The 144,179-nt window shown below is 38.9% G+C and overlaps 1 protein-coding gene and 2 pseudogenes across 1 annotated transcript; all 3 read right to left on the bottom strand.

Annotated features, from left to right (window-relative positions):
* Positions 1–25,518: 25,518 nt before the first annotated feature.
* RAD50 (RAD50 double strand break repair protein) lies at positions 25,519–140,088 on the bottom strand. The gene is made up of 25 exons (XM_059063363.2): positions 139,528–140,088; positions 137,380–137,463; positions 107,997–108,148; positions 105,480–105,665; positions 104,917–105,121; positions 93,522–93,650; positions 93,123–93,288; positions 91,528–91,721; positions 90,900–91,106; positions 89,667–89,849; positions 88,677–88,834; positions 85,554–85,729; positions 84,821–85,058; positions 81,353–81,542; positions 80,792–80,918; positions 80,186–80,379; positions 76,613–76,723; positions 76,073–76,165; positions 75,867–75,980; positions 70,722–70,849; positions 68,400–68,624; positions 30,490–30,575; positions 29,807–29,949; positions 27,338–27,471; positions 25,519–25,866 (listed from the first exon to the last, which is right to left on the bottom strand). The coding sequence occupies exons 1-25, from the start codon at positions 139,654–139,656 to the stop codon at positions 25,680–25,682; spliced, it is 3,939 nt and encodes a 1,312-aa protein (XP_058919346.1). The 5' UTR covers positions 139,657–140,088; the 3' UTR covers positions 25,519–25,679.
* LOC136794006 (regulatory solute carrier protein family 1 member 1-like) lies at positions 77,832–80,079 on the bottom strand (annotated as a pseudogene).
* LOC131756325 (large ribosomal subunit protein eL21-like) lies at positions 101,086–101,797 on the bottom strand (annotated as a pseudogene).
* Positions 140,089–144,179: the final 4,091 nt, after the last annotated feature.

Below are 144,179 nucleotides of genomic sequence, written 5' to 3'. Positions count from 1 at the left end.
TATCTTTATTCTTCTATAGGTAAGGCATCCCTCCCTCACCCCCACCCACTGCTTCTTTTAGAGTTTTTTTAAATTGAAGTATAGTTGATTTACAATATTGTGTTAATTACTGCTGTACAGCAAAGTGACTCAGTTATACATATACATATTCTTTTTCATATTCTTTTCCATTATGGTTTATCACAGGATACTTTAGATTCCACATATAAGTGATACCATATGATATTTGTCTTTCTCTTTCTGACTTACTTCACTTAGTACGATCATCTCTAGTTGTATCCATGTTGCTGAAAATGGCATTATTTCATTCTTTTTTATGGCTGAGTAGTATTCCATTGTATATATGTACCACGTCTTCTTTATCCATTCATCTGTCAATGGACATTTAGGTTGTTTCCATGTCTTGGTTTCTATGAATAGATAGAGTTTTTTATCTTTGACTTTCTGTAGTTTGAAAATGATATGCCTACATGTATTTGGAGACAGGGTTTGGGGGTGGGGTATTTATCCTGCTCAGTGTACTCTGAGCTTCCTGGATCTGTGGTTTGGTGTCTGACGTTAATATGGGGGATTTTCCCATCATTATTGTTTCAAATATTTCTTCTGTTCCTTCTCTTTTTCTTCTTCTGGAATTCTGATTATACTTACGTTACTTCTTTAGTAGTTGTCCCATAGTTATTGGATATTTTGTTGTTTTTTTCTCTCTCTCTTTTATTCTCTTTGCTTTTTTCAGTTTTGGTGGTTTCTAATGAGATATCATCAAGTTCAGAGATTCTTTTCTCAGCTGCATCCTGTCTACTAATAAGCAAAACAAAGACATTTTTCTCATTGTTTTTGATCTCTAGCATTTTTTTTGGTTCATTCTTATAATTTCCTTTTCTCTGCTTACATTGCCCATCCATTTTTGCATCTTGTCTGTTTTATCCATTAAAGCCTTTATCATCTTATAGTTGTTTAAAATTCCTGGTCTGATAATCCCAACATCCCTGCCATATCTGAGTCTGGTTCTCTTGCTTGCTCTGTCTCTTCCAACTGTACTTTTTACCTTTTAGTATGTCATAATTTTTTCTTGATAGCCAGATATAATGTATTGGGTAGAAAGAACTGCTGTAAATATGCCTTTATTAATGTGATGGTAAATTGTGTATGTTGGGGGCATAGTTTTCTATAGTCCTATGAGTAGTAGGTCTTAGTCTTTTAGTGAGCCTGTCCCTCTGGACTATGAACTTCACACATGCCTCTAAGTCCCCTCAACCTTCAGTGGGACAGAATAGCTAGAGCCAGCTGGAGCTGGGTGTTTCTCTTCTCTTAGGCCAGTCAGGCTCTGATAAAACTCTAGCAGATTAGGCTTTAGTTAAATAGTTGCTCCTGAGGGCAGACTTGTTAGGCAGAATAGAATGCTCTGGCATATTTCAAAGTATTTCATTTCCCTTCCCCCTGCCTGAAGCATGAGGTGACTTTTCTCTGATATTCACTGTGAGGACCTGGTGAGATCCTGGAGGCAAAACTCACAAAAGTGTGCCCCCCATGACTGGGTCCCCTGGAGTTTTTCTCTCTCAGATGTGACCATGCTGAGTCTCCAGCAACTCATCAGTTATAGTTCAAGTTTCCCTACCACAACACTGGTTCCTGCAGAGTAATTTTATTTTTACTTCTAAGTTTGAATAGGTATTCTATTCACATGGCTCAAAAATCAAAATGAAATATATGAAAAAATTCAGTGAAATGCCTCAACACCCTCCCCCAAAATAACTATTTTTTATTAATTTTTTGGTGTATCCTGAGTTTATATAAATATAAGCAACTGTGAATATATGGTCTTTTTTTTTTTTTTTTTGGCAGTATGTGGGCTGCCTTCTGTTGTGGCCTTTCCCATTGTGGAGCACAGGCTCCGGACGTGCAGGCTCAGCGGCCATGGCTCACAGGCCCAGCCGCTCCGCGGCATGTGGGATCTTCCCGGACCGGGGCACGAACCCGTGTCCCCTGCATCGGCAGGCAGACTCTCAACCACTGCGCCACCAGGGAAGCCCTATATGGTCTTATTTTACACATGAGGTAGCATCCTATATACATTTTGCACCTTGCTTTTTCTCACTTTTAATAAGAAGATATTTCTATATTCACACTTAGATTGGGATATTTTTTAAATGGTCTATGACTTTTTCCTCTATTCTATCTCTTCCCTCTTATTGGAACTACCATTTTTTGGATTATATACCTCATGGACTAGTGCTCTAATTTTATCTTTTTCTCGTATTTTTTATTCAAAAATTTTCTCTTCTCTGGGATATTTCCATAACATTATCTTCCATCCCAAGGATGTTATACTTTTCTCTGAATATGCATGTGTCTAATTGCATCAAGTTCTTATTTCATTGATGGATATCTTTTCTTAGCAATCTGAAATTTTTACTGATAATTGGTATTTTTTAAAAGTTTCCTTCTCCATACATAGTCTCTATTTCCTCCATGTTTTTTCTTTTAAATTTATTTTGATCTTTTTCTTTCATGTTATGGACTTTCCTTGGATATCATGTGATCTGGGATTCCCTGATCATATTTAAGAGTCGAGGACTAACAGTAGATTGAAAGCCTTGATTGTGTGTGTGTGTGTGTGTGTGTGTGTGTGTGTTTGTGTGGTGGTGGTGGTGTTCACTAGAGGGCCGTTGGCTTGTTGTTTCATTGGGGGACCTCCCATATGAGCTTCTTTAGGTCATTTTGTGGCAGGTGGGGCAACTTCCCCAGAATAGAATCACCATGTCTCCAGCCTGGCTGACAGCATTTTGGCAGCCAAGGATGTGTAGAGGGCTGGGCATGGGGGTCCCAGCATCTGTTAATTATTCACTTAGTGCCCTGATTTTAGCACAGCTAGGCCACTCTCAACTGTGCCCAGTGTTTCTTGGTCTAGATACCCTCTCCAGAGAAAAAAAATACTTCCATCTTCTGCTGGAGTGGGGTCACTCATCTTTAAGGAGTGGAAATGGGGATTTAACTGCTCCTTAAACCAAGTTCCAACTTATTTTAACCACTCCCCATCCAGAGGTACCTGGTCTTCTGCCTGTTCCTGAGCATTTGAGGGATCTATACATCAGAATAGGTCTCACCTTCTCTATGGCTGGTTTAGGATTCAGTTTTGGGGGGTCAGCCAAGTAGTCTGTCTGCTGTCAGCCTGCTTTCTACCCTTCAAACTGCTGTTGCTATTGTTCCTTTCTCCCATTTTGGTGAGTTTAAACCTTTTAAAGATTCAGTTACTCTCATCTCACTGGGTTATCAGGTGGGAGTTTATGTGTTCATTCCCTTGTTTTTACTTGGAATATATGTTTTTAATGTAGAGAATTTATTAAAGAGACAAGCAATGAGAAGGAAACACTAACCTTGCACCTCTTTGACCTGACACTGATAACAGCTCAGTATCTATTAACAGTCCTTTTTTAAATGTATGTTTATATTTTGTTACAAAAATGGGATTATATTCTACACAACTTTGACCATCTTTTTTTTTCACTCAACATATATGAAGAGCATCCTCCAATATCAGTATTCTGCATTTTAAAAAATACACAACAATGTTGTGTAAAATGCAGATGTGCAAAGAAAAATCCCCCATAATCTCAGCATCCAGATAATAATCATTGTAATATCTTGGTATCTGTCACTCTAGTAGGTGTATGTATATATGATAAGTACTTCATTCCTAAACTAAAAATGAAATCTTTGCATTTGTAAATATTCAACCTAGTATGAAAGACATGTTTTATGCAAATAATTCACACAACAATCTGTGTGTGTATATCATATTGTATACAATAATCATAGTGCAGTTATAAAAAAACAGAAAAATTAAATTGGTTTACTAGCATCAGGTAAACTACAGACCTTATTCTATTTTAATTAATTAATTAATTAATTTTATTCTTGGATGTGTAGGGTCTTAGTTGCAGCACGCGGGCTCTTCATTGCAGTGCGTGGACTTCTCTCTAGTTGTGGCTTGCAGGTTTTTTCTCTCTAGTTGTGGCGTGCAGGCTCCAGACTGTGTGGCCTCTCTAGTTGAGGCGCATAGGCTCAGTAGTTGTGGCACATGGGCTTAGTTGCCCCGCAGAATGTGGGATCTTAGTTCCCTGACCAGGGATCAAACCCACGTCCCCTGCATTGGAAGGTGGACTCTTTAGAGTCCCCAGATCTTATTCTGATTTCAACAGTGTTTCCACTAATGTCCTTTTCCTGTTCCAAGATCTAACTCAGGAACCCACATTGCATTTAGTTATTAGTTCTCCTTAGTCTTCTACAGTCTGTAACAGTTCTTTAGTTTTTCTTATCTTTCATAACCTATAACACTTTTCAGTATTGATTAATTATGCTGTCAAATGTTCCTCAATTCCAATCTTGATGCTTTCTCATAACTGAAATAAAGTTTAAAAATTTTTGGCAAGAATATCACAGAAATGAAATTGTGTCCTCAGTGCACATCAGAGGATTCATGATGCCAGTATATCTTATTTTGGTGACGTTGACCTTTGTCACTTGGTTAAACTGGTTTCTATGAAGTTTCTCCACTATAAAGTTACTTTCTTTTTAGTTAATAAATATATTGATAGTTTGAGACTATATAAATTCTGTTTCTTTTCAAATTTATGCCCACTAATATTAGCACCTATCAGTGGATCTTGTCTGAAATAATTTTTACTGTCGTATTTGCCTAATGGTTTTTCTATTTGCCTCTTTTCTTCTACATTTGTCATTTGTAATTCTGCTATAAAGAAGAGCTGTCCCTTATCCCTCTTTCATTTATCTAATTAAGTACTTGTTTATATCAGTATGACCTCATGACTTCAGTTCTTTTGGATATGGACCCTGAAATGGAATTGCTGGATCATGTGGTAATTCTATTTTTAATTTTTGGGGAACTGTCATAGTGGCTACACCATTTTACATTTCCACAAACAGTGCCCAAGTGTTTCAGTTTCTCCACATCTTCATCAACACATTTTCTATTTTTTTTTTTTTTTTCTTTTTTTGCGGTACGCGGGCCTCTCACTGTCATGGCCTCTCCCGTCGCGGGGCACAGGCTCCGGACGCGCAGGCGCAGCGGTCACGGCTCACGGGCGCAGCCGCTCCGCGTCACGTGGGACCTTCCCGGACCGGGGCACGAACCCGCGTCCCCTGCATCGGCAAGCGGACTCTCAGCCACTGCGCCACCAGGGAAGTCCCTCTATTTTTTTGATAGCCATCCTAACAGATGTGAAGTGATACCTAATCATGGCTTTGCTTTGCATTTCCCTAAAGATTACTGATGTTGGACATCTTTTTATGTGCTTATTGGCCATTTGTATATTCTCTGGGTTGTTATAGCAGCATCCTACTCTTGGTACTTATTTCTGTCTTAACTGATTTGGGCTGCTATTAAAAAATATACCATAGACTGGTATTTTTAATACTAGAGGGTGACTTAACAAGAAGAACTTGTTTCTCAAAGTTCTGGACGCTGGGAAGTCCAAGATCAAGGCATTGGCAGATTTGGTGTATGGTGAGGGCCAGCTTTCTGGTTCAGAGATAGCCATCATTTTGCTGTGTCCTCACATGGTAGAAGGGGCAAGGGAAGCACTCTGGGGTCTTTTTTATAAGGGCGCTAATCCCATTCACTAGGGCTCCACCCTAATGACCTAATAATCTTCCAAAGGCACCACCTCCAGATACCATCATATTGGTGATTAAGTTTCAAATATGAATTTTGGGGGATACAAACATTCAGTCTGTAGTAGAAGCTTAGGTTATTGATTTGAGATCACTTTTCCTTTTTAAATGGAAGCATTTACAGCCTTAAACCTCCCTCCAAGCACTGTTTTCACTGCATCCCATAAGTTTTGGGTGTTATGTTTTCATTTTCATTTATCTCAAAATCTTTTGTCTTTTCCCTTGCAATTTCTTCTTTGACCTAATAGTTATTTAATGGTGTATCTTTTAATTTCCACATATTTGTGACTTTCCCAAATGTCTTTATGTTACTGATTTCTAATCTCACTCCATTGTGGTAGGAGAACATATTTTTTACAATTCCAATCTTTTCAAATTTTTTGAGACTTGTTTTATGGCATAACATATGGTTTGTCCTGGGGAATGTTCCATGTCACTTGAGAAGAATGTGTATCTTACTTTTGTACATGAAATGTACTACAGGTGTCTGTTAGGTTTAGTTGGTTTATAGTTTTGTTCAAGTCTTCTACTTCCTTGTTGATCTTCTATGTATTCTGTCCATTATTGAAAGTGGGGTAATGAAGTCTCCAACTATTACTGTTGAAATGATCTACTTCTTCCTTTAATTCTGTCAGTTTTTCTTAACATATTTTGCATTCAGATATCTACTGTTAGGTGCATATATGTTTATAATTGTTATATCTTCCTGATGGATTGACTTTTCATGATTATAGAATGCCCTTCTCTGTCTTTAGTAACAATTTTTGTCTTAAAATCTATTTTGCCTGATATAGTACAGCCACTCCAGCACTTTTGTGTACTGTTTGTTTGGAATTCCTTTTTCTATCCTTTTATTTTCCACCTATTTGTGTCTTTGTATCTAAAGCATGTCTTTTATAGACAACATACAGTTGGACGTTTTTTTGGAAAAACTCATTCTGCTAACCTTTGCTTTCTGATTGGCATCTTTAGTCCATTTACATTTAGTATAATAACTGATAATATAGGATTTATGTCTGCCATTTTGCTATTTTTTAAAATTGCTATTTGTTTTCCGTCTGTCTCATGCCTTTACTGTTTTTCTTAGTCTTCCTTTACTCCTTTCTTTTGTGTTAGGTAGATAATTTTGAGTATACCATTTAAGTTTCTTTGTTTCTTCTATTATAGGTTTTTTGAATTATTTCCTTTGTGGTTGCCCTAGGGATTACAAATAAGCATTTTAGCTTAGATGAATATCAACTTAATTTCTATTTCAAAAGCTTCTATATAGCCCAGTCTCCCCCTCCCCCATACTATTATTGTCATATAAATTACATCTTTATACATTATAAGCCCATCAACAGTGATTAAATTAATTTTTAATGCAGCTATCTTTTAAATCAGATAGGAAAACTGAATTATAAACCAAAATACATTTATACTTTTTTAAAATATAAATTTATTTTATTTATTTATTTTTGGCTGCATTGGGTCTTTGTTGCTGTGCACAGGTTTTCTCTAGTTGCAGTGAGTGGGGACTACTCTTTGTTGCGGTGCACAGTCTTCTCATTATGGTGGCTTCTCTTGTTGTGGGGCATGGGCTCCAGGTGCATGAGCTTCAGTAGTTGCAGCACACGGGCTCAGTAGTCCATGGGCTCAGTAGTTGTGGCTCGCAGGCTCTAGAGCGTTGTGGTGCACGGGCTTAGTTGCTCCCTGGCATGTGGGATCTTCCTGGACCAGGGCTCAAACCCGTGTCCCCTGCATTGGCAGGCAGATTCTTAACCACTGCGCCACCAGGGAAGCCCCATTTATACTTTTATATTACCTGTGTATTTACCTTTACTGGAGCTGTTTTTCATATGGATTTAAGTCTAGTTTTATTTCATTTCAGCCTGAAGGATTCTTTTAGCATTGTAGGGCAAGTCATATGGAGACAAATTATCTTAGTTTTTATTTATCTGAAAATGTCTTATTTTCTCTTGTTTTTGAAGGATAGTTTTACTGGATATAGAATTCTTGGTTACAGTCAGCCCTTTTAGTATGTCATCCCAGTATGACTTTTGGTTTCCACTGTTTCTAAGAAGTCAACTGTTAATTTTATTGAGGCTTTTTCACTGCTTTGTCTTGCTCCTTCCAAGTTTCTTCTGTTTTTTGACAGTTTGGCTAGGATGCATCTAAGTGCCAATCTCTTGAGGTTGTTGTTTTTTTTTTTTTTTTTTTTTTTTTAGGTATAATTGGCATATAACATTATTATTAGTTTCAGGTGTAAAACATAATGATTCAAAAATTGTATATATTGCAAAATGATTACCACAGTAAGTCTAGTTACATCACCATATGTAGTTACATTTTTTTTTCTTGTGATGAGAACTTTTTAAGATGTAGTATCTTAACAACTTTCAAATATTCAAGTATAGTGGCTATGCTGTACCTTATATCCTCATGACTTATTTATTTTACAACTGGAATTTTTAATCTTAGGATCTCCTTCACCCATTTCACACATACACACACACACACACACACACACACACACACACACACACACACACACACACCCTCCACCTCTACCAACCTGAATTCAGTTCTCTTCATCTATGAGCTGTTTTTTTGTTTATATTTTAGATTCCACATGTAAGTGAGATCATACAGTATATGTCTTTCTCTGTTTGACTTATTTCACTTAGCATAATGCCCTCAAGGTCCATCCATGTCATTGCAGTGGCAAGATTTCCTTCCTTTATGGCTGAATTATACACATGTGTGCGCACACACACACACACACACACACACACACACACACACACCACATTTTCTTTATTCACCTATCTGTTGATGAAGATTTAGGTGGTTTCCCTGTCCTAGCTATTATAAATGATGCTGCAGTGAACAATGGGGTACATATATCTTTTCAAGTTAGTGTTTTTGTTTTCTCCACATGAATACCCAGGAGTGGAATTGCTGGATCATATGGTAATCCTATTTTTAATTTTTAAAGGAACCTCCATACTGTTTTCCATAGCGGCTGTACCAATTTACATTCCCACCAACAGTACACAAGGGTTCCCTTTTCTCTATATCCTTGCCAACACTTGTTATTTCTTGTCTTTTTGATGACACTCATTCTAACAAGTATGAAGTGATATTTCACTGTGGTTTTGATTTGCATTTCCCTGATGACTAGTGATGCTGGGTACCTTTTCATGTACCTGTTGGCCATCTGAATGTCTTCTTTGGAACAATGTCTTTTTAGATTACCTGTCCATTTTAAAAATCAGATTGTTGTTTTTTGCTATTGAGTTGTATGAGTTCTTTATATATTTTGGATATTAACTCCTGATCAGATATATGATTTGCAAATATTTTCTCCCATTTGGTAGGTTGCCTTTTCATTGTGTTGATGGTTTCCTTTGCTGTGCAGAAGCTTTTTTGATGTGGCCCCATTTGTTGATTTTTGTTTTTGTAGCCTTCATTTTTGGTGTCAAATCCAAAAACTCGTTGCCAAGACAGATGTCAAGGAATTAACCTATGTTTTCTTCTAGGACTTTTTTGGCTTCAGGTCTTATGTTCAAGTCTTTCACCCATTTTGAGTTAATTTTTGTGTATGGTGTAAGATAGTGGTCCAGTTTCATTTTCTGAATGTGGCTGTACAGTTTTCCCAACACCATTTATTGAAGAGACTGTCCTTGCCCCATGGTATATTCTTGGCTCCTTTGTCATAAAATTGACCATATATGTGTGGGTTTATTTCTTGACTCTCTATTCTGTTCCATTGCTCGATGTATCTGGTTTTTTTTGTGTGTTTTTTTTTAAACATCTTTATTGGAGTATAATTGCTTTTCAATGGTGTGTTAGTTTCTGCTTTACAACAAAGTGAATTAGTTATACATATACACATGTTCCCACATCTCTTTCCTCTTGCATCTCCCTCCCTCCAACCCTCCCTATCCCACTCCTCTAGGTGGTCACAAACCACCTAGCTGATCTCCCTGTGCCATGCAGCTGCTTCCCACTAGCTATCCACCCTACGTTTGGTAGTGTATATATGTCCATGCCACTCGCTCACTTCGTCACCGCTTACCCTTCCTGCTCCCCATATCTGCAAGTCCATGCTCTAGTAGATCTGTGTTTTATTCCTGTCCTACCCCTAGTCTCTTCATGACATTTTTTTTCTTAGATTCCACATGTTAGCATATGGTATTTGTTTCTCTCCTTCTGACTTACTTCACTCTGTATGACCGACTGCAGGTCCATCCACCTCACTACAAATAACTCAGTTTCATTTCTTTTTATGGGTGAGTAATATTCCATTGTATATATGTGCCACATCTTCTTTATCCATTCATCTGTTGATGGACACTTAGGTTGCTTCCATGTCCTGGCTATTGTAATTAGAGCTGCAATGAACATTTTGGTACATGACTCTTTTTGAATTATGGTTTTCTCAGGGTATATGCCCAGTAGTGGGATTGCTGGGTCGTACGGTAGTTCTATTTTCAGCTTTTTAAGAAACCTCCATACTGTTCTCCATAGTGGCTGTATCAATTTACATTCCCACCAACAGTGCAAGAGGGTTCCCTTTTCTCCACACCCTCTCCAGCATTTATTGTTTCTAGATTTTTTGATGATGGCCATTCTGACTGGTGTGAGATGATATCTCATTGTAATTTTGATTTGCATTTCTCTAATGATTAATGATGTTGAGCATTCTTTCATGTGTTTGTTGGCAATCTGTATATCTTCTTTGGAGAAATGTCTATTTAGGTCTTCTGCCCATTTTTGGATTGGGTTGTTTGTTTTTTTGTTATTGAGCTGCCTGAGTTGCTTATAAATTTTGGAGATTAATCCTTTGTCAGTTGCTTCATTTGCAACTATTTTCTCCCATTCTGAGGGTTGTCTTTTGGTCTTGTTTATGGTATCCTTTGCTGTGCAAAAGATTTTAAGTTTCATTAGGTCCCATTTGTTTATTTTTGTTTTTATTTCCATTTCTCTAGGAGGTGGGTCAAAAAGGATCTTGCTGTGATTTATGTCATAGAATGTTCTGCCTGTGTTTTCCTCTAAGCGTTTGATAGTGTCTGGCCGTACATTTAGGTCTTTAATGCATTTTGAGTTTATTTTTGTGTATGGTGTTAGGGAGTGTTCTAATTTCATACTTTTACATGTACCTGTCCAGTTTTCCCAGCACCACTTATTGAAGAGACTGTCTTTTCTCCACTGTATATTCTTGCCACCTTTATCAAAGATAAGGTGACCATATGTGTGTGGGTTTATCTCTGGGCTTTGTATCCTGTTCCACTAATCTATATTTGTTTTTGTGCCAGTACCATACTGTCTTAATTACTGTAGCTTTGTAGTATAGTATGAAGTCAGGGAGCCTGATTCCTCCAGCTCCATTTTTCTTTCTAAAGATTGCTTTGGCTATTCAGGGTCTTTTGTGTTTCCATACAAATTGTGAAATTTTTTGTTCTAGTTCTGTAAAAATAGCCAGTGGTAGTTTGATAGGGATTGCACTGAATCTGTAGATTGCTTTGGGTACTAGAGTCATTTTCACAGTGTTGATTCTTCCAATCCAAGAACATGGTATATCTCTCCATCTGTTTGTATTGTCTTTAATTTCTTTCATCAGTGTCTTATAATTTTCTGCATACAAGTCTTTTGTCTCCTTAGGTAGGTTTATTCCTAGATATTTTATTCTTTTTGTTGCAGTGGTAAATGGGAGTGTTTTCTTAATTTCACTCTCAGATTTTTCATCATTTGTGTATAGGACTGCCAGGGATTTCTGTGCGTTAATTTTGTATCCTGCTACTTTACCGAATTCATTGATTAGCCCCAGTAGTTTTCTGGTAGCATTTTTAGGATTCTCTATGTATAGTATCATGTCATCTGCAAACAGTGACAGCTTTACTTCTTTTCCAATTAGGATTCCTTTTATTTCTTTTTCTTCTCTGATTGCTGTAGCTAGAACTTCCAAAACTGTGATGAATAAGAGTGGTGAGAGTGGGCAACCTTGTCTTGTTCCTGATCTTAGTAGAAATGGTTTCAGTTTTTCACCATTGAGGACAATGTTTGCTGTGAGTTTGTCATATATGGCCTTTATTATGTTGAGGAAAGTTCCCTCTGTGCCTACTTTCTGCAGGGATTTTATCATAAATGGGTGTTCAATTTTGTCAAAAGCTTTCTCTGCATCTATTGAGATGATCATATGGTTTTTCTCCTTCAGTTTGTTGATATGGTGTATCATGTTGATTGATTTGCGTGTATTGAAGAATCCTTGCATTCCTGGAATAAACCCCACTTGATCGTGGTGTATGATCCTTTTAATGTGCTGTTGGATTCTGTTTGCTAGTATTTTGGTGAGGATTTTTGCATCTATGTTCATCAGTGATATTGGCCTGTAGTTTTCTTTCTTTGTGACGTCTTTGTCTGGTTTTGGTATCAGGATGATGGTGGCCTCATAGAATGAGTTTGGGAGTGTTCCTCCCTCTGCTATCTTTTGGAAGAGTTTGAGAAGGATAGGTGTTAGCTCTTCTCTAAATGTTTGATAGAATTCGCCTGTGAAGCCATCTGGTCCTGGGCTTTTGTTTGTTGGAAGATTTTTTTTTTTTTTTTTTTTTTTTTTTTTTTTTTTTTTTTTTTTTTTGCGGTATGCGGGCCTCTCACTGTCGCGGCCTCTCCCGCCGCGGAGCACAGGCTCCGGACGCACAGGCCCAGCGGCCATGGCCCACGGGCCCAGCCGCTCCGCGGCACGTGGGATCCTCCCGGACCAGGGCACGAACCCGCGCCCCCCACATCCGCAGGCGGACCCCCAACCACTGCGCCACCAGGGAAGCCCTGTTGGAAGATTTTTAATCACCGTTTCAATTTCAGTGCTTGTGATTGGTCTGTTCATATTTTCTATTCCTTCCTGGTTCAGTCTCGGCAGGTTGTGCATTTCTAAGAATTCGTCCATTTCTTCCAGGTTGTCCATTTTATTGGCATACAGTTGCTTTTAGTAATCTCTCATAATCTTTTGTATTTCTGCAGTATCAGTTGTCACTTCTCTGTTTTCATTTCTAATTCTATTGATTTGAGTCTTCTCCCTTTTTTTCGTGATGAGTCTGGCTAATGGTTTATCAATTTTGTTTATCTTCTCAAAGAACCAGCTTTTAGCTTTATTGATCTTTGCTATCGTTTCCTTCATTTCTTTTTCATTTATTTCTGATCTGATCTTTATGATTTCTTTCTTTCTGCTAAATTTGGGGTTTTTTTTGTTCTTCTTTCTCTAATTGTTTTAGGTGCAAGGTTAGGTTGTTTATTCGAGATGTTTCCTGTTTCTTAAGGTAGGATTTTATTGCTATAAACTTCCCTCTTAGAACTCCTTTTGCTGCATCCCATAGGTTTTGGGTCATCGTGTCCCCATTGTCATTTGTTTCTAGGTATTTTTTGATTTCCTCTTTGATTTCTTCAGTGATCACTTCGTTATTAAGTAGTGTATTGTTTAGCCTCCATGTGTTTGTATTTCTTACAGATCTTTTCCTGTAATTGATATCTAGTCTCATAGCATTGTAGTCGGAAAAGATACTTGATATGATTTCAGTTTTCTTAAATTTACCAAGTCTAGATTTTGTGACCCAAGATATGATCTATCCTGGAGAATGTTCCATGAGCACTTGAGAAAAATGTGTATTCTGTTGTTTTTGGATGGAATGTCCTATAAATATCAATTAAGTCCATCTTGTTTAATGTATCATTTAAAGCTTGTGTTTCCTTATTTATTTTCATTTTGGATGATCTGTCTGTTGGTGAAAGTGGGATGTTAAAGTCCCATACTATGATTGTGTTACTGTCAATTTCCCCTTTTATGGCTGTCAGTATTTGCCTTATGTATTGAGGTGCTCCTATGTTGGGTGCATAAATATTTACAATTGTTATATCTTCTTCATGGATTGATCTCTTGATCATTATGTAGTATCCTTTTTTGTCTCTTGTAATAGTTTTTATTTTAAAGCCTATTTTGTCTGATATGAGAACTGCTACTCCAGCTTTCTTCTGATTTCCATTTGCATGGAATATCTTTATCCATCCCCTCACTTTCAGTCTGTATGTGTCCCTAGGTCTGAAGTGGGTCTCTTGTAGACAGCATATATATGGGTCTTGTTTTTGTATCCATTCAACCAGTCTGTGTGTTTTGGTGGGAGCATTTAATCCATTTACATTTAAGGTAATTATCGATATGTATGTTCCTATTACCATTTACTTAATTGTTTCGGGTTTGTTCTTGTAGGTCTTTTTCTTCTCTTGTGTTTCTTGCCTAGAGAAGTTCCTTTAGCGTTTGTTGTAAAGCTGGTTTGGTGGTGCTGAACTCTCTCAGCTTCTGCTTGTCTGTAGAGGTTTTAATTTGTCCATCAAATCTGAATGACATCCTTGCTGGGTAGAGTAATCTTGCTTGTAGGTTTTTCTCCTTCATCACTTTAAATATGTCCCGCTACTCCCTTCTGGCTTGCAGAGTTTCTGCCGAAAGATCAGCTGTTAACCTTTGGGGATTCCCTCATGTGTTATTTGTTGTTTTTCCTTTGCTACTTTTAATATGTTTTCTTTGTATTTAATTTTTGATAGTTTGATTAATATGTGTCTTGGTGTGTTTCTCCTTGGATTTATCCTGTATGGGACTTTCTGTGCTTCCTGGACTTGATTAACTATTTCCTTTCCCATATTAGGGAAATTTTCAACTATAATCTTTTCAAATACTTTCTCATTCCCTTTCTTTTTCTCTTCTTCTTTTGGGACCCCTATAATTCGAATGTTGGTGCATGTAATGTTATCCTAGAGGTCTCTGAGACTGTCCTCAGTTCTTTTCATTCTTTTTTCTTTATTCTGCTCTGCAGTAGTTATTTCCATTATTTTATCTTCCAGGTCACTTTTCCGTTCTTCTGCCTCAGTTATTCTGCTATTGATCCCATCTAGAGTATTTTTAATTTCATTTATTGTGTTGTTCATTGTTGCTTGCTTCCTCTTTAGTTCTTCTGAGTCCTTTGAATGTTTCTTGCATTTTCTCTATTCTATTTCCAGGATTTTGGATCATCTTTACTATCATTATTCTGAATTCTTTTTCAGGTAGACTGCCTATTTCCTCTTTATTTGTTAGCTCTTGTGGGTTTTTACTTTGCTCCTTCATCTGCTGTGTGTTTTTCTGTCTTTTCATTTTGGTTATCTTACTGTGTTTGGGGTCTCCTTTTTGCAGGCTGCAGGTTCATAGTTCTCGTTGTTTTTGGTGTCTGTCCCCAGTGGCTACAGTTGGTTCAGTGGGTTGAGTAGGTTTCCTGGTTGAGGGGACTAGAGCCTGTGTTCTGGTGGATGTGGCTGGATCTTGTCTTTCTGATGGGCAGGTCCACGTCTGGTGGTGTGTTTTGGGATGTCTGTAACCTTATTATGATTTTAGGCAGCCTCTCTGCTAATGGATGAGGCTGTGGTCCTGTGTTGTTAGTTGTTTGGCATAGGGTGTCCAGCACTGTAGCTTGCTGGTCGTTTAGTGAGGCTGGGTCTTGGTGTTGAGATGGAGATCTCTGGGATATTTTCACCATTTGATATTATGTGGAGCTGGGAGGTCTCTTGTGGACCAGTGTCCTGAAGTTGGTTCTCCCACCTCAGAGACACCGCCCTGATGCCTGGCTGGAGAACCAAGAGCCTTTAATCCACAGGGCTCAGAATAAAAGGGAGAAAAAATAGAAAGGAAAGAAAGGAAGGTAGGAAGGAAGGAAGGACGGAAGGAAGGAAGGAAGAAAGAAAGGAAGGAAGAATGGAAGGAAGAAAGAAAGAAAGAAAGAAAGAAAGAAAGAAAGAAAGAAAGAAAGAAAGAAAGAAAGAAAGAAAGAACGTAGGATAAAATAAAGTTATTAAAAAGAAAAATTTTTTTAAGTAAAAAAAAAAGGATGGTCAGAACCCTAGGACAAATGATGAAATCAAAGCTATACAGACAAACTCTCACACAGAAGCACAAACATACACACTCACAAAAAGAGAAAAAGGGGAAAAAATAATATATCTTTGCTCCCAAAGTCCACCTCCTCAACTTGGGATGATTCGCTGTCTATTCAGGTATTCCACAGATGCAGGGCATTTCAAGTTGATTGTGGAGTTTTAATCCGCTGCTTCTGAGGCTGCTGGGAGAGAAATCTCCCTCTCTTTGTTTGCACAGCTCCTGGTGTTCAGCTTTGGACTTGGCCCGCCGCTGCACGTAGGTTGTACGAGGGCATCTGCTCTTCACTCAGACAGGATGGGGTTAAAGGAGCAGCTGATTCGGGGGCTCTGGCTCACTCAGGCCGGGGGGAGGGAGGGGCACGGATGCGGGGTGAGGCCGCGGCAGCAGAGGCTGGCATGACGCTGCACCAGCCCAAGGTGCGCTGCGCGTTCTCCCGGAGAAGCTGTCCCTGGATCCCGGGACCCCGGCAGTGGTGGGCTGCACAGGCTCCCGGTGGGAGGAGGTGTGGAGAGTGACCTGTGCTCGCATACAGGCTTCTTCGAGGCAGCAGCAGCAGCCCTAGCATCCCACGCCCGTCTCCGGTGTCAGCGCCAATAGTCGCGGCCCGCGTCTGTCTCTGGAGCTCCTTTAAGCAGTGCGCTTAATCCCCTCTCCTCACGCACCAGGAAGCAAAGAGGGAAGAAAAAGTCTCTTACCTCTTCGGCAGCTCCAGACTTCTCCCCGTCTCCCTCCCAGCTAGCCGTGGTGCACTAACCCCTTCAGGCTGTGTTTACACCGCCAGTCCTCTCCCAGCTTACGAGCACCTGCCTGTCCCGGCGGGTGAGCAGACAAGCCTCTCGTGCTGGTGAGTGCTGTGCCTCTCGGGCTGGTGAGTGCTGTTCGGCACTGATCCCGAGGGAATCTCTCCGCTTTGCCCTCCGCACCCTGTTATTGTGCTCTCCTCTGTGTCTCTGATGTATGTTTTTTTCTGTTTGTTTTTTGGCTTTTCTTTTTTTTTGCGGGGGAGGGCACGCCACATGGCATGTGAGAGCCTAGCTCCCAACCAGGGATCAAAACCACATCCCCTGCATTGGAAGTGCAGAGTCTTAACCACTGGACCACCAGGGAAGTGCCATGATGTGTCTGTATTCTTGTCAGTACCATACTGCTGTTTTGATTACTATAGCTTTGTAATACAGTTTGAGACTAGGGACCATGATGCTTCCATGATGCTTCACGGTTCCATACAAATTTTAGGATTGTTAGTTCTATTGCTATGAAAAATGCCATTGGAATTTTGATAGGGATTGCATTGAATCTGTAGGTTGCTTTGGGAAGTATTATTATTTTTTTTAAATTTATTTATTCATTTTTGGCTGCATTGGGTCTTCATTGCTGCGCGTGGGTTTTCTCTAGGTGCACAGGCTTCAGTACTTGTGGTTCGCAGGCTCCAGAGTGCAGGCTCAATAGTTGTGGCACACGGGCTTAGTTGTTCCACGGCATGTGGGATCCTCCTGGACCAGGGCTCGAACCTGTGTCCCCTGCATTGGCAGGCAGATTCTTAACCACTGTGCCACCAGGGAAACCCTGGGAAGTATTTTAACAATATTAATTCTTCCAGTCCATGAACATGGAATATTGTTCCATTTACTTGTATCATCTTCAATTTTCTTTCATCAATGTCTTGTAGTTTTCAGTTTACAGCTCTTTCATCTCCTTGGTTAAATTTATTCCTAGGTATTTTATGCTTTCTTATTGCAGTTGTAAATTGGATTGTTTTCTTAATTCCTCTTTCTGATAGTTCATTATTAGTATATAAAAATGGAACAGATTTTTATATATTGCTTTTGTATTCTGCAACTTTACTGATTTATTAGTTCTAACAGGTTTTTTTTAAATGGTGTTTAGGGTTTTCTATTATTATAATATCATGTTATCTGCAAATAGTGACAGTTTTGCTTCTTCCTATTTGGACTTCCAATACTATGTTGAATGAAAGTGGCAAGAATGGTCACCCTTGTTTTGTGCCTGATCTTAGGGGAAAAGTGTTGAGCTTTTCACTGATGAGTATGACGTTAGCTGTTGGGTCTTTGAGTTTATTCTCTTGGGTAGGCCAAAAGGTTCATTTGGGTTTTTCAGTTTGTTCAGTTTCTTAGATATGACAATTAATATTTATCATAAAATTTCAGAACTTTTTGGCCACTAGTTCTTCAAACATTCTTTCTGCCCCTTTCTCTTTGCTTCTTCTGGGATTCCTGTTAAACTTGGTGGGCTTGGTATGTTAGTATGCTTGACAGTGTCTCATAGGTCTCTGACTTTCTGTTCATTTTTCTTCATTCTTTTTCTTTCTGTTCCTCAGACTGGATAATCTTAATTGAGCGGTTTTCAAGTTCACTGATTCTTCTGTCAGTTTAAATCTGCCGTTTAGCTCCTCTAGTGAATTTTTATTTGTTTTTGTATTTTTGACTTCTGTATTTCTATTTGGTTCTTTTAAAAATAATTTCTACTTCCTTAATGATAGTCTCCACTTGGTGAGATGTCATTCTCATACTTTAATTCTTTAGACATGATTTTCTTTAGTTCCTTGAACATATTTATAAAAGCTGATTTAAAGTCTTTATCTGGACTTCCTCAGGGACAGTTTCTATTGACTGTTTTTTTTTTTTTTTCTGTTTATGGGCCATATATTCCTGTTTCTTTGCATGTCTTATAATTTCTTGTTGGAAATTGGACATTTAAAGTAATATGTGTTAACTCTGAAAATCAGATTACCCTCTCCCCAGGGTTTGTAATTGTTGCTTTGTTTAGTGACTTTCCTGGACTAATTTTGTAAAGCTGTATTCTTTCTCATGTGTGATCACTGAAGTCTCAGCTTAGTGGTATATTGATGATTGGACAGATTTCTTTTAATGCCTTGAACTAATAAATTCCCAAGCTTTTGTTGAAGGGCTTTGTCTGTGTGAGAGACAGTTTTTTCAGTCATGTCAATGCTGCAGAAAGTGATTTACAACTGGGCCTTTGCCTTCACTTCTTGCATAAGTAGTTTCAAGGTCAGCCAGAGGTCAGTGCTTAGGGCCTTCTCAGGGCTTCCCTGAGTATGCACAAAGCTCTGACATACACACAAACTTCTGGATTCCTAGGAACATATTCAAGCTTGTCAAAGCTGCCATGGACATCTACTTCCCCTATGTTTCTCTTTAAGTTTCTTGGTTACTCTCTTGTTGGCCTCAATTAGTAATGCTGCCTCAGGCAGCTGCAATATTAACTAATCATCACTGATTGCCTACAGCAGGTAGGGCCGTTTGCACAGTGAGCTGGAGTCAGGTTGAATAAAGACCAGCCATGAGGATGGAGATTTTCAGTGAGCTACCAGACAGGTCAAACAGTGGCAATTCTGTGGTGCTGAAGATTTTGGGGAACTCCATTCTGCTCTCTCCAGTGGTTGCTGCTTTCACAGGTACTGTAGTTATGGTGCTTTTGGTCTTCAAAGCTACCACAAAGACAGGGTAAGGGGAATGGGTTTAGGGGAGGTTAAAATGCAATTGGCTTTTCTCCCTGAGATTCAGCTATTTTCCTTGAACAAACAATCCTTGCCTTGTTGCAAGCCTTTAGTTAATTTCCTAAGTTCTGAAAAAGTTTATTTTGACAGTTTTTGCCATTGTTTTCATTGCTTTTATGGAGGAGATATTTGGCGGACCTTACTCTTCCCTTATTCCCTATCTTCTTCCCACTTTTTCCCTTTCCTTACATCCCTAGAGGAAGTAGAACACCTTTACCTACTAAAACCATAAATTTACACTGATATTTGGATTCAATCCAACACTACAGGGTTCTTTTTATAGCCTTTCCCCTTTCTTGATATGCAAACATCTTTCTCTAACAGTGAGAAACTCAGTTATTATCTACAATGTATGTATGGATTTGATTTTACTATGTAAAGTAGTTTCAGAACTACTAACCCAAACCCCTGTGAGAAACACATTTATTTGATTTACTTTTAAAAAGATGACTGACTGCTGGGTTGAGAACAAATTGTGAGGGGCAGGACCAAATTAGTGAGAGCAGTTAGGTGGTTACTCAGATTATTTAGGTTAGAGATGATGATGGCTTGGACCAGAGCAGTGGTAGTTTAGATGGTGAGGCATAGTCAGATTCTGGATATAATATTAAAGTTAAATCCATAGTATTAATCTGATGACTTGAATGTGGGATATGAGATAAGCAGAAAAATGAAGGAGATGTCAAGACTTTTTCCTGAGAAATTGGAAGAATGGAGTTATCATTCTTCCAAAGCTATGGGAGGTGCAGGTTCTGGGGGAAAGGTTCTGGGTCATTTTAAGTTTCAGATGTCTATTTGATATTCAAGTGCAACTAGATATCCAGTAGGGCAGCTGAATATGAGTTTAAATGAGTTTGGACTGGAGACACATTTGAGGAGTCAGCACCTACAAGACTGTTAAAGGAGCTGTCAGTGCCCTCCCTCTGTCCCAAGAACTTCCAGTGTGCTCCAGCCCACTTATAGCTGCTGCTGTTATCTATACCTCTGTCAAAAGGCTTTTTCTTACCCTTTTCTTTTTTAAAAAACTGTGGAAGGCAGCTCTGTGGAAGATACACACGGAAAGCCAGTAGCTAACATGCCCTGGAATAGCCCTCAGTTAGTGACTCTTGGGACTTGGTATATATTGATAAATACCCCAGCTCTCTAGCTCCTTGGGTGGGATAATTTTGAGGCATACATTTTACCAAATTTCCCACGTTCCCTGTGGGATTAAACTCCAAATTGCCTACTACAGTAGCTGGTTTAAGAACACACTATTCATTGGCTGCCTTTTCTTCATTATAATTCCCCATATCCTATGTTTACTTTTGCTTGAATCACTGTTTCAGGTTTTGCTTCTGGGAGAACTCAAACTAAGGTAATATTTGTTTTGTACTCTTGTTTTTTAAAAATAGATTTATTTATTTGTTGGCTGCATTGGGTCTTCGTTGCTGCACACAAGCTTTCTCTAGTTGTGGCGAGCAGGGGCTACTCTTCATTTCAGTGAGTGGGCTTCTCATTGCGGTGGCTTCTCTTGTTGTGGAGCACGGGCTCTAGGTGCGTGGGCTTCAGTAGTTGTGGCTTGTGGGCTCTAGAGAACAGGCTCAGTAGTTGTGGCGCATGGGCTTAGTTGCTCCCTGGCATGTGGGATATTTCTGGACCAGGGCTCGATCCCATGTCCCCTGCATTAGCAGGTGGATCCTTCACCATTGTGCCACCAGGGGAGTCCCAAGATAATTTAAAGCTGTGAGACTGGATGAGGTCACCAAGTAAGTGAGGGTGAGAAGAAAAAAGTACAGACGCAGACTGAACACTAAAGCAGGGCAACAACAAAAGGTCAGGGAGATATGGAACCAGCAAAGGAAACTGCACGTGCGGGGAGAAGGCAGAGTCCTATTTAGCCAGGGTTGGAGACTGTGAGAAAAGTATGAGGACAGAAGAGGGACAAGACAGTTGAGGGTCTATGCAAGACAGTGATATAAGGATGGACCATGGAATTTAAGCTGTAAAAGGAGAGAAGTACAGGCATGAGAGAAGTGAAGAACTGAAAAAGTGGTAGAATCAATGGATTGACATTCTGGAGGGCTCAAAGAATTGCTGGAGCTGGAGACCCCAGGAGTGAACTGTAAAGATACAAGAGGTTGTTGGAGTGAGATACTTAAAACGGAGATATGGAGGGTTTCAGTTATTGTTGTTAAAGGACTGGACTCTGGAGTAAGACTATGGAGTGTCTCCTCACTGGATGAAAGAGCAAGGATCTGAGAGGCCAGGGGGGTTGTATTAGATCATCATTTGGATTCTGAAATCACCAATGATTATGAAATTAGTATTAGGAGAATAATTCTCAACTGGGAGCTAAAATTGTCAGTGAATAAGCAGGAGTGACCAGGCTGGGGGCTAAAGATAATTGCAACAAGAGTAAACTGATGATATGAGGTTTTTCTTAAATACACACATAGCACATTTACGTGCCAGGGAGTTCTAAGCAGTTTTAAAAGTCACTTAATAAACTCAAAATGGATTAAAGACCTAAATGGAAGGCCAGACACTATCAAATTCTTAGAGGAAAACATAGGCAGAACACTCTATGACATAAATCACAGCAAGATCCTTTTTGTGACCCACCTCCTAGAGAAATGGAAATTAAAAAAAATAATAAACAAATGGGACCTAATGAAACTTAAAAGCTTTTGCACAGCAAAGGAAACCATAAGCCAGACAAAAAGATAACCCTCAGAATGGGAGAAAATGTTTGCAAACGCAGCAACTGACAAAGGATTAATCTCCAAAATTTACAAGCAGCTCATGCAGCTCAATATCAAAAAAACAAACAACCCAATACAAAAATGAGCAGAAGATCTAAATAGACATTTCTCCAAAGAAGATATACAGATTGCCAGCAAACACATGAAAGGATGCTCAACATCACTGATCATTAGAGAAATGCAAATCAAAACTACAATGAGATATCATCTCACACCAGTCAGAATGGCCATCATCAAAAAATCTAGAAACAATAAATGCTGGAGAGGGTGTGGAGAAAGGGAACCCTCTTGCACTGTTGGTGGGAATGTAAATTGATACAGCCACTATGAAGAACAGTATGAGGGTTCCTTAAAAAACTAAAAATAGAACTGCCATATGACCCAGCAATCCCACTACTGGGCATATACCCTGAGAAAATCATAATTCAAGAAGAGTCATGTACCACAATGTTCATTGCAGCTCTATTTACAATAGCCAGGACATGGAAGCAACCTAAGTGTCCATCGAGAGATGAATGGATAAAGAAGATGTGGCACATGTATACAATGGAATATTAGCCATAAAAAGAAACGAAATTGAGTTATTTGTTGTGAGGTGGGTGGACCTAGAGTCTGTCATACAGAGTGAAGTAAGTCAGAAAGAGAAGAACAAATACCGTATGCTAACACATATATATGGAATCTAAAAAAAACCCAAAAATGGTTCTGAAGAACCTAGGGACAGGACAAGAATAAAGACACAGATGTACAGAATGGACCTGAGGACATGGGGAGGGGGAAGGGTAAGCTGGGACAAGGTGAGAGAGTGGCACTGACATATATACACTACCAAACGTAAAATAGCTAGCTAGTGGGAAGCAGCCGCATAGCACAGGGAGATCAGCTCGGTGCTTTGTGACCACTTAGAGGGGTGGGATAGGGAGGGTGGGAGGGAGACACAAGAGGGAGGGGATATGGGGAATATATGTATATGCATAGCTGATTCACTTTGTTATACAGCAGCAACTAACACAACAATGTAAAGCAATTATATTCCAATAAAAATGTAAAAAAAAAGTCATTTAATCCTCATAACAATGCTACAAGATAGGCACCATTTTAGATACTTTTACAGATAGGGAAACAGGAGCAAGAGGATAAATGACTTGCCCAATGTCCCAAAGCTAGTAAATGGTGGTGCTAGAATTTAAGTCTATGAGTCTGGCTTATATTCTTTACCTTCATACTTTGATGCCTATTCATCTCAAGTGTTTGTGGGGTTAATGGAGGATGATGTAGAAGCAGCAATGAAAAGCTTAAAAATGGCACCAACTCCACCTCCAAGCCCACTGATACAAGGGAAATTGGAGAGAAAGCCACTCTCAAAAGGGCTGTGAGGGAAGTAACATCATCGGGGGAAAGCAGACTTGAAATTGGGAAGTCTGTTTTAATTTGTAAATAACTTTGTTTCATTTGCCTGTATTTATCTTGTATTGCCTTTTTTGTCATTTCTTGTTGCAATGGCTAGAGCTTTCAAAAGTATGTTGATAGAAGCTACCTGTTTTTTTTATTTAATGGAAAATATTTCTTTTGCTATTAAGATGACTGTTAATTTTTAATTCAGGACAAATAACACTAAGAAAATATTCTTTTATTCTTTGCAAAAGTATGAGTTTACTAAAGCTAGGAGATGTTGAATTTTATAAAATAATGGTCAGTGTTAGGTGTCTACCAGAATTTTTCCCCTTTGGCTTTATCATGGTGATGATTTGTAAACAGTTATCTTCTGAAATATTCTTGCATTCTTGGGATAAAGACACCTTGGTTATTATGTATGTTTATTTTAATAGATGACTGGAATTAATTTGGGTTTTTTTGTTTTTTTGCAGTACGTGGGCCTCTCACTGTTGGGGCCTCTCCCGTTGCGAAGTACAGGCTCCAGATGTGCAGGCTCAGTGGCCATGGCTCATGGACTTAGCTGCTCCGTGCCATGTGGGATCTTCCCGGACCGGGGCACAGACCTGTGTCCCCTGCATCAGCAGGCGGACTCTCAACCACTGCGCCACCAGGGAAGCCCTGATTTGTTCTTAATTTATGAATTCCTGGATGTGTCCTCTGAGTGAGATTGGTCCGCTGTTTTTTTCTCATGGTACCTTTGTTGATATTATGCTAGTTTGGCTAATAATGGTGATTTTAATTTTTCAAAGCTAATTAGGATGACTGAACATTATCAGTCAGTGGACAGGAAGCAGGTGGCTGGAGTGGTGGCTCTGCTGCTTGGCCCTTTCATCCATGGACTGGATGAGGGTCTGGACCAGACTTTCTCAACCAGCATTCTTTCTGTGAACCACAGAACATAAAAAATGATAAGTAACCTTTTTTCAATTGTCTCAAGGATAGCAGTAACTAGTATCATATTAGATACACAGAAATTGATTACATATACAGTGGATAGTGTTAGTTTTCTATTGCTGCTGTAACAAATAAGCACAAACTCAGCAGCTTAAAACAAGTATTATTCTCTTATGTTATTCTGAAGGCTAAAAGTCCAAAAATCAGTTTACTGGGCTAAAGGTCAAGGTGTCAGTAGAGCTGGTTCCTTTTGGAGGCTCTGAGGGACGAGTCTGTTTCTTTGCCTTTTTCAGCTTCTAGTGGTTGCCAAGTAGTTCTTGGCTCCTAGTGATTGTGCCACATGACTGACTGACTGACTGACTCAAAGTCTAATTCAAAAGTGCATCACTTGGTAGCGTTCTGTGTGGAATGCTTGTGAAAGGCTTCAAGTTGTCAGCTGGCAATTCCAGGGAAAGGGTATGATTAGGCTATTATTAGAAGCAACATCTGGAATGAAAATGAGGCCTGCTTTTCCAGGTCTGCTTGGACCCCCGGGGAGCCAGTCTTGACTTTGAGCGAGCTCTGCTTCCCTTCCACACCAGAGTTGCATACTTGGAGAGCAATCGGGATTCATGGTAAGGCCAACCTGATAAATAGCATAGACATATGGGAAAGTTACAGACTCCTTCATGAATGCAGGTCAGGCCCCAAGTGAAGAGAGGCCTTGCTCTTGGGCAGAGCTTTCTAAATGTGGATGTGCACAGTAGGGAACTTCCTCTCTCTAGAAAGAGTCCAAGTTTGGATGACTACCTAGTAGGGATATGTGGGGAGGGAAGACAGTGGGTATTGAATTAGATAATTAAGGTTCTTTTCAAACCTTGAAGCCCCCATTCGACTACTTCAAATTATAGTTGGGGAAACTGAGGCCCTAAGAGGTCACTTGCCCAGATTTATAAAGTTAAGAGCAGAGCCAAATATTAATATTCAGTCATTTCTGTCATCTTCAGATATTAATACTGATAACAGTTTTTTAAACCATATCCAAAGAAATAAATTTACAGGTAACACTTAACACTGACATTTTAAATGCCCAAGTCATAAAGTATCCAGGCAGAGAACTGCTTCTCACTAATGCTCTGAGAAGTGAAAGGCGAGTAAGAAGCTGCAGGTCCCATAGACTCCTTCATCAGTGCTAGGAAGGGAAGCAGGGAAGCTGAGTCCAACTGTGCTGCTGTTGAGCCGCACAGGCCTGTCAGAGGCTGCCTGGAGGGGGATGAAGTTCAGGGAATCAGTCCAAATTCCTTGTGAAACAATTTTAATGATTTTCGAACCTCTCAGACATTAAAAACCCTAGACACAAGGCTCATTTGAAAGAACATATTTTCATATTGACTCAATACCAGAAATAAGCAGTTGGCTGAGGACCCATGTTTCAAAGGCATATAAATCTTGAATGTTTTTAATGAACATTAGATCCTAGGGAACTAATACTGCATTTCACGATCTCTGAGCACTGATCAATGTTCTTCTTAATCCTGTAGAATTTCTCCACATATTCAGAACGCCCTAAGAGCTCCACAAAATCTTCATCATGAGTAATCACCAGAAGCTGGAAGTTACGCTGCTGTGAGCGACTTTTTATTATCCTGAAACAATATATTTATAACATTTTATTACTAAAGAACATACATAACCCTTTCTTTTATTTGAAAAAAAGCACTGAGAACCTTGTCAGACACATAAATGTATGCTATGTGTGATGACCAGGTTTTTCCTGTGCTGTGTATCAGGGAGGTCCTCTGACAGCCCTGCAGGAAGTGGCGGGGGGAAGGGTGGGGGGTGGATCAGGCCTTCAGCCCAGCCAGGTAGATGTCCCGTCTCCTCTCCAGACAGTGGGGATGCATGGTATGACTCTTCACTCAGGTCTAGCTTAGAGACTGGTGAGAATACACGATCTAGTTTATTCTTAACGCAGGTGGAAATGTTTAATTGGGTTTTCCTTAATATCTGTGCTGCTCAACTTTAGGGGTCTGATTATTCCTTTGCCTGGGGTTTTCTTGATCTGATACTAGTTTTCTCTGGAAGAAAATTACATTAAAAAAAAGACAAGACAAGACAGACTACAGGCAAGGGGAATAACACTGTGAGCCCCACTGCCTTCTTAGGAGCTGGGTCTACTTAGAATTCTGCCACCACCAGTCACTGGATGCATCATTGGTATGACACAGAGGCGGCCTGAGTGGGTGTACTGAGAACATTTTTGCTCGTTATCTATGTGCTGAGGTAATTAGTTATGCATCTGAGACTTGAAAGACTTTTTCTTTTACCTAACCACTTACTTATCCCTTGCCTGGAGCTGGATGCACTTAGGTTTCAAAAGCACCAGCCCTTACTTGTTGGGCACACGGGACTACTGAGAGATGGCTGGAGAAAGGTGGCTCTGTGGCTGCTCAAGTCTCCTTCTGGCTCCATCCCTGCTATCACACAGGAAACGTTTTCTCTGCTAGAAGGAGTCTGTCTGGAGCAAGAAGTACCCAAAATAGCTTCTTTACCTCACGGAAAGTGCCTTTCCTCTGCCAGCACAGCGCATAAGCAAAGGCTGCCTATCCCTAGAGCATGCACCCACCACAGGTGAACTACGGTAAAAAGTGTATGCAGTTTTACCCTCTGGATTCTACTTCACCACTAATACACTTTTTGAGTAAGCACTGTCATTCCTCATAGATGCTGACACACGTGAGAAGCTGGGGAAATAGTCTAAAAGCCACTGTCACTACTGTTACCACCTAGAAAGGCTTTAGCAGGGAATGCTAACTCCTGTACAGGACATGTGGGCCCCTCTGGTGGGTTTACAGGAAAACCAAACCAAGCCAGGAGATCCTCACCATGGGTTTCCCTATGAACACTCTTGGGGAGATGCAGGATGTGTCTGGAGTGGCTGTTCACCATGTAGTTCTTTTTTTAAGCATCTGAAGAATTACGACCCAGGTAAAGCCTAAGGTCTGGCAAAACCAGTTTCCTCAAGGAAGACACATCTGCAGAGGATTTTCATCATAGAATTCTCTTAACCTTACTTTAAATACTATCATAACTTGGCCCCAAATTTGAGATACTTACTCAACTAGAGCATGTGCAAGAGATTCAATGTTTTCTCGGTCAAGATTTGTCGTTGGCTCATCCAAAGCAAGGATGCCACAGTTTAAGCAGAATGTTTCAGCCAGGGCTAGGCGAATGATGAGTGAGGCTAATACCTGGAACAAAAGCACCAGAGCTTAGCTGCACTGCACATTTTTCTCATTCACCTTAGAAAAGCAGGCAGACCTGGCATAATGTCTTTAGAAGGGAAAGGTAGGGCAATGTCACAGGATCACTGACCTTAGGTAAATCACTGCTCTTTTGTTTGGGAGAGCCTGGCACTGTGACCAAATGCTCATGCCCTTCCAGAAGGTGAACTATCATTTGCATTATCTCATCCTATCATTTGCAGTGAAATACAATGCTAAAAGCAGTGCTGATCCTGCACAAACACCTCACATCAGCTACAACAAAACTTCAAATTACAGACTTGAATCAGAAATGCAATTACAGACTTGAATCAGAAATGCATTAACATTTATCTGTAACTAGTAATTTTAATAATGCTATAAGATTAACAACCTTAAAACTTCATAACCTGGCTATTTTCCTGATAATGAGATTTGTTAGAAAACTTAGACATAATACATTTTCCAGAGCCTCAGACACCTTTTCCCTCAGAGACATCTTTAAATCTCTATGTTCTGTGAGATCTATGGCTCCCAAAGAGGCACCACTGCTCTAACCCACACTTAAATGTTTATGTGTATGATTCTGAGGGGGAGAGGGAAAGGAAGGGAGGGGAAAAAGTACCAGGAGTACAGAAGTATGGTTTTATTTAAGTTTGACTGTAGGAAATCCAAGCAACCCAAACTATGAGGCACTTTTGTGGTTAATAGAAGCCTAATACTAAACTAGGCCACCGCTGAAGCCATTTGAGGGTACAAGGGACAAAGAATTAAGAGTGAAGAACTAGTTTAGGAAGTATACACTACTTTCTGTCTGAGCTGTAATGCCCCCCTCCACCACCCACCACGATTTGTGAGTGAAGGAGCATCAGTGAGTGAGTTAGTGATTTTAGAGCAGCTTAAAGCTTTGCTCTGATGCTGGCCCTTTGGGGATGGGCACTTCTCTCTGTTGTCACCTGCACCACCACCCACTCAGAGTAGGGTATGACTGGAGCTCCTGGCCCACCTCTACCAAACCATTTGTCTATTCTGTCGCCCAACACCACGGAAGCAATTACTGCTAATTAATTTTTATAATTTGGAGTAGCTATTAGAAATCTGCTTTTGTTCAGAAAGTATTTTTAATCCAAATGGACATGATTCAAACTATTTTCTCATTCATAATTACCACAAAAAATCATCAGTGCAAGTAGGGGATAACTGACTGTAGATCACAAATTTGCCATTTTTGCAGACTATGATTAAGATAATAATCTGCAGATGCCTTATAAATTGGTATCAGTTGTCCGGGTTGATGACACAAATGCATACATGCATAGAGTGTCTTTAAGCAAAAATTGCAAACCTTTTATGAAATTAACTCTGATAATGTGAGCATCCGTTTCTGGAACTATAAAATTTTGTTAAGAAAATCAGGGGTCCAGAGATGTTATCAAGTATAATGTTCTGCTTCTAATCTGAAAGGAGGAAGCTCAAAAACCTTTAACATCTTTTACAAACCAGTGCACAGTGAAAGAACCCAGCCTTGTACCCTAAGGATGCAGGTCCCACTTTCCCAACTCTTTGAAACTTTATTCCTCTGTACTCTATATATCCAACCCAGGCTATCCTCCCAGAGCTTCCTGTAGAGCTAGATGGTCTGGCCCAACACTGAGTCCCTGTGTGTGTGTTGGTGGGGATAGAGGCACCTGTGGGTATCAAAGCCTTTGACCCTGGCAGACCCTTCTTTTAGATGGTCCTCAGGCCCAAAGGCTAGGCTGGGAGTGGTGGTGAGGACTCAGTCCTATGATGAGGCTACTTTCTCAATTAGACTCTCACTTATTGTAATGCCTCATGTGGCTCCATCTAGGATCTGGTTTGCTAATACTGTATGTCACTGATTCTAAAACATAACCTTCCCCCACCCTTTGACTTCTCTGAAATGAGGATGCATCTTACAATTACAATTGAATTTTTTCTTTCTTGGTGGCACATAAAATAGTGGTGTGCCTATAACTGATAACCCAGTAACCTTATTCTCATAAGGAGTCCTGTGGAACAATGAATGGTCTTCAACTTGGTTTACATTTAGGCTATCCTGTGAGACTGTTTCAGGCCCCTCTTCTAAAAGCCTACTTTACATAATGTTACAGGAAATGCTGGTTAGAAATGAGAGAGTGTAATGAGAGTGACAGCCTGATTCACTTTACATGGCAGCAAGGAGTGCTATAAGGAGCTTCCTACCATTCAAGGGCAACTTTGGGTGCTTCCACTGCAGTGACAATGATTCCTCTCTGTCAATTCTCTGTGTACAGGTGGTTCCCTAGGCTCTTGAGATACCTGCCTTTTGTCCAGCACTGCATCGTCCTCGCATATCCAAGGGCGTGTCTCCCCTGAGCATCACCACTCGGTAGTTGTAATTCCGCCTTTTATCAGAAGCTGATACATTTTCATCGGCATCAGATCGAATTTCTATGTATTCAATGTCTGACACAGAAAGAAGACGATTTTAGGGGAACTTACACTCTGCAGCCTTTTGCCACTTGCAAACCTTATCAAAGTAAGTTACAAGCAACGTGTGAGGCTGACATTACCAGAGGAAAACAATGGCTGGTTTGGAAACTTTTTCTCTGGTGATGAAGATTCCTGGCCAGAAGCAACCAGATGCCCCAATCCTCAGTCTCAGAGGTGCCTTTTTCTTAGTTCCCCTATTAAGAGTTTCCTCCTGATGGTTTTCTTCTTATCACATTTTAGCTTATCCCTATCTGCACTTCGACAGAACCTATTACATCATCAACTAAATATAATATGCACCATGGCCAAATCTGTAAGTCCTGTCAGGCTTTGGAATAGAAAACTTTGCATTTTTTTCTTGATAAGAATTCTAAGATAAGAATTCTTAGAAAATCGGAAAGAGATGTTCAGAGAGAGGCCCAGAGGTAATACTGGCATGATGAACAGTCATATGAGGCAAGAGCTGGATATAGGGCTTTAGAAAGAGCATTCATGATACACCATGTTAATTACCTTGTCCACGATAGGTACTTCGCCAAAGGTCACGAATAATTTTGTTGATTTCTTCCATTTTCATACTGTGAAATTTCATTATTGCTCTGGAAAAAGCCATTGATACTTTAAATATAACATAACAATAAATTTAACAGTATATATTTAAAAAATATGCAGTGTATAATAATGTATATAATAAGTAATATCATGAGATAAATTCCCCAATATTCTCAATGATAAAAGTAGAATACAGTAAGAGCTAGAAAAAATAAACAGAACCAAAACCTTGCTATTGGCTAGTATGGCAAACTCTCAGGCATATATAATTCCAGCACTCTGGAGTCCTTATCCTTCTCCATTTTCACTCTCTATGATATGACAAACACTCCCTTAAATGCTCAAATACTGTGAAAACTTTTGAAACAATTTTTAAGGAGACATTTCTTAGGCTTAATGGAAGGACTGTTTCCACTGATACCAACTGGTTATAAAAAGCCCTGCTGAACAGATGACAGTGAGTTAACGAGGGGACAGGAGGTGTACAGGGTCCCTTAGTCTATGGGAAAATAGGTGAATCTCTGGAATTGCTGCCCTTTTTCTCTTCTATTATTATTAAGGTTGACCAAAGTCAACCTCTTAAGCTGCTTTTACTTCTCAGATCTGTGAGCTTTTTACCAACCAAAAGTGTTAGTTCAGAGAGGGTGATAAAGAGGCTTAAGCTGAGCTGAGCCTCAAAACTTTTATTTTCCCTTCCTAGCTGAAGATTCAGAAACCCTAACCCCAAATATGTGCATTAACTTTCTTTGACCATGGCACCCCTCTGCCCCCACAACACTCTTAAAATACCAGTAGTCTCAAAACAGTAAAAAGAAGAAAAGAAATGTCTGTAAAAACAAAAGTAGCCTGTCAAAATCTAACATGTTCTTACTAGAGTCACCTTTCGTCAAAACGCCCTTAGGTTATTTGGAAGTGGGTTTATGAATTAATAAATGTTGCACCCGTCACAAAAAGGCAAACATCACTGCCATTACCATACAAAGGATGTGATGAGGCGGACATACTTCCATTTACAAGTCTCTTATCTGATATATACAAAAAAAGAAACTGAACGTAATGATACTGCCTCTGCAGAATCATTTCATGATCTTCCGGTTTACCAGCAAAAGAGAAAGAAATGACTCAACATAAATACATTTTAAATATCAGATGAAGGATTGTGAAGTAATAAAAACCAGAAAAAAACATATTCTGCTTGTTGATGAGAATGCAACGAGTCTCCATTTTCTATTTTATACATCTATCTCAGTCTCAGATTTTATACTTCTTTCAAAAAGATAGAGACACAGCTTCTAAATATTTGTTTAAAAAAAAACCTCAGAGAATGTTCTTGAGACCAATCATGTAATGCTTAGCTTTATACAGTACAATCTTGATTTTTCAAAAATGTCATCTTTCCATTCAAGTTAAAAATCTTCTATAATCAACATAAATAAGCACTCCCAATGTGGAGAACAAGCTCCAGGTGGGGCACACATGTCCCAGGTGTACACACATAGCCTACACCACAGCTCCCTGGTACAACAGAGGTGGTGCATCCTCGCCCATGGGTAGGTCTGCTAAGAGACAACAATGCAGGAAAAAGCTCTAGTCCTTAGAGGGATCCAGACTCACCAACGATCATGGCAGACAGAGTGGATGCCCACTACTGTTGGCTGGACCATTCACTTATCTTTGTATCTTATCTCTCTGCTAATATGGAGCTTACAACCCCACTGTGCAATGATTACAGTAACTACATTAATCTACTTGAAGGAATAACAATGATAAGTGGCTACTAGTGATGAGCTTTACCTTATGTAAGGTACAATTATGCTAAAAAATCATATTTTATCTCATTTAATCCTTACTACAATACTGAGAGTTAGATTTGGTTATCTCCATTTTACCATTAAGAAAACTGAGATTCTCTAACAATGAATTTTCTAAAAAAGAAATAAATCCCGTTTACAATAGCATCAAAAACAATAAAGTACTTAGGAATAAATTTAACTAAGGAGGTGAAAGATCTTTACTATGAAAACTAAAAGACCCTGATTAAAGAAAATGAAATAAATCACAGGGCTTCCCTGGTGGCAGTGGTTAAAAATCTGCCTGCCAGTGCAGGAGAAATGGGTTCAATCTCTGGTCCGGGAAGATCCCACATGACGTGGAGCAACTAAGCCCATGTGCCACAACTACTGAGCCTGTGCTCTAGAGCTTGCGAGCCACAGCTACTGAAGCTAAGTGCTGCGACTACTGAAGCCTGCATGCCTACAGCCCATGCTCTGCAACAAGAGAAGCCACCGCAATGAGAAGCCCGTGCACTGCAATGAAGAGTAGTCCCCACTCCCCACAACTAGAGAAAGCATGCATGCAGCAACAAAGACCCAACACAGCCAAAAATAAATAAAAATTTTAAAAAATAAATAAATCATAGCAATACCTTTTTGGACCCATCTCCTAGAGTAATGAAAATAAAAATAAACAAATGGCACCTAATTAAAACTTACGAGCTTTTGCACAGCAAAAGAAATGATAAAACGAAAAGACAACCCACAGAATGGGAGAAAATATTTACAAATGAAGCGACCAACAAGGGGTTAATCTCCAAAATATACACACAGCTCATGCAGTTCTGTATCAAAAAAACAAACAACCCAATCAAAAAATGGGTGGAAGATCTAAATAGACATTTCTCCAAAGACAACATATAGATGACCAAAACACAACAGCCAAGATCCTCAAGGTCGCTAATTATTAGAGAAATGCAAATCAATACTATGATGTATCACCTCACACTGGTCAGAATGACCATCATCAAAGTCTACAAACAATAAATGCAGGAGAGGGTGTGGAGAAAAGGGAACCCTCCTACATTGTTGGTGGGAATGTAAATTGGTACAACCATTATGGAGAACAGTATGGAAGTTCCTTAAAAAACTAAAAATAGAACTACCATATGATCCAGCAATCCCACTCCTGGGCATATATCCTGAGAAAAACATAATTTGAAAAGATACATGCACCTCAATGTTTGCTGCAGCACTATTTATTGACAAAGGAATGGATAAAGATGATGTGGTACATATATACAATGGAACATCATTCAGCCATAAAAAAGAATGAAATAATGCCATTTGCAGCAACATAGACAGACCTAGAGATTTTCACACCAAGTGAAGTAATAAGCCAAAGAATGACAAATATCATATGATATAACTTATATGTGGAATCTGAAAAAACAAAAAACAGATTAAAATGAACTTATTTACAAAACAGAAAAAGACCCACAGACGTAGAAAACAAACTTAGGGTTACCAAAGGGGAAGCGGGGAGTGGAGGGATAAATTAGGATGATGGGATTAACATATACACACTGCTATATGTAATATAGATAACCAACAACGACCTACTATATAGCACAGGGAGCTATACTCAATATTTTGTAATAAACTATAAGGAAAAAGAATCTGTAGGGGATTCCCTGGTGGAACAGTGGTTAAGAATCTGCCTGCCAATGCAGGGGTCACGGGTTCGAGCCCTGGTCTGGGAAGATCCTACATGCCGCAGAGCAACTAGGCCCATGTGCCACAACTGCTGAGCCTGCGCTCTAGAGCCCGTGAGCCACAACTACTGAGCCCGTGTGCCACGACTACTGAAGTTCACATGCCTAGAGCCCATGCTCCACAACAAGAGAAGCCACCAAAATGAGGAGCCTGTGCACTGCAGTGAGGAGCAGCCCCTGCTCACTGCAACTAGAGAAAGCCCGCACAAAGCAAGGAACACCCAACGCAGACAAAAATAAATAAATAAATACATTTATATATATATAAAAAGAATCTGTAAAAGAATATATGTGTAACTGAATCACTGTGCTGTACACCTGAAACTAACACAACATTGTAAATCAACTATATTTCAATATTTAAAAAAAGACTCACAAAAAAACCCAGTATGGTACTGGCATAAAAACAAACAGACCAAGAGAACACAATCGTCAGCCCAGAAATTAACCCAAGCACATATGGTAAACTAATATTTGACAAGGGAGCCAAAAATACTCAATGGAGAAAGGACAGTCTCTTCAATGATGGTGTTGGGAAAATTGGATATTCACATGTAAAAGAATGAAACTTGATCCCTATTTTACACCACTCACAAAAATACACTCTAAATGGATCAAAGACTTAATGTAAAACCTGAAACTGTGAAACTCCTAGAAGAGTATAGGCTTATTTTGCCTATGAATATAGATACAAACATTCTAAATAAAATCAAATTTAGGACTGAAGGTGTTAAAAACAATGTATCATGACCAAATAGTGTTTATCCCAAGAAACCAAGAACAGTACAACAGGAAAAAAAATTAATTTACTGCATTAAGAGGTTAAAAGAAAGGGCTTCCCTGGTGGCACAGTGGTTGAGAGTACGCCTGCCAATGCAGGGGACACAGGTTCGTGCCCTGGTCTGGGAAGATCCCACATGCCGCAGAGCGGCTGGGCCCGTGAGCCATGGCCGCTGAGCCTGCGCGTCCGGAGCCTGTGCTCCGCAACGGGAGAGGCCACAGCAGTGAGAGGCCCGCGTACTGCAAAAAAAAAAAAAAAAAAAAGGAAAGAAAGAGATTAAAAGAAAAAAATTATCTCAATAGGTGTCAAAAAGTATGTTATAATACTGAGTTTTGATAAAACTCCTCAATAAGCGAAAAACAGAAAATTTTCTTAATTAGATCAGCCACATCAAGCATCAAATTTAATGTTAAAATATACAAAAACGTTCCTCCTAAAGCTAAGAACAAGAGAAAGATACCTCTTATTATTGCTACTCTAAAATAATGTCCTGGAGATGCCTAATAATTGAGCAAGACAATAAAAAGAAATGAAGACTAAATGAGGGGAACAAAAACAGCAAGTTGTCATTGTTTCTGCAGATGATATAACTGTATACTCAGAAAACCTAAGAAATCAACTGAAAAACTATTAAGACTAATAAGGTGGTCAGAAATAAAATAAACATACATTACCTAGTAGCAAAATCCAACAGGAAACATAATAGAAAATAGGATCCTATTCATGGTGGCAATAAAAACTATGAAATACCAAGGAAGAAATCTAACAAAAGGGTACAGGATCTAGATGAAAAGCTATAAAACTTTACAACAGGACAACAAACTAACAAAAATCACCCTGAATAAATATGAGAGACACACTATAGTGGTCCAAAATAGGAGATTCAATATTGCAAAGGAGTCCATTTTCCCCCAAGTAATCCATAATTTAAATGCAATCCAAACAAAACTCCCAAGATAAAATAATATTTTAAAATGAAACCCACAAGGTGACTCTAAAGTTGATATTTGAGAGATAATGCAAATGAATAAATGAATAAATAATTTATGAATAAAATCATAGTACTGGGACAGGAATAAAAACTAAATAAATACACACAGAACTTTAGTGTTTATAACTGACATTTCAAATCAATGGGACAGGTTTTAATAGTGTTGAAAAGAGGAAAAACTTAAAATTATATCACTATCCTTTATCAAATTTCAAATAAAATTCATATAAATTAAAAGATTAAAAATAAATGAGACTATTAAAAGAAAACATTTTTGTAACCTTAGGATTGGGAAGGCCCTTGTAATTGAGAAATCATAAATAAAAAGACTAAAGATTTGTCTACCTAAAAATTAAGTCACAAATAACACCATAAAGGAAGTTAATGGACAAATGACAAACTGGGAATAACTCCTTGATATGTATGTGAAAAGGATTAATATCTAGAGTCTATTTTTAAAAATGATACAAATCACTTAGAAAAAGACAACCTAATAGAAAAATTGGCAAAGAGATGTGAATAGGCAATTCTTGGAGAAGAAATACAAATAACCAACATATGAAAAGACATTTAACCTCACTATTAAACAGGGAAATGCAGATTAAAGTGAGGGCATTTTTGGTGTAACAGACTGTCAAAAATTAAAAAGGGTTGATAATATGAAAAGCAGACATAAAGAAATGGGTACTTTCATACACTACTGGTAGAAACAGAAACTTTGTGCTTTTGGAAAGCAATGTGGCACTAACAAGTTAAAAATATACATACCCTCTGACCCAGTAATTCTATTTCTAAGAAGCTATCTTTCTGATATATCTGCACAAGTGTGCAAAGACATACATTGTAGCGTTATCTGTAGTAGCAGCATTTAAAGGCTTCCTGGGCTTCCCCACAGTGGTTGAGAATCTGACTGCTAATGCTGGGGACATGGGTTTGAGCCCTGGTCTGGGAAGATCCCACATGCCGTGGAGCAACTAGGCCCATGAGCCACAACTACTGGGACTGCGTGTCTGGAGCCTGTGCTCCACAACAAGAGAGGTCGCAATAGTGAGAGGCCCGCGCACCGCGATGAAGAGTGGCCCCTGCTTGCCACAACTAGAGAAAGCCCTCGCACAGAAACGAAGACCCAACACAGCCAAAAATAAATAAATAAATGTGGGGTTAAAAAAAAAAGTTCCTTAAAAAAAAATTAAAGGCTTCCTATATGTCTACCAGTGGTTAAATAAAGTAGGTAATATCCATTTTATAGAATATTATGCAGCCATTAAAAATAATGTTATTTACATATATGAACATGATTTTCATCACATGGTAAGGTGGAAAAAAACCAAAAAAAAAACAAAAAAACACACCTAGTGTGATACTATTCACACAAAACAAAAAAGATTTGTGTGTACATACATGCAAAAGCACTGTGAAGGAAATGAAAATATGTCACCAATGTAATACTACTTAAGTGCTGAAAAAATGTTAGACATTGTCAAGGAAATGAACCGAAGTCCCAGCTTGAACCATGTTCTGTGATTTGCAGAATAATGGAGTAGAGGAAGCATAAATATCTATAATACAAGGCTGAATGGGTCAAGTGGCACAAAATATGCAAGGTGTCTTAAAGGAACAAAATTATTCAGTTTGGTTAGAATATAGTGAGTAGTGAGAGATGAAATGGGAAAGGCCAGGTGTGGAAGTCTTTCCTAAAATTAGAAGAGAATAGCTACCACCACCTTTAAGAAAATTAACCTGGTAGAAGTTTAACAGGGGTGGGAGGGATAATGAGATGGGGGAAGTTACCACAGTAATATATAGGTAAGAGGCACCATGTGCCTGGAGTGTGCATGTCATTCAGTTAAATGCATATAGTACTAACTCATATTAAGTTTATGTTCTGTGAAAACTGATTCCCAAAATAAAATGAAAAGGTCTAAGATCTAAGAAAATAGTGATTTATAAATCAATCTTATATTTAAATATTCTTAAGAATCTGAAAGATTTTCTTGAAAATTTCAGTAACAATCTGTTGCATTTTATGAGGACAAATGATGGTTTTTAGTGGTGTTTATAATTTTGGCGATCCATGAAAGTCTTAGGACGTGATCCTCACCAATAACAAAGGCCTAATATATTTAATGTTTTAAGGGAGGCACAATGAGGCCAAAAGACAGAAAGACAAATACCAGTGAAACGATTCTATATGATACTATAATGGTAGTCATATGTCATTAAACATTTGTCTAAACCCACAGAATGTACAACACCATGAGTGAACCCTAATGTGAACTACAGATTTTGGTGAGTATGATGTCTGAATGTAGGTTCATCAAATGTACCACTCTGGTAAGGGATGTTGACAGTGGGGTAGGCTATGGTTGGGGTGGGGGGAGGCAGAGATATATGGGACATCTCTGTACTTTCTGCTCAATTTTGCTGTGAATCTAACACTGCTCCAAAAAACAGTCTATTTAAAAAAGAGAGAAAGGGGTATGCGCTAGTGTAGTATGTAGAGCTGTTTTCATCCATGCCCCTCCTTTCCTTCCTCACACAGACACCTCCTTTGAATGCCAAGCTAACTGTACTGTCCTTCAGCACCTCTTTGCACTATGGCTTCTGCCCCAGCAATTTCTAGATGATTTTCCTTTGTGTTCTAAGCTAACTGCCTCCACACTTGGACCTGTAATGGAAAGCTTCTGCAAGCCTCGGAGTTATCTACTTTCTTAGTACACATGGGTTCTAGCTTGATGTCACAAATGAAGCATATTAGGCATCCCCAGGACAGTAGTTCAGGGTTTTTGCTGCTGCCCTGCTCTGAGGCCACTTTTAAAACCATCTCAGGACCTAGTCATTAGCAGAGAACTGAATGCCTGAAATAGAGTTATTAGACCAAATGCCATTAGGTCATTAGTCATTAGGTAGACCCAAATCTCACCTGCCAGGAAAAGACTCTTCCAGCTCTTAGATGTTTCGTATTTTAGCCATCTCCAGGGTTCAAACTACTGAGGAAGGTTAGTTACCATTTTGCAAAATTTGAACTGGATTTCCTCATGTCTCAAACTATTTCAGTGAATAAAATAATAATTAAAAGGGCCAAATACATGTGTGCCTTCCTAATAAAAAAATTTGTTCAGAAGTAGGAAAAAAACAAATAAGTTCATGAAGATTATCCAAGCTGGACAAAAGCAGTAGAAAAGATTATACTTACAAAAGACATTTGCCAACAGTATTATCCTCATCTTTGTATATAAAATTATACCAAACTATGAGATATACAGGTTGCCAAAAAATTGGCTAAGATCAATTTTGATTGAATACTCTTCCCTACTGTAGTTCCCACTGTGAGATTTTCCTGTCTTCCTACTTTTAGGTGAGCGGAAGCCCTCTAGTATAAAGGAAGTGATATGTGATATGATGAGTATCACATTCTACTGAGTATCATGTTCCAAACTAATAGTGGTTTTTATTACTTAGCACAATTTAAAATCCCTAACTTGCCAAACTTAAGTTGCACATTTTTTAAAAAGTCCTCTTTTTCTAGATAAAACCTTTAAGACTATTTAAACTAATTTCCTGAAACACTTAAAACTGTTTAATTGCTGTATTTCCTTTAGCCAAACTCTCAAATATCAGCTTTTAAAATTCAGGCAATGGGTCACCCACTATCAAGCCCTGTGTTAACAGGGCTTGATAAATATTTGGTTAAAAAAACCTGCGAGTGTGAAATGCCACCAGCTATCATTTAGTTCTGTAATCTACCTATTTGATGCTACAGGGGCTGCTGATGTGAAACTGTACTGCATCCAAGACAAGAATGAGAATGGTGGCCATGAGGTGAGTCCTGGTTAAAGCCCTCACCCACAAGCTCTCCTTGAGTGTAAGAAGCCAGGCTCTGAAAAGACTCAAAGAGAGTTGGCTGCCTTGTATGCAAAACTTACATGTTTCCACTGAGTCTCAGAAGAAATATGACTTAATGTGCAACATTCCACATTTGGGGGAAAATGACAGTGGAACACTTTGGGGATAGAGTAGAACAGTGTACTTTGATATATTCCAAAATCACTTAATTGATGTCGTCTTTTAAGGGGGTGTATAAGGGATAATAAATTATAAATAATGGATGTTTTCCCCTTTCTTATCTAGTGTGTCTCTGACCATTGGCAATGCTTACAATCAGTGCTTGCTTTAGATGATTACTAATAACAGATGGTAATCAGCTTTTCTTGAAAATGCACTGCTAATTTCCTGTGTTACCTTAAATAGACAGATGAATGCAACAATTACAATGACTACATGCTTCTTCTAAGAGGTGAAACAATATGGGAAATTCTGGACCTTACTTTCTTCTAGGTGAGAAGGCAAATTTAAGGCTCACAGTATAAACCTTCAGAAGATTTGCAAGCATAAGCCCACAAACACTCAATTTTGGAGAAATCCGTACCACTTCTTCTCATTTAGAAGAACCCATCTGATAACCAGATAACAGAACTCAGTAAACAGCCTTACTTAGTTCCTTAGGCAAGCCTAAATTGCTGGAAAGCACCACTGTACCTCCCCACCCCCACAAGCTCCTGGCTGGCCCCATCAAGCTCCCTCACATGCCCTCACTCCACTCAGTGTGATGCCTCTCTGACTGAGGCACTTTTCTCTACTGAAATGCCCTTCCTTCATTATTCATGGCCCAGGTCAAGTATAGACTATGGAGCACCTACCATGGTCTCCCCTACTGAACAGTTACCACTTTGCAGGAGGGACACGGTATGATATTTCTGTCTTCCCAGAGTCTGCCAAGAGAAGACAGAACAGGGGTTTTTGAATGAACAGGTGACTTATTGAGGGAATTCCTCTTGTTCCTGCTGTCAATGGCTCTCAGGGTCTGTAGGGATAGCAGGAGGGCTCCTAGGTATAGTTTTCTATTTAGTTAACACATGAGACCCCAGGTCTGCAGGTCAGTGTACTAAGAGGAAGAGCTACCTTGTAGCCGAATATGTGCACATAAAATTTAAGACAAAACCAACCTACATAATACCTAACTTGGCCCCTCTGTCTCCTCTAGTTAGCACTCCATTTTTCTGCTCCTCTTCACAGCAGAATTTTTTAACGAATTATCTATACTCACTGTGTCTCCATTTCTTACCACCCATTCTCTCCTCATCCAACTCTTAAGGCTTCAGTTCCAACCATGCCACTGAGATTGCTCCCCAAAGTGATGAACACCCTCCATTTTATCAATTTCAAGGGTCACTTCTTAGTCCTTCATCTCATTTGACCTCTCAATAGCATTAGACTCCTGAAATACTTTCTGTACTTGGTTTTCAAGCAACCACGCCTTTAAATTTTTCTTCTACTTCATCAGCTACTTTTTCACTGCATTTGTAAACATCGTGAGTTTTGGGACCCTTCCCATCTCTATCCACAGTTATTCCATATGTAATCTCATTCCATGGCTTTAAATACTACAGATCTGATGATAATTCCTAAATTTATACATTTCCCCTGAACTCTAGACTCCAGATTATACATCCAACTGCCTGCTTGACATCTCTACTTAGAAGTCTACAGGCACCTCAAACTTAGTGTCCGAAACAGAACTCTATAGATTTTCCCCTCCCCAATCTTGCCCACTTTAGGGAATGGAAATTTGCTTTCCCAACATCCTACTGCTCAAGAAAACACATGTAGGATCAATCCTTCTTTCTTTTGCTTTTCCTCCCCTACATTGAATTCAGAAGTAAAGCCTGTCAACTCTATCTCCAAAACAAAAATGGAGTCCATCTACTTTTCTCCATTTCCACTGCTACCATCCTACACCAGTCCACCACTCTCTCCTGGGTGCCCCTATAATCCATTCTCCACATGGCAATAAGTGTGATTTCTTCAAACTATGAATCAGATTACGTTACCTCCTTGCTTCAAACCATCCAGTGACTTCCTTTCACACTTAGAATAAAATCAAACTGTTAACCAAGGCTGCAAGGCATGGCATACTCTGGGAACCATCTTCCTCTGACCTTATTCCCCTGCTCACTATATTCCAGCCAGGATTGCCTTCTTCCTATTCCTTGAACACCTCATGTGTGTATTGGTCTTAGGGCCTCTACATCAGCTACTCTCTCCATCTGAAATGCTTGCATCTCAGCTTTGTGCATATCTTGCTTCCTCTCATCAACCAGGTCCTAGCTTAAATGTCACATTCTCAGAAAGATTCTGCCTTAGAAAAGGCCTAGAGTTTCGTGGGGGCGGAGAGAAGATGGCGGAAGAGTAAGACGCGGAGATGACCTTCCTCCCCAAAGATACATCAGAAACACATCTACACATGTAACTGCTCCTACAGGACACCCACTGAACGCTGGCAGAAGACCTCAGACCTCCCAAAAGGCAAGAAACAACCCAAGTACCTAGGTAGGGCAAAAGAAAAAAAGAATAAACAGAGACAAAAGAATAGGGATGGGACCTGCACCAGTGAGACGGAGCTGTGAAAGAGGAAAGGTTTCCACATACTAGAAGCCCCTTCGCAGGCGGAGACTGTGGGTGGTGTACAAGGGGAGCTTCGAAGCCAGGGAGGAGAGCGCAGTAACAGGGTGCGGAGGGCAAAGCGGAGTGATTCCCGCACAGAGGATCGGTGCCAACCAGCACTCACCAGCCCGAGAGGTTTGTCTGCTCACCTGCCGGGAAGGGCGGGGGCTGAGAGCTGAGGCTCGGGCATCTGTCATCGGCCGGAAGCCAGGAGAGGACTGGGGTTGGCAGTGTGAACACAGCCTTAAGGGGTTAGTGCACCACAGCTAGGTGGGAGTCCGGGAGGAGTCTGGAGCGGGAGGAGTCTGGAGCTGCCGAAGAGGCAAGAGACCTTTTCTTCCCTCTTTGCTTCCTGTGGTGCGAGGAGAGGGGATTAAGCACGCCACTTAAAGGAGCTCCAGAGACGGACGTGACGGGCTTGGGAGGCTAGGGCTGCTGCTGCCTCCTCCAAGAAGCCTGTATGCGAGCACAGGTCACTCTCCACACCTCCCCTCCCAGGAGCCCGTGCAGCCCACCACTGCCAGGGTCCCGGGATCCAGGGTCAGCTGCCCCGGGCCGCGCCTCCGACTGGTGCAGCTTCACGCCAGCCTCTGCTGCCACGTAATCGCCCCGTATCCGTGCCCCTCCCTCCCCCCGGCCTGAGTGAGCCAGAGCCCCCGAATCAGCTGCTCCTTTAACCCCGTCCTGTCTGAGTGAAGAGCAGACGCCCTCGTACAACCTACACGCAGCGGCGGGGCCAAGTTCAAAACGGAACCCCAGGAGCTGTGCGAACAAAGAGGAGAGGGGGAGGTCTCTCCCAGCAGCCTTAGAAGCAGCAGATTAAAGCTCCAAAATCAACTTGAAGTGCACTGCATCTGTGGAATACCTGAATAGACAGCAAATCATCTCAACTTGAGGAGATGGACTTTGGGAGCAAGATATATTATTATTTTCCACTTTTTCTCGTTTTGTGAGTCTGTATGTGTGTGCTGCTGTGTGAGATTTTGTCTGTATAGCTTTCCTTTCACCATTTGTCCTAGGGTTCTGACCAAACCGTTTTGTTTTTTTTTAATAACAGGCAGGCTGCCTAAAATCATAATAAGGCTACCGACATCCCAAAACACACCACCACACATGGACCTGCCCACCAGAAAGACAAGATCCAGCCACATCCACCAGAACATAGGCACTAGTCACCCCCAACCAGAAAACTTACTAAACCCACTAAACCAACCTTAGCCACTGGGGACAGACACAAAAAACAATGGGAACTATGAACCTGAAGCCTGCAAAAAGGAGACCACAAACACAATAAGCAAAATGAGAAGACAGAAAAACACACAGCAGATGAAGGAGCAAGGTAAAAACCCACCAGACCTAACAAATGAAAAGGAAATAGGCAGTCTACCTAAAAAAGAATTCAGAATAATGATAGTAAAGATGATCTAAAATTGTGGAAATAAAATAGACAAAATGCAAGAAACATTTAGCAAGGACCTGGAAGAAATAAAGAGGAAGCAAGCAACAATGAACAACACAATAAATGAAATTTAAAATACTCTAGATGGGATCAATAGCAGAATAACAGAGGCAGAAGAACGGATAAGTGACCTGGAAGATAAAATAGTGGAAATAACTACAGCAGAGCAGAATAAAGAAAAAAGAATTAAAAGAACTGAGGACAGTCTCAGAGACCTCTGGGACAACATTAATTGCACCAACATTCGAATTATAGGGGTCCCAGAAGAAGAAGAGAAAAAGAAAGGGACTGAGAAAGAATTGAAGAGATTATAGTTGAAAACTTCCGTAATATGGGAAAGGAAATAGTTAATCAAGTCCAGGAAGCACAGAAAGTCCCATACAGGATAAATCCAAGGAGAAACATGCCAAGACACATATTAATCAAACTATCAAAAATTAAATACAAAGAAAACATTAAAAGCAGCAAGGGAAAAACAACAAATAACACACAAGGGAATCCCCATAAGGTTAACAGCTGATCTTTCAGCAGAAACTTTGCAAGCCAGAAGGGAGTGGCAGGACATATTTAAAATGATAAAGGAGAAAATCATACAACCAAGATTACTCTACCCAGCAAGGATGTCATTCAGATTTGATGGACAAATTAAAACCTCTACAGACAAGCAGAAGCTGAGAGAGTTCAGCACCACCAAACCAGCTTTACAACAAACGCTAAAGGAACTTCTCTAGGCAAGAAACACAAGAGAAGAAAAAGACCTACAAGAACAAACCTGAAACAATTAAGTAAATGGTAATAGGAACATACATATCGATAATTACCTTAAATGTAAATGGATTAAATGCTCCCACCAAAACACACAGACTGGTTGAATGGATACAAAAACAAGACCCATATATATGCTGTCTACAAGAGACCCACTTCAGACCTAGGGACACATACAGACTGAAAGTGAGGGGATGGATAAAGATATTCCATGCAAATGGAAATCAGAAGAAAGCTGGAGTAGCAATTCTCATATCAGACAAAATAGACTTTAATATAAAGACTATTACAAGAGACAAAGAAAGACACTACATAATGATCAAGGGATTGATCCATGAAGAAGATATAACAATTGTAAATATTTATGCACCCAACATAGGAGCACCTCAATACATAAGGCAAATACTAACAGCCATAAAAGGGGAAATCGACAGTAACACAATCACAGTAGGGGTCCTTAACACCCGACTTTCAGCAATGGACAGATCATCCAAAATGAAAATAAATAAGGAAACACAAGCTTTATATGATACATTAAACAAGATGGACTTAATTGATATTTATAGGACATTCCATCCAAAAACAACAGAATACACATTTTTCTCAAGTGCTCATGGAACATTCTCCAGGATAGATCATATCTTGGGTCACAAAATCTAGCCTTGGTAAATTTAAGAAAATTGAAATCGTATCAAGTATTTCTTCCGACCACAATGCTATGAGACTAGATATCAATTACAGGAAAAAATCTGTAAAAAATACAAACACATGGAGGTTAAACAATACACTACTTCATAATGAAGTGATAACTGAATAAATCAAAGAGGAAATCAAAAAATACTTAGAAACAAATGACAATGGAGACACGATGACCCAAAACCTATGGGATGCAGCAAAAGGAGTTCTAAGAGGGAAGTTTATAGCAATACAATCCTACCTTAAGAAACAGGAAACATCTTGAATAAACAACCTAACTTTGTACCTAAAGCAATTAGAGAAAGAAGAACAAAAAACCCCCAAATTTAGCAGAAGGAAAGAAATCATAAAGATCAGATCAGAAATAAATGAAAAAGAAATGAAGGAAACAATAGCAAAGATCAATAAAAGTAAAAGCTGGTTCACTGAGAAGATAAACAAATTGATAACCCATTAGCCAGACTCATCAAGGAAAAAACGGAGAAGACTCAAATCCATAGAATTAGAAATGAGAAGAGACATAACAACAGATACCGCAGAGATACAAAATATTATGAGAGATTAGTACAAGCAACTGTATGCCAATAAAATGGATAACCTGGAAGTAATGGACAAATGCTTAGAAATACACAACCTGCCGAGACTGAACCAGGAAAAAATAGAAAATATGAACAGACCAATCTCATGAGCTGAAATTGAAACGGTGATTAAAAATCTTCCAACAAACAAAAGCTCAGGACCAGATGGCTTCACAGGCGAATTCTATCAAACATTTAGAGAAGAGCTAACACCTATCCTTCTCAAACTCCTCCAAAAGATAGCAGAGGGATGAACACTCCTGAACTCTTTCTATGAGGCCACCATAACCCTGATACCAAAACCAAAGACGTCACAAAGAAAGAAAACTACAGGCCAATATCACTGATGAACATAGATGCAAAAATCCTCACCAAAATACTAGCAAACAGAATCCAACAGGACATTAAAAGGATCATACACCATGATCAAGTGGGGTGCAAGGATTCTTAAATATATGCGAATCGATCAACTTTATACACCATATCAACAAACTGAAGGAGAAAAACCATATGATCATCTCAATAGATGCAGAGAAAGCTTTTGACAAAATTCAACACCCATTTATAAAAACCGTGCAGAAAGTAGGCACAGACGGAACTTTCCTCAACATAATAAAGTCCATATATGACAAACCCACAGCCAGCATTGTTCTCAATGGTGAAGAACTGAAACCATTTCCACAGAACAGGAACAAGACAAGGCTACCCACTCTCACCACTCTTATTCAATATAGTTCTGGAGGTTCTAGCCACAGCGGTCAGAGAAGAAAAAGAAATAAATAGAATCCAAATTGGAAAAGCAGAAGTAAAGCTGCCACTGTAAGCAGATGACATGATACTATAAAGAATCCTAGGGATGCTACCAGAAAACTACAAGAGCTTATCAATGAATTTGGTAAAGCAGCACAATACAAAATTAATACACAAATATCTCTGGCATTCTTATACACTAATGATGAAAAATCTGACAGTGAAAATAAAAAAACACTCCCATTTATCACTGCAACAAAAAGAATAAAATATCTAGGAATAAACCTACCTAAGGAGACAAAAGACCTGTATGCAGAAAATTATAAGACACTGATGAAAGAACTTAAAGATGATACAAATAGATGGAGAGATATACCATGTTCTTGGATTGGAAGAATCAAAGTTGTGAAAATGACTCTAGTACCCAATGCAATCTACAGGTTCAATGCAATCCCTATCAAACTACCAGTGGCATTTTTTACAGAACTAAAACAACAGATTTCACAATTTGTATGGAAACACAAAAGACCCCGAATAGCCAAAGCAATCTTTAGAACAAAAATGGAGCTGGAGGAATCAGGCTCCCTGACTTCACACTATACTACAAAGCTACAGTAATTAAGACAGTATGGTACTGGCATAAAAACAAATATAGATCAATGGAACAGGATACAAAGCCCAGAGATAAACCCACACACATATGGTCACCTTATCTTTGATAAAGGTGGCAAGAATATACAGTGGAGAAAAGACAGCCTCTTCAATAAGTGGTGCTGGGAAAACTGGACAGGTACATGTAAAAGTATGAAATTAGAACACTCCCTAACACCATACACAAAAATAAACTCAAAATGCATTAAAGACCTAAATGTACGGCCAGACACTATCAATCTCTTAGAGGAAAACATAGGCAGAACACTCTATGACATAAATCACAGCAAGATCCTTTTTGACCCACCTCCTAGAGAAATGGAAATAAAAACAAAAATAAACAAATGGGACCTAATGAAACTTAAAAGCTTTTGCACAGCAAAGGATACCATAAAGAAGACCAAAAGACAACCCTCAGAATGGGAGAAAATATTTGCAAATGAAGCAACTGACAAAGGATTAATCTCCAAAATTTACAAGCAACTCATGCAGCTCAATAACAACAAAAAAAACCCGAATCCAAAAATGGGCAGAACTAAATTGACATTTCTCCAAAGAAGATATACAGATTGCCAACAAACACACAAAAGAATGCTCAACATCATTAATCATTAGAGAAAGTTCTTTCATCAGTGTCTTATAATTTTCTGCATACAGGTCTTTTGTCTCCTTAGGTAGGTTTATTCCTAGATATTTTATTCTTTTTGTTGCAACGGTAAATGGGAGTGTTTTCTTAATTTCATTTTGAGATTTTACATCATTAGTGTATAAGAATGAAAGAGATTTCTGTGCATTAATTTTTTACCCTGCTACCTCACCAAATTCATTGATCAGCTCTAGTAGTTTTCTGGTAGTATCTTTAGGATCCTCTATGTATAGTATCATGTCATGTGCAAACAGTGACAGCCTTACTTCTTCTTTTCCGATTTGGATTCCTTTTATTTTTCTTCACTGATTGCTGTGGCTAGAACTTCCAAAACTATGTTGAATAAGAGTGGTGAGAGTGGGTAACCTTGTCTTGTTCCTGATCTTAGTGGAAATGGTTTGTTTTTCACCATTGAGAATGATGCTGGCTGTGGGTTTGTCATATATGGATTTTATTATGTTGAGGAAAGTTCCCTCTATGCCTACTTTCTGCAGAGTTTTTATCATAAATGGGTGCTGAATTTTGTCAAAAGCTTTCTCTGCATCTATTGAGATGATCATATGGTTTTTCTCCTTCAGTTTGTTGATATGGTGTATCACGTTGATTGATTTGCATGTATTGAAGAATCCTTGCATTCCTGGGATAAACCCCACTTGATCATGGTATATGATCCTTTTAATGTGCTGTTGGATTCTGTTTGCTGGTATTTTGGTGAGGATTTTTGCATCTATATTCATCAGTGATATTGGCCTGTAGTTTTCTTTCTTCGTGATGTCTGTCGGGTTTCGGTATCAGGGTGATGGTGGCCTCATAAAATGAGTTTGGGAGTGTTCCTCCCTCTGCTATGTTTTGGAAGAGTTTGAGAAGGCTAGGTGCTAGCTCTTCTCAGATGTTTGACAGAATTCGCCTGTGATGGCATCTGGTCCTGGGCTTTTGTTTGTTGGAAGATTTTTAATCACAGTTTCAATTCAGTGCTTGTGATTGGTCTGTTCATATTTTCTATTTCTTCCTGGGTCAGTCTTGGCAGGTTGTACATTTCTAAGAATTTGTCCATTTCTTCGAGGTTGTCCATTATATTAGCACAGAGTTGTTTATAGTAATTTCTCATGATCCTTTGTATTTCTGCAGTGTCTGTTGTTACTTCTCCTTTTTCATTTCTAATTCTGTTGATTTGAGTATTCTCCCTTTTTTTCTTGATGAGTCTGGCTAATGGTTTATCAATTTTATCTCATCAAAGAACTAGCTTTTAGTTTTATTGATCATTGCTATAGTTTCCTTCATTTCTTTTTCATTTATTTCTGATCTGACCTTTAGGATTTCTTTCCTTCTGCTAAATTTGGGGGTTTTTTGTTCTTATTTCTCTAATTGCTTTAGGTACAAGGTTAGGTTGTTTATTCGAGATGTTTCCTGTTTCTTAAGGTAGGATTGTATTGCTATAAACTTCCCTCTTAGAACTGCTTTTGCTGCATCCCATAGGTTTTGGGTCATCGTATCTCCATTGTCTTTTGTTTCTAGGTATTTTTTGATTTCCTGTTTGGTATCTTCAGTGATCACTTCGTTGTGAAGTAGTGCATTGTTTCGCCTCAATGTGTTTGCATTTTTAACAGATCTTTTCTTGTAATTGATATCTAGTCTCATAGCATTGTGGTCGGAAAAAATACTTGATACGATTTCAATTTTCTTAAATTTACCAAGGCTAGATTTGTGGCCAGATATGATCTATCCTGGAGAATGTTCCATGAGCACTTGAGGAAAATGTGTACTCTGTTGTTTTTGGATGGAATGTCCTATAAATATCAATTAAGTCCATCTTGTTTAATGTATCATTTAAAATTTGTGTTTCCTTATTTATTTTCATTTTGGATGATCTGTCCATTGGTGAAAGTGGGGTGGTAAAGTCCCCTACTATGACTGCGTTATTGTCAATTTTCCCTTTTATGGCTGTATTTGCATTATCTATTGAGGTGCTCCTATGTTGGGTGCATAAATATTTCCAACTGTTATATCTTCTTCATGGATTGATACCTTGATCATTATGTAGTGTCCTTCTTTGTCTCTTGTAATAGTTTTTATTTTAAAGTCTATTTTGTCTGATATGAGAATTGCTACTCCAGCTTTCTTCTGATTTCCATTTGCATGGAATATCTTTTTCCATCCCCTCACTTTCAGTCTGTAAGTGTCCCTAGGTCTGAAGTGGGTCTCTTGTAGACAGCATATACATGGGTCTTGTTTTTGTATCCATTCAGCCAGTCTGTGTCTTTTGGTGGGAGCCTTTAATCCATTTACATTTAAGGTAATTATCGATATGTATGTTCCTATTTCCATTTACTTAATTGTTTCTGGTTGTTCTTGTAGGTCTTCTCCTTCTCTTGTGTTTCTTGCCTAGAGAAGTTCCTTTAGCATTTGTTGTAAAGCTGGTTTGGTGGTGCTGAACTCTCTCAGCTTCTGCTTGTCTGTAGAGGTTTTAATTTGTCCATCAAATCTGAATGACATCCTTGCTGGGTAGAGTAATCTTGGTTGAAGGTTTTTCTCCTTCATCACTTTAAATATGTCCCGCTACTCCCTTCTGGCTTGCAAAGTTTCTGCTGAAAGATCAGCTGTTAACCTTATGGGGATTCCCTTGTGTGTTATTTGTTGTTTTTCCCTTGCTGCTTTTAATATGTTTTCTTTGTATTTAATTTTTGACAGTTTGATTAATATGTGTCTTGGCATGTTTCTCCTTGGATTTATCCTGTATGGGACTCTCTGTGCTTCCTGGACTTAACTATTTCCTTTCCCATATTACAGAAGTTTTCAACTATAATCTCTTCAAATACTTTCTCAGTCCCTTTCTTTTTCTCTTCTTCTGGGACCCCTATAATTCAAATGTTGGTGCGTTTAATGTTCTCTCAGAGGTCTGAGACTGTCCTCAGTTCTTTTAATTCTTTTTTCTTTATTCTGCTCTGCTGTAGTTATTTCCACTATTTTATCTTCCAGGTCACTTATCCGTTCTTCTGCCTCTGTTATTCTGCTATTGATCCCATCTAGAGTATTTTAAATTTCATTTATTGTGTTGTTCATTGTTGCTTGCTTCCTCTTTAGTTCTTCTAGGTCCTTGTTAAATGTTTCTTGCATTTTGTCTATTCTATTTCCACGATTTTAGATCATCTTTACTATCATTATTCTGAATTCTTTTTGAGGTAGACTGCCTATTTTCTTTTCATTTGTTTGGTCTGGTGGGTTTTTACCTTGCTCCTTTATCTGCTGTGTGTTTCTGTCTTTTCATTTTGCTTATCTTACTGTGTTTGTGGTCTCCTTTTTGCAGGCTGCAGGTTCGTAGTTCCCGTTGTTTTTGGTGTCTGTCCCTAGTGGCTACGGTTGGTTCAGTAGGTTGAGTAAGTTTCCTGGTTGAGGGGACTTGTGCCTGTGTTCTGGTAGATGAGGCTGGATCTTGTCTTTCTGGTGGGAAGGTCCACGTCTGGTGGTGTGTATTGGGGTATTTGTAGCCTTATTATGATTTTAGGCAGCCTCTCTGCTAATGTGTCTTGCTAGTTGTTTGGCACAGGCTGTCCAGCACTGTAGCTTGCTGGTCGTTGAGTGAAGCTGGGTCTTGGTGTTGAGATGGAGATTTCTGGGAGATTTTTGCCGTTTGATCTTATGTGGAGCTGGGAGGTCTCTTGTGGATCAGTGTCCTGAAGTAGGTTCTCCCACCTCAGAGGCACAGCCCTGACGCCTGCCTGGAGCACCAGGAGCCTTTAATCCACAGGGCTCAGAATAAAAGGGATAAAAAATAGAAAGAAAGAGGATAAAATAAAGTAGGAGAAAATAAAGTTATTATAATAAAAAATAATTACTGAGAAGAAAAAATTTTTAATGTAAAAAATTTAAAAAGCAAAACAAAACGGGATGATCAGAACCCTAGGACAAATGGTGAAAGCAAAGCTATACAGACAAAATCTCACACAGAAGCATAGACATACACACTCACAAAAAGAGAAAAAGGGGAAAAAAATAATATATCTTGCTCCCAAAGTCCACCTCCTTAATTTTGGATGATTTGTTGTCTATTCAGGTATTCCACAGATGCAGGGTACATCAAGTCGATTGTGGAGCTTTAATCTGCTGCTTCTGAGCCTGCTGGGAGAGATTTCCCTTTCTCTTCTTTGTTCGCACAGCTCCTGGGGTTCAGCTTTGGATTTGGCCCTGCCTCTGCGTACAGGTCACCCGAGGGTGTCTGCTCTTCGCTCAGACAGGACGGGGTTAAAGGAGCAGCTGATTCGGGGAATCTGGCTCACTCAGGCCAGGGGGAGGGAGGGGCAAGGAGTGTGGCGCGAGCCTGCGGCGGCAGAGGCCAGCATGACGTTGCACCAGCCTGAGGCACGCTGTGCGTTCTCCCGGGGAAGTTGTCCCTGGATCACCGGACGCTGGCAGTGGCGGGCTGCACAGGCTCCGAGGAGGGGAGGTGTGGATAGGGACCTGTGCTCGCACACAGGCTTCTTGGAGGCGGCAGCAGAAGCCTTAGCATCTCATGCCCGTCTCTTGGGTCTGTGCTGATAGCCGCGGCTCGCGCCCATCTCTGGCGCTCCTTTAAGCGGCGCACTTAATCCCCTCTCCTCACGCACCAGGAAACAAAGAGCTAAGAAAAAGTCTCTTGTCTCTTCGGCAGCTCCAGACTTCTCCTGGACTCCCTCCCGGCTAGCCGTGGTGCACTAAGCCCTTCATGCTGTATTCACGCAGGCAACCCCAGTCCTCTCCCAGCTTCCGACCTAAGCCTGAGCCTCAGCTCCCAGCCCCCGCCCATCCTGATCAGTGAGCAGACAAGCCTCTCGGTCTGGTGAGTGCCGGTCAGCACCGATCCTCTGTGCAGTGATCTCTCTGCTTTGCCCTCCGCACCTGTTACCGCGCTCTCTTCTGTGGCTTCAAAGCTCCCCCCATCCACCACCCGCAGTCTCCGCCCATGAGGGGCTTCTAGTGTGTGGAAACCTTTCCTCCTTCACAGCTCCCTCCCACTGGTGCAGGTCCCGTCCCTATTCTTTTGTCTCTGTTTATTCTTTTTTTTCTTTTGCCCTACCCAGGTACGTGGGGAGTGTCTTGCCTTTTAGGAGGTCTGATGTCTTCTGCCAGCATTCAGTGGGTATTCTATAGGAGCAGTTCCACATGTATATGTATTTCTGATGTATCTGTGGGGAGGAAGGTAATCTCCACGTCTTACTCTTCCGCCATCTTCTCTCCATAGTCTCGACAATATATATTATGCACATACATACATACTTTGCTAAGGAGGTATAAAATATATAAAAATAAGTTGACTATTATGGCTCTAAATCAGGAAGTATGCGTTAATTAACAGGAAAACTTTCTATATAAATATTGATATTAGTTTTTTAAAGGTTAAAAAAGGGTGGGGGGGACCATGGTAGCAGCACAGCAGAGTGGGAATATAAAAGCCTTAGTTCTGAGATCTAATTTATCTCAACCATTTAGCTGGGTAATCTTGGACAGTCTTCTTAATCTCTCTGATGAATACTTGCTCTTTACAGGTATATGCTCGAATTCAATTAGATTATGGCTAACACATATTAAGTACTGAATTAATATTTTTATCTCCTCTGCAGAGCCCCCGCCCTTGAGAAATTTAGTCTTAAAGCATGTTTAAATAGAAACAACAGAAACCTACGTTTTCTTGGTCAAATTCCTTAGTGCTCTTAAGAAATAGAGAATTTAACAATATATATTAAAGAATGTAACACTGGGACTTCCCTGGTGGCACAGTGGTTAAAACTCTGCACTCCCAATGCAGGGACCCCGGGTTCGATCCCTGGTCAGGGAACTAGAGCCCCATATGCATGCCATAATTAAGAGTCTGCATGCCACAACTAAGGAGTCTGCCTGCCACAACTAAGACCCAGCACAACCAAATAAATAAAAAATAAAGAATGTAACATGACAAAGAAAGCTGGAATAAATGGCCTGTAAATTTCCCTTTTAATTCTGACTCTATACTGAATGCTAGAATGGACTTAAAAAAAAAAAGGTTTCCATTTCATAGATAAAGAAACTGAAGCTCAGGGTATTTAAATAATTTGCTAAAGGTCAACAGTCAGATTCAGATTCAGGTAGTCTCTAGAGACAATACTTTTAACCACGGATTATGGATTTTTCAGGATTCAAGAAGATGAAATTTATCAACTTTTACACAAACATTTCTTGCTGTTCCGCAACGGGAGAGGCCACAATGGTGAGAGGCCCACGTACCACAAAAAAAACAAAACAAACAAACAAAACCTCAGTTCAATTTTTTCATCAAAAACAACTTAAGTCATCCTATTCTGTACAGTAGATTTTTACTGATAAAAATCGGTTTTGATTTTTGTCTCTTCAAATAAACTTGCCAGTAAGGACTGGGTTTCCTATTCCTTAGTGCTCCACAAATGTTTGGTAAGTTTGCACACATAGCACCAGTTGGTAAAGAACTCAAGAAGTAAAAAGCCTTCTAAAGGTATATATGCCTATAACTGGAAAGACTAAAGTAATTATGGAATTTTTTTTTTTTTTTAAAAAGACAAATGTTGGGCTTCCCTGGTGGCGCAGTGGTTGAGAGTCCGCCTGCCGATGCAGGGGACACGGGTTCGTGCCCTGGTCCGGGAGGATCCCACATGCTGTGGAGCTGCTGGGCCTGTGAGCCATGGCTTTGAGTCTGCGCCTCCGGATCCTCTGGAGCCTGTGCTCCGCAACGGGAGAGGCCACAACAGTGAGAGGCCCGCGTACCGCAAAAAAATAAAAAAATAAATAAATAAATAAAAAGACAAATGTTATATATGAATAGTCTACCAGACAAGGAATTTTTTTTTTTTTTGGCCGTGGCACAGCATGTGGGATCTTCATTCCCCAACCAGCGATTGAACCCAAGCCGCCTGCAGTGGAAGTGCCAAGTCTTAACTACTGGACCACCAGGGAACTTCCCAAGGCGAGGATTCTTTAGTAATGTCTTGCTTATGCTCTTATTTCAAAACATTAAATTTCAACAATTTAAACTGTTGGATCTAAAAATCTAGGAGAGATTTCAATATTTGAAGAGGTTTAAAAAAAAAGTTTCCACTTGGTAATACATATCTATGAGCCTTTCTGGACCCGAGGAGCACTGTAATGTTAACTTATTCATTCACAGTGAAAGAGGACAAAAGATGTGTCCCTCCAAATGTCATTGCAGAAGTCAAACTTAATCCAACAAAAATCTTATTAGTATTTATTTTTGAAAATAACTAACATAACTGGCTCAGTTCCAATTTTCACTTATCTTAAAAGACTATGTACTTTCCAAAATTTGTACATGCCAGAGGTATAGCTAGGTGATTCTGGGGCCACCTTTGCTATCATCATTAACTAAAAGAATCCTCATACTGAAAAGTGGGTCTTCCTGTCCTCCTGAGCCTTGTGGTGTGAATGCCACTGCTGAGGCTGCTCTGTTCACTATGCTCTTTCCAGTGGAAGCCTTAAAAGAGAAGAGACCCTGTCTGTATACTTCTCTTACCACTGAGGAGGATATTTTCCTTTTTAGAAAACAACAACAGATAAAATCTAAGGTGACTGAAAATTCTCCTGCTACAAATACCTAGAAATGCTAGACAGATTTATAACAAAAATTATTTTACATTATAGCTGAGCTTACAAGAAAGAAAGGCAAACCTCTACATGGTGGAAACAAAGATGGAACTAAAAACCAGAACGGTCAATGTGTGATATGATACTGCAGCTGAATTTAGTTATTATTTTCATAACCCAGAGTTTCAGTATTATAACCCAGGACAGAAGATGAGGTATAGGACCCAAGTGAGGCAGAACAAGTGACTCCCAACATAAAGGCTCAGACTCTTAAACAGCTACCTTCAATAAAAGAGTGGAAAATTAATAATTTGTGAGTTCAAAGTACTGGGCAAATGCCTTACATGGGTTTAAGGTCCTTTGTTATACCACCAGTGTAGTTCAGGAACTCCCAAATTGAAAAATTAACATAAAATCTAGACTTAGGCCAGTGTTATCCCAGAGTGCCCAGCAGATACAAAACAAATCTCTGTGTAGAAGGACATCCACACAAAAAGGTCACAAGGGCGCTTCATAGGAAAAAAAAAAAAGCACTACTAAAGATGAGCTTACAATTAAACACTACATGAAACCCCAAAAATACCTCACTAGGGCTAGAATCAGCACACAAAATAGTAGAAAAAGACTCCTAAAAATATGAAATAAAAAAATGACAATGTGGGGACTTCCCTGGTGGTTCAGAATCCACCTGCCAATGCAAGTGACATGGGTTCTACCCCTGATCCGGGAAGATACCACATGCTGCAGAGCAACTAAGCCTGTGCACCACAACTACTGAGCCTGCACTCTAGAGCTAGCATGCTGCAACTACTGAAGTCCACATGCCTAGAGCCTGTGCTCTGCAACAAGAGAAGCCACTGGCATGAGAAGCCCGTGCACCACAACAAAGAGTAGCTCTCACTCACTGCAACTAGAGAAAGCCCTCAAGCAGCAAACCCAACACACCCCAGCCCCCCCAAAATAAAATAATTTTTTAAAAAATGACAATGTAAAAGAGAATATGAAATATGTATACTTAAAATGAGTAAAGACATACAAGAAGGAATCAAAACACTAAGGAAAAAATACATTATGAAAAAAGAAAAAATTTTGAAAATGAATAAAATAGAACTTATAGAATTGAATAATACCTTGAAATACTGAAATGAAAAGTAAATTTAAAAAGGACAACTCAATAGGCAGTATAAGCAGCAGCTAAAGAATCTGTGCACTGGAAGGTATTTAAGAGGAAGTTACCCAGTGTATTACCAGTATATTCAAGAGGGGTTAAGTAATATGGAAGGAAGAGAATGAGAAGGTTTATTAATGTCTAATGAGAAATGAAGGAGAGGATAATAGAAATGGGGGAAGGAAAATACTTGAAGAGATAATATATGAGAATTTTCCAAATTTAATGAAAGGTGTCAACCCTCAGATCAATAGGCATAATTCCTGAATAGAACTAAAGCTAAACCTACATCTAGACACACTCTAAAAAAAATGCAGAATACTGGAGACAAGGGAAAAATCTTAAAAGAACCAGAGAAAAAAGGCAGATTACCTCCAAAGGAATAATTAGAATGATTTCTCAACAGCAACCATGGAGATCAGGAAAAAATGGAATATTTTCAAAGTACTAAAAGAAAAAAAAAAAAAACCTTTCAATCTAGAACCTATGCTCAGCTAAACTATCAAGACTGAAAGCAAAGACTTTTCAAAGACTGGAAGAAAATTTACTACTAACAATCCTTCACTGAAAAAAATTATTAAAGAATGTAATTCAAAAATAAAAATAAAAGAGAGAGAGAGTAACTGAAGCTAAAGAAGGAAGGAGTGGGATTCATAAGAAATTAGTAAACATATGTGGGCTTATCCAAATAAGCACTGACTATGAAACCATAACATTAATTATTAGTAATTTGAGATGATATAAAAACAAGGTAAAATGAAAATACCAGACAATGGAAACACAGCAGATAGGAGAAATTAATTAACATTCAAGAAGAAGATAAAGCAAGTCATATTAGAAACATGGTTCTTAAACTTTGATGTGCATCATAATCACATGGAAGGCCTTTTTAAAACACAGCCTGTTGAGCCTTGTCCCTAACATGTCTGAACTAACAGGTCTGGAGTAGAAAGTGAGAATTTTCATTTCTAACAAGTTCCAAGGTGATGCTGATAATGTTGCTCCAGGACCCCTTTGGGAATCAATACAGTTGATTTTTTTAGGTTGAATATGCATGTTAAAAAATTAAAGGTAAACACCCAGATAACAAGTATAATATATCATTTACAACCCAAAGAAGGGAAAAAGGAAGAATAAGAAAAATAAAACAATCAATCCCATAGAAGTCAGGAAAGTAGAAAAAATAGAAATAAATATAACTAAGTAATCACAATGAAATGAATGGACTAAATTCACTAGTTAAAAGACAAAAGATGGGCAGACTGAATAAAAAAATTTTGCTACATGCTGAATATACTGTAAAGTCGTAGCAATTACAACAGTCTTGGTAATGGCACAGAGATAGACAAAGTGACCAATGAAACAATATAAAACCCAGAACCAACCCATGCACACATGGAATTCTGACATGACAGAAGTGACATTGCAGATCATTAGAAAAGGATAGATTTCTCAATAAACAGAGCCAGGACAACTGGTATCCATAAGGGAAAAAATGAAATTGGATTCATACCTCATACTGTACATAAAATTCAATTTAGAATTAAATACTTAAATGTATTTGAATCTAAAAAGCAAAACTTTAAAACTTTTAGAAGAAAATATAGGAATAGGGAAGGATTTCTTAAGACACAAAAGAGCTAACCATAAAAGATTGTTAAATGTAACTATCTTACAATCAAATCTGTTTATTAAAAGACACTATAAGAAAGTGAAAAGATAAACAGAAAACTTGAGAAGATATTTATAACACATATAACTGAAAAATGATTAAAATTCAGAAGAGCTAAAAGAACACATGCAAATCAATAAGACTACCAATAATACATTAAAAATGGGTACAGGGACTTCCCTGGTGGCACAGTGGTTAAGAATCTGCCTGCCAATGCAGGGAACACGGATTTGATCCCTGGTCTGGCTCCCACATGCCATGAGGCAACTAACCCCATGTGCCACAACCACTGAGCCTGCACTCTAGAGCCTGCAAGCCACAACTACTGAGCTTGTGCACCACAACTACTGAAGCCCGCACACCCTAGAGCCTGCGTGCTGCAAGTACTGAAGCCCATGTGCCTAGAGTCCGTGCTCTGAAATAAGAAAAACCACCACAATAAGAAGCCCGCGCACCGCAATAAAGAGTAGCCCCCGCTCTCCACAACTAGAGAAAGCCCACAGGCAGCAACATAGCCAAAAATAAAATATATTAAAAAGAAAAATGGGTACAAAATACAAACATTTCAAAGAGGAAACATGATCAAACATAAAGAGATGTTCAGCATCATTAGAAATCGGGAATGCAAATGAAGACCACAATCATTTACCATTTAAAACCCATGAGACTGGGGGAGCTTCAAGATGGTGGAAGAATAAGACGTGGAGATCACCTTCCTCCCCACAAATACATAATAGGTCTACATGTGGAACAACTCCTACAGAACACCTATGGAACGCTGGGAAAAGACCTCAGACCTCCCAAAAGGCAAGAAACTCCCCACGTACCTGGGTAGGGCAAAAAAAAAAAGAAAAAACAGAGACAAAAGAAGAGGGACGGGACCTGCACCAGTGGGAGGGAGCTGTGAACCAGAAAAGGTTTCCACATACTAGGAAGTCCCTTCGCGGGTGGAGACTATGGGTGGCAGAGGCAGGAGGCTTTGGAGCCACAGAGGAGAGCGCAGCAACAGGAGTGCAGAGGGCAAAGTGGAGAGATTTCCTCACAAAGGATCAGTGCCGACCGGCACTCACCAGCCCGAGAGGCTTGTGTGCTCACCCGCCAGAGCAGGCGGGGGCTAGGAGCTGAGGCTCAGGCTTCGGAGGTCAGATCCCAGGGAGAGGACTGGGGTTGGCGGTGTGAACACAGCCTGAAGGGGGCTAGTGTGCCACAGCTAGCCAGGAGGGAGTCTGGGAAAAAGTCTGGAGCTGCCGAAGAGGCAAGAGACATTTTCTTGCCTCTGTTTCCTGGTGTGTGAAGAGAGGGGATTAAGAGAGCCGCTTAAAGGAGCTCCAGAGACAGGCATGAGCCATGGCTATCAGTGCAGACCCCAGAGATGGGCATGAGACACTAAGGCTGATGCTGCAGCCACCAAGAAGCCTGTGTGCGAGCACAGGTCACTATGCACACCTCCCCTCCTGGGAGCCTGTGCAGTCTGCCACTGCCAAGGTCCTAAGATCGGGGACAACTTCCCTGGGAGAACACATAGCAACTCAGATTGTTATAATGTCATGCTGGCCTCTGCTGCCACAGGATCGCCACGCATTCCATATCCCTCCCTCCCCCTGGCCTGAGTGAGCCAGAGCCCCCGAACCAGCTGCTCCTTTAACCCAGTCCTGTCTGTGCGAAGAACAGATGCCCTCAGGCGACCTACACGCAGAGGCGTGTCCAAATCCAAAGCTGAACCCTACGAGCCGTGCAAACAAAGAAGAGAAAGGGAAATTTCTCCCAGCAGCTTCAGGACCAATGGATTAAATCTCCACAATCAACTTGATGTACACTGCATCTGTGGAATAGCTGAATAGACAATGAATCAGCCCAAAGTGAGGAGGTGGACTTTGGGAGCACTGATATATATATATATATATATATATATATATACATATTTTTTTTTTTTCCATTTTCTCTTTTTGTGAGTGTGTATGTGTCTGCTTCTGTGTGTGATTTTGTCTGTATAGCTTTGCTTTTACCATTTGTCCTATGGTTCTGTCTGTCCGTTTTTGTTTTTGCTTTTTTAGTATAGTTTTTAGCACTTGTTGTCATTGGTGGATTTGTTTTTTTGGTTTGGTTGCTCTCTCTTTCTTTCTTTTCCCTTTTATTCTGAGCAGTATGGATGACAGGCTCTTGGTGCTGCAGCCAGGCATCAGGGCTGTGCCTCTGGGGTGGGAAAGCCAAGTTCAGGACACTGGTTCACAAGAGATCTCCCAGCTCCACGTAAAATGTTGAAAAACTCCCAGAGATCTCCACCTCAATGCCAAGACCCAGCTCCACTCAATGACCAGCAAGCTACAGTAGTGGACACCGTATGCCAAACAACTAGCAACACAGGACTACAACCCCATTCATTAGCAGAAAGGCTGACTAAAATCATAATAAGGCCACAGACACCCCCAAACACACCACCAGACGTGGACCTGCCCACCAGAAAGACAAGTTCCAGCCTCATCCACCAGAACACAGCCACAAGTCCCCTCCACCAGGAAGCCTACACAACCAACTGAACCAACCTTAGCTACTGGGGACAGACACTGAAAACAATGGGAACTACGAACCTGCAGCCTGCAAAAAGGAGACGCCAAACATAGTAACTTAAGCAAAATGAGAAGATAGAGAAACACACAGCAGATGAAGAAGCAAGGCATAAACCCACCAGACCAAACAAATGAAGAGGAAATGGGCAGTCAAACTGAAAAAGAACTCAGAGTAATGAGAGTAAAGATTATCCAAAATCCTGGAAACATAATGGAGAAAATACAAGAAATGTTTAACAAGGACCTAGAAAAACTAAAGAGCAAACAACCTGATGAACAACACAATAAATGAAATTTAAAATTCTCTAGAAGGAATCAATAGCAGAATAACTGAGGCAGAAGAACAGATAAGTGACCTGGAAGATAAAATAGTGGAAATAACTACAGCAGAGCAGAATAAAAAAAAAAGAATTAAAAGAATTGTGGACAGTTACAGAGACGTCTAGGACATTAAATGCACCAACATTCGAATTATAGGGGTCCTAGAAGAAGAAGAGAAGAAGAAGAGAAAAAGAAGGGGACTGAGAAAATATTTGAAGAGATTATAGTTGAAAACTTCCCTAACATGGGGAAGGAAATAGTCAAGTCCAGGAAGCGCAGAGTGTCATATGGGATAAATCCAAGGAGGAAACAGGCCAAGACACATATTAATCAAACTATCAAAAATTAAATACAAAGAAAACATATTAAAAGCAGCAAGGGAAAAACAACAAATAACACACAAGGGAATCCCCATAAGGTTAACAGTTGATCTTTCAGCAGAAACTCTGCAAGCCAGAAGGGAGTGGCAGGACATATTTAAAATGATAAAGGAGAAAAACATACAACCAAGATTACTCTACCAAGCAAGGATCTCATTCAGATTTGATGGAGAAATTAAAACATTTACAGACAAGTAAAAGCTAAGAGAACTCAGCACCACCAAACCAGCTTTACAACAAATGCTAAAGAAACTTCTCTAGGCAGGAAACACAAGAGAAGGAAAAGACTTACAAAAACAAACCGAAAACAATTAAGTAAATGGTAATAGGAACATACATATCGATAATTACCTTAAATGTAAATGGATTAAAGGCTCCAACCAAAAGACACAGACTGGCTGAATGGATACAAAAACAAGACCCGTATATATGCTATCTACAAGAGACCCACCTTGGACCTAGGGATATATACAGACTGAAAGTGAGGGGATGGAAAAAGATATTCTATGCAAATGGAAATCAAAACAAAGTTGGAGTAGCAGTTCTCATATCAGACAAAATAGACTTTAAAACAAAGACTATTACAGAAACAAAGAAGGACATTACATAATGATCAAGGGATCAATCCAAGAAGATATAACAATTGTAAATATTTATGCACCCAACACAGGAGCACCTCAATACATAAGACAAATACTAACAGCCATAAAACAGGAAATCAACAGTAAGACAATCATAGTAGGGGACATTAATACCCCACTTTCACCAATGGACAAATCATCCAAAATGAAAATAAATAAGGAAACACAAGCTTTAAATGATACATTAAATAAGATGGACTTAATTGCTATTTATAGGACATTCCATCCCAAAACAGCAGAATCACATTCTTCTCAAGTGCTCATGGAACATTCTCCAGGATAGATCATATCTTGGGTCACAAATCAAGCCTTGGTAAATTAAGAAAATTGAAATCGTATCAAGTATCTTTACCAACCACAACGCTATGGGACTAGATATCAGTTACAGGAAAAAATCTGTAAAAAATACAAACACATGGGGCTTCCCTGGTGGCGCAGTGGTTGAGAGTCCGCCTGCCGATGCAGGGGTCACGGGTTCGTGCCCTGGTCCGGGAGGATCCCACGTGCCGCGGAGCGGCTGGGCCCGTGAGCCATGGCCGCTAGGCCTGCGCGTCCGGAGGCTGTGCTCCGCAACGGGAGAGGCCACGGCAGTGAGAGGCCCGCATACCGCAAAAAAAAAAAAAAAAAAACAAAAAAAAACAAAACACATGGAGGCTAAACAATACACTAGTTAATAACCAACAGATCACTGAGGAAATCAAAGAGAAAATCAAAATATACCTAGAACCAAATAACAATGAACATACAACGACCCAAAACCTATGGGATGCAGCAAAAGCAGTTCTAAGAGGGAAGTTTATAGCACTACAATCCTATCTTAAGAAACAAGAAACATCTCAAATAAACAACCTAACCTTGCACCTAAAACAATTAGAGAAAGAAGAACAAAAAAACCCAAAAGTTAGCAGAAGGAAAGAAATCATAAAGATCAGATCAGAGTGCTTCCCTGGTGGCACAGTGGTTGAGGGTCCACCTGCCGATGCAGGGGACACGAGTTTGTGACCCGGTCTGGGAAGATTCCACATGCCGTGGAGCGGCTGGGGCCATGGACCATGGCCGGTGAGCCTGCGTGTCTGGAGCCTGTGCTCCGCAAAGGGAGAGGCCACAACAGTGAGAGGCCCGCCTACTGCAAAAAAAAAAAAAAAAAAAAAGATCAGATCAGAAATAAATGAAAAAGAAATGAAGGAAACAACAGCAAAGATCAATAAAACTAAAAGCTGGTTCTTTGAGAAGATAGACAAAATTGATAAACCATTAGCCAAACTCATCAATAAAAAAAGGAAGAAGACTCAAATCAATAGAATCAGAAATGAAAAAGGAGAAGTAACAACTAACACTGCAGAAATACAAAGGATCATGAGAAATTACTAAAAGCTATGCCAATAAAATGGACAACCTGGAAGAAATGGACAAATTCTTAGAAATGCACAACCTTCCGAAACTGAACCAGGAAGAAATAGAAAATATGAAGAGACCAATCACAAGCACTGAATTGAAACTGTGATTAAAAATCTTCCAACAAACAAAAGCCCAGGACCAGATGGCTTCACAAATTCTATCAAACATTTAGACAAGACCTAACACCGATCATTCTCAAACTCTTCCAAAAGATAGCAGAGGGAGGAACACTCCCAAACTCATTCTACGAGGCCACCATCACCCTGATAGCAAAACCAGACAAAGATGTCACAAACAACGAAAACTACAGGCCAATATCACTGATGAAAATGGATGCAAAAATACTCAATAAAATACTAGCAAACAGAATCCAGCAGCACATTAAAAGGATCATACACCATGATCAAGTGGAGTTTATCCCAGGATTGCAAGGATTCTTCAATACATGCAAATCAATCAGTGTGATACACCATTAAAGAAACTGAAGGAGAAAAAAGATATGATCTCAATAAATGCAGAGAAAGCTTTTGACAAAATTCAACACCCATTTATGATAAAAACCCTCCAAAAAGTAGGCACAGACGGAACTTTCCTCAACATAATAAAGGCCATATATGACAAACCCACAGCCAACATCGTCCTCAATGGTGAAAGACTGAAACCATTTCCACTAAGATCAGGAACAAGACAAGGTTGCCCACTCTCACCACTCTTATTCAACACAGTTTTCGAAGTTTTAGCCACAGCAATCAGAGAAGAAAAAGAAATAAATAGAATCCAAATCGGAAAAGAAGTAAAGCCGTCACTGTTTGCAGATGACATGATACTATACGTAGAGAATACTAAGGATGCTACCAGAAAACTACTAGAGCTAATCAATGAATTTAGTGAAGCAGCAGGATACAAATTAATGTACAGAAATCTCTTGCATTCCTATACACTAATGATGAAAAATCTGAAAGTGAAATTAAGAAAACACTCCCATTTACCAATGCAACAAAAAGAATAAAATATCTAGGAATAAACCTACCTAAGGAGACAAAAGACCTGTATGCAGAAAATTATAAGACACTGATGAAAGAAATTAAAGATGATACAAATAGATGGAAAGATATACTATGTTCTTGGATTGGAAGAATCAACACTGTGAAAATGACTATACTACCCAAAGTAATCTACAGATTCAGTGCAATCCCTATCAAACCACCACTGGCATGTTTCACAGACCTAGAACAAAAAATGTCACAATCTGTATGGAAACACAAAAGACCCCAAATAGCCAAAGCAATATTGAGAACAAAAAATGGAGCTGGAGGAATCAGCCTCACTGAGTTCAGACTATACTACAAAGCTACAGTAATCAAGAGAGTATGCTACTTGCATAAAAACGGAAATATGGATCAATGGAACAGGATAGAAAGCTCAGAGATAAACCCACACACATATGGTCACCTTATCTTTGATAAAGGAGGCAAGAATATATAGCGGAGAAAAGACAGCATCTTCAATAAGTGGTGCTGGGAAAACTGGACAGGTACATGTAAAAGAATGAAAGTAGAACACCCCCTAACACCATACAGAAAAATAAACTCAAAATGTATTAAAGACCTAAATGTAAGGCTAGATACTATAAAACTCTTAAAGGAAAACATAGGCAGAACACTCTATGACATAAATCACAGCAAGATCCTTTTTGACCCACTTACTAGAGAAATGGAAATAAAAATAAACAAATGGGACATAATGAAACTTAAAAGCTTTTGTACAACAAAAGAAACCATAAACAAGATGAAAAGACAACCCTTAGAATAGGAGAAAATATTTGCAAATGAAGCAACTGACAAACGATTAATCTCCAAAATTTACAAGCAGCTCATGCAGCTCAATATCAAAAAAACAACTGAATCCAAAAATGGGCAAAAGACCTAAATAGACATTTCTTCAAAGAAGATATACAGACTGCCAACAAACACATGAAAGAATGCTCAACATCAGGACTTCCCTGGTGGCACAGTGGTGGAGAGTCCACCTGCCGATGCAGGGGATACGGGTTCGTGCCCCAGTCCAGGAGGATCTCACATGCCGCGGAGCGACTGGGTCTGTGAGCCATGACCACTGGGCCTGCACGTCCAGAGCCTGTGCTCCGCAACAAGAGAGGCCGCAGCACTGAGAGGCCCGCGTCTTGCAAAAAAAAGAAAAAAAAAAAAAAAGAATGCTCAACATCATAAATCATTAGAGAAAAGAGAATCAAAACTACCATGAGATATAATCTCCCACCGGTCAGAATGGCCATAATCAAAAAAATATACAAACAATAACAATAAATGCTGGAGAGGGTGTGGAGAAAAGGGGACACTCTTGCACTGTTGGTGGGAATGTAAATTGATACAGCCACTATGGAGTACAGTATGGAGGTTCCTTAAAAAACTACAAATAGAAGTACCATATGACCCAGCAATCCCAATACTGGGCATATACCCTGAGAAAAACGTAATTCAAAAAGACTCATGTACCAAAATGTTCACTGCAGCTCTATTTAGAATAGCCATGACATGGAAGCAACCTAAGTGTCCATCAACAGATGAATGGATAAAGAAGATGCGGCACATATATACAATGGAATATTACTCAGCCATAAAAGGAAATGAAACTGAGTTATTTGTAGTGAGGTGGATGGACATGGAGTCTGTCATGCAGAGTGAAGTAAGTCAGAAGGGGAAAAGCAAATACCGTATGCTAACACATATATATGGAATTTAAGAAAAAAAATGTCATGAAGAGACTAGGGATAGGACGGGAATAAAACACAGACCTACTAGAGCATGGACTTGAGGATATGGGGAGCGGGAAGGGTAAGCTGTGATGAAGTGAGAGAGTGGCATGGACATATATATACTACGAAATGTAGGGTGGATAGCTAGTGGGAAGCAGCCGCATGGCACAGGGAGATCCGCTAAGTGGTTTGTGACCACCTAGAGGGGTGGCATAGGGAGGGTGAGAGGGAGGGAGACACAAGAGGGAAGAGATATGGGAACATATGTATATGTATAACTGATTCACTTTGTTGTAAAGCAGAAACTAACACACCATTGTAAAGCAATTATACTCCAATAAAGATGTTAAAAAAAAGAAAAAGAGAGACAGACTCACAGACATAGAGAACAGACTTGTTGTTGCAGGGGGTTAGTAGATACAAACTATTATATATAGATTGGATAAACAACAAGGTCCTACTGTGTAGCACAGGGAACTATATTCAATACCCTGTGATAAATCATAATGGAAAAGAATATGTAAAAGAATATATATATGTATAACTGAATCACTTTGCTGTACAGCAGAAATTAACATTATAAATCAATAAAAAAGAGTAAAAAAAAAGATGTGACACATATATACGATGGAATAGTACTCAGCCATAAAAAGAAACGAAATTGAGTTATTTGTAGTGAGGTGGATGGACCTAGAATCTGTCATACAGAGTGAAGTAAGTCAGAAAGAGAAAAACAAATACCGTATGCTAACACACATATATGGAATCTGAAAAAAAGAAAGAAAAAAATGGTCATGAAGAACCTAGAGGCAAGACGGGAGTAACAACACAGACCTACTAGAGAATGGACTTGAGGATACGGGGAGGGGGGGCGGGTAAGCTGGGACAAAGTGAGAGAGTGGCATGGACATATATACACTACCAAACGTAAAACAGATAGCTAATGGGAAGCAGCCACATAGCACAGGAAGATCAGCTCGGTGCTTTGTGACCACATAGAGGGGTGGGATAGGGAGGGTGCGAGGGAGGGAGACGCAAGAGAGAAGAGATATGGAGACATATGTACATGTATAACTGGTTCACTTCATTATAAAGCAGAAACTAACACACCATTGTAAAGCAATTATACTCCAATAAAGATGTTTAAAAAAATAAAATTAAAATAAAACCCATTAGATTTGCAAAAATTAAGAATTGACAAAATCAGTGTCACAGAATGCATCAAAGAGAACCCTTATATTCCGCTAGTGGTATAAATTAGTAAAACCACTTTGGAAAACAATCTAATATTATTTTGTAAATTTAAGCATACCCTGCAACCCAGCAATTTTACTCCCACATGTACTCTAGAGAATCTGTTACACCTTTGCTCCAGAAGACATGACAAGAATGTTCCTAGAAGCAAGGGTTATATCAGTAAAGAGCTGGAAACAACCCAAATGTCCATCTACCGGAAAATGGATATATTATGGTATATTTCCACAAAAGAATTCTGTACTATCAGTGAAAATGCATATACCACAGCTATAAGCAACTTAAGTAAATAAAAGCAAAACAAAGTAAAACAAGCAAAAAAGCAAATTCTAGAAGAGTACACAGAGTATATCATTTTTTTAAAAAAGCTCAAAAAATGATACATATGATAAAATTATTTTTTAAAAAGCAGAGAGCAAAAATCTGTGTCAGTGGTTACAAACAGTGAGGATAACAAATGGTTGAGATAAGGAGGAGCCTCTATGTGGATGGCAGTTAGTGATAATGGTAGAGTTCTTGGATTGTGTATGGGGGGTGGGATCATGAGTGCTCCTTAATATTAATATGCTTTATAACTTCCTAATTCAAGTAAGCATGTGTGTATGTGTACACACATATATACATATATTTTTCCATTCTGTGGTAGGTATGAAATACATTACGAAAGTTAAAAAGGGTGAAAATAAGACTAAATTATACTAGTTGATATTGACTGCAATGGGAACCAAATCCCCAGTCCAACACTTACTGGTCAAGGGTCTTATAATAAATGTCCAGATCCTTGTTCACAAGCTCTGTTGTTCTCATAACAATCATCATTTCCCTGTACTTTTCCTCGGCATCCCAAAATTGAGGTTCTCGAAGTTCTTTCTTAAAATGAATAATTTCTTCTTCGTAACCTTTCTGTCGCCCTATTGCCAAACTGTGATTTCTTTTTATATTTTCTATTTTTTCTTCCAACTTCTGATGTTCACTAGGAGGGAAAATGACAAATGAGGACCATTTTTAGATTTTAGCAGCCTAAAGTGGAAAAGACAGATTTCTTCAGATAGATAAATATCATTTATCATTCTCCTTAGCGATCAGCATATGAAAACAGTCTCTCCTTGCTTTTTCTTTAAGGTTTCAGTACTAAAGAAAACTTTCTCCTTTCCAAATCTCTGAAGCATCCAGGTTTCTAAACAGCTGATTTCTGTGTGCTGAATAAAGTACTCTTATAACATGTGAACACTGAAAAAGTTCCTGACGTTTACACACTAACCTAAGAAAAGTACTCTTGGTGATTAATATTACAAATTCACAAACTTCTCATTGTGAGCTAAGAATGCAGTTACCAACTCTGAGAAGTTACTGAGAAACAGGTATCATCAGTTCATTCACAGTATGTCAGACAAAAGAAAATTTCATCTCAAACAATTTATGCAGTAGTATTACTAAAAGTTTGTATTTCTCTATCAAAACAAAATTTCTCTTGCATAAGTATAAAAAGCATCAATAAAAAGAGGGGATATATGTATACGTATAGCTGATTCACTCTGCTGTACAGCAGAAACTAACACAACATTGTAAAGCAACTATACTCCAATAAAAATTAAAAAAAAAAAAAAAAAAAGAAAAACATGGAGAGGAGTTCCAAAAAACAAAGCATCAATACTGACAAAAAAGTAAAATACTTAAACTTTTCTGATAACTTGGTAGATAATACAGATTTTAACGTATGCTTTAAAAATCTTCATTCATTTAACAATTACTTATTAGGCATCCTCTTATTTGCCAGGCACTTCTCTCAAGATTATGAACATCCTTATAGAACTGGCCTGATTATCTGTTTTGTTGACATTTCTGTTGTGTCCTGGTTGAAGAAAGGTTTGAAAAAGAGAAGCTATGCTTAGTAGTCTGAATGAATGTAAAAAGCACTGTTATGTACTAATTACAGAAGGAATTACAAAAATATCTGCTTTTGATCTTTAGTAGCAAGGAATAAACTGTTTCATTTAAAAGCTTGTTCTATAAGCTTCACATTTTTTTTTTTTTCAACTTGGCACCAAAAACTCCAACATTACAGTGTTAAAGAGCTGAGGCTTGGAAACTAGAATATCTGGTCACATTCCTGGCTTTCATTCTAATTTCCTATGATCTTTTTTTCTGGGTCTGTGTCCTAATGCATAAAAAACAAACAGGCTGAAAGATGAAGAGCTCTTCTAGTTGTTAAGTCTGATTTCCTTGATATATGAAAGAGATTTAAAATAGCTAAACCAAGAGAACTTACAATAACATAGGAGTAACTATTTGTTAGGTTTTAATAACTAAATTAAATTTCAATTTATTATATCCTTTAGAAAAACTTAGGCATTCTTTGATTCAGATTTCTTTGTGAAATCACAAGAAAAATGAAAAATCTACAAGAAATGGCTGAATGAATGAGTATATCCAACCAGCTGAGGTGGTTCCAAAAAATCTATTTGGCTAGTACAACCTTTTATACCAACCAGTCTAGTGCCTTAGCATCAACCAGGTTCTTACAGAATTCCTAAGGCAACTCTAAGGCAGAGAAAGCAAGAATAAAATCTTTTCTGCTGTAGCAGGAAGATAGCAACTACAGTAAGTACCAATAAAACCAGATGAAAGAATTCTATTAATCGCAAAAATGATGCTCTGGTTTGTGCATAATTACACCTGGGACCATGTAGAATGGGTCACCAATGTCAAATTGCTTTGGCAATAACTCCATTAAGAGTTAAGCATTAAGCTTTGACCCAGGCAGGGTCCAGAGGCCACATATTCTTTATGCCATAATCTTGTGAAGCAGGCTCATGAAAGTCTGGGAACTTGGTATTTTTAATACTGGCCATCACTGCATAGTCACAGTGTGACTATAAATTCTATATTACTACTTCAGCTTGTAAAGCCATGAAATATATTTGTTAAAAAAGTGCCCATCTTCCTTTAAGTCTGAAAGGACACTTTGGTTACAGGCTTACATTCTTTTTAAAAAACATGTATTGAAAATTTTTCACATTTCAATAATAAAGACCTTTATTTAACCTAAAGACTATTTTTAAAAACACACTTTTTCATTTGTAAAACCTGCATTTGACCCATTTCCTTCAAATGTTGTTTTCTTTCTTCTTCAACTTCTTTTAGTTCTTCATTCCTTTTTCTTAAAGTAAGGTTATCCTGTAGCCACCTTTCTTGTATCTAAATGTAAATATTAAATTCATTAATAAAAATAATCAAGTTACCAACATGTGATTCATAGCAGGCAACTGGTGTCAGGTAGTGCTAATTCTGCCTTAGAATCATGTGTATCTCAGCAGAGGGAGAAGAAGCCAGTGTAAAGGAATCTCCAGGCCTGGAGGAATCTGGATGGCCCATATACACACAAAACAGACATTAAAATGATGAGATAAAATGATATAACTGGATTTTTAATATTTTATACCTATGCCCCATTGGATCATCTTGCATAAGAACCTCACAATGGAGCCTAGTGATCTAAAAGATAACAAGAGACCAAGACTACTATCAAAGTTTCCCCCACTTTTTCCCCTAGTTGTATTTGTCTACTAACACGTGCCAAGACCATTATATACTGTTAAGTATGTCAGATAAGATTTTTACCTTCAAGCTGACAATCATACAAGGCAGTAAGAAGTTTCACAAAAACAGTAAGTCTATATACTTGATGACACTTTTCTGGCCGCTGAATTGAACTGAAAAATTTAAATTTAGCTGTTCTTATTGAGTAGTTTTGCCCTTAAAAAGCAACCACTAAATCATTTGGCGGTGGCAGCAGCACCAACACAATTATTTCAGTACTTTTCCTGGTGATTAAAATGGACTATGTTGTCAAGAGACAAACAGGAAACAATTTATAAGTTGACTCTTTGGAACGTAGGAAGAAAAATTTTCCTGCAGAAAATGGTGGTTTGGCCCATAAAAACCTGAATAGAAAAAATTCATCCTAAGTATGGAGTCAGGCCTTCTCAAAGACCCTTCTACAGCAACCCTTGTAGTTGAGATAAACTCAGTGATGTGGCAAGTACGAGGCAGGGGCAGATCTTTGATAACACTTTGTTGCCAACAGTACTGACACAGGAGTCACCAGGGAAAAAGGATTTGGGAGGTGGGAGAGAAGAAGGGAAGCCAAGGACTCTTCTCACATGCTTAATGTTCACATCTAACACTGCCCATCTATGAATCACCATTTTGAGGGTTTTTTTGTTTTTTTTAACTGTCATTAAGGTTCCTTTCAGTTTTTCTGGAATAATATAAATATATACGTATCTATTAAAGGCATCATTATAAGCAGTTAGAGATGACTAAAATGATATGGTTGTAAACGTCTTTTTGTTGCCAAGGCAACCTAATGTACCACCGCAGCTGCTATGACTCTCCAAGATTCTCCCATGGGGAACTATGCTTATCCATTTTCCTTATAGAAACAAAAGAATGTGGCACTGCTCACTTTCATCTAATATTATATAACTATGGAATTTGCTTTCATGAATACCTGAAAGGACTCTTTAAAGGGCTATCACATTTGTAGGTGAGACTGATTTTTTGCATGAAATAATGTTCCTGGTCTGTTATCCTGCATGGTCACCAGAAAGCTAGGGATTTCCTTCTTCTAGGTCAGCCTCTAATTGCTCTTTCATTCTGAAAGACAGTATATAGCACAGTAGTTAAAGAGCATAGGCTTTGAAGTCAGGTATACCTAGGCTCAAATCTCAGCAATACAACTTTCAAATAGGATGAATTTGGACAAATTAGCTTAAATTCTCTGAGCCTTTTAAAAATTAAAATAGTTAGTGTATGTAAAAAGTACTAAGTACAGTGCCTGGCTCAATAATTGCTAGTGAAATACCTTCTGGGTCAAATCCGTCCTTACACTTTAAGCAGTAAAAATTCCAGTTACAGTCTTCAAAATAGAAAATAGGAGAGAAAGAAGAGATAAAGTATCAGAGAAAACCAGATGCAGGTATACTACACCAAGACCGTTTTCCTATTATACTAGCAATTTGACAATGTAGGGTCAAGTTCTATGTCTGTTACTCATTACTTTTGTGACCTTGAGCAATTCAGGTCACCTCCAGTTCCCTTCATCTGAAGAATGAGGGAGGAAGATTATTAAACTTCCAAATTTTAAAATTCTGTGGAGTACATTTAATAGGGCTTAAGTGCATACATAAGCTGTTAAGCTCCTCAACTCTTAGATAGTAACCCCAATCATTCAGCTCAGAGAGCAGTTAATGCATGCAGCTGGCCACTTAAAGGAACCATAAAAATTAGCTGCTTTCTAGTTACCTGTGATAGAGTAATATGCTGAATAAACCCCATTCCAAAATCCACCAAAAGTCTGGTTGGGAAAAATGCCATTTATAGAGGATTTCCTGAAAACCATGCGGTGCTCTGACTCAGTGATTGATAGTTAAGGGGATACATCAGAACCCCTGAGGAACTTTAACAAAATATATATGTGTATGTGTATGCCCATGCCCCAGAGGTTCCCATTTATTGGTCTGGAATGGAGAAAGAGATGTGTATTTTCAATAACCCAGGTGATTTTTTTTTAAGTTTGAGATGTAATTCATATACCATAAAATTCACTAATTTAAAGTGTACAATTCAGTGGTTTCAGTACATTCACATATGTAAACATGTGTTTACATATGTTTTACGTTTTCTTGGTTATTATACACTTAGGAGTGGGAAAAACCCAGGTGATCCTGATGGGTGCCTATAGCTAACTTTTGCTCTCCAAACACTAACATTTATTTTAGGCTCCAATCACACCACCTTCTACACCATCAAGGGTTGATAAAGGTGCTGAAACACACTGTAAAAACAAACAAACAAACAAAACCAACCATGAAGTTTGTTGAAGACCTGCTTTTTATTAATCTATACAGTGTCTTCCTTTCCATGAATGCCTATGGAGACATTTTTCTCTGGTCTCAGTCCAGAGAACTGGTTTGTTTTTAGCTTTGAGACAATGTGAAACTTAATTATGACTCTCTCTTCATGTGACTACTAAAATCTTTAGCAAGCATATCAGATTTCATGGCCTACATTTTATATACTTACTACTCTCCTGGTTTCATTGCCTTTTTCTTGTCCTTATTTCCACATTGTCTCATTTTCTCATCAATTAAAAATGTTATTTAGCACTGCTCTACATATATAACTTAGTAAACAATTTCTAGAACACGGTAGGTTATAAAAGTAAACTAATATAGTCAGATCCACTAAATTTAGACCTTCAACTTGAAATGGGTCACAGACTGGTGTATCTTAATTATCTCTCTATATTTGTATGGACATTACTGATTTATAGATTGTGATTTTAAATAGAAAACCCACATATAAGCTAGTGATAACTAAGTACTTTGTTATATATGCATCATAAATTTATATAGCATTTATTAGATGGCAGAGGTTTGATTTACCTTTGACTGATATTCATATATTTGACATTCCTGGCACTATGGCCAGAGATTCTGCAGAAAACGGGTATGGCTAATCTTCAAAGAGATTTTAACCATTATTTATAACCAAGTGATTAAAGCTTTCAAATAGCAAATTTTATTCAAAACAGCAGGAACAGAGAAGTGCTGTAGTTTTTAAAGGCATTAACTATCATGCTTATGTAAGTCATGCTGAAAATTATTTTCTTAATGTGATTTTAATTATACTGTGGAAATTAATTTCCTTAATCAAGAAAGTAAATGATAAAGGAATCAACTGAAAAACAACTTAGTATATACATATTTTACTTACAGACAACTTTTAAGAATGATACCTAGAAGTGAGATTGAGAATTGGCAGAAGGGGAAGGAGACTTTAATTTTATGCTTTTATGTTTAAACTTTTACCAGGTAAGTCTTTTACTGAAAATAAAAATTAAAAAAGGAAAGAAGAAAATACAATGTTATTAGAATTGTTTTTCTCAGGGAACCCTCCTACACTGTTGGTGGGAATGTAAGTTGGTACAGCCACTGTGGAAAACAGTGTATGGAGGTTCCTCAGAAAACTAAAAACAGAATTATCATATAATCCAGCAACCTCACTCCTGGGCATATATCCAGACAAAATTATAATTCAAAAAGATACGTGCACCCCTACATTCATATCAGCACTATTCACAATAGCCAAGAGATGGAAACAAACTAAATGTCCATCAACAGATGAATAAAGATGTGTTACATATATACAAGGGAACTCAGCCATAATAAAAAACAAAATAATGCCATTTGCAGCAACATGGATGCAACTAGAGATTATCACACTATGTACGTCAGAAAGATAAATAACTATAGGATATCATTTATATGTGGAATCTAAAATGTGACACAAATGAACCTATCTATGAAACAGAATCAGGAACATAGAGAACAGACTATAGTGGCCAAGGGGGAGGAGGGTGAGAGAGGGTTGGACTGGGAGTTTGGGATTAGCATACGCAAACTGGTATATATAGAATGGGTAAACAACAAGGTCCTACTGTATAGCACAGGAAAATATAATCAATATCCTGTGATAAACCATAATAGAAAAGAATATGAAAAAGAATATATATATGTAACTGAGTCACTTTGCGGTAGAGCAGTAACTGACACAACACTGTAATTCAACTATAATAAAAAATTAATTAAAAAAAAAATACAATCGGGTAAAAATGTTATGATGAAAAGAATCACAACAGCTTGAGTTATACCAAATGCACCTTTTTAAATTTCCTTTTACAAATGAAAATATGTCTCTTTTTATACTGCCAATGGAAAATTTTGTCTCTCAGTAACATAAAAAAGAAACATACTTTTTAGGGCTTCCCTGGTGGCGCAGTGGTTGAGAGTCCGCCTGCTGATGCAGGGGACACGGGTTCGTGCCCCGGTCCGGGAAGATCCCAGATGCCGCAGAGCGGCTGGGCCCGTGAGCCATGGCCGCTGAGCCTGCGCGTCCGGAGCCTGTGCTCCGCAACGGGAGAGGCCACAACAGTGAGAGGCCCGCGTACAGGAAAAAAAAAAAAAAAAAAAAAGAAAAGAAACATACTTTTTATATAAACATATACACATAAAAAAAAATTGCTTTTCTCTACTGTTTGCATTTCTACTCAATGCAAGTATTGAAAATAAACGTAAAAAATAAAAAAGAAAGATAAGAATGTTACTGGTATAAGTGCCACCATAAATCATTAGCAAAAAAAAGGACCTACCTTCTGTGTATCAATATCTTGTCTCATGATTCCCATTTCCTTATTAATCTTTTCTTTGTGTTTCTCGCATTCACTTAGTTGAGCTATTACTTTATTAAGTTCAGTTTCTTTTTGCTACAAAAATGAAAATTTCTTAAGCACAAGAAATAAAAATATAAACAAATAAATCATTTAAAATTATATTCAATTAAATAGTTTTAAATTACCTTCTTATAGTCATCTTTTCCATCTTGAATATAATTCTCAATGTCTTTCACATAACCATGAATATTTTTAACCTTCTCTTTGATATCATTTATCTGTCGAAAAATATTTATTAAAAATACACTAGTTGGGACTAGGGCATTTAAGCAGATTTATTTCCAAGGAATATCTTTTATTAAGATAACAAAAACTTAATAGAAGAGTACAGTGAAACACTGGCTTGGAAGTTAGAAGCCCTGGGTTCCAGTTTCCATCACCAGCAGATTTTATCTGAAATCAAATTTTATGATCTCCTTTTATTACCTATGGGATTAGATTAAAAGGTCTCAATTCTCAACTTCTATTTTAGATCAAGAAGCAAAATAATTTACATTTAATCATTCTAAAAAATTTTGAATGTTAATTAAGATTATGTCACAAATATGAAAATACTATTTCATCATGTTTTTAATTTCATGTGAAATACTAGTGTCCAACATGGTGCTCTGAATAATAATTTTAACATATATTTTTGATAAGTAAATATATACATGAAATCTTACTTTATCCTGTGCTATTTTGTTGCTTGTATTTTTTTTGTTGATTAATTCTTCTTTCTCCTGCTGGAACTTTTCCAATGTTGTTTCCAAAGGGCTTACCTGCTCTTTAGCATCCTAAGGATATAAAAAATATAAGGTCTTATATAACATTCCATTATCTTATTTCAGGTGTCAGACTTCATAATAAAATCATTTTCTATGTACCAGGCTTTAAAAGTCAATTCATTCGCTCCTTCCAACAACCCTATGAGGAAGGTACCATTATTTTCCTGCTATACTTCAGATGAGCACAGAGATGATTTGTCCAGGGTCCCAAAAGCCAGTAAATGAAGGAGCCAGGATTCAAATCTCATCCAGCTCCAGAGTCTTTCTTTTAACCACTATGCTATACTGCGTCAGCCACTGACTTGATTCTTAATCTATACCACGTACTCTCAATTATATGAGCATGTGGCTTCAGGTATAAATTTTCATGAGTTTGTAGGGGCCATATCAGCTCTGTGTGACTGAAGAATAGGAAAGCTCTTTCAGTCCAGGTCTTTCTTTTACAGATGGAAATATGATCATAAAATAACTTTTTTTTTTCAATTATTCTTCCATTTTCTGTTACAACTGATGAATCATAATACACAGAGCACTAAGTATGATTCCAAACACAAAACCATGTGATCAAGTTTGTAAACCAAAAATTGAGTTAACAATCCATACCTTGCCTTCAGCACAGACACAGCCAAATTATAAAGTTTATCTGCTTTTAGCTGCATGGGTAGTGGGATTTCTCATGACTTCTGCCTTTTAAAGTATTCACTCTCATTCTAAAATGATATGCTATACACAAAACCATCAGTTTTATTCCAGAATACATCATCTTAATAATAAGCTTTTGTATGCACGTACTGCAAATACATTTAAAAAGGCCCAAATTTTAACAAAAGATTAGACAAGTTCATTAGACAGGAGATCATAAATTATTTTGGCCGAAAAAAAAATCTTAAAAAAAAATATGGACTTCCCTGGTGGTCCAGTGGTTAAGACTCCGTGCTTCCACTGCAGGGGGCACGGGTTCAATCCCAGGTCAGGGAAGTTCCACATGCTGCATGGGACGGCCAAAAAAAAAAAGACACACAAAAAAATATGGCTCAACATTCTGCTTGCAGGTTTCTACAGTGAGTGTGAGTGTGTGTGCGTGTGTGTGTGTGTATGTGTAGATATATAGCTTTTTTTAAGGGAATGGAGTATGGTCTAGTCCACTTTTCCATGGTTGTGTAGGAACTACAATGTTCTTTCCTAGCAAAACAAGAAGTGCAAGGTCTGCATTTCCACCAACTCGATGCAAAGCCCCAAGAGCTTCCTGCAAAGTAAAGGCGGCACGGAAGATCCAATCAATGTCTGCAGCAGGAAAAATTAATGGTGCAAGAAAGGAGGGACTTGATGATGGATGGCTGGTAGGTGGTTCAAATTCTAGAAGTGGCCCTGCAGCTTCAGAACAGACATTTTCTCTGGTCTCAGGCCTGTGTGCCCTGACCCAGATCTTTAACCAACATGAACCTGGATGACAAGGACTCAGTTTGCTCAGAAGTCTGATTGAGTGCATCCTCCTTACCTGTTAAAAGTCTGGGTGAAATTTCTACACCAAAGGTGCAATGTAGTTGATTAGAAGTTTCAGCCGAGGCTAGAGTGACAGAACTACTCTCATTTATTGACTCCTTAGACTTGGGGACACCTTCCTTATCAGTACTAACAGGCCATCACCTAGACCCCTGAAGTTAATATTTTCTACATCTTCTACTCTAGTGTCAGCTGAAGTGTCTGTTAATTCTTCCGTCTTCACTGATACAGATACGGCCTGATGAAAGGAGACCTGTTCACTCTGGGTAGCTGTAAGATGCTCATTTTGGGTCCATCTTTCAGAAAGGTCCTTAATACCTGTTTGGCCCTCAGTTACTGTCTTTGACATAAAACTTCTTCAGATGTGTTTTCTGAAGCTGATTTACTACTAATGACCAAAAGTTCAGGAAGTTCCTTCAAGGCTGCTGTTACAGATGAGCAAGATTCCTATGCTGACTCTACAGAAGGCTGACAACTGCCACAGAGACTTAAGAGAAGGGGCAATTCCCATATTTCTTACTTGTTCCAGACATTTCAACATTACTTTCTGGAACCCGTAAATCCTGAGTGGAAATGGAATATTAAAGGAAGAGTTACATTTGATGTTTCTACTTCCATCAAGGGATTATCCAAGGTGAGACAAGATGCACCGACGTTCCTGACAATGGTATTCTGACTGCCTACTGAATTCATAAGCACAGCAACTAGGGACAGTTCAACTATATCTACTTCCATAAGTGTTTCTGAATTTGAGCAGCCAAAGCATCCTGAAGGTAGAATATTTTTCTCTGTTCCCGAAAGGTCCACAGTCTGCTGTAGCCTGTCTCGATCGTAAAGGAACTTTTGATCTTAAGCTTAGTTTGCTGAGGCTAAGTAGATATTTTATGGTAATGAAAGCATACTAGTACATTGACATTGGTGTGCCCACACTTATTTTGGAAGGAATGGGGTTTTCAAATAACAAACCGTTTTACTAATCAGAAGTCCACATCATTTGGCCTTATAACATCTCTACAGAGTAAGTATACGATAACCACTGTTCAAAACCATGATCCTCAAGCACTTTAAGATCCTGAAATACCTAATGAATCCATAAAGGTAGAAACAATTATTTAGTATTATTTCAATGTAGGAATATTTTATATTAGGAAGTGGTTTGGTGTGGTGGGAAGTCAAATATCTTACACATCACAAGACCTACCAGAAAATTAACCCTGCCTCCTACTAACTGTATGAATTTGGGCAAGTCATGGGATATCTGTAAGTCTCAATTTATTTTCCTATAAAAAGGAGACTTAGTCACATTTATCAAAATGATACACTGAATACAAAATGAGACACTGAATGGTTTAATGTCAAAGTGCTTTATAAGCAATGAAAAATACAAATGTAAGGTAGTACATTTTATACCATACTCTTAAGCCTCTGTTATTTTGTAATCCAAAACTACTTAAGAAACATTTACAGTAATTAGTAACAGATTCTAATCAGATTCTAACCAGATTTAACTGGTTGGGTCTTAGATTTGATAAATCTAGATGAGGGATGCCAAATGGGTTCCATTCCATGTGTCAACTCAGTGCCTGCTCAGTGTAGTGGGAAGTATTCCGAGACTACACCTCGGAATTAAAAACAAAAAGTGCTATGCCTGAGAGGCAGTGTCTGTCATGGATATAGGATTTGTAGGTAAGACAAACCTCCCATACAAGTAGGAATCCTTATACGGAGTTAGCCAGCCACCACCAGACCACCTCCAGTAACAGGAAGTTCACTACATAACCAAGCAGCCAGTTCTTCCTTATTATGGTCAATAAATCTTCTTCCAGAAATTTTTACCTATTAGTAGAAGTTCTATACACCATTTTCACTTGATCCTCCCAATAACCATAGTTCTGGCCATTGCCCCAATAAAGAGAATTTCACATATTTGAACTGATTTTTAAAACTAACATGTATGAATGTTTTTACCTTTATTTCTCTGTATAAGGACTGAACTTCAGTGGATAATTCCACAGTCTGCTCCTCCAGTTGCTGACGACGTTGTAAATTAGTGGATATCTGAAGTTTCTCTGATTTAAGTTCATTTGTTGTACTTTTTAGGTGCTGAATTTGTTCCTGCTGGTCCTGTATAAGCTTACGATTCAACTCAATCTTACTGGAAACTGCATGAAAACATAATGATACAGTGATTAATGTAAAGGTATGGAAAGTACTATAAGCAGCCTCATTCCAGTTTTAGTCTCTGTGGCATTCACAAAGGCTGAGTTTCTGTGGGTCCCACCTACTGCAATAAAAATGCCACAAGAACCTGTCCAGCTCCCAAACCTGCTTGCTGTCCCCTGCTGAATAGGGCAGATATGACTGAGAAAGAGTACAGCTCATTTGTTACTCATCATTCAAAATCTGTTCTGCAAAGAAAGGAAACAGAGGAGAAGTGATGCCTTTGAGAAAAGAAACTGCATATACCATGGACTGGAAGAAAGACTGTTCTTTGTCCACATAATAGTTATAAAATTTATGGTAAAAAGCATATGTTGGGAATGTTGAAGTCTTTATAAGGAAACACTCTATTACCTGTATCTAATTTGTGTTGTTTTTCTTGTTTTTCCTGGTTTACTTGTTGAACAGTTCTATCCAAATCTAGTCCTTGGAGTTTAGCTGCTTGTTGTGCAATTTTTCTTTCAACATCCTTAAGTTCCATCTTAAGAATAAAATCAGTTATTTCCTTTAAGAAACTTATGCCATTATCATTATTCAAAATCTTTAAGAATTAACTGCTTTTAATTACTTGTTAAAATCTAATTTATAACTGCTCTCAGATATAATTTTAAAGGATAAAAATAAATTCATTTTTATGATGAAATTAACTTAAATGATGTAAACAAAAGGAAGCAGACTGAAAAAGAAAAATAAACAAGACTACTTCTTAGTTCTCAGAACTTATGGATAATAAAATCTAAACTCAGGAATATAAATAAGCTAAGCAGTTACTCCCTGAGACTACCTGAAATTCAGGATAGGGAACTCTAAACACAGTCTGTACCAGAATACTAGCTACTATCTTTAACACTCACATTTCATATTCAAACCACCATGAAACAACTTTTATTCTGCCTTAAACTGCAGCAAACTTACCTGGAACCTCTCCATAATTGTAACATCTGTCAGACACACTTTAGCACTTTCTTCCTCAGGTATAATTGTACCCAAGAGTGTTTCTTGTTCTTCGATGTCATTCTTTAGGCGCTGTATGTCTCTGTTCACATTCTGCAGTTTGTTTCTTAATTCTGGTATTTCCTTCTCCTTTAAATCAATTATGCTTTGCCTTCACAGAACACACACAATTAAAAATAAGCAATCTAATGTTTTCTCATAATGAGATTGAGGTTATGTATTTTTGGCAAGAATACCACTGAAGTGATGTTGTATCCTTCTTAGGGCAACATTATCAGTGGGTACATGATGTCAGTATGTTACTCTTAGTTAAGATGGTGTCAGCCATATTTACCCATTGTAAAGTTACTATTTTTCTCTATGTAATCAATAAGTATAATAGGAGAAATACACTGAAGAATTTCTCCTCAAACCTCTGTCCACTGATTTTATAAATAGTACCTATTGACAGATCTTGATAGCAGCAATTTTTACCATGTTGTTTGCCAAACTGAAAGATATTTCACAAATTACCTGACCATACTCATCATAAGTGTCAAGACCATGAAAGACAAAGAAAGACTGTCAAAGACAAAGAAGAACTATGGTAGACTACAAGAGCCTAAGGAGAAATAACAAGTATATGCAATGTGGGAATCCTGAGTTGGATCCTGAAATAGACAAAGGATATTAAATAGAAAGACTGCTAAAATTCAAATATGGTTTATAGTTTAATTAATAGAATTATAACAAAGTTAATTTCTTGATTTTGATAACCATATTATGGTTACATAAATTGTGAACATTAGAAGAAGCTGGGTGAAGGGTATATGTGAATTCTCTGTACTATTTTTATAAATTTTCTGTAAGTCTAAAATTATTTCAAAATAAAAAAGTTTAAAAAATGATGGAAGGACAGAAGAAAGGAAGGAAAGAAAATAGGAAAGAAGGAAACCACTCAGTCAAATGCTACATGGGTCTATGGTACAAAAGCTGTTAAACCCACTTTACTGCTGCTACTCCAGCTAATGAATTACCATCCCTATGGCAGGTACTGGCCCCACACCTATTTTTGTTGATACCTCTGAAACAATAAAAATTGTATGTAATCTTTTAAAAAAAAAGCTATTAAGCTTATTTCAGAAAAATCCCAAATTGTTAGAATCAAATTAGTATAATAAATTAAATTGGTTTCTAATGGGAGCCTTATAATAAACCAGAAACTCAAGGATTAGCTCTTAGATACTGTTATTACTTAATGATTTTTTTTAAAGTCCATACTATGACCAAGAAATGCCAACCTAAATTGATCTGAGTGACAGAGACCTGTAATTTTTTATACCAGAGCAATGAAAAAATTCCCTGAATAAATATGAACATATCCAGATTATGAATAATTCATGCTCACATTACTTCCCAGTGTTATAGACCAGAAGTTGGTCTTAAGTTATGTACCCAGTACCTAGAAAGTGAAAAAGCTATGATAGCCTAATGACAGTCAAGCATTCACTTGACTGGGACATTTTTGCAGAGAACTACAGGCATCCATTCAATTTTAACCCCATTTTTACATTTTCATACACACACAAAAACCCCTTATTGATGTGGTCCAGGTTTTGGTGCCTTCTTTTCTGATGATTACCTAAGATGCTAAAATAAGTACTCTAAGAAACAGTAAAGATATTTCCTGAGAGAATGGTTACTGAGCTCTAGTAGGGTTTTCTCTTTTGTTTTTTAAATTTTTCAGACACTCAATTTTGTGACAGCATTCTTTTTCCAAGGGAATTTTATGTAAAAGGGACCAACACAGATACAGTACTGAAAAAATCTGTGGGAAAAATATTGAGTTTTTATTTAAATAAGGTGTTATAAAAGATGAACCCAAGTCAGTACTAAGAAAAATGATAAACAAGTACATTTTCAGCTGAAATTTCATTCATGATGGTATGGGAAATGCTGGAAGGGACGTGCCATCACTTGTGTTGTATTTTATTGGTTACACAGACCAAGCCAAGAACATGAGAGAAGACTAATACAAGAGTGTGAATACCAGGAGGCAGGGATCATTGGGGACCATCTTAGAGGCTGGCTACCACAAAGCACATCGTCTTGCATCTTCCCTCCCTTCTTTTCCTTAAACTCCTCTTCAGTTTTCCAGGACAACATACCCTCCAGGTTTTTTTGCTCCCAGAATTTCTCACTTTCATCCAATGTATTGACATTAGATTAATTTTCCTAAAACACATCTTTCATTAAATCTCTTAGGATGGCTCCCCATCACCATTTAGAGCTATAACTAGGCCTGAACATAATTGTAGCTCTATCTTCCCTACTTATGTGAATCAATCACTACAAATAAGTTCTCAAACTCCATATAATGTTTCTACTGCAGCAGAGGTCTTACTCTCCTACTCTTTACACACACCCTCTCCCCTTTCCTCCTCTTAAATAAGTCCAACTGCCTTCCCTATGCGTTACATCCCTCCTCCTACCCTGTTCTCAAAATCCTATTCTCGGGCTTCCCTGGTGGCGCAGTGGTTGAGAATCCGCCTGCCGATGCAGGGGACACGGGTTCGTGCCCCGGTCTGGAAGGATCCCACATGCCACGGAGCAGTTAGGCCCGTGAGCCATGGCCGCTGAGCCTGCGCGTCCGGAGCCTGTGCCCCGCAACGGGAGAGGCCACAACAGTGAGAGGCCCGTGTACCACAAAAAAAAAAAAAAAAAAAAAAAAAAAAAAAAAAATCCTATTCTCATTCTGTAGTCCACTGGCTTCTCTCTTCCTAATTAATGCATTTGTTTGAACCAATTAAGTACTTTATTAAGCCCAGCTTTCTATGTCTAATTCTGAGAGCTTTTCTCCTTATATAGACCATCAGCTCCATGAAGGTCATGTCTTATTGGTCTCTGTGACCATCTTTGTGCTCTGGGAGACACCAAGGCAATCATCACATACTTTCTGACTTGATTTTATTTATAAATAGAAAATCATCTGAACTTCTTATACAAGCAAGGGAAAAATAAACAATAGAAATCATCTATGATTCATTCTTTCTGGAAGTGAGAAAAACAGAAGTATAGTTTAAAATTCATCTCTTGAGGGGAACTTTCTGGTACTTTAATTCTTTGCTGGGTTTAGAAAGTGACACATAGTTACAAAATCTATCAAAATTTCTACCCTCAAGCCAAGTCTCAGGAATGAAACAAACATACACAAATTAAAGATTATATCTACCCTGTGACTAGTTTAAGAAACAAGCTTATCTTGAAACAAAATAATTCTTTCTTATCACATAAATAACATGAGATGAGCATACTGGCTTAGAATCCTGACTTTAATCTTTATTCATTCAACTCTTGCTTACTGAATATCTACCATATGTTAGACAGTGGAATAGGTACCTCTTACAGTGCTGCTGTACAGGTACAGTAATGACAAATCCCTATTCTCACCTCATGGGCACTAGTCCCAGCATTTCATCACGCCGCTTTTCTTTTTTCTTTAGCTCTGATTCTGTTGACTTGAGCTTATCTGGAGCAAGCCTCAGCTTAGACTGCAAATCACTGATGACTTCTTGTAATTCAGCTTCTGTCTGAAAAACTCTCTGACAGACAGGGCAACACGACTGGTCTTCATCCGTTAGCTGAGTAATGAATTGAGAGTAAACTGCCGTAGCTCCAGCCAGCATGGCTATTAAAAAAATATATATATATATACTCCCAGTGAAAAGAATACAAAATATAGTTTTGTCAACATGGTTATATCCTTTTCTGTAAATACATGATTATTCTTCTTGCTTTATAAACACACAATGAAAGAAATCCAAATTCTGATATTTAAGTCTTCCCAAGGGCACAATACATTCAGATTTGTAGAAATTATTTTCTGGTAACACACAAGTATAATAAAACTTTTAAAGCTTGTTATGTGCCAGAAACTATAATCTCATTTACTCCTCCCTAACACCCTACACGTGGTAGGCAATTATTAATGAATCTGAAGTGCAGAAAGGTTTTGATAACTTGCCCAAAGTCACACAGAAAGTAGGTTGTAGAACGAGAACTGAAACTTAAGCCACCAACCTCCAGAACCAAGTTAAAAAATTTCCCATCCTTAATAAGTTACCTGTGAACGAAAATTCAAAAACGTCAAAATGCCTTTTCTAATATAAAGTAGGTAACCTACCTCGTTGTTTTGAGGATTTTTCAATGTCTTCTTTAAGTCTGTCTAAGTCACTTTCAAAATCCTGGCTACCACAAACATCAAACAGTTTGTCTTCATAGCTGGACAAATTCTCTTCCTTCCTTTTTAGTTCATTATGTATATGATTTTTATTTTGCTCAGCTGAAGCCAGTTCCTTGCTAAAATAAGAACAAATATGGATTACAATTTTAAAACATGAGAAATGAAAAGTGTCAGAAGGTAGATCCAAGACAAACTCTGCCAGAAAATATTACAAAGGTCTGCTGTGACCAAGCACTTTTTCTTTAGAAGTCATGGCAGCAGTCCACTACTGCCTGAATCTACCCCTAGCACATGGACTCACCCTGGTCATATGCCTCCTCCCAGAAAAATGTGTACAGACAAAACCCTGCTTGGTTTTGCAGGGGTTCATGGTCTTAGATCTTGTGTTAAGAGCCTCAGCAAGGAGAATATGCTTACCAGATCTGGAGGGAAGAGGAAAAAAAGGAGAACATTCTCCTAACTCTGTGTGGACCCTTTCATAACTGTTCCCTCCTATAAAAACTTTTCCTTTGTTCCCTCCTTGTTGCTGTCATCTACTTACAACCTGATCATTCACCACCTCTCATTCATCAAAGACTTTGTTCACTAGTACAATTTATTTCCACTCCAACTCTTAAATATAATCCTAGCCAGCCTCCATGCCCACACATTTCAGGGGTTTTCAATTTACAGGTTTTGATGCATTAGGAAAGTCATATAATCAATTCAATGCATTGTATTCAGCATATTTTGAAAAATCAAGCATAATATGTAGAATATATTGGAGTAGATTGTGTGTGGTTAGGATAGGTACTATTTTAAGAAATTTGTTTCAGATAAATGTGAGTGCACATGTGCCTCATCTTAATACTTCCCATTGTAAGTCACAGTAAAAATTTGGAAAAAAAATAACATGTAGATGATGCTCTCACCATCCTAGCCATTGAGCATTGCTCATTAAGATCACTATCTCAGCAGTACCAAACACGGTTGACCCCTCCTTGAAAGACTATTTTCTCAAGGCAACCCAGACATCACTCCTGTCTTGTTCTCACCCTGGCTCCTGGGGCACTGACTTTGCTTGCTCCTCTTCCTTTGCTTGCCAACAGTTTAAATGTTGGTGTTTTCCAGGAGTCTGACTACAATTTTTTCTCTTCTCTTTGAATAACTCCTTCAAGTTGACATGAGCTACTGACTCCAATTATCACTTACAAAGCAACAACTTCTAATCTTCTGAACTTCAAACTCCAGTATTCTATTCCCTAACAGACATTTCCACAAGAAACACAAATTTAACATTTAACAAAAATATGTGTGGGATTTTTGACCCTCTTATCTAAGGACCACTCAAGGCGATATTTGAAAAAACTGATCACTTTTTTAAACTGTGGGAAAAACATGAAATTTAACCATTTTAAACTGTACAGCACAGTAGTGTTAACTATATGCACATTGTTGTGCAACAAATCTCTAAAACTTTTTCATCTTGCAAAACTAAAACTCTATACCCACTGAAAAACTGCCCCCCTCCCCTTACGCCTCCGTCGCCTGGCTACTCTGAACCTCCATTCCACATACTTTCTAAGAGTTTGACATCTTTGGATACTTCACTAAGTGTAACCAAGCAGTACTTGTCTTTTTGTGCCTAGCTTACTTCACTTTAAAATCCTCAAGCATAATACCCTCAAGGTTCATCAAGTCATAGCATATGAGAGGATTTCCTTCTTTTTCAAAGATAAATAATATTCCATTATACATACACCAGTTTTTCTTTATCCATTCATCCATCATTTAGGCTGCATCTACCTCTTGGCTATTGTGAATAATGCTGCAGTGAACATGGATTAGCAAATATCTCTTTGAGATCATGTTTTCAATTCATTTGAATATATACTCAGAAGTGGAATTGCTGGATCATCTGGTTATTCTTTTCCTAATTTTTGGAAGAACCTCCACAGGTTTTCTACAGTAACTGCACCATTTTACACTCCCACTAATAGTGCACAGGGTTCCAATTTCTCAACATCCTCACCAACACTTGTTATTTTGGGTTTTTTTCAACTTTTTATTTTATCTTTTAATTGAAGTATAGTTGATTTACAAGGTTGTGTCAGTTTCAGGTATAAAGCAAAGTGATTCAGTTATATTATTCTTTTTCAGATTCTTTTCCATTATAGCTTATTATAACTCACTACTATATTTTCTGTTTTTTTGATAATGGTCATCCTAAGTGGTGTGAGGTGATATCACTGTGGTTTTGATTTGCATTTCCTTGATGATTAGCATCATCTTGAGCATCTTTTCATATGCTTGTTGACCATTTATATATATCCTTTGGAGAAATGTTTATTCAAGTGCTCTGCCCATTTTTTTAAAAAAAATATTTATTTATTTGGTTGTGCTGGGTCTTAGTTGCAGTAGGTGGGCTCCCTGGCTGTGGCATGCGAATTCTTAGTTGTGGGATCTAGTTCCCTGAGCAGGGATCGAACCTGGGCCCCCTGCATCGGGAGCTCAGAGTCCCAACCACTGCACCACCAGGGAAGTCATCCTGCCCACTTTTTTAATCCGGGTATTTGGTTTTTTATTATTGAGTTGTATGAGTTCATTACATATTCTGGATACTAACCCCTTATCAGATATATAATTTGCAAATGTTTTCTCCCATTCTGTTGATTACCTTTTCCCTGTTGATCGTTCCCTTTGCTGTGCAGCAGTTTTTAAGTATGATATAGTCCCATTTGTCTATTTTTGCTTCTGCTGCCTGTGCTTTTGGTGTCATATTCAAGAAATCATTGCCAATTTCAATACAATGAAACTTTTCCTCTCTGTTATCTTCTAGGAGTTTTATAGTTTCAGGTCTCATATAAAGGAATATTTTAATCCTCTCACTTAGTTCTGCAAACTTTCAAGGAACAAGAAGCTCAACTATCTGTTACCATTTTACTTAATTTGTAAAATACAGGAAAATCAAAGCCAATTAATAAGACATACCACTTCGCGACAATAAATGATTTCAAAACAATTAAAAGTGAAAGCATGAAATAAGAGACTTCTACTATATCTTCAAATGTTGTAACTACTTACTTCAATTTGGCAAGTCTGTCCCTGGTCTGATTAATTTCTTTTGATTTACTATGAAGCCAGTCTTCAAGCTGCTTTTTGTTGGGAAAATATCCTAACAATGAAGTTAATTCATCACTGTGCCTAGATTTTATTTTTCTGATTTGTTCATCTTTGTCAGCCTATAGGAAAAAAAAATTGTTTAAAAATAAAGCTCAATATCTCCACATTATATAAAGAACAAAAATAAATTTTAGATTGATTACAGTTCTAGGCTTAAAAAATAAAACTACAAAAATGCAAGAAGAAAATATAAAATTCCTTTTTCTTTTTTAAAAAGTTTTGGGGGCTTCCCTGGTGGCGCAGTGGTTGAGAATCCGCCTGCCGATGCAGGGGACATGGGTTTGTGTCCCAGTCCGGGAAGATCCCACATGCCGCTGAGAGGCTGGGCCCGTAAGCCATGGCCGCTGGGCCTGAGCGTCCGGAGGCTGTGCTCCACAAAGGGAGAGGCCACAACAGTGAGAGGCCCGCGTACCGCAAAAAAAAAAGAAAAAAAAATTTTGGCCATGCCGCACGGCTTGAGCAATATCTCAGCGCCCCGACCAGAGACTGAACCCAGGCCATGGCTGTGAAAGCACCAAATCCTAACCACTAAGCCACCAAGGAACTCCTGAAAATTTCTTAAACTCTTAAAGTGGGGATGGACTTTCTAAGCCATTAGAGAAAAGAATAGCAAGTCTGATGATATAAAAATTAAAACTTCTGTATGGTATATGATAAAAATTAACAGCAATGTACATGTGTGTGTTTGTGTGTATACACTTCTGTATTGTTATTTTTTTGTACTTAGAAAACAGCTTTTAAACTTGAAAGTCTATTTTATATTAAGTTCACTTAACCCCTAAAGTAAAAAGGCAATATCAACTAAATACTTCACAGTGTAACGATTATGAATGTAAGATAAGCTATTTTAAATACCAGAAAGTATAATTAGAACAAAATGAAAGGTCATACTTTGTCTTTAGTCAGCATCTCCATCTGGGTACGTGTTGCTGTATGATGATTTAACTGCTCCATCTCCTGGTCCAATTTACGCAGGGTCCTGTCGAGATCTGCTTTCTCATTTTGAAGGCTTATTACTTCTGTTTTTAGAGTTTCTACATTGCTGTTTTTCTCAGCTTTGCTTAGCTCACGTTCCTTAATAATTCAAATAAATGAACAGGTTTATATGTGTTGTGTTAAAATAATGACAAAGTGTATTAGAAATCAGCTACTCCTCAGGATAGTCAAAATACTAGTTTGATTTTATCCAACAACAGAAAAAGCAGAAGGAATAAAATTTTTAAGAAAGATCTTATAAAGTCACCTTACTATTTTATAACAGTAGAGACTTAGTAAATAAATCTGGAAGAGTCAAACAGGAGAGAAAAATGAAAATTAGTGCAAAATTAAGAAAAATATGCCTAAATATACAGTTTAGTGACTCTTCAATCAATAACTAAGCATTTACCAAGTACCCATGTAACTCACTACACTGCCTGGCATATAGAAACTAAAAATAGTGTGATTTGGTCCCTGAACAGTATCTCCCCATCACAACAGGACAATATTGTGCTAAACTGACAAAAATGTATGCTAGATATTAAGTTTGGGAGTAAATAGAAATGTTTAAATTATCAAGACGGGACCTGAAAGTGGCATTTGCCAAGCTTTAGGATGCTTATTTTGGTAATGGAGGTGTGAAGGAAGGGAAGAGATTAGAAACAAATAAGAAATTTTGGAAATTCATGAAAGGAAGAGGTGGGCTAAGAAAGTTTCTACCACAGAAAAAATGATAACACAGCAATAATCATATAAAACCTGTAGTGTGTGGAACCTAGAGGGAAAATACATTTTTTTTTAAACTTAGGTAAGTGGTTCTCAACCAAGGTAATCATAAGAATCATCCAGTTCTGTTTTGAACACATTTCTATGCCCCACTCTTAGAGATTTTTATTGGAAGGTTTAAGGTCTAAGCAAAAGTTTTTTTTTTTTTAAGCTTCCTTAGATGATTCTAATTTTCAATCCACCAGGTTCCAGGAGCAGAGTTGGGTCATTAAGATATTCAGATAAATTCATTTTACGTGAGATTGATAGACAAGGTTGACATTTTTATTAAAATGCCATAATCTTAGGATTAGCAAAAGATAAAATACTTCTAAATATCTTACACCTTAAAATTATTAGATTGCTCAAATAGTATCTTACAGCTTTTGTGAGCTCCTGGTCCAGTTCAAGAATCCTGTCTGAAGATCCTTCCAACTGCTGTAATTCATACTTCACATTTTTCAGCTCATTCTGCTTCTTAGTTAGGATTTCTGATTTTAGCTCAATTATTCTTCCCAGTCCAGTTTTCTTATCCCTTATCTCATCTATCTGTTTTTGTTTCAGAGTCTCTTTTTCTGCAAAGTCATTCTAAATACATAATGAGAAGCATGAGCATTAACAATTTTTTCACTAAAAACTTCATTAAGAAAAAGTTTCTTTGATGCAAAAATAACACACGCACTCTGAGGAAAATATAGAAAAGCATAAAAAAATATAATGATCATAACCCAGAGATAATCATTATTAACTTCGAGCAAACTTTTTCTTTACAATTAGCTTTAAAAAGAAATTTTACTTAAAATCAAATTAAAAACATAGGTCTATATCTTCTTTGTAGTTTTATACTTATAAACTTTAAAAAATTTGCTTCCATAAAGGTTTTATTCTACCTCACAGCAAATTTTATCCTAACACTAATCCAAAAATATGACAAAATAAGGTCAATCCAAAAATTAAAACAATTCAACTAGACAATCTGATACAAACAAAAGAAAATAACAGTATTTACCATCAGTTGCCTGGCGGTTTCTGCTTCCTTTTCTTGCCTCTCTCTCACAAGTTTGTGAAAATTTTTTATCTGTCTCTCACTGAATGGTCCATGCTCAAAGCCATCCAATTCTAGTTGTGTTGCCAAAGACTGAATTAATGAATCTCTAGCTCGCATATGTTCTTGATGACGATCTGCTTGTAGCTGTAGACGACCTTTAAAAAACACGATCATAGTAATTCATCAGCTGATTTTTTAAAAAATAAAAGAGCAAGATCTCTTACATCCTTTGCTCAGTTTCCCCCAATGGTAACTATTGTATTGGGATGTAGTAAGAAATACATATTTGGTTTTTGTCCTTGGCTCCTGGTACAGAGCTCCAAAAAACGCTTAGAATTTCTCAGTGACAGGGGTGAGAGGAGTATCTTTTGTTATTCATTATAAGTCCCTTTCAACTGTACCTGAGTTTATTCTAATGAGGTGACTCCTGGAGAATGGGACCTGGTCGTCAGAGGAATCAGCTCTGTGATTAGAGAGTAGGAAGTTTCAGTACCCACCCCTCCCATTTCTGGGGAGGGGCTGAAGTCTGAGTTCAATCACCAATGGCCAATAACTTAATTAATCATGTCTACATGATTACGTCCATAAAAACCCTAAGCAACGGCATTCAAAGAGCTTCCAGGTTGGTGAATACTACATGGATGTGCTGGGTAAGTCGTGCATGTGGAGAAGGCATGAAAGCTCAATGTCCCTCCCCCACACCTTACCCTATGCATCTCTTCCATTTGGGTGTTCCTGAGCTATATCCTTAATAAACTGGTAATAGTAAGTGCTTCCCTGAGTACTAGGAGCTGTTATAGAAAATTACTGAACCTGAGAAAAGGGTTGTGGGAACCCCTGATTTACAGCCAGTGGTCAGAAGTACAGGTGCCAGACAATCTGGGACTTGGGATTGGCAGCTGAAGTGGAGTGGGAGACAGTCTCGTGGGACTGAGCCCTTAATCGGTGGGGCCTATGCTAACTCAGGACAGAGAGTGTCAGAACTGAATTAAATTACAGGACACTTAGTTGGTGTTCACTGAGAATTGGAGAGTTGCTTGGTGTGGAAAAACACACACACCTGGCGTCAGAACTGTTGTTGAGTAGAAAAACAGTGTTTTCTTTTAGTAATTTGCAAAATTATAGTATATCACAACCAGGATACTGACACTGATACAATCCATCAGTCTTATTCTTATTTCCCCAGTTTAACTCATATCTGTGTATTATGTTCTACATAATTTTATCAACTGTGTTGATTCTTATATCCACCATGACAGCCAAGATACTGAACAGTTCCAATACCATAAGAACCCCTTGTGTTTTTTTTAAAACCATGATCACATTAAACTTCCTCCTGCTCTTCCTCCTACTGGGTAACCCGGGCCATCACTAATCTGTTCTACATTTCTAAAATTTTGGCATTTCAAAATGTCATATAAAGTGGAAACATATTATATATAATCTTTTGAGACTGACTTTTTTCACTCAGCATAATTCCCTGGAGATTTGTCATTCATGCAGAAAACGTGTAATATTATAATAGGGAAAAAGACCAAGTAAACACTGTCTCTTACCCTGTTCAACAAGTAGTTCTGATTTTTCTTGATTGAGAAGCCTAGATTCTTTATTTAATTTTTCCAGTTCACGCTGACATTCTACCAGTCTCCTTTCTTTCTCCCTAACTGTTCTCTGGTGATTGTGATATAAATCATTTAGCTGCTCATCAGACCCTTGAAAAACCTGTGTAGAACCAAAATAAAGAGCTTTAATGTATAACAAGGTTATCAGTCTGAGGTACAAAATATGAACCAAAGCTTATTCAATATCCTTCTTTTTAACATAAACATGGAAGTAACACAAACATCAAGATTTGTATGTTTGTTTCAAAATATGACTGTCAAAATGGAATCAATTGAGGTTCATTACAATAATCTCAAAATTCTGAAGTAAAACAAAATTCTACCACCACAAACCTTTTCCATTTTCTGTTCCAGTTCACTATTATCTTTTTCCATTTGCTTCTTTCGGCTATCCAAAGCTTTAATTTCATTGTCGAGTCTCATTATTTTAGAGAGATTTTGTTCAATTTCTTTTAGACGATTCTGAAAATAAACAAACACCCTACATAAACAGAATTCACTACAGTTTACACTGCAAATAACTGAAGATAAATAACATGTCCCAGGACCAGGCACTTAGTAAAAGTGATCTCATTAATGGTAACACTACTATAATAAAGGGAGTACTGAGAAACTGAGGATCAGAGACATTAAATAACTTGTCCAACTCCTTACAGCTAGTAAAGAAAAGCAGGAATTTAACTCCCTTCTAACTCCAAAGCCCATCCCCCACCCTCAACAGCTCCCACAAAAGTCATTCATTCATTGGGTACTTGGAGCCACATTATGTAAAGTACCACATTTTAAGAACTTAATCCTTGGAACTTCCCTGGTGGCACAGTGGTTAAGAATCCACCTGCCAATGCAGGGGGCATGGCTTCGAGTCCTGATCCGGAAAGATCCCACATGTCATGGAGCAACTAAGCCCATGTGCCACAACTACTGAGCCTGTGCTCTAGAGCCCGTGAGTCACAACTGCTGAGCCCGCGTGCCTGGAGCCTGTGCTCCCCAGCAGGAGAGGCCACCACAATGAGAAGTGCACACACTGCAACAAAGAGTAGTCCTCTCTGCAACTAGAGAAAGCCTATGAGCGGCAATGAAGACCCAACACAGCCAAAAATTAAAAAAATTAAAAAAAACAGAACTTAATCCTTAAAAGGCTATTTAATTTATTAAAAAAGAAATTAGAACTACTGAGTGGACTGGAAACTCATGGTGCATCACAAGTGAAATGTGACAAATGATCTCAGTGGCCTGTTTCCAGGGACAGCTGGTTGCCTCATCTCCTAGGAATATGAGTGACCTGCCTCAGAGTCTTCCCTCCTTGGATACTCTTCTGGTGTTTGCCTCTACAATTCCAAGGCTGACCAACTCCTCTTCTAAGAAATTTTTAGAACCTAATTTTGAAACTAACACATTATTACAGATATCAATTGTAAGCTTTCATAGCTGCAACAAAATGCATCCTCAACTTCAATGTCATTTGATAAATTATACTAATACCATATCTTATGATTTGTATATTAATAGGTAACACGTTATCACCACAGAAACTTTACTTTGTTCACCAATGCTTCTTCAGCACATATAACAAGTGTTCAGTATGTTAGCTAAAAGAGAGATTTGAAAAATTTTTTTTTACCAATAACAGTCATAGCTATCATTGATCAAATGCCTGCTATACTGCAGACATTGTACTAGGTGCTGCCATACATTCCCTCTAATCATTATGACACTACAGGCAAACCTCAGAGATATACTGGGTTCAGTTCCAGACCACTGCAATAAAGTGATTATTGCAATAAAGCAAGTCACACAATTTTTTGGCTTCACAGTGCATATAAAAGTTGTTTACACTATGCTGTAGAAGTGTGCAATAGTATTATGTCTTTAAAAAAAACAATGTTCATATTTTGATCTCTTCCCATGAATCACAAATGTTCTTAATGGCATCTAGAATGGTCCTTTCCAGGAGGTTTTCAATTTCCAGATCCATCACTGGAATTACTATCTATGGCAGCTATAGCCTTATGAAATGTATTTCTTAAAAAGATTTAAAAGTCAAAATGACTTCTTGATCCATGGGCTGCAGAATGGATGCTGTGTTAGCAGACATGAAAACATGAATCTCATTGTACATCTCCATGAGCACTCCTGGGTGACCAGATGCATGGTCAATGAGCAGTAATATTTTTTGGGAAAAAAAAATCCTTTTTTTTTTTTTTTTCTGAGCAGCAGGTCTCAACAATGGGTCTAAAATATTCAATAAACCATGTTGTAAACAGAGATGTTGCCATCTAGGTTGCTCCATTTATAGAGCACAGGCACAGTAGATTTAGCATAATTCTTAAGGGCCCTGAAGATTTTTGGAATGGTCAATGAGCACTGGCTTCCACTTAAAGTCACATGCCGCATTAGTCCCTAACAACAGTCAGCCTGTCCTCTGAAGCTTTGAAGCCAGGCATTGACTTCTCTCTAGCTATGGCAGTCCTAGATGGCATCTTCTTCCAGTATAAGGCTGTTTTACCTACGTTGAAAATCTATTGTACAGTGAAGCCACCTTCATTAATGACCTTAGCTAGATCTTCTTTATAACTTGCTGTAGCTTCATCAGCACTTGCTGCTTCACCTTGCACTTTGAAGTTTTGGAGACAGCTTCTTTTCTTAAACCTCGAGAACCTCTGCTACTTTCAAATATTTCTTCTGCAGCTTCCTTACCTCTCTCAGCCTTCAAAGAATTGAAGAGTTAGGACGTTGCTCTGGATTAGGCTTTTACTTAAGGGAATGTTGTGGCTGGTTTGATCTTCTACCTAGACCAATAAAACCTCCTCCATATCAGCAATAAGGCTGTTTCAACTTTCTTACCATTCATGAGTTCACTGGAGTAGCACTTTTAATTTCCTTCAAGAACTTTTCCTTTGCGTTCACAACCTGGCTAACCATTTGGCACAAAAGGCCCAGCTTTCAGTCTCTCTTCACTTTTGATATGACTTCCTCACTGAGCTCAATCATTTCTAGCTTTTAGTTTAAAGTGAGAGACATGTGACTGTTCCTTTCACTTGAACATTTAGAGGTCATTATAAGGTTATTAACTGGTTTAATTTCAATATTGTTGTACCTCAAGGACTAGGAAGGCCTGAGGAAAGGGAGAAAGATGGGGGAATGGCTGTTTGGTAGAGCAGTCAGAACACATACAACTTTTATCGATTAAATTTGCCATCTTATATGCATGTGGTTTGTGGCATCCCAAAACAATTACAATAGTAACATCGAAGATCACTGATTGCAGAACAGCATAATATAATAATGAAAAAAGTTGAAATACTGCAAGAATTACCAAAATGTGACAAGAGACACACAGTGAGCAAATGGTGTTGGTGCTATAGTGGTGAGCATAGCTGCCTTCCAAAGTGAGCAAATGCTATTGGAAAAATGGCACCAACACACTTGCTTGATTGACACAGGGTTGCCACAAACGTCCAATTTGTAAAAAAAGAAAGAAAGAAAAAAATGTAGTATATACAAAGCACAGTAAAGCAAAGTATGCCTGTACATGCTAAGTAGGAGACTCAGAGGACTTGTATAAAGCCACATACTTAAAAATGGGAGATGAGACTGAGAGGCAGGATGGTATAACAATTAAGACTACAAGCTCTGGGAGCTGGAATGATTGGACATCTCTATGTAAAGAAGTAAACCTCCATAGAGCTGATTCACTTTGCTGTACAGCAGAAACTAACACAACATTGTAGAGCAACTATACTCCAGTAAAAATTAACTTAAAAAAAAAGGAAGTAAATCTCAACCTTACCTCACACCATATTCAAAGTTAAGCTGAAATAGAGCATATACTTAAATATAACAACTCAGACTAGAAAACTTCAAGAAGAAAATCTTTGTGACCTTGGGTCAGACAAAGATTTCCTAGATAGGAAACAAAAAGCAAAAGCTATAAGAGAAAATTTTGATATACTGGACTTCATCAAAATTAAAAACTCCTGCCCTTTGAAAGCAGTTAAGAAGAAGAAAAAAATTTGCAAAACACATACCCAATTAGAGCTTATACCAAGAATAATTAAAGAACTCTCACAGCTTCAATAGTAAGACCAAAAGCAAAACCAAAAAATACACACACACAAAACCTATTGAAAACAGGCAAAATATATGCACAGACACTTTACCAAAAAAGATATTCAAATGGCAAATAAACACATAAAAAGATGCTCAACGTTGATTAACATTAGGAAAATGCAAATTAAAACCATAATGAAAAAAAAAAAGCTGCTCAGAGACTCTATCACACATCTATTTTAATGGCTAAAATAAAAAGCTGATAATACTAAGTGCTGACAATGATGAAGCACAACTGCACTCTTGTACATTGTTGTGGGACTACCAAACGTGCCACTTTGAAAAATAGTTTGGCAGCTCTTAAGGTAAAACATACACTTAACACACAACCTAACAATCCCACTCCTAGGGAGTTACCCAAGAGAGATAAAAACATATCTCCAAACAAAGACCTGTACACAGAAGTTTATAGCAGTTTTATTTGTAATAGCTAAAAGCTGATTAACAACTTGAAGTCCATCAACAAAGGAACGGATGAACAAACTGTAATATATCCTTACAGTGGAATACCCTCAGCAATAAAAAGGAATGAACTACTCATACATGCAACCACAAAGATAAATTTAAAAGCATTATGCTAAGAAGTTAGACACAAAAGGTTATATAATGTATGATTCCACTGATGTGGCATTTGTTGGAAAAGGCAAAACTATACTGACAGAAAACAAATCAGGGATTATCAAGGGCTGGAAATGGAGGAAGGGGACCGACTACAAATAGACTTGAGAGAACTATTTGGGATGGAAATGTTCTATCTTGACTGTACTGATAATAACGCTACTGTATGCATTTGCCCAAACTCATCAAATCATATACTTTCAAAAGGGTGGATTTTACTAAATGTAAATTATATTTCAATAAATCTGACTAAAGAAAAAAAAGTATCAGTTTAGGAATCAGAGAAGCCTGGAATCAAATCCTGGCTTTACCCCTTACTTCCAACGTGAATACCTGTGCCTCACTTTTCTCACCTATGAAACTTCACGGGGTTACTGTGGGGCTCACATAATACATTTTAAAGCACTTTGATCAGCAACTGGGCATACAGTAGGCCCTCAATGAACAGAACCATTCACATCACTTGTGAAAAAAATTCTGTGTTCACAAAATATCTTTGAGCAATCTAACAAACAGAACTGGATTAATTCTTAAGAGCAATGAATATTAACACCTCTGTTATGGTACCCTACTTCTCAGAAACTACTCAGTTTCTATCAATGTTTTCACTGTATTGTGGCAGCATTAACATTATCTTGGGGCTTCCCTGATGGCGCAGTGGTTAAGAATCCACCTGCCAATGCAGGGGACACAGGTTCAATCCCTGGTCCGTGAAGATCCCACATGCTGCAGAGCAACTAAGTCCATGCACCGCAACTACTGAGCCTGCACTCTAGAGCCCGCGAGCCACAACTACTGAAGCCCATGCACCTAGAGCCCATGCTCCGCAATAAGAGAAGCCACGGCAGTAAGAAGCCCACATGCCACAATGAAGAGTAGCCCTTGCTCGCTGCAACTAGAGAAAGTCTGTGCACAGCAACGAAGACCCAAAGCAGTCAAAAATAAATTAAAAAAATAAATTTTTAAAAAACACATTATCTTGGCTTAGATCTTTTGTGACATCTCTAGCTGCTTCATTCCTTAAATCCAGCCAGTAACTAGATGCTGGGGACTCCTTCGACATCTGTGCTTTGGCTCGAACCCCAGAGCACAAAACACAGGCTCTATCCCCAGAGCACACAACCTAGTAAAAGAAGCTAAAACAAATAGAAAGACAACAAAAAATATAGCAGCAGAGTGTTCAAAGCTTAGGTGTGTGAAATAAGACAAAAGAATCAGGCACTTGGGCTATAAGGTGCATAAGGATCATGAACTTATGTGTGGAAGAATAAATAAAAGGGCCAAAGGGTGCTTTTGAACTTGAAAACAAATTTCTCAACCCATTTCCACTGAGGGCAAGAAAGGAAAACAGGCCTAAGTGGGCCAAGGTCAGGATAGGATGTGGTGGTATGGGAATAAAGTAGTTTATGAGAGAGTTCCTGAAAATGTAGGAAATCCGTAAAAATGGGAAAGCATGAATTATAGTGCAGTACTGAAATGGAGCTGTCTACTGGATGGCTGCTGGGAAGATGATCTGATTCAAGCTTTATGCTGAGTTCTATGAAGGGAAGAATCCTTTTAACTCAGAGCTAAAAAACAAAAGGACTTTGGAAATCATCCACTTAATAAATATTTACTGAACCACCTGCTAAGTGCCAGGTATCAGGCTAGGCTCTAAAGATACAGAGAGTAAGATTAAACTCTTGGACTAGCCAAAATTAAATACAAATAAAGAAATAAACAAACACCTCAACGTTTGCTACAGCCTTGTTTAGAATCCTGGCACTGCTCAATAAATACCAGGTATTATCACTTAGCTCTACCCTGACATCATTTCCTATACAAATGCTCCATTTCAACTATGAGGATTTCCTTGATACTGTTCAAAGACAGCCTGCATTTTGCTGTCACCATATCTGTAATTACCTGTCTACTTAAGGTCAACAAAATGATACCCCAAATTAAGTCCTATGAAATCCTCTCTGGCCACCTCAGACTTTCTCTTCTTTCCTCCTCAAAGCTCTCACAGCTCTTGCCTTTTTCTGCCTTATATGTGCTTGTCATCTTTCCAACCAGGCTGCTCCTGAAGAAAATAAAATGTGTTCCAATATCTTGGTAACTACCACAGTACCTACACACAGTTATTAGAACAACTACTTCTAAAATATAACATACTTTTTCTCACTCTTATGCCTATTGCACTAAATTCTAAACCCATTAGGCTCTTCATAATCTGACTGCAAATCCTAGCTCCCACTCCTTTTACCTTGATTTACTTAACCAGGCTCTTACTCACAGTCCTGTTTTAATAAGCTTGTATTTGTGAATATGTACATATATACATGTGCATGTTTGTATACACACGTAGTGTATTTTTGCAAGAAAACCCACCTGATCATAAGATATATGTGGGAGGTCAGACATGAGGAGTAGGAAGAGCATCTCTTACTTTTCAACTAATATTCTTCCATAATTTTTTCATTGTGAGCACATATTAGTTTTAAAAGAAAAAAATACAAAATAAAAACAAACATACAGGAACTTCCCTGGTGGCAGAGTGGATAAGACTCTGAGCTCCCAATGCAGGGGGACCAGGTTCGATCCCTGGTCAGGGAACTAGATCCCACATGCACGCCACAGCTAAGAGTTCACATGCCACAACTAAGGAGCCCTGGAGCCACAACTAAGGAGCTCACATGCTGCAATTAAGGAGCTGGCAAGCCACAATTAAGGAGCCCACCTGCTGCAGCTAAGACCTGGCGTAACCAAATAAATAAACAAATAAATAAATTTTTAAAAAAGATTAGAAAAAACAAAACAAACACATAGGGCTTCCCTGGTGGCACAGTGGTTGAGAGTCCGCATGCCAATGCAGGGGACACAGGTTCGTGCCCCGGTCCGGGAAGATCCCACATGCCGCAGAGCAGCTGGGCCCGTGAGCCACGGCCGCTGAGCCTGCGCGTCCGGAGCCTGTGCTCCGCAATGAGAGAGGCCACAACAGTGAGAGACCCGCGTACCTCAAACAAACAAACAAACAAACAAAACATATAAAATAGCTTCTAGTCTGTCAATTTGATTTTTCCCCATCTTTATGGCCCAGATCAGCTTCTCCCTTGAAGGTCTTGTGATAGCTTTCCATTCCAAGCTATCACTTTTTTTTTTTTTTTTTACAATTCAGGTCTTTTATTTTCTTTACACCTATCATGCCATGAATTCATAGGGAATGGGTTCCAACAGTTCAGGCTCTTTTCCATTGGTTCTCACAAAGTGTGCTTCTCTGGGTGGAGAAAGCTGGCACTTCAGCTAAACCTAAGTACCTTTCTGCTTGGCTTCCTTCTTTTTCTGACCATTTTCCTTCAGACTGTTTCAGGAAGCTATCTTGGCTCTTAGAGTGCTTAATATGCTTGACATGCACACTAATTCTCTCGGCAAGAATCTTGCTCTTGGGCTTCCCTGGTGGCACAGTGGTTGGGAGTCCACCTGCCGATGCAGGGGACACGGGTTCGTGCCCTGGTCCAGGAAGATCCCACATGCCGCAGAGCGGATAGGCCCGTGAGCCATGGCTGCTGAGCCTGCACGTCTGGAGCCTGTGCTCCGCAATGGGAGAGGCCACAGCAGTGAGAGGCCCGCGTACCGCAAAAAAAAAAAAGAATCTTGCCCTTAACTTGCTTATTTATAACAATGCCAACAGCATGCTGGGTAGCACTGTAGACTCTTCCAGTCTTGCTATGGTAACATTTGTGGGGCATTCCTTTTTGAACAGTGCTCATTCCCTTGATATCTACAATATCACTTTTGTAGATTTGCATGTATGTGGCCAAAGGAACACCTCCATGTTTCCTAAAAGGCCTACAGAACATATAGCAGGTGCCCCTCCTCTTTCCCTTTGTGTTGGTCATTTTGGTGAATTACTGGAAGATGGTGGTTCCACCCCAAAGGCCAGGCCATCACTTTAAAAATCACTTTATTGAGATGGAATTCACCTACCATACAATTCACCCATTTAAAGTGTACAACTCAACATATTTTCGTATATTCAGAGTTGTGCAACCATCCCCCATGACATTTTCACTTCCAAAAAAGAAACTCTGTGCCCTTAAGCAGTCACTATTTATTCCTCTTTACCCACTACCCTAGGCAACTGTTAATCTATTTTCTGTCTCTATAGATTTGCCTATTCTGGACATTTCAAATAAATGGAATGGCATCATACAATTATGTAGTCTTTTATGAATGGTTTCTTTCAATTAACATGTTTTCAAGGTTCTTGCCTACTGTAGCTTGTATCAGAACTTCATTCTTTTTTAAAGCTGAATAATATTCCATGTATGGATATGCCACATTTTATTGATCAGTTAATGGATATTTGAATTGTTTCCATTTTTGGCTATTATGAATAATACTGTTATGAACTTTTCTATACAAGTTTTTGTATAGATGTACATTTTAATTGCTCTTGGATATAAGATACTTAGGAGTAAAATGGCCAGGTCATATGGTAACTCTACGTTTAACATTTTCTTTTAATTTATTTATTATTTTAATTTATTTTTGGCTGCGTTAGGTTTTCGTTGCTGCACGTGGGCTTTCTCTAGTTGCGGTGAGCAGGGGTTACTCTTCGTTGCAGCATGCAGGCTTCTCATTGCAGTGGCTTCTCTTGCTGTGGAGCACAGGCTCCAGGTGCAGCACAGGCTCCAGGTGCAGCACAGGCTCCAGGTGCGTGGGCTTCAGTAGCTATAGCACACGGGCTCAGTAGTTGTGGCACACAGGCTTAGCTGCTCCACCATGTGGGATCTTCCCAAACCAGGGCTCAAACCCATGTCCTCTGCATTGGCAAGTTGATTCTTAACCACTGTACCACCAGAGAAGTCCCTATGTTTAACATTTTGAGGAACTGTTGAACTGTTTTCCAAAGTGGCTGCCCCATTTAACATTCCCATCATCATGTATGAAGGTTCCAATTTCTCCACATCCTTTTCAATAATTATTACCTATCTTTTTGACTTTTAGCCATTCTAGTGGGTGTGAAGTAATAGCTCATTGTGATTCTGATTTGCATTTTCCTGATGAATAATGACGTCAAGCATCTTTTCATGTGCTTATTGGACACATACATATCTTCTCTGGAGAAATATCTATTCAGAGCCTTTGTGCATTTTCAAATTGTGTTACTTTTTTTTATTGGGTTCTTCATATATCCCAGATAGAAGAAGTTCCTTATCACATATGTGACTTGCAAATATTTTCTCCCATTCTATGGGTTGTGTTTTTGCTTTCTTGATGGTATAGTTTGTAAAACAAACTTTTCTTTTTTTTTTTTTTTTGCAGTATGCGGGCCTCTCACTGTTGTGGCCTCTCCCGTTGCGGAGCACAGGCTCCGGACGCACAGGCTCAGCGGCCATGGCTCACGGGCTTAGTTGCTCCGCGGCATGTGGGATCTTCCCGGACCAGGGCACGAACCCGTGTCTCCTGCATCGGCAGGCGGATTCTCAACCACTGCGCCACCAGGGAAGCCCACAAACTTTTCTTTTGATGAAGTCAAATTTATCCATTTTTTTCTTTTCTTTTCTCACTTGTGCCACAGTCACCATCTTTTAGCTCTTAAAGAACCTATGTTCTAAACCAGCAGCCCCCAACCTTTTTGGCACCAGGGACTGGTTTCATGGAAAACAATTTTTCCACAGACTTGGACAGGGTTGGGAGAGTCATGGTTCAGGCAGTAATAAAAGCAATGGGGAACAGTAAATGAAGCTTGCTCACTTGTCCGCCACTCACCTCCTGCTGTGCAGCCTGGTTCCTAAAAGGCCACGGACCAATACTGGTCTATGGCCCAGGGGGTGGGAACCTCTGTTCTAAACTATATCATTCACATAGCTCTTCACTTTACTTCTTTATAATCCTATCTTTTAAAATATATTCATTACTTCTCCAACTAGACTATAAGATCATTAAAAGCAAGGTCTAAGTCATTGGCTTCCTTATCCCCAAGATCACCTAGCACAGTGCTATGCACAAAACAATAAATATTCACTAAAAGATACATTCATATCAATGGGCACTGGGATAGGAAACCAAAGTTTTTCCATATTACAATTCCAAGATCTATACCAGCATTTATAGGTGAGTTTTAAAAAACTAAATCAATAATTAAAAAATTTTTTTCTTAAATCTCCCACTATCTGCAACTTTAAAAAGCCATTTTTAAGAATGCTCTCATTTAGACTAGGAACACCTTAAGGGGCAAGGACACTATTGTAGTTCTCCTTGTACCTATAGCCCCAAGCATAGTATACCCTGGCACACAGGAAACACTTAATAAATGCTTGTGAAATGAATAAATGGGATTTCTTTAAGATCTTACTTATAAACCACAGAATTTAGAAAGCTAACTCATTTGCAAATATATCAACACATTATACACCAATTTCAAATTTTGTGCAATGTCAAGAACATCCTGCAAATTATAAAAATTCCCTAGAAAAACCTGTCAATTTAAAAAAAAAAAAGTCTCCTTAAGAATACAGAACTGTAGGGCTTCCCTGGTGGGGCAGTGGTTGAGAGTCCACCTGCCACAGGGGATGCGGATTCGTGCCTCAGTTCAGGAAGATCCCACATGCTGCGGACCAGCTAGGCCCGTGAGCCATGGCTGCTGAGCCTGCGCATTCGGAGCCTATGCTCCGCTACGGGAGAGGCCACAACAGCGAGAGGCCCGTGTACCGCAAAAAAAAAAAAAAAAAAAAAAATACATAACTGTAAGGTTGAGCCATTACACTGATATTTAAAAATTAGTGATCTACATTACTAATTTAATATGATGCTACAAATTTGTTTAGCCTCAAATCCAAGTTCTTTGGGCAACTTAAATACAGACGTAAGACATGAACCATAACGTTATATAGTCTCTGATAATTTTTTTTCAAGAAATATACACACCATTCAAATGAACAGAAAAATAATGCTTTTAGGGTGAGAGATACCATGGTAAATGGTGACCTCCTCAGCATATAAGAAACCAAATTACCTTCAATGGATCAAGTTCATTCTCATAGGATTTGACAATTTCCTTTGACGATGTTAACTGGGCTTCCTTACTAGTAATCTGATCGCGAATCTCACAAGCTTTTTCCTTATTTTGCTTCAGATATTTTAGTTCTGTTTGACATTCTTTTACTTTCTGACCTTGTGTCTGACGTACCTGCCGAAGTGTTTCCAAGGCTTTAATGTACCTTTGAAGATATTAAATAAAAATCAAATTTCTGGCTAAGCAAATTATAGTATATTCAAACAATGGACTATAATGCAGTCATTAAGATTACATTTACTAAGAGTTTTTAATAACTTAGAAAATGCTTATGACATAATAGTAAGTACAAATGTTACATATATACTGTCAACCAGGTAAATAAAGATGCAAAGAAAGAAAACTGAAAGGAAATATGCTGACTGGTTGCCACTGGATAAGAGGTAGTAACTGCTGACTTTCTTGCTTAACAACTTCTTTCTGTTTAAAAAAAAGAAGCATCCAAATTGCAACTCTGGCTCAATAACTTAATGGACTACAAAATCTAAATAAAGGTTACAAACCTTGTTGCGGAAAATATCTCATCAAATTTTTGCTTCAAAGCCTTTCCTTCACTTAAAGGCCAATTAGAGTCTTCTTGGTGACAGAAAATGACATTATTTAGCACAGATTTGGAAACCCCAAGAGAACTTATCATCTCTCGGTCAATTTCTGCACACTTGGAGCTGAGACTGACCTTTTCGCCATGCCTATAGAAAACGAAAATCAGTAACTTATGTAAAATATTGTTACTTAGTCAATCTTTCATGCTGTACCTGCAAAAAAAAAACAACAAAAAAAGGCCCCTCAACCACTCCCTGTGGATAGCTTTCTCATATTAAAAGGTATAACTCTTAAATGACTCAGTAGTTCCCTAATGAAAATGTAAAGCGGTGGTGGGGAAAAGGTGTCAGAATTTTTTTTTTTTACATAGTTGGACTTTTAATATAATGACCTAAAACATTTATAGATAATACGTAGAGGAAAATAAACTATCTTCCATCCCCAGAACTTAAAAATAAGAGACTTAAAAGAATAAAACAAAACATGATGATACATAACAGACAGTCAAAGGTACTTAAAAACATCTAAAGACTGTACAGTTTATTTTATTTATTTATTTATTTATTTTTAAAGTCACCAATTTATTCTGTAAGGTCAGTAAAGCCTCACTGATGAAAAACAGGTATATATTTAAATAGGAGGAAAAGAAAGATCAATTAAACTTACCACAATGATTCAGAATAAAATCTTAGGAAAGCAGCAATACATTTGGACTTTTCTCATGAAATAAATTTTTGATAGTAGAAAAAATGAGTTGTATATGCATGAAATGTACATTACTAAAACTTTAAAAATATTTGCCTTACATGTAATATTATTTTTATTTTATGGTAAATAAGTTCTCAAAGTATAAATTATATTAATTTAGAAGAAAGATAATTTTTGCCAATTATTTTTGTATTGTTTTCTTTTTGACTGTACAGATTAGATAAGGGATTGTTCAGTAAAAGACACACAGTAAAAGGAGTATAAAGGCAAACCTTAGTGATGCCCATCCAAGCAAATCCAAGGAAGATTCTTAATCAACAGACCTAAGTTCTATGGTCCCATTGACAAAGCAATCAAATAGAGAGATCTGCCTCAGGGTCTTTTAAATAAGTTCTCCACTTCATTATACCCAGGGCCAGAAGCATCCTTGCCCTTGGATTCCAAGAGATCTCTCAGCATCTTTCATCAGAAGGATAAATTGACCATTTTCTTTCATATCTTCTGTCCAGTATCTGTTAACAACTAGATTAGGTGAGTGGATGCAGTGTCTGTCTTTACTGTCATTTTATATGTATTCTGAAAATATTACACTGAATGTACTAAGAATGTTTTGTAGGGGGACAGAATGGACAAAGATAGACCAGGAGATTAAGACATTAGACCAGGGAAAGATGATGGTAGCTTGAACAAGAATGGTTCTCATAGAGATGGAGAGAAACAGACTGAACAGGCAGTTAGGCAAAATCCATAGGACTTGGTAATAAACTGAATATAGATGGCAAGGAAGCTGTCAAGACAGACTTAGGTTTGTGTCACTGGATGGATGGGGGTGTCATTCACTGAGATAAGGAGGTCTATTTTGTACAGCAATAGCATTATCCTAATTAATACAGAGGTTATTTGTGACCTTAGTTGGAGCTGTTTCAGTAGAAGAATGGGGCTAGAGTAGGAGTCAGGAGGAAGTCAAGAAATGGAGACAGTGAGTATCAACAACTCTTTTGAAAAAATTGCCTATAAAGGGGAAGATGGAGACAGACCGTAACTGGAGTGAAATGAAATCTGAGGTTGTGGGAGAGACCTGAGTATGTTTAAAAGCCAGTGAAAAGAATCCACTTGACAAGCCAGTAGCTAGTACAGTGTACCTAGCACATAACAGGTGTGACACATTATTGATTAAATAAAGAAATTATTTAATTAGTTTAACAAATGAATAAATGAAAGGAAGAGATAAGATGATAAGTAATTTGCTCAACAAGGATAAAGCCATGAATTCAGAGCAGCCTACCTAATTCCAATATCCATACCCATTACAATATGATACCTGCCCTTAACAGAATGACAACAGTTGAAAGGGACCTGTCTGCTTATCTCATCCTTCCCTATAGACATGATTACTAGCACTTTTCACTCATTCAATCTATATTTGAGTAATTATGCACCTTCAATTCAGCAACTGTCCATAAATTACTCAAAGGAGCGGAGCATTATCACTAAATCTTTAATGGGATCATTCTGTTTAACTGATAAATAGTATCAAATAAAAAATTAAATGTTGATAGTGGAGAAGGCTGTGCAGGTGTAGAGTCAAGGTGGATCTGTACTTTCTGCTCAGTTGTGCTAAGAAACTAAAACAGCTCTAAAGATAAAATCCATTAAAAAATTAATAAGCTCCCCTAAAATAAACTTAAAGTAGTAGGAAAAAACATAGTTTTATAGACCTAAAGACAAAAAAAATGAACAGATAATTCAAATATATAATAAACACCTACTTTGTTCTAGAAATGACTCCTTCCAGGCTTTTAAATTCTGTCTTTTTGCTTTTCTGAGTACAAACCATAGATCTCTGCACAGCTACAAGTTCTCCATTGACATCACGAAACTGCAGACGAATCTGTGCTCTAACATCTGTTTCTTGAGCAACCTTTGAAGGTAAAGAGAGAAAAATTATGCTACCTTAGTTAAGTGTCAGAACGTTAGTTCTGAAAGAAAGTATATAAGCAATCTTACTCATCAAAAATGAAAACAAAAGAAAAACATCCAAAATAAATAAGATTATATATCATTCAAACAAAATACAGAAGGACACTGAATAGCCAAAGCAATCTTGAGAAAGAAAAACAGAGCTGGAGGAATCAGTCTCCCTGACTTCAGACTATGCTATAAAGCTACAGAAATCGGGCTTCCCTGGTGGCGCAGTGGTTGATAGTCCGCCTGCCGAGGCAGGGGACACGGGTTTGTGCCCCGGTCCGGGAAGATCCCACGTGCCACGGAGCAGCTGGGCCCATGAGCCATGGCCGCTGAGCCTGCGTGCCTGGAGCCTGTGCTCTGCAACGGGAGAGGCCACAACGGTGAGAGGCCCACATACCGCAAAAAAAAAAAAAAAAAAAAAAAAAAAAAAAAAAAAAAAAGCTACAGAAATCAAAGCAGTATGGTACTGGCACAAAGACAGACTTACAGATCAACAGAACAGGATAGAAAGACCAAAAATAAACCCACACACCTATGATCAGTTAACTCTAACACCATACACAAAAATAAACTCAAAATGGATCAAAGACCTAAATGTAAGACTGGATACTATAAAACTCTTAGAGAAAAACATAGGCAGAACACTCTCTGACATAAATCACAGCAATATCTTTGTGCATCCACCTCCTAGAGTAATGAAAATAAAAACAAAAATAAACAAATGGGACCTAATAAAACTTCAAGCTTTTGCACAGCAAAGGAAACCATAAATAAAGGAAAAGACAACCCACAGAATTGGAGAAAATATTTGCAAATGATGTGACTGACAAGGGATTAATCTCCAAAATATACAAACAGCTCAACAGCTCAGTATCAACAAACAACCCAATCAAAAAATGGACAGAAAATCTAACTAGACACTTCTCCAAAGAAGACACACAGAGGAGTGATCAAGATGGTGAAGTAGGACATGAAGCTCTCCTTCTCCCATAAATACATCAAAAATACATCTACACGTGGAATGATTCTCAGAGAATATCTACTGTAAGCTGGCAGAAGACCCCAGACTGTTGAAATGGCAAGAAAATCTCCAGTAAGCAGGTAGGAAAAAAGAAAAAAAAATGCAAGAAAGGAATTGGGATGGGACCTGCGCCCCTGGGAGGGAGCTGTAAAAGAGGAAAGGTTCCGGCACCCTGGGAACTCCCTCACCAGTGGGGAGATTGGCTAGGACAGAAGGGGAGTTTCTGAGCCTCATAAGTGAATGCAGCACTGGGTTTGTGGCAGCCAGAGCAGAGGGAGAACTACACAGATGGTCAGTGCTGCCACCCTGCACTCCCTAGCCTGAGACACTCTTCCACCAGCGTGGGTGGGGGCTGGGTGCTGGAACTCTGGCTTCAGAGATCAGAACCAGAGAGAGGACTAGGGTTGGCCGTGTGGAAACAGCCTGCAGGGGGAATGGAATCCAGTGTGAGCGCAACTGAAGGTGTACTCAGAGGAAGCCTGGGCCACCTTAGAGGCCAGTCACCATTGTTTCAGGGGTGCATGAGGAGGGGCAGGGCCCGGATTGTAGCCTTTTTCCCTGTGCATGTGGTCTCAGAGGGCAGGACCTCTGAGCCCGTGCCTGCAAGGGCTCCAGGAGTGGTCTCCTGACCCCGCTGCCTCCCTCCCAGAACTCAGGAGTGGTCGCGATCCACTGCTACTACCCATCCAGATGCCAGGAGTGGTCACAAGCCCCCCCGTCTCCATCCCAGAACCCAGGAGGGGTTGCAAGCCTCGCTGCCTCCCTCCCGGACCCCAGGATTGGTCCTGAGGCCCTGCCGCTGCCTGCCTGGACTCCAGGAGTGGTCACAAGCCACCTCGATTCCCATCATATGCTCTTAGGGTGCTCCTGAGCCGCCACCACAAACCTGAGGACCAGGCACGAGCTGCCGCATCTGCACACCGGCTATCAAGGAAATAACAACCAGCACATGAGGAAAGAGGCGACAGGCATCCATACTAAAAAGAGCCCTTGCACCAAATATATTAAACTCACACAAACTACTGAGGAACACACCCACGTATAACTAGCTCTCCACAACCACAGTATATAACTGTTTCTCCTAAACTCACAAAGAGAAATATAAATAAAATGAAGAAGCACAGCAACCACTCCCAAAGACCAAGAGAATTCCCCTGAAAGAACAAACAATGAAACACACCTCTTCTAATAGACACCAGTTTCAAAAAGGAGATAATGAAAATACTGAAAGAATTAAGAAAGACTATTGATTAAAATGTAGAATACTGTAAAAAGGAACAAGAAGCTATAAAGAAGAACCAAGAAAAAATAGAAAACTCATTTGCAGAGACAAAAGCTGAGCTAAAAGCAATGAATAGCAGAATGAACAATGAGAAAAACAAATAAATGACCTGGAAGATAGAATAACAGAAACCACCCAATCAGGAGAGCAGAAAGCCAGATCAAAAAAAAAAAAAAAAAAAAAAAAAAGAAAGCAACATAAGCGACCTATGGGATAATATAAGGCATTCCAATCTACACGTAATAGGGATCCCAGAAGGAGAAAGAGAAAAGTGCATCAAAAATGTACTTGAAGAAATTATGGCTGAAAATTTCCCAAACCTAAAGAAGGAAACAGATATGCAGATTTAGGAAGCACAGAGGGTTCCAAACAAGATAAACCCAAACAGAACTACATCAAGACATATCATAATAAAAATGGCAAAATTTAAAGACAAAGAGAGGATTCTAAAGGCAGCAAAAGAAAAACAAAGAGTTAATTACAAGTGGACTCCATAAGGCTATCAGCAGATTTATCTACAGAAACACTGCAGACCAAAAGGGAGTGGCAAGACATATTCAAAGTCCTGAAAGGGAAAAATGTGCAACCTAGTATACTCTACCCAGGAAGATTATCATTTAGAACAGGAGGAGGGCTTCCCTGGTGGTGCAGTGGTTAAGAATCCACCTGCCAATGCAGCGGACACGAGTTTGAGCTCCGGTCTGGGAAGACCCCACATGTGGCGGATCAACCAAGCCCGTGCGCCACAACTACTGAGCCTGCACTCTAGACCTCAAAAGCCACAATTACTGAAGCCCGTGCACCTAGAGCCCGTGTTCCACAACAAGAAGCCACCACAACGAGAAGCCTGCGCACTGCAACAAAGAGCAGCCCTCCATCACCACAACTAGAGAAAGCCCATGTGCAGCAACGAAGACCCAACACAGCCAAAAATAAAAATAAAATAAATAAATTTTAAAAGGATAGAGAGGGCTTCCCTGGTGGCGCAGTGGTTGAGAATCCGCCTGCCGATGCAGGAGACACGGGTTCGTGCCCTGGTCCGGGAAGATCCCACATGCCGCGGAGCGGCTGGGCCCGTGAGCCATGGCCGCTGAGCCTGCGTGTCCACAGCCTGTGCTCCGCAATGGGAGAGGCCACAACAGTGAGAGGCCCGCATACCGCCAAAAAAAAAAAAAAAAAAAAAAGATAGAGAGAGGGGGCTTCCCTGGTGGCACAGTGGTTGAGAGTCTGCCTGCCAATGCAGGGGACACGGGTTCGTGCCCCGGTCTGGGAAGATCCCACATGCCACAGAGCGGCTGGGCCCGTTAGCCATGGCCGCTGAGCCTGTGCATCCGGAGCCTGTGCTCCGCAACGGGAGGGGCCACAGCAGTGAGAGGCCCGCGTACCGCAAAAAAAAAAAAAAAAAAAAAAAGGATAAGAGAGATAAAGAATTTCTCAGAAAAGCAAAAACTAAAGAATACAGCAATACTAAACCTATCCTAAAGGAAATATTGAAAGGTCTTCTCTAAATAAAAAAGAAGAATCTACAGGAAAGAGAAAATCACAATTGGAAAGTAAATCATTTACATAAGCCAGTACACATATTAAAAAAAAAATCAAAATATTTCTGTGAAAGTGATGATAACCACAATGAAGAGCAAAAGAATGATCATGAAGATGTAAAAGAGGACACCAAAATCATAATATGAGAAGAGTAAGAAAATGTAGATTTCTTTTTCCTACTATGTGTTTGAGCTTATATGACTACCAGTCTAAGGGAAATATTGAATTGGCCAAAAGGTTTATTCGTTTTTCTTTCATAAGATGGCTCTAGTAGCACGTAGCTCTCTTTAACTTCAAAACAATTTTGTTAGATTGTATGTGACAGCTGTCATATCAGCGTGCATTTAAAAAGACTACTCAAAATTGGTGAATTTTTGTGTAGCCATTTAATATTGAAGATGGAAGAAAAAAAGCACCACTTTCGGTATACTATGCTTTATTATTTCTAGAACGGTAAAAACGCAACCAAAATGCAAAGAGATTTGTGCAGCGTACGGAGAAGGTGCTGTGACTGATTGAAAGTGTCAAGTGGTTTGCGAAGTTTTGTGATGGAGATTTCTCGCTGGATGATGCTCCACGGTCAGGCAGACCAAGTTGATAGCGATCAAATCAAAACATTAATTGAGAACAATCAATGTTATACCATGCGGGAGACAGCTGACATACTCAAAATATCCAAATCAAGCAGTGAAAATAATCTGCACCAGCTTGGTTATGTGAATTGCTTTGATGTTTGGGTTCCACATAAGTTAAGTGAAAAAAAAACCTTGACTGTATTTCCACATGCAATTCTCTACTTAAACTTAATGAAAACATTCTATTTTTAAAACAAATTGTGGGGCTTCCCTGGTGGCGCAGTGGTTGGGAGTCCGCCTGCAGATGCAGGGGACACGGGTTCGTGCCCCGGTCCGGGAAGATCCCACATGCTGCGGAGCGGCTGGGCCTGTGAGCCATGGCCGCTGACTGAGCCTGCGCGTCTGGAGCCTGTGCTCCGCAACGGGAGAGGCCCCAACAGTGAGAGGCCCGTGTACCGCAAAAAAAAAAAAAAAAAAAAAAAAAAAAAAAAAAAAAAAAAAAACTTGTGATGGGCAATGAAAAGTGGATACTGTACAACAGTGTGGAACAGACGAGATCGTGGGGCAAGCGAAATGAACCACCACCAACCACACCAAAGGCCAGTCTTCATCCAAAGAAGGTGATGTAAATATGCTAGGACTGGAAGGGAATCCTCTATTATGAGCTCCTTCCAGAAAGCCAAACAATTAATTGCAACAAGTACTGCTCCCAATTAGACCAACTGAAAGCACTCAACGAAAAGCATCCAGAATTAGTCAACAGAAAACATATAATCTTCCATCAGGATAAAACAAGACCACATGTTTCTCTGATGACCAGGCAAAAACTGTTACAGCTTGGCTGGGAAGTTCTGATTCATCCACTGTATTCACCAGACGTTGCACCTTCAGATTTCCATTTATTTCAGTCTTTACAAAATTCTCTTAATGGAAAACATTTCAATTCCCTCAAAGACTGTAAAAGGCATCTGGAACAGTTCTTTGCTCAAAACGATAAACAGTTTTGGGAAGACGGAATTATGAAGTTGCCTGAAAAATGGCACTAGGTAGTGGAACAAAAGGGTGAATACGTTGTTGTGAAAATGAAAAATGTGTTTTTTACTTTCACTTAAAAACCAAAGGCGGGCTTCCCTGGTGGTGCAGTGGTTGAGAGTCCGCCTGCCAATGCAGGGGACACGGGTTCGTGCCCCGGTCTGGGAAGATCCCACATGCTGCAGAGCGGCTGGGCCTGTGAGCCATGGCCGCTGAGCCTGCGCGTCCGGAGCCTGTGCTCTGCAATGGGAGGAGAGGCCACAACAGTGAGAGGCTTGCGTACCACAAAAAAAAAAAAAAACCAAGAAAACAAACAAACAAAAAAACCAAAGGCACTTTTTTGCCAACCCAACAGATATAGGAAGGGGTTAACATACTTAAAAAAGAAGGCAAGCACAAATCAAAAGCATATAATGGATTCACAAAAATGAAAAAGAAAACATAAGTATAATACAAAAGAAAACCATCAAACCACAAAAGAAAAAACAGAAAGGGACAAAGAAGAAATACAAAATCAACAGGAAAACAAGGTTTAAAATGGCAATAAATACATACCTATCAATAATTACTTTAAATGTCAATGGACTAAACGCTCCAATCAAACGACACAGAATGTCAGACTGGATAAAAAAACAAAAGCCTACAATACACTGCCTATAACAGACCCACCCTATGGCAAAGGACACACACGGACTGAAAGTGAGGGGATAGAAAAAAATATTTCATGCTAACGGAAATGACAAGAAACCAGGGGTCGCAATACTTATATCAGACAAAGTAACTTTAAAACAAAAGCCATAAAGAAAGATAAAGAAGGACATTATATAATGATAAAAGGACGAATACATGAAGAGTATTTTACACTCGTCAACATACATGCACCTAATATAGGAGAATGAAAATACAGAAAATAACTACTACGAGACACAAAGGAAGAAACTGACAGGACTACAATAATAGTAAACTTTAACACCCCACTCAAACCAATACACAGATCTTGCAGGCAGAGAATCAATAAGGCAACAGAAATCCTAAATAATACAGTAAAACAGACATAACTGATATTTGGACATTATATCAAAAAAAACTCAGAATATACATTCTTTTCAAGCACATATGAAACATTCTCTAGGATTGACCACATACTCTGGCACAAAACAAGCCTCAACAAATTTAAGAGTATAGAAATTATCTCAAGCATCTTTTCTGACCATAACAGCATGGAACTAGAAATTAACCACAGAAAAAGAAAGATAAGAAAACAATTACATGGAGACTAAACAACATGCTACTAAAAAACCAATGGGCCAACAACGAAATCAAAGAGGAAACTAAAAAATACCTTGAGACAAAAGACAATGAAAACACAACCATACAAAAACTATGGGATGCAGCAAAAGCAGTTCTTAGAGAGAAGTTCATAGCAATACATTCCTTCCTCAAAAAAACCAAGAAAAATCTCAAATAAACAATGTTAACCTACCACTTTAAAAAAATAAGAAAAAGAACAAACAAAACCTTAAGTTGGCAGAAGGAAGGAAATAATAAAGATCAGAGAGAAAATAAATAAAATAGAGATCTAAAACACAATAGAAAAAAAATCAAGAAAACCAAGAGCTGGTTCTTTGGAAGGATAAGTAAGATTGACAAACCTCTGGCCAGGCTCACCAAGGAGAAAAGAGAGAGAACCCAAATAAACAAAGTAAGAAATGAAAAAGGAAACATAACAGCTGATACCACAGAATTTCAAAAAACCATAGGGAGTACTATGAACAATTATATGCCAACAAATTCAACAACCTAGAAGAAATGGACAAGTTTCTAGAAACATACAGTTCACCAAAACTGAATCCAGAAGAAATAGGTCATTTGAACAGACCGATCACTAGAAGTGAAATAGAATGTGTAATTCAAAAACTCCCTACAGGGCTTCCCTGGTGGCACAGTGGTTGAGAGTCCACCTGCCAATGCAAGGGACGCGGGTTCGTGCCCTGCTCTGGGAGGATCCCACATGCCGCGGAGCGGCTGGGCCCATGAGCCATGGCCGCTGAGCCTGCACGTCCGGAGACTGTGCTCTGCAACGGGAGAGGCCACAACAGTGAGAGGCCCACGTATTGCAAAAAAAAATAAAATAAAATAAAAATAAAATAAAAACTCCCTACAAACAAAAGTCCAGGACCAGATGGCTTCACAAGAGAATTCCACCAAACATACAAAGAACTTATACTGATCCTTCTTTAACTCTTCCAAAAAATGGAAGAGAAGGGAACACTCCCAAAGACATTCTATGAAGTGACCATCACCCTGATACCAAAACCAAAGACAACACCAAAAAAGAAAATTACAGGCCAATACCTTTGGTGAATAGAGATACAAAAATTCTCAACAAAATATTAGCAAACCAAATCCAACAACACATAAAAAGACCATACACCACGATCAAGTGGGATATATCCCAAGTTCCCAAGGTTGGTTCAACATACACAAATCAATCAATGTGATACACCACATAAACAAAAGACAAAAAACACATGTCATCTCAATACATGCAGAAAAAGCATTTGACAAAATTCAACATCCATTCATGACAAAAAGTCTTACCAAAGTGGGTACACAGGGAACATAAAAACTATTTATGACAAACCCACAGCCAATATAATACTCAACAGTGAAAAGCTGAAAGCCTTCATGCTAAAATCTGGAACAAGACAAGGATGCCCAGATGACTTTCCTGGTGGTCCAGTGGCTAAGACTCTGCACTCCCTATGTAGGGGGCCCAGGTTTAATCCTTGGTCAGGGAACAAGATCCCACATGCCACAACTAAGAGTTCGTGTGCTGCAACTAAAGATCCTGCATGCCACAACAAAGATCCCGAGTGCCACAACTAAGACCCAGTGCAGCCAAATAAAAAATAAATAAATGACAAGTATGCCCATTCTCATCTCTCTTATTCAACGTAGTATTGGAAGTCTTAACCACAGCAATCAGAAAAGAAAAAGAAATAAAAGGTATCCAAACTGGAAGGGAAGAGGTAAAAGTATCATTATATGCACATGATAATATATATAGAAAACCTTAAAGACTACACACAAAACCTGCTAGAACTGATAAATTCAGCCAGGTAGCAGGATACAAGATTAACATACAGAAATCGGTTGCATTTCTTTACATAAACAATGAAATATCAAAAAGGTAATGTAAAAAAAACAATACCTTTTAAAATTGTAACCCTGGGACTTCCCTGGTGGCGCAGCGGTTAAGAATCCACCTGTCAACGCAGGGGACAGATTCGATCCCTGGTCCGGGAAGATCCCACATGCCACAGAGCAACTAAGCCCATGCGCCACAACTACTGAGCCTGTGCTCTAGAACCCATGAGCCACAACTACTGAGCCCACATGCCACAACTACTGAAGCCTGTGCACCTACGGCTCCTGCTCTGCAACAAGAGAAGCCACTGCAATGAGACGCCCACACACTGCAATGAAGAGTAGGCCCCTCTCGCCACAACTAGAGAAAGCCGGAACACAGCAACGAAGACCCAATGCAGCCAAAAATGAATGAACAAATAAATTTTTAAAATAATAATAAAATAAAATAAAATCGGAACCCCAAAAATAAAATACTTAGGAATAAACCTCACCAAGGAGGTGAAAGACTTATACATTGAGAACTATAAAACATTAATTATAGGAAACTGAAGATGATTCAAAGAAATGAAAGATATCCCAGGCTCTTGAATTGGAAGAATTATTACTGTTAAAATGGCCATACTACCCAAAGCGATCTACAGATTTAATGCAATCCCTATCAAATTACCCACGATATTTTTCACAGAACTAGAACAAATAATCCTAAAATTCATATGGAACCATAAAAGATCCAGAATTGCCAAAGCAATACTGAAGAAAAAGAATAAAGTAGGAGGCATAACCCTTCCAGATATCAGACAATACTACAATGCTACAGTAAGCAAAACAGCATGGTATTTGCACCAAAACAGATATATGGATCAATGGAACAGAATAGAGAGCTCAGAAATAAACCCACACACCTACGGTCAATTAATCTTCGACAAAGGAGACAAGAATATACAATGGGAAAAAGACAGTCTCTTCAGCAAGTGGTGGGAAAGCTGGACAGCCATATGTAAATCAATGAAGTTAGAACACACCCTCTCACCATACACAAAAATAAACTCAAAACGGCTTAAAGACTTAACATAAGACATGACACCATAAAACTCCTAGAAGAGAACACAGGCAAAATATTCTCTGACATAAACTGTAACAATGTTTTCTTAGGTCAATCTCTCAAGGTAATAGAAATAAAAACAAAAATAAACAAACGGGACCTAATCAAACTTACAAGCTTTTGCACAGCAAAGGAAACCATAAACAAAACGAAAAGACAACCTACAGAATGGGAGAAAATATGTACAAACAATGTGACTGACAAGGGCTTCATTTCCAAAATATACAAATGGCTCATACATCTCAACAACAGGAAAAAAAACAACCCAATCCAAAAATGAGCAGAAGACCTAAATAGACATTTCTTCAAAGAAGAAATACAGATGGTCAATAGGCACATGAAAAGATGCTCAACACTGCTAATTATTAGAGAAATGCCAATCAAAACTACAATGAGGTACCACCTCACACCAGTCAAAATGGCCATCATTGAAAAGTCTACAAATAACAAATGCTGGAGAGGGTGTGGAGAAAAGGGAATCCTCCTGCACTGTTGGTGGAAATGTAAGTTGGTGCAGCCACTGTGGAAAACAGTATGGAGGTTCCTCAGAAAACTAAAAATAGAATTACCATATGATCCAGCAATCCCACTCCTGGGCATATATACAGACAAAATTATAATTCAAAAAGATACACATATCCCAATGTTCACAGCAGCAATATCCACAATAGCCAAGTCATGAAAACAACTTAAATGTCCATCAACAGATGAATGGATAAAGAAGATGTAGTACATATATACAATGGAATACTACTCTGCCATAAAAAAGAATGAAATAATGCCATTTGCAGCAATATGGATGCAACTAGACACTATCATACTAAGGGAAGTCAGTCAGAAAGAGAAAGACAAATACCATATGATATCACTTATATTTGGAATCTAAAATATGATACAGGGACTTCCCTGTTGGTGCAGTGGTTAAGAATTCGCCTGCCAATGCCAGGGACACCGGTTCGATCCCTGGTCTGGGAAGATCCCACATGCCACAGAACACCTAAGCCCGTGTGCCTTAACTACTGAGTCTGCACTCTAGAGCCCATGAGCCACACTACTGAGCCTGCATGACACACCTTCTGAAGCCCACGCACCTAGAGCCCATGCTCCACAACAAGAGAAGCCACCCCAATGAGAAGCCCGTGCACCACAACAAAGAGTAGCCCCTGCTCGCTGCACTAGAGAAAGCCTGCGCACAGCAACTAAGACCCAACGCAGACAAAAATAAAATTTAAATTTAATACATAAATTTTAAAAATAATAATAAAAAATAAAATATGATACAAATGAACCTATCTATGAAATAGAAACAGAATCATGGACATGAGAACATACCAGTGGTTTCCAAGGGGGAGGGGGTTGGAGGAGGGATGGAGTGGGAGGTTGGGGTTTGCAGATGTAAGCTTTAATATATAGAATGGATAAACAAGGCCCTACTGTATAGCACAGGGAACTACATACAATATCCTATGATAAACCATAATGGAAAAGAATATTAAAAAAAGAATGTATATATATATGTATAAACTGAATCACCTTGCTGTACAGCAGTTAACACAACATTGTAAATCAACTATACTTCAATGAAAAAAAAGGACATACAGATGGCCATCAGGCACATGAAAAGATTCCCATCATCACTAATTATTAGAGAAATGAAAATCAAAACTACAATGAGGTATCATCTCACACTGGTCAGAATGGCCATCATCACAAAGTCTAGATACAGTAAATGCTGGAGAGGGTGTAGAGAAAAGGAAACCCTCCTATACTGTTGGTGGGAATGTAAATTGGTACAGCCACTATGAAGAACAGTATGGAGCTTCCTTAAAAAACTAAAAATAGAGCTACCATATGACCCAGCAATCCGACTCCTGGGGATGTATCTAGAGAAAACCATTATTCGAAAGGATACATGCAACCCAAAATTCACTGCAGCACTATTTACAATATCCAAGACATGGAAGCAACGTAAATGTCCATCCACAGATGAATGGATCAAGAAGATGTGGTAATATATACATATATATATATATATATATATACAGTGGAATATTAGCCATAAAAAAGAACAAAATAATGCCATTTGCAGCAACATGAATGGACCTAGAGATTATCATACTAAGTGAAGTAAGTCAGACAGAGAAAGAAAAATATATGATATCACTTATATACTAATGTAAAAAATCTTATTTATAGGGCTTCCCTGGTGGTGCAGTGGTTGAGAATCCACCTGCTGATGCAGGGGGACACAGGTTCGTGCCCCGGTCCGGGAAGATCCCACATGCCGTGGAGCGGCTGGGCCCGTGAGCCATGGCCGCTGAGCCTGCGCGTCTGGAGCCTGTGCTCCACAACAGGAGAGGCCACAACAGTGAGAGGCCCGCGTACCACAAAAAAAAAAAAAAAAAAAAAATCTTATTTATAAAACAGAAACAGACTCACAGACTTCAAAAACAAACTTATAGTTACCAATGGGGAAAGGTGGTGGGGGGAGGGATAAATTATGAGGTTGGGATTAACAGATACACAGTATATATATAAAACAGATAATCAGCAAGGACCTACTGTACATCACAGGGAACTCTACTCAGTAATCTGTAATAACCTACATGGGGAAAAAATCTGATAAAAATAGACATATGTATATGTATAAATGAATCACCTTGCTGTACACCTGAAACTAACACAACACTGTAAATCAACTATATTCCAATATAAAGTAAAAAATTTTTTAAGTAAATTTTTAAAATACATGAGGAAAAGAATACTGTTAGATTTACTAGAACTGTATTATCTACCTCCATTATTCAGCATCATTAGGAGATAAGCTAAGTGGATTTTTCAAATAAATGAATTTTATCCTTTTACGTACCAGAAGTGTTTTTTAAAACATTTTAAAAAACAATCACAAGGGCTTCCCTGGTGGCGCAGTGGTTGAGAATCTGCCTGCCGATGCAGGGGACACGGGTTCGTGCCCCGGTCCGGGAAGATCCCACATGCCGCGGAGTGGCTGGGCCCGTGAGCCATGGCCGCTGACCCTGTGCGTCCGGAGCCTGTGCTCCACAACGGGAGAGGCCACAACAGTGAGAGGCCCGCATATCGCAAAAAACAAAAACAAAAACAAAAAACAAACAAACAAACAAAAAAAATCACAAGCTTACAGAAAAGTAGAAATACAGTATACACCATGACTTTTCACCCAAACCAGTTGAGAATAAGTTGCTGATCTAATATCCCAACACTGATATTTCCTATAAAACATGGGCATTTTCAACCATAAAAATCAGGACATTGAGAGTGATATATTACTACCATATGGTCCTCAGATCCCATTCAATTCTGCCAATTCTTCCAATATGTCCTTTACAACAATAGGATCCAATTCAGAATTACATATAGTATTACACATTGTTCAGCATTACACACTGTTGTCATGTCTCTTTAGTTTCTTTCAGTCTGGAACAGTTCCTCAGATTTTCTCTTTCATGACTGGTAATTTTAAAAATTACCAAATGTTATTTTATAGAAGGTCTCCCAAAACTGGGATTTGCCTAATATTTCTTCAGGACTAGAACCAGATTATGCATCTTTGCAGCAACATTACAGAAGTGATGATATGTTCCTTACATTGCATCTTATCAGATGGGCATGATTTCAATTTATTTCTTTACTGAGGATGTTAACCTTCAATCTCCTGGTAAAGGTGGTATCTACCAGGAGATATTCCTGGCAGAATATTATTTTTTCTACTTTGCTGTGAATAAATATTTGGGAAAGAGATACACTGAGACTGTGTAAATGTCTCATAACCTCATCAAGCTTTTCCTCCATTAGTTTTTTGGGGTTTTTTTGTTTGTTTTTGCGGTACGCGGGCCTCTCACTGCTGTGGCCTCTCCCGTTGCGGAACACAGGCTCTGGACACACAGGCTCAGCAGCCATGGCTCACGGGCCCAGCTGCTCTGCGGCATGTGGGATCTTCCCGGACCGGGGCACGAACCCTTGTCCCCTGCATTGGCATGCGGACTCTCAACCACTGCGCCACCAGGGAAGCCCCCTCCATTTGTTTTAGCATCTCTATTAATGTTTCTTAAATGAATGAATGATTACTGTGATAGCTATCAAAGAGTAATTTTCTAATTCCATTATTCCTCCTACATTTATTAGTTAAGATTCTATTATAAGGAAGGGCTTTGTCCTTCACACCCGCCCCAAACACTGCCTTGTTTTTCATTTTTAAAATATCACTATGGACTCATGCATTCCTCTCTTGGGCTCCAATTCCCAACCAGGTTTGTGTGGATGCCCTCCTCTCTCAGCTTCATCTACTGGTTTTTGTGAGTTTTAAAAAATAAATTATTTATTTTTGGCTGCGTTGGGTCTTTGTTGTTGCACGCAAGCTTTCTCTAGGTGTGGCCAGCGGGGGCTACTCTTTGTTGTGGTGCACGGGCTTCTCATTGCGGTATCTTCTTTTGTTGCAGAGCACGGGCTCTAGGCGCGTGGGCTTCAGTAGTTGTGGCTCATGGGCTTAGTTGCTCCACAGCATATGGGATATTCCTGGACCAGGGCTCGAACCCATGTCCTCTGCATTGGCAGGCGGATTCTTAACCACTGCGCCACCAGGGAAGTCCCTCATCTACTGGCTTTTGGACCTCCATCATGGTGTATTATCTTTATATATTGCTGACTTTGACTTGCTAATATTTTGTTATTGATTTTTACATGCATGAGAGTTACCCATCTGTAGTTTACTTGTAATGTCTTTGGTTTTTGGTAACACAGTAATACTACCTTCATAAAATGAGTTGGGACATAGTTCCTTTGCCTCTCTTTTCTGAAAAAGTTTATGTAGACTGACTCTATTTCCTCCTAAAATGTTTTGCACAACTCACCAGTAAAATCATCACAACCTGAAGTTCTTCTTAAGTTTTTAACTACAAATCAATTTCTTTAGTAGGTATATTTCTTCTTGAGTAAGCTTTGGTAGCTTATGTTCTTAAAAGAATTTGTCCATTTCATCTAAGTTACTGAATTTATTGGCATAAACCTGCTAGCAGTATTCCCTTATTACCTACATAATGTCTGTAGGATCCGCAGTGATGTTGCCTCATTCATTCCTAATATTGGTAATTTATGGATTTTTATCACTTCGCTTAGAGGCTTATTCATTTTATTGATTCTTTTTTAAAAAATAACCATCTTCAGGCTTCCCTGGTGGCGCAGTGGTTGAGAATCTGCCTGCTAATGCAGGGGATATAGGTTCGAGCCCTGGTCTGGGAAGATCCCACATGCCGCGGAGCAACTAGTCCCGTGAGCCACAACTACTGAGCCTGTGCTCCACAACAAGAGAGGCTGCGACAGTGAAAGGCCCACACACCGCGATGAAGAGTGGACCCCGCTCGCCGAAACTAGAGAAAGCCCTCACACAGAAACGAAGACCTACCACAGATAAAAATAAATTAATTAATTTTTTAAAATTTTTAAATAAATAAATAAAAGAACCATCTTCCGGTTTCACTGGTTTTCTCTGTCTCTGTATTCTATATCACTGATTTTTGCTCTTATCTTTAATTTCCCTCCTTTACTTATTTTGAATTTAATTAGCTCTTCTTTTTCAGGTTTCTTAAGATAGAAGCTCAAGTAATTAATTCTAGACATTTTTTTCTTTTCTAATATAAACATTTTATTCTATAAATTTCTAAGCATTAGTTAGCTGCATTCCACAAATTTTTTGTATGATATGCTTTTATTTAAAGTATTTTTGAATTTCCTTCGTGATCCCTTTTTTGATTCATGGGTTATTTAGAAATGTAGTGCCTAATTTTCAAATATCTGGGGATTTTCTGTTACTGATTTCTAGTTTAATTCTGTTGTGGTCAGAGAACACATTCTGTATGACTTCAATGCTTTAAAATTTGTTTTCACTTGTTTTATGGTTCAGAATATTTGTGAATGTTTTACAGTGGCTGAAAATAATGTGTATTCTTCTGTTCACTAGTACAATGTCCTATAAACATCAATTAGGCTAATTTGATTAATAGTATTAAAGTTTTCCACATCCTTCTGATATTTTGTCTACTCTTTCTGTTTCTTTACCAAGAAGGGTATTGAGATCTCCAACTATAATTGCATATTTGTCTATTTCTCCTTTAGTTCCACAGATTTTTTTGCCTCTTCCATATCAAAGCTCTACATGTAGAGTTGTTAGATCCTTTTGGTGAATTGACTCCTTTATCATCATAAAACGTCACTTCTTATATCAATGTTACTAGTTCTGAAGTATACTGTCTGATATTAATATAGCCAGTTCAGTTTTCTTTTTATTAGCTGGCATATTTTAGTATGCCAACTAAAGGATTTTCCATCCTTTTACTTTTAACCTATCTGTATTATTATATTTAAAAACACTGTTATTCCCTCTAAAAAATAATACAAATGAATGTATATGCAAAACAGACTCACAGATACAGAAAACAAATTTGTGGTTACCAAAGTGGAGGGGAGAGGGACAAACTAGAGGTATGGATTAACAGATATAAACTACTACACATAAAATAGATAAGCAACAAGAATACACTGTATAGCACAAGGAACTTTACCCATTTTCTTATAAAAACCTAAAATGGAGTATAATCTGCAAAAATACTGAATCACTATGCTGTACACCTGAAACTAACACAATACTGTAAATCAACTATACTTCAATCAAAAAAAAAAAACCCCACTGGTATTCCTTTTGCTTTATTTAGGTCTTTTTGTTATATCTTCTATTCCATTCATTAAACTTATGTTTTCCTTTCCATCTGTCTGCATATTTATAAGATTTGTAATTTGTTTTAAGATGATCTGCTAATTCTGTCATCTCTTTCATTTTCTATCTATTTCTATGATTTCATTTTCTCCTGGTTATGGGTTCCTTGCATGCCTGGTAACTTCTGATTGTGAATTTTACATTGTTGAATGAATAATTTTGTTTTACTCCTTTAATGAGTGTTGAATTTGGTTCAGGCATGCAGCTAAGTTTCTTGAGGCTTAATCCTTTTTTTTTTTTTTTCTGGATGCTGCATGCGGAACTTCCCCTCCCAGGATCGCACCAGGGCCCCCTGCAGTTGAAGCATGGAGTCTTTTAACCAGTGGACCTCTGGGGAAGTCCAATATTTAATGGTGGATGTTGTTTCTTTATTTGGCTGAGCTGCGCAGCTTGCAGTATCTTAGTTTCCTGACCAGGAATTGGTCCTGAACCCGTGCCCTTCGCAGTGAAAGCACGGAGTCCTAACCAATGGATTACCAGGGAATTCCTTAGAGGCTTAGTCCTTTTGGACATTTGTTTTTAAGGTTTGTAAGGGGGCATCTACAGCAACCTTTACTCTAGGACTAATTTCGTATCACTTCCCCTCAGCCTCAAGAACCTCCTTTAACATTTATTATGGTACAGATCTGCTGGTAACTAATACCTCTACCTTTTTTTTTCCCCAATCAGAAAATGTTCTCCATGTCACCTTCCATTTTTGAAGGATATTTTTGTTGTATATTGAATTTTAGATTGATTTTTATTCCCCAGCACTTTAAAGATGTTGTCTCACTATCTCATGGCTTGGAAGTTTTTGATGAGAAGTCAGAAATCATTACTTGTCCCCTCTGCATAATGTGTTACTTTTTCCTCAGTCTGCTTTTAAGAATTCACCTCTGGTTTTCAGCAAGTTTAGTGTAATATGCAATATAAGTGTGTTTATGCTGCTTGTTATGTGTTGAGCTTCTTGGGTCTTTTTTATAATTTTATTTCTCTGTTGGGTTCTTTTCCCACATTATGGCAAATTTCCTTTAAATTCTTGAACTTATGTGTCATAGCTTTTAAAATCCTTGTCTGCTAATTCCAAAATTTGTCATCTCTGGATATGTTTCTATTCACTTTTTCCTCTCAGTTATGGATTACATTTGTTTCTTCATATATACACTAATTTTTTATTATATCCTGGACATTGTAGATGCTACAATGTGAGTTTGGACTGTGCTGACTTCCTTTAAAAAGTGTTGAGTTTTGTTCTAGAAGGCAGTTAATTTATTGGCTACTTTGATTCTGTCAAAGCTTGTTGTAGGATTTGTCAGGATGGCCTTTCTGAGGCCTCAACAGAATACTAAGGAGTTCCACAAGCTCCTCCTATTCTGGCATATCATGACTCAAATGTCTCCCAGCATTGTGTAAACTCTAGAATCTCCATTCAGTTCAGAATCCCACTCTTCTACTTCAGTAGTTGTTCGCTGCTAGTCCTCACTGAATCTCGTTCTGGAACACATGCAGCTTAGTATTTGGCCAAAGGCTCATGGGTTCCTTGTATAGATTCCTGGTGCCCCATCTCTGCACAAAAACCCCACCCCTGTACCCTGCCTCACAATTCACAAACACCTCAGCAAACCCAAATTTCTTTCTTTGTTCATCTGCCTAGTGACTACTGTTCTCTGTTGGGTTCTAACTCTATGCATTGAAGTTTGCAAAATATCCCTATGTAGAAAACTAGAATAAATGCGTAGTCACCGCATATATTTCTCTTTTCTCAAAAACCACAGCCCTGCACCATCTGTTGCCCAATGCCTGAAAAGAGTGGATTAAAATATTTTTTCCAGTTTTATAGTTGTTCATCTTGGGAGCACAAGTATGATACTCACTACTCTATTGCAACCAAAAATCACAAGCCCTGGATTCAGCCTTTTTTTAAAATCATAAATAACTTTTGTTGGACTTTTCATGACTTTGGGGCATAAATTTAACTTTTATATTAATTCATCAAATTGTTTAACAAATATTTATTAGGCACTTTGTAGCTTTCATTTGTTGTTTTGGTTCAAAAATGACAGGGGTTTTCAAAAATAAATTTATTTTATTTATTTATTTTTGGCTGCATCGGGTCTTCCATGCTGTGCGCAGGCTTTCTCTAGTTGCGGCGAGTGGAGGCTACTCTTTGTCGTGGTGCGCAGGCTTCTCATCGCAGTGGCTTCTCTTGTTGCAGAGCACAGGCTCCAGGCGCGCAGGCTTCAGTAGTTGCGGCACACCCTTGCTCAGTAGTTGTGGCTCGCGGGCTCTAGAGCACAGGCTCAGTAGTTGTGGCACATGGGCTTAGTTGCTCTGCAGCATGTGGGATCTTCCCGGACCAGGGCTCGAACCCGTGTTCCCTGCATTGGCAGGCGGATTCTTAACAACTGGGCCACCAGGGAAGCCACAAAATGACAGCTTTTTTCCTTTGAAGCATGGAAGACAGAGAAGTTAAACAAAGAGTAGAGAAAGGAATGTTAAACATCATCATAAGAGAAGTACAGGCTGCTTTGGGAGCACAAAGTAGGGGCATCTAACCTATTTAGGAGAGTTCTGGGAAGGTTTTCTAAAGGAAGTGAATATTTAAGCTGAGACCTGACAGAGATAAGCAAGAGTTCGCTGATGAAAAGATCTGAGTCACTGAATGGCTAAAGTAATTTCAGAATGTTTGGTGCAGAAAGTAGGGAAAGGGGAAGTAAAGACAGAAAATGGTTTCAGTAATTAAAAGCTTTCTGAAACATGTTAAGGGTTTTGGACTTAAAGCAATGGAAAATCACTAAAAGGTTTAATCCAAGGGAAAAGCATGCAAGAGATATGCATTTTTAGAAGAAGCATTTTGTCTTTAGGGTAAACAGACTGGACTTAGGCAAGAAAGGAAGCTGAAAGTAATCCAGGAGAAATTCAGGATATAGACATCTCAGTGAGGAGGTAGCCAGAGACTGATATTCAGCTTTTCGAGCCCAGGGACTTGATCCTATCATTTTGTTAGGGGAACCACTGACTGAAACCGCCAACACTGGCCAGGCCCCACAGTAACCACTCGAGTGAGTTATCTTACAACAGGAGGTCCTGGTAAGGAATCCGTAACTAAACAAGCTACCACCAACTGGAAGAACTTGGGAAAGGTCAAAAGGAGAGAGGTCCATATGTCCTACCAACCTCCCAGAATCCTTCTCACTGGACTGCATCTTGGCTGAGCGATGTGTGAGCCACCAGGAAGGACACTGAGTCAGAATGATTGGCCAGAGACAACCCAGAAACTAACCCCACTACCAAAAAACCAGAGACTGCGAGCCACGCGGCTGAGCAGTTCTCCTGGGTTCCCTTATCCTACTGCTCTCCGCCCGGGTGCCCCTTCCCAATAAAGTCTCTTGCTTTGTCAGCACATGTGCCTCCTCAGACAATTCATTTCTCTTCCTCTTGGGCAAGGAGGGGGTCCCCCTTCCTGCAACAATTTCATCCCAAGGAACGTAGCTGCTGAGGTCTTAGTCAACAGTAGTTAAACAAAGGATTTTTCCATCTGTGTACCAGAAAATGAGTTAATTTTTTTACAATGTGCCTGACTAGCGGGCCAAACACACATATTTGTTCTCCTGGCATCTACCTTTCTGTCAAGTATCAAAATAATAAATGTAATTCAGAGAAGGGGTATCTTGTAGCATTTCAAGCACAATATTGTTGTTGATGCTCTTACTGAGGAAGAGTCACTTCAAAAAGAGTAATTTAGATTGAGCTATTAGGGCAGAGAAACATATATTACACTTTAGAACAATTTCTATCCGAAATAAATAAAATAAAATAAAATAAGTCCTTCTCTTTCCAAATAATCTAGTTGTAAAACCATTAGATGGGGCAGAAGAAGGTACACATCCATGCTGGCTGGAGGTGGGGGAACATGGTAGCTCAACATAAAGCATGCTAACTGAGCTTGAGTAGGCTGAGAAGGGTATCCATATGGGGAGATAGCTTGGCACAGAGTTTCAAGTCCAAGGGTGTCAGTTCAAGCAGGATAAAAAGGGCATCTGTGAGTAGTGATGAGCAAGCTCAGGAGAAGGAGGTCGATGTCCATACTGGGAGAAGGCATGATGTGGGGATTCAGAGCCTGACAACACTGAGGAAGGAATCCACGTGACGGGGGAAGCCTGCTAGGGTAATTCAGATCCCAGATTAGAGAGGGCATCCCTACAAGAAGCCACCTGGTAAAGAGTATTAGGGATTGAGAAAGGTAAGTAAGCTGTCCATGGGTGGGAAATGGGAGGTGGCCTTGCATGGGAAGTCAGAGCATAAGCAAAATGGGAAAACATCCATTTGAGAGGGCCAGCATGAGGAGTTACAGCCCAAGCAGGGTGAAGAGAGCTTGCACATGGGGGTAGAGTTGGTCCAGTATGGAGTGTTAGAGTCCTAGGACAGTGATAGGAGATTCATTACATATGGGGGATTGATCAAATAAGTAAATGTATTAAGAATACAGTCAATTCCTTGCTTCTCACTTCCTTCATTTTATTCACCAGGCAAATGCCCAACCTTGATTAAATCCAACTTTCCAGCTTACTCAGTGCTTGCCATTGAGCAGCTGAACAAAACTGAAAAAACACAACCATAATGACTGATCTCCCTATAAAATTTCACCCACAAACCTCAAGTGACCCCCTGACACTATCATGTATCCCTTTAACACTTCCCTAATCAATTTACTCTGAGATAAAAACTACTTTACACTTTTACTAGCCTCAATCAACCCCTTCTCCCACCCTCAGCCAATGATTTCACTTCTTTTTTCCACTTACAATACAGAAACAATCAAAAGAGAATTGATTCATTCTCTCAGTACTAAATTTACCATATATACTCTGCCTGCCATCCTTTTACAACGGATAAACAGCGTGCATTCCTGTTAACTCTTTCAGCTGAGCAATGGATCCTATCTCTTCTTGCCTACTCAAGGATTTTGCTCTGTGATTATCTTCTCCCTTGCATCAATTTTCCACTCTTTCCAGGGTCATTCCTATCAGTTTATAAATGCTCTAGTATCTCCCACTTTTAGGAACACAACATAGGGGAGCAAAATGGGATAAAGGAACAGCTGAAGAAATAAGAATCCAGACAATTTACAGTATCAGCCAAAAGCAAAACAAAACCGTTAAGATGCAGACAACAGAGAAATGAGCTTCTGAGGGTTCAGGTCAACTGAGGAGATGCAAATTAGATCAGAGGAAGAATGGAAGGACTGACCTAGCCGAAAGTTTGAAAGAAGTAAAGGAGAAAAGTGGGAAGTTAGGCAAATGGAGCAACATGGAAATCAAAGTTCCTAAAAAGATAGAAACAACTGAACATAGGTAAGAAAAATTATTGAGGAGAACCAGAAAAATTCAGGCGTTTGTTTAAGACAAGGTAAACAATATTAAGTTCAAGGTCAAATTAAAACAGGGAAAAGGAAAGACAAGAGAAGCTGAAGATATAAGAGGGTGAGAGGAATTGAAATGAGAAGAACATAGCATATAGGAAAACTGAGGGGATGTGGGCAATTCAGGTAAGGGCAATGGCTCCATCCACAGTAGGAGGTGTGAGTGACTCAGGAGAGGAGAGATGATGAGCAAGTGTGGGTGGGAGCTCAGAACTGGGAAATGAGAGCAACCGAAAAGTGGGTAGTAAGTGAAGAGAGCTAAACCACCATGGCCAGAAGAACCACAGAGAGGACATAAGCAGACAGCTGAGAAAAACAGCTCTAGAAATATGAAAGCATTTGGGAAGGGGTGGGTGACAGATGAGACTGGCAGAGATACTAGAGCATCAATCAACATGGAAACATCCAGAAAATACATACATACATATGTAAAAAAAAAAAGAACAATAGCCAACACTCTCCTTGATCCTGTAAACCTTTTCAGCTATTGCCCTATCTCTCTTTCCACTTATAGCAAAATTCACAAGACAATTCTATGTGTTTCACTTCCTTACCTCCTGTTTTCTCAGATTACTAAAACTGGTTATGTCAAGATCACCAATGGCCTTCCCATAGTCAAACCTGCTTCTTACTTGAGCTATCAACATTTCTTTTTTTAATTTTTATTGGAGTATAGCTGATTTACAATGTTTGTTAGTTTCTGCTATACAGCAAAGTTAATCAGCTATATGTATACATATATCCCCTCTTTTTTGGATTTCCTTCCCATTTAGGTCACCACAGAGTACTGAGTAGATTTCCCTGTGCTATACAGGTTCTCATTAATTATCTATTTTGAGCTATCAACATATTTGACACAGTTGATGACTCCTCCTTCTTGTCACACTTTATTCTTTTGTCTTCTAAGACACTATTCTCTGTTTTCCTTACTTTACTAGTTGTTCTTTTAGCATCTTTTGCTGGCTCCTCCTCCTCTTTCTTATTTCTAAATGCTAATGTGCTCTAGGCTTAGGTCTTGGATCTCTTCTCTATATTCACTTCCTGTGTGATCCCATCAGGCTTTAAGACTAACTACATACATATATAACTGTATGCATCAATGATTCCTAATTTTCTTTCTTTAACTCAAACCTCTCCCCTGGTCATACTTCTACTTACCTACTGGACATCTCTTTTGGATATCTAACAAACATCCCCAATTTACATGAGTTTTTTTTTTTTTTTCTTTTTCTTTTTGACTGTGCCGTGCAGTTTGTGGGATCTTAGTTCCCCAACCAGGGACTGAACCTGGGCACCCGACAGTGAAAGCGCCGAGTCCTAAGCAATGGACCAGCAGGGAATTCCCATCCCAATTTACATGTTTAAACTAGAGCCACCCAAATCTCCTTTTCCAGTGTTTCCTCATTACACTATTTTTCTACTTGCTCAAGTCAAAAAACTTGGAGTTCTGCTTTATGCTTCTATTTTTCTGATACATCACTACCCAAATCATTAGCCAATCTGCTGGTTCTACCTTTAAAATACAGCCCAAATCCAAGCATTTCTCATACTTTCTACCATTACCACTTAAGCTAACCACCAATATTTCTCACCTGGATTACCACAAAATCCCCTTTGTTAGTCTTTACCCTTCTACCCTTGCCACCTACAGACGGTCTTCTCTCAGCAGCTAGACTGATCACTTTAAAATACAGATCATCCCCTCTTCTTGCTTAAAATCTTCCAATAGATTCCTATTTAAATTAGAACCCAAGGTCCTACCAGATCTAGACCCTTCAACTACTCTAACTTAATTTTCTACCAGTCTTCCCCTACCATTTTGCTCTTTCTTGTGATTTCTTGAACACACCAAACATGCTCCTACCTCAAGGACTTTGCACTTAGTATTAACACTGACTGGAATATTCTCCCCTCAGATTTGGAGTGACTCACTCCCTGTTGAATGAATGAATAAATATTTAAAAATAATTTGTTGCTATGTAAAAAAGAGAACTTCAAGAATGAGGCAGGAAAAAAATTAATTAAAAAACAAAAAAGAATGAGGCAGGAGGTTCTCTCTAAATAAATCCACTTCTTACTATCAAAGAAAAAACAAAAAGAACGAAACAGGAGGGACTTTCCCAGGGGTCCAGAGGTTAAGACTCTGTGCTTCCACTGCAGGTGGGGAATGGGTCTGATCCCTGGTTGGGAGCTAAGATCCCACATGCCACATGGCACGGTCAAAAAAAAAAAAAAAAAAAAAAAAAAAAAGAATGAGGCAGGAAAAACAAGTTTGGAGACTACCAGAATAATTCAAAGGGAAAAGGGTGGTGGCTTGGACCAGGAAAGGAGCAGAGATGGAATGAAGGGACATATTCTGGACATATTTTAGAAGAGTAGGTAAGAACTGCTTATGAATTAGAAACAGGATGAGATAAAGGAATCACTCAAAGGATGGCACACAGAATTTTTGCATTAGCAAACATGTGGATGATGATATCATTTATTAAACTGGAGAGTACTAAGGTAGTAACAGGCTTGAGAATGTGAAAGGGATGGGGGAACAGAGAACCAAGAGTTCCATTTTGAATATGTTAAACTTGAGATGCCCATTAAATAATCAAACAGCTGGACATATATATCTAGAGCGTAGGAAAGAAGTTAGGGCTATATATATAAATTTGGGATTCATCAGCATAGAACTGTTAGCGGAACCACTGACCGAAACCGCCCGCCCTGGCCAGGCCCTAGCCCTATAGTAACCACGTGCATGAGTTATCTTACAACAGGAGGTCCTGGTAAGGAAGGCGAAACTAACAAGCTACCACCAACCGGAAGAATTCGGGAAAGGTCAAAAGGAGAGAGGAGATGCCAGACCATATGTCCTACCAACCTCCCACAATCCTTCTCGCTGGAATCCATCTTGGCTGAACGATGTGTACACCAACCAGGAAGGACCCTGAGTTAGAATGACTGGCCAGAGACAACGAGGAAACTAACCCCATTACCATAAAACCCAAGACTGCGAGCCACGCGGCTGAGCAGTTCTCCCTACTGCTCTGCGCCCAGGTGCCCCTTGCCAATAAAGTCTCTTGCTTTGTGAGCACGTGTGTCTCCTCAGACAATTCATTTCCAAGTGTTAGACAAAAGCAATATAACCAATACTTAAAGCTGTGAGAGTGAATGAGATCCCCCAAGAAGAGCCAGGCAAAAGTACATCAAAGGAGACTGAAGTATGGCCAGCGAAAAAGGAGGTATGAGATTATGGTGTCATGAAAGCCAAGAGAGCAATGCTTTTTAAAAAGGGGGAAACAAATATATCAAATCTGCAAAGAAGTTATTGAGAATTAATTAGAATATAACTGTTTTATCTGGCAGTATGGAGATTACTGGTGACCTTACAAGAGCAGTTTTAGTGAGGGAGAAAAAGGAGAAAAATCTAAACAGAGTAGGCTGAGGAGGAAAGGGGAAGCAATAAAGTGAAAACAATCAGTACACACAACTCTTGGGAATTTTGCTATAAACTGGAAAAAAGTAGTAGCCAGAGGTTGATCTGCAGTAAAGGGAGAGTTTGTCTGTTTGTAGACTGGAGATACCATACCATGTTTATATGCTGATATAAATGATCCCCTAAAGAGAGAGAAACTGCTAATGCAGGAGCAAGGACAACTGAAAAGCAAAATGCTTGACTTGGCAAAAGGGACTGATTTGATCCAGCCTCCGAGAGGACTTAATTGACTTTAAGATAAAACAATAATCAATTTAAAGGTCTCCTCTTATAATTATTATTTTTAGACAATGAAATAGCTTTATATCATATATTAACCAAAAAAAGAGACATGTATGATGACCAATAGCTCCTGTTATTTATGTGTTAATACCACATCAAAGGTTACAACCTACTTAGATAAAACTAAACAACTAGCTACCTGGTTACAAGTCTCCCCAAAGCGCCAGGTCCAGAATCGGTTTCAGGCTTATTCTCCTGAAAAGAAATGAGATCTATTTTGTCTATTAATGTCAGGTTGTCCAACTGAGTGCGTTACACCCACATCAAATCACACTGGGCTAATAGAAGCGGACATCAAAAATATATATGACCACGCCAAATGGCTCCATTCCTTTGGGCAGGGTAACCCAAGCACTGACTCCATCTGGACCAGGATCAAAATTTTTACCAAACGTAACCTGGTTGTTACTCCTGCTTAGGCCACTGGTTACAATAGTTCTTTTATTGGTCTTTGGCCCCTGCCTTTTTAATCTGCTTGTTAAATTTCTCTCTTCTAGATTACAATAGTTTCACATCAAGACAATGGTGATGCAGAGATTCTGGCCATTCCTCAGAACAGATCCTGCTGGAATAACAACAGAAGTCACCTTGGGCCCCTTAATAAGACAGGGCGAGAGCTCCGTGAACCCAGCTAGGTAGGGTCTATGAGCCACATGCCAGCCTGAAGAAGCTATGGAAGACAGACCTTTGCCCTATATCCTCCCAAAAAAGATTTCTTGGGGCTCATGTCTCGCAGGTGAGATTTGAGGCAGAAGATAGATGGCCCCCAGGCTGAGCAACTGGAGTTTGTCCCCTGTGGACAGATACTCCAAGATGAATAGCAAGGAGCAAGGAGGAGCTGAGCTCTGCCTAGAAAAAAGATAAAGAGACCACATGTTCCTCATTCTCGAGGTCAAGGAGACCTTCCCGACTACAGCTGCGCAAAATCTTCGGGGGCCAAAATGGGAGGGGGTGCCACCCCATAGTAGGTGATGTCAACCTACCCATAGGCCTCTTCACTACAATCCATGTTGGCTAAGAGACGCGTGTGCACACAGGGGAGGACCCTGAGTTAAACCAAATACAGGCTCAGGGCCAGACAAAGCAAGATGACTGGCCAGAGGAAACCCAGAAGAAATGTTCCATATAAGTGACTGAAACAACCACGAGGGCGCAACTCTCTCTGAGCCCGCCCGCGTGAGTCTATTCACATGTACTCTTTTTCCTCCTAATAAACACTTCACTTGTTTCACTACCTTCCATGTCTTTGTGGAAATTCATTTCTACAAAGCCAATGGACCAGGGCCTTGTCACTGCCCACTGACACTGGTGGTCTAGTGGCTAGTATTTGGCGCTTTCACTGCCACGACCTGACCTCAATCCCTGGCCAGGGAACCGAAATCCTCTTCAAGCCACTGCAGGCCAAGGCCACCTGAGATCACTTTCATAATCACAGAATTATCTTTAGTCACATAAACGTGGAAACAACTTAAAAGACTATCAACAGTGGGTCAGCTAAATAGAGAATATAAACTCAATGAAATACTATTTAGTAATTAAAAATAATGAAACAAACATGTATATATATTTTAACATATCTGCAGTATATCACCAAATAAATATTTGATGTGTATTGATACAATGGAAAAATAAAGTTCTATTGATGTATTAAAATATTTACATGAGCATATTTATATACACACACAGATACGTTTTCATAAACACAGAAAAAAGCCTGGAGGAAATACACAACAAACTCTTGGCAGGCGGGGTAATGAGAGAGGCACATGACCCCACTATATACATGAACAAGAAAAACCTATTCAGGGAGAGGGATAAATTAGGAGTTTGGGATTAACAGATACATACTACTATATATAAAATAGATCAGCAACAGGGATTTACTATATAACGGGGGAACAATATTCAATATCTTGTAATAACCTATAATGGAATAATCTGAAAAAAAATATGTATATAACTGAATCACTTTGCTGTATACCTGAAACTAACACAATATTGCAAATCAACTATACTTCAATTAAAAAAAAAGAAAGAAAAACCTACAGGCGTATAGAAAAGCCTATGTCCTATACACACCCAGAGTTTAAACACCATAATTCACAGGACTTCCCTGGTGGCACAGTGGTTAAGAATCCGCCTGGTAATGCAGGGGACACGGGTTTGAGCCTTGGTCCGGGAAGATCCCACATGCCATGGAGCAACTAAACCCAGGCACCACAACTACTGAGCCTGTGCTACCCACAGGCCTCTTCACTAGAGTCCATCCTGGCTAAGAGACGCGTGCGCACACAGGCTCTCTAGAGAGCCCGAACTACTGAAGCCTGCGTGCCCAGAGCCTGTGCTCCACAACAAGAGAAGCCACCGCAGTGAGAAGCCAGCACATCGCAATGAAGAGTAGCCCCCACTCGCTGCCAACTAGAGAAAGCCCATTTGCAGCAACGAACACCCAACACAGCCAAAAATAAATAAATTTATTTTTTAAAAAATAAATATCCTTCAAACATTCATACACCAAGACTTTCATCATGGTACATTTTAATGAAAAACTAAAAGCAATCTAAATGTAAGAAAATGATGCAATTATTAAAAATGTTCATAAAAGGTTACATGTTTTAAGTAGGAAATACTTCAGACATACAAAAAAGTAGAAAGATTAAAACACCCATGTATCAAACACCCAGATTAATATAGTTTTTTAATAACATGGGACTTTATTATAATGTTAGGTGGAAAAACACCTCAGAATACAAAATTATAGTATAACTTCAGCTATATAAGACTGTATGTAAGGGAGAAAAAATACATGAAAATGTCAACAATGGCTATCACTGGATGCTAAGACTGTATGTGGGTGACTTTCATACCTCTTCATACTATTCCATTGCCAAATTTTCTACAATGAGCTATCATCACTTCCATAATTATAAAAATTTCATTTTAGGGACTTCCCTAGTGGTCCAGTGGTAGAGAATATGCCTTTCAATGCAGAGGATCCAGGTTTGATCCCTGGTCGGGGAACTAAAATCCCACATGCTGTGGGGCAGCAAAGCCCAGGCACCTCAACTAGAGAGCCTGCATGCCGCAAACTACAGAGCCCATGCGCCACAACTAGAGAGAAAACCCGCATGCCACAACTACAGAGAAGCCCGCGCACTGCAACTAAGACTTGATGCAGCCAAAACTTAAAGGGAAAAAAAAAAGGTTTTTTTTTACTTTAAGAGTACAAAGTTTGGGGCTTCCCTGGTGGCGCAGTGGTTGAGAATCCGCCTGCCGATGCAGGGGACACGGGTTCATGCCCTGGTCTGGGAAGATTCCACATGCCGTGGAGTGGCTGGGCCCATGAGCCATGGCCACTGAGCCTGTGCATCCGGAGCCTGTGCTCCGTAACGGGAGATGCCACAACAGTGAGAGGCCCGTGTAACACACACACACACACACACACACACACACACACACACACACACACACACACAGTACAAAGTTTTACAAGCACCATTACCTTGGGATCATGAACGAATGTATGTCCTTTGGTTCCAGGAGGAAAATCTCCAGTACAAATATACTTTAGACATTCAATGATGGTCTAAAGAAATAGAAAATTATATTATTTAGTTATTAGAGAACTGCAGGATTTAATCATAAAATGTTAACTCATTATAAAATATTACTACCATAGAGACTATAAAAGATGATCAGATAAAATTTGACATTATAAAACCTGTCATATAAATATGATTAAGTGTTAAAGAATAATTGCTAAGTTCATAGAAAAGCTACATACTTAACGAGGTATACTGAAATAAAATAAAGAATTATTATTTGAGGGAAAATTTCTCTATTTCTAATTAAAACCCTTTAAACTAAGTCAAGTTTTTAATAGCAATGGCTAAAGTAAAATAAGTAAAAATATAAGTAAAATATGTCATAGTTGACAACACTATATTGTATAAATGAAATTTAATGAGAGTAACTTAAATGTTCTCACCAAAAAAAGATAAATACATGTTAATTAACTAGATAGGGGGAATCCTTTTACAATGTACATCTGTGTCAAATCACCATGATGTATACTTTAAATAGCCTACAATTTATATGTCATTATACTCCAATAAAGCTAAAATTTTTTTAAAAGTTGAAACTAAACAAATGGCTAATATCTACAAAGACCTTACTATGTGCCAGGTATTGTACTACCCACTTTCACATACGTTAAGCTTTTAATTCTCACATTAATCCTAGGCTGTAGAAACCATTTTTTAAAATAAATCTATTTATTTATTTATTCATTTATTTATTTTTGGCTGTGTTGGGTCTTTGCTGTGCACGGGCAGGGTGAGCGGGGGCTACCCTTTGGGGCCGTGCGCGGGCTTCTCATTGCAGTGGCTTCTCATTGCAGTGGCTTCTCTTGTTGTGGAGCACCGGCTCTAGGCGCGCGGACTCCAGCAGCTGTGGCTTGCGCAGGGTCAGTAGTTTTGGCGCATGGGCTTAATTGCTCCACAGCACGTGGGATCCTTCCGGACCAGGGCTCAAAACCCGTGTCCCCTGCACTGGCAGGCAGATTCTTAACCACTGCGCCACCAGTGCAGTCCCACGTAGAAACTATTTTTTAACCTCCATCTTACAGAGGAGAAAACTAAGGCATGGAGCATTTAGGTCACTTTTGCCCAGTCACACAGCTAATAAGTGGTGAAGGGAAAAATTTGTATTAAAGCAGCTAGGGCTCATAAACACTAAACATACTAGTCTCTCTACCAGTAGAGCACTTAATACAATGCTAGGTACATAAAAGGCATTCAATAAATAATATTTCTACATACATAAATAAAAGTAGACAAGAGTCTGGCATTCAACTCTCAATACTAAACCTTATGTCTTTTTCTATGCTTTTCACTTCATTTACTCCTCTCCCTGTTACAATGATACCACGTTGCTTTTTCTCAAAGCACCCTTTCAGACCAGAGCCTCTTGGCTGTACTTTTTTCATAATTACATACCATTCCAGGTCCAAGTCAAATTTCTAAATATTTCCAGTACTGGAGCACAGTATATAAGCTGCGCTCCGATTTTTTTATTTTGACTTGGTAAGAGAATCCTAACAACAAAATACTGTTCCAATTTAACCAAGCCCCAACGCATGTTTCATTTTAAAACTATGTCATTTACTTATCATTTATTATCTTAGTCGGCATAGACAGTCTTCTTAAAGTCATATATTTATCACATTTTATAACTTTTAAAGAAATCCTGTACGGGGACGACTACCAGGAAGTGAATGCTATGCCATGTGAGTAAGGAACGATAATACATCAATGTAGACAAAAAGGCTTCCTGTGGGACTGTGAGCTCGCTGAGCCCGGGCGGAGGTAGCTCCCGGTCTCTTAGGATTATGATGGAAACCTGTCCACCAAACATGACTGAACACAGGAGTCTGGTCGGTTCCTGAGGTCGCAGTGGCCTAAAAGCCACACCAAGCCACGCCCCTGGGCCGGGAAGTCAGCCGGAGACCCAGGTACACACTGAGGCCCCAGGAGCTGAGTCATATGGACTCCTCCCATCCTAATCAAGAGTTCCGAACTCTGCAGATATTTTACTCCAGATTTCTAACACGTGGCGACCCGTAAACTGAGGGCGGCTACTTAGAACTTACCGTTTTCCCCGCCCCATTGGGTCCAACCAAAATTGTGAGGGGACTGAAGAATGTGATAATTTGTTTGTCTTTATCCTCTATTCCAAAACTCCGCACGCCCAGAATGCTCATCTTTTCGATCCGGGACATGTTTGCAAATGTTTCTTTTCTCAACAGCAGGGGTCTAGAGCCCAAGGTTCACCAAGGTTTAGCAGTGAGGCCCGAGCAGAGCAAGAGCGGGTCTTAAGAACTCGCGCGTCCCAGGGTCGGGAGGCTCCAGGTGAGAGCAAAAGCTCGGGCTGGAACCGTTCCTCCCACACCGGCTTTCTTCACTGCTGGAAGGCGAGAGTGGGGGTGGGGGCCAACCCGGGGCTGCCCGCGGCAGACGCAGAACACAACCCCGCGGACACCGCGACCGTGAGCACTCACATACTACCACCTCCGCGGCGCCGCGGGTCACGTGGGGCGCGACGGCCTGCGCGCTTTTACGCCGTAGTCCTGGGGCACGCCGGGAAGTCAGGGGCCCGCTGTGCGCGCGCAGCTCTGAATTCCGGGAACCTTACTGCGCAAGAAGGTTGAGTGCAAGGTCATCTAGAAAGCGGATTCTGGCTCCCTGCTGGCGGCGGGGGCGGGGGCGGGGGCGGGGGCGGGGGCGGGACAGCACTGAGAGGCACTAACTCTAAGAGAAGACAAAGAGTTGTGATGGACAGCGCTTCCCAAAGTGTGATCTCGGGACTCCTGGAGCGGAGGGGGGTGCGGTGTTCGCTCCTGTCAGAACTTTTTCTAACAATACTAAGACGTTATTTGCCTTTGCGCTCTCAGTCGCTCCCTAATGTACTGAGTTTTCTAGTAATTACGTGACGTGCGGGACACCATCGCAATGATGGCTAATGGAATGTGTGCTTGTATATTCTCGTGCTTTTAAAAAAATTTCAAATTTAGTTTCTACTTGAGTAAATATTAGTAGTTATAATTCACGTAAAAGCCCTTTGGGATCCTCAGAGGGGGGTTTAATACCAAAAGTTTGTGAACTGCCGTTGTAGACCAAAAGCCAAAAAGCTATTTTAAGACTATAAAATGTTAAGAAAATATGTGAAGGAAATCCACTGCTATAAGTACCACCCCAAGATAGGAATAGACACCTTTAAGAGATTCTGTTATGCACGATGAATAATAAGAGATCTGTACACCATCGTGCCTATACTTAACAATAATGTATACTTAAAAATTTGCCAAGATGGTAGACCTTGTGTTAACTGTTCTTATCACAAAAAATAAATAAATTAATTAATTAATTAAATAAATAGAAAATAAAAATAAGGAAGGTGAGAAGAAACTTTTGGAGGTGACGGATATACCAATGGCATTGAATGTATGTCTCCTGCTTAATATTTAGTGGCCAAAATTACCTCTTATGCAGCTGGATTAAAAAAAAGAAGTTTAACTTGAGTCTTTAGCACCTTTAGATTAAGCTTCCAGTTTACAGGAAGTATTATGCTAATAATATCACAAGGATGGAAAAGGCAAATCTGGAAGGTGGAATGTGCTACAAAACACTGGCCCAGACTTTCAGATTACTGTTACTAGAACAAGAACTTTTGTAGATTCTAAAAGGATGGTTGAGAATTAAAAGAGATTTGAGTTTCATGTTACCAAGATGCAGCGCATGATCCTGGATTGGATCCTGCTTTGGACATAGAGATGTGAAAGGAATTTCGGGTATATGTGGGGAAATTTGAATGTAGACTGGAGAGTAAATGCTAAAAAAAATCCCGTTGTTTTCATTATATTAGATGTGATGATATTTTGCTATATGAAAAAGATCCTTTTCTGAGATGCATATAGAAGTGTTAATGATAGTGTCATGCTTTCTATAATTTACTTTTAAAATACTTGAGAAAAACTGAGTTGAGGGAAAAAATGGACATTACAAGGTGCCAGATTCCATTACAAAAATTTTCAACCTTGTAACAGTAGGAAACTATAAAACTAAGATAACAACTCTAGGAGGGGCGGGTGGAAAGATTTGCAATAAAAATGATTAATCTTTAAAATAAAAAGAACTAAAAAGGCGAATCAGTCAAGTTCCCAGTTCTCAGTAAACTACTACTGAAAAATGTTTAGTTTTACTTATATCATAATTAATGAAATGGAAAATAAAATACCATGAGATACTATCTTATACCTATTAGTGAATCTCTTTATCCTTATAATACCTTCTGACATAAATTGTCTTTTTCTGATATTTATATTGGTACATCAGCTTTCTTTTGATTAGTATTTGTCTAGTATGTCTTCCTATCCCTTGATTTTTAAACCTCTTAATGTCATTTTGCATGAAGTGAACTGTTATTCCTGATAAATTTGGATGTATTTCTCATATCTTTTTTTGTGCCTTTTCCCTCTTTTTCTCCTTTCCAGGTTTCTGGATTGATTGAGTTTTCATTATTCTCTTGTTTTATTCTATCAGTTTTGAAGTTGCATATTCTATTTTGATTCTTTTAGTCATTATTCTTGAATTTTTCACGTGCCTATTTTGAAATCTGAAGTTAATACCTTTAGTATCCTTTTAAACAGTACAAGAACCATAAAATGCACCGAATCTGATCACTCCTTGCATCTTAATCTTCCACATGATCATTGTTTTTCTGTTCCATGTTGTCTTGAAATCCTCTGAGTTATTTTTTAAAACCAGCATTATTTATTTATGTTTACCAACATATTTATCAAGCCTTTTTACTACTACTGCTTCTTGTATCACAGCTTCCTTTGTGGTTCATTTCACTCATTACGTTAGCAGAACTATTAAACCCTAGCGCTAAAGAATCTGGAGGGAAAGAAAATCTATCCCACAGTGCTGACATCAGGATTAAACAAAGTTATTTTTGTGAAAGTGCTTTATAAATGGTAAAACACTGTTAAAATATGAGATTTATTTTTTGTTCATTGAATATTATTAGAGGGTTAATCTGGTAAAGTGTAACAAAGCTATTTAAAAGATCACACAAGTTCTTCAGCATAAGGAAATATTTTTTAAATTATACAGAGAGCTTTTTAGTAGCATTGTTTGTAATTGTGGAATACTAGCAACAACCCAAATGGTGAAGTAAACTGTGGTACATCAATTTCATCTAATAGCAGGTAACCATTAAAATAATAAGTAGCTACACGAAAGAGAAGTATTAATAACAAAAAAGATAAACAAAATTGCACATATTCATTGATTACAACTCTGTAAAGCTGTCTTAGTAAAGATTGGAAGAGGTCAACAAAAACCTAATACAGTAGTTGCTATGCCGAGGGGAAGAAGTTCTGTGTTTATTTTCCTATGATGTTGTTTATCAATTAAAATATTATTTAAAAGATATACTTGGAGGGCTTCCCTGGTGGCGCAGTGGTTGAGAATCCGCCTGCCGATGCAGGGGATACGGGTTCGTGCCCCGGTCCGGGAAGATCCCACATGCCGCGGAGCGGCTGGGCCCGTGAGCCATGGCCGCTGAGCCTGCGCGTCCGGAGCCTGTGCCCCGCAATGGGAGAGGCCACAACAGTGAGAGGCCCGCGTACCACAAAAAAAAAAAAAAAAAAAAAAGATATACTTGGAGATTGAAAGGATGGAGGTTAGAATAAGGTCAAGAAAAAGAAAGAGATGCTATCATTTTACATTTAGTCACTGCAAAAAACATTGTGGCATCATGCCCTGTTAATTGATTAGAATCAGTTCATAGAAAAGTCATTTGACCTTAATGACTACACAGTTAGTAAAAGAACACAGGTTGGGGCTTCCATGGTGGCGCAATGGTTGAGAATCTGCCTGCTAATGCAGGGGACACGATTTGGAGCCCTGGTCTGGGAGGATCCCACATGCCGCGGAGCAACTAGGCCCGTGAGCCACAACTGCTGAGCCTGCGCGTCTGGAGCCTGTGCTCCGCAGCAACAGAGGCCGCAATAGTGAGAGGCCCAAGCACCGCGATGAAGAGTGGCCCCCGCTTGCCACAAATAGAGAAAGCCCTCGCACAGAAACGAAGACCCAACACAGCAAGACCCAACAAATTAAAAAAATTAATTAAACTCCTACCCCCAACATCATCTTTAAAAAAAAAAAAAAAAAGACACAGGTATCAGTTTTTTAAAACATGTTGCCAATTTGGAAGCCACTAATAGAGACAAAGGTTTTAGGGCAAAAGGATGAATGTTGCCTACTAATACAACTTTTCAACACCAAAGTTCTTTTGCTAAACTATACAATTACTAGTAATTCTTAAAAATTCTCAATACTGTTTGCTAATATCTTTCTATTCTCCTAAAATAATGTGGGTTTTTTAAAATACCATGGTAGTTCACATTAGTTTGTTCTCTATAGATGAGCTGACAGCTTTGCTCTTATCTTTTTTCCAGGAGTCCTGCCAAAGTTGTTTCTATTATCAGGCTCCTGGCCCCAGGGAATAGACTCCTTCAGTTTCCACAGTATTCACATTAATGTGTTCAACTAATACAACCAAGTTCCTGCTTATTCATTCAGTTATTTATTCAATAAACATTAATTGAGGGTGTACAATAGGCTGGTCATTGAGAATAGAGATCAATTAAATAAAACCCTTATTCTCAAGGAGCTCACAGGCTAGTGAAGTAAAAAAAGTCCCAAGTGCATGACACTTGTGGGATACAAAGTCTTT

The sequence above is a fragment of the Kogia breviceps genome, chromosome 4 (assembly GCF_026419965.1).
Source record: "Kogia breviceps isolate mKogBre1 chromosome 4, mKogBre1 haplotype 1, whole genome shotgun sequence".
Classification (NCBI taxonomy): domain Eukaryota; kingdom Metazoa; phylum Chordata; class Mammalia; order Artiodactyla; family Physeteridae; genus Kogia; species Kogia breviceps.
Note: the sequence above shows the minus strand (reverse complement) of the source record. Positions and strands in the feature narration are given on the sequence as shown.

Bases quoted from the DNA above. Each gene is read 5' to 3' on its own strand.
- RAD50 (XM_059063363.2), bottom strand. From the start codon at position 139,656: ATGTCCCGGATCGAAAAGATGAGCATTCTGGGCGTGCGGAGTTTTGGA. The intron at 93,651-104,916 runs GTAATTTGGTTT...GTTTATTTTCAG, and splicing joins ATGAACTTGATCCATTGAAG to AATCGTCTAAAAGAAATTGA. The intron at 91,722-93,122 runs GTAAGAGACAGT...TGTTTTTTAAAG, and splicing joins AGAACTACTTGTTGAACAGG to GTCGTCTACAGCTACAAGCA.